This window comes from Urocitellus parryii, chromosome 7, assembly GCF_045843805.1.
Source record: "Urocitellus parryii isolate mUroPar1 chromosome 7, mUroPar1.hap1, whole genome shotgun sequence".
In the NCBI taxonomy this organism is placed as follows: Eukaryota; Metazoa; Chordata; class Mammalia; order Rodentia; family Sciuridae; genus Urocitellus; species Urocitellus parryii.
Window position 1 is genome coordinate 167,284,690 of NC_135537.1, and position 121,896 is coordinate 167,406,585.

Genomic DNA, 121,896 nt, shown 5'->3' on the forward strand with positions numbered 1-121,896 from the left:
ACACGGCAGAACTCTGGGGCTCTCTGGAGCCTTGTTTACAAGAGTGTTAACCCCGTTCCTGGGGGCTCCACCCTCTTGAGCTAATGGCCTCTCACAGGCCCGGCTCCCAATGCCCTCACCGTCAGGGTTAGGGTCAGCTGAGGAATCTGGAGGGACTATCAACATTCAGGCCAGGGCAGGCCTGTCCTTGCCGGGAGATTCTCAAGTCAGAGGAGTGACTCTCCGGGTTGATATAACCTGAGGAGAGAGGGGTGGGGAGCCACCGTCACCTGCTTCACACCAGTGCTCAGACTGAGCGCCACATCCTGCCCTTCCTCTTCCAGAGAGAATCCCCACCTCCCTCCCATGGGAAAGGGCCACCATCCTGCTCCTCACCTGTCACCTACAGGGACTCCAGACAGGCTGCTGTACATAAGTGTGACACAAGATATTCGCTTATGCTGGACAGAGCCATATGGACTCGCCCTGGGCCCACCTCCCCATTCAGACAACAAAGGGCTGGTTCCTGTCATCCCTTGAGGGATGTGAGCTTAAGTGCCCTGGTTTGTTCCTGCCTGTGTTGTTTTCCTGTGGTTTCTGTAATAAAGCGGCAGCTTCAGACAACAAAAGTCTATCTAAGTCTGGAGGCCAGAGGTAGGAAACTCAGGTGCCTGCAGGGCTGTGCACGCTCCCCAGGGGGAAGGGAGACCCCTGCTTTTCCTCCACCTCCATCTCCACAGGGCCTTCTCCCCTTCTCCATGTCTCAAATCTCCCTCTTCCTGCCAGGCGAGAACACGCCTGCAATCCCAGCAACTCCGGAGGCTGAGAGCAGGAGGATCACAGATTCAAAGCCAGCCTCAGCAACTTAGAGAGGCTCTGAGCAACTTAGTGAGACCCAGTCTTTAAATAAATAAAAAAATTTAAAAAGAACTGGGGATGTGGCTCAGTGGTAAAGTGCCCCTGGGTTCACTCCCTGATAAAAACGAAAAAACAAAAAACTCGCTGTGAGTACAATTGTGACTGGATTTGGGGCCCACCTGGATAATCCAGGAAGATCTCATCTTGGGGTCCTTAACTGATTACAAAGATCCACAAGGATCCTTCCTCCGAATGAGCTCACACTCACAGATTCTGGGTAGGCAACTATTTGGGGGGTGGGTGACCATTCAACCCACCACATCACCCCCGCCCCCAGCCAAACGTACAGGACACACGGTGTCCCCTGCCAACCTTAACAGAACTGTAACTGATGAGATTCTGTTAGCCTCATGTTAGAGCCAGAGAGAATCTCAAAGCAAACAGGCCAGGCTCCTGCTCTCAAGGAACCGATGGCTGATTGGGATCAGAACAGCCAGGAAGGATGTGACCTTGCATCTCACCCATGGTGGCGCCCATCCTGCCCTGCACCTCCCGTCTGTTTCCAGAGCTGAGGCTGGAGGATGAGATGGTGCCCTGGGGCTGAGCGTCTCGGATGGCGTCCTGGGAACTGCAGGGTCTAGTGCTCCCGAGACGCCACGGATCCTGTCTGCAGCTTCCGTCCTGCCAGCTCAGGAGGCTGATGATCGCCAGGATGGCAATTAAGAAGGAGACCATCGGCCAAATGGTGCACTCTTGGGCCCAGGCAGCCGGCATTCTGCGCCGCCTGTCTCCGCGCCAAGGGGATGAGCCTTTCCAGAGACTGAGGCGTGACCAGACGAGACCCAGCCCTACAGCCTCTCCCTCTGAGTGCTGAGCACTCAGCAATGCTGAGTGGAAGGAGGACGGAGCCGCTGTGGCCTGCTGGCTTGAGGGATGCTGATAAGAATGTGGTCTGTGACAGCTGGGGACACCGTGCATGGGCCAAGGAAGAAAGGAAGCCACCGAGGGTCCAGAAAAGCCGTGGACAGGACATTGGTGGCAGAAATAGGGGATTCGATGGGGTTCTTTTCTCAGCTTGGCCAAATTGTCTGTGTGAACTTGGAAGCATTTTTAAAGAGTCCCTAGAAATTATTAGAAAAAGACACCTAATCGGAGGGTGGTGGTGGGGAGGGAAATGGGCAAAGAATTTGAACAGGCATTTTACAGAAGAAATGCAGATGGCCAAAAAATATCTGAAAAGATGTTCAATCTCTCTAGTAATTAGGGAAAACAGAATTTAGAGCAATGAGAACACAGTGGGGAAAACGGTGACATCTGAATAAAATCTGTAGTGCATAGCATCCTACCCAGGGTACTTTCTTAGTTTGGGTCATTGTATGCTGATTAGGTAAGATGCCAGCATTAGGAAAAGCTGGTATACTGGAACTCTGTCTTTTCGTGACTTTTCTGCAAGGCTAAATGTTATTTCAGAAATGAAAAGTAGGGCTGGGTTTATGGCTCAGTGGTAGAGCGCTCGCCTAGCATGTGTGAGGCACTGGGTTCCATCCTCAGCACCACATAAAAATAAAGGTATTGTGCCCATCTACAACTAAAAAAAACCTCAAAAGGTAAAAATTCCTATTACCACCATGACAGAAAACAACTACAACAGAGATATCACTGCTCACCCAACAGAGTGGCAAGAATGACAGAGGTTGATAAGATGAAGCTCAGACTGAGCTAAGGGACCAGGCTCTCTCAGTGCTGTGACTGATAATCTGGTACAGCCTCTGCAGAGAGTCCTTTGGCGTATGGACTACAATTCCACTGTGCATGTCCCTTGACCCCTTACCCAAACCTTTGCCCAAACAGGCATGTCCCAGGGTGACTGATCCTCAAAGCTCTTTTGTAACAATCAGAAGAACCCCAGTGACTATCGGCAGAGGACAGGTTAAATGATAGAGGGTATCCAACCACAAAATTACTATGCAGCAGGAAAAAAGGATATGGTACATCCAAATGAACAAAATCACAAAGATTTCCAAAGCACAAATGTAAGTGGCAAGTCATACATGGTGGTGCATGCCATAGTCCCACTACTTGGGAGTAGGAGACTGCAAGTCCAAGGGCAGCCTCTGCAAATTAGCAATACCCCATCTCAAAAAAAAAAAAAAAAAGGTAAGTTGCAAAACAATATATATACCATGATTTCATTGATGGAAAGGAAAAGGACAATTAAAGCCATGCATTTCAAAAAACGTATGTATACTAGTACACATGGAGCCCTGAAAGTCAGGAAAGGTACCCTCCCCACCGGTTGGGGTTTCCCCTGGAGAGAACAGCGGGACTGAGGATTGGAGCAGGAGGGGTGGGAAGAGGTGGTGGAAATGGGGACTTTCACTTTTCAGAATTCTTCAAATTTTAAATAATGAAACTTTCATATATTACTTGTGCAGATTTTTAATATTAAAAACATTTTTTAAACAGGTGCTAATCTTCTCTGAACTGTAGTTTCCTTGTGTTTAAAATAAAGGAAGTAGGAGCCAGGCATGGTTGGTGCATACCTGTAATCCCAGCTGAGGCAGGAGGATCGCAAGTTCAAAGTCAGCCTCAGCCAATTTAGCAAGACATGTCTCAACTTTTTTTTTTTTTAAAGTAGGGTGGTGGCTCAGTGATTAAGTGCCCCTGAGTTTAATCTCTCCTATCAAAAAAAAAAAAAAAAAGAATAAAATAAGTAAATAAAGGAAGTTGGATCAGGGCCCCCCTGCGTGGCTTCCAGCTCTGCATCTACTGAATCTGAAGCTGAGCCTCTGTCCTGCTGTCCCTCCCTGTTCCAGCCCATGCAGCACTACAGTCCAGCCACACCTGCTCCTCTCTGTTCCTCAAAGTCCAGCTCAGCTTTGCCCTGCTGCTCCCTGGGCTGCCAAGGCCTCGCCATGACCACCCTGCCTGCCTCCTCCTCCATTGCTCAGTGTAAAGGTCATTTCGCAGGGACCCCTCCCCCATACACACACACTGCCCAGTGTAACACAGGGGTGGAAAGCAAGGCAGGGCTACACCTGAGGGGGCCTGTGGAGCCAAGGTGCTGGCTCAGGGGGGTCTTCCTGCACCAACCCCACACCGTCCAGCCAGCAGTCGGCCTGAACCTTGGTGGAACATGGAACACAGGCAGAACCAACAGGACTCCAAGAAGTTGGGGGTGGTCTGAAGGTAGCTGGGTTAGCCATCCCATGGGCTGGGGACACAGTGCATGACCTCCCCTGAGGCCTGCGGTCTCCTACTCTAGCCTCTTCATATCCTCCCACTGAAACCCAAGTTGCTCTCAAAAAACGTCTCTCAACACAGAGACACATCGCTCCTTCCTCTCTCTTTCTCTTTCTCAACCAGTGTTTCCCCAACCTCTTCCCCAAACTTCCTAAAGCTTAGCCATCCCGCGGCCTCGCTCCCTCCTCTTCTTTCTTGGTTAGTGCGATCTGGGAGGGTGGAGCCATCTCTCCAAAGGGCTGAGCTGGGGGGAGGGGAGGGTGTTGCTGGTCCTGCCTGCCCTTCCCGAGTGGCCTGGAGGCCACTGGCCCTTCTCCTGAGGCTTTCCAAGGCTGGACCCCCAGAACAGCTGCCAGAGCACCATCCCTCCTCCTGCCTTCCCTGCTTTTCACAAGCCCCGCCCACTCACGCAATCTATTGGCTGCGACTCCCCAGGGTGCAAGGGAAGGCTCCGCCCAGCCCTCCAGCCCCCTCCCCCGCAGGGCCCTGGCTCCGGTTCCAGCTTCTCTGTAATGGGCTCTCTGCACAGGGCTCCCAGGGGAGTGAGAGTTCCTTCCTTCCCAGCACGGACGCCAGAGAGCCAGGGAGCCTCTTCCTCCAGCCCCAGCTAGAAAAATCTGAGAGGTCGTGGGCCCAGCTTCGGTCCTGGGTTCACTTGCAAGGCCAGAGGGGTGGACGTCCGAGCAGGAGACCCCGACCAAGACCACGTGGTTCAAACAGAAAAAGGGATCTTTCTCCTCCAGAAGAGGGCATCCATGTCCCTGAAAAGGGCAAAGGGTCCCTGGCAAACAAATCAATCAATGCACTTTGGTCAGTCCGCAGACACGCCTCCATGTCTAGGAAGACAAGCAGGGACCACCCTGCGCCACCTGCCTGCCTGTCTCCACCGCCCAGAGGCTGCCTTCAGCCACAGGTGCCTGGACCTCACCTGCTCATGGCCCATCAGTCACACACTTCTAAGGCACCGGAAACCCTGGATGCTGCCAATCTGACTCGCTTCAGCAACAAGCCCATCTGGAAGAAAGGGATTTTAGATTTTAAGGTCAGATTCGGGGACCAGTTTGTCCCAGAAAATGCATCATTTGTATACAATAATGGGCTCTCACTTCTCCCCCAGATATTGCTTTTTTTGGGGGGTGGGGTACCAGGGATTGAACTCAGGGGCACTCAACCACTGAGCCCAGCCCTATTTTGAATTTTATTTAGAGACAGGTCTCTCACTGAGTTGCTTAGCGCTAGCCTTTGCTGAGGCTGGCTTTGAACCCTCCATCCCCCTAACTCAGCCTCCTGAGCTGCTGGGATTACAGGCATGCGCCACCCCTCCCAGCCCAGATATTGCTTTTTAAAGCATCATAGTTTTTTTTGTTCTTTCTTCCAGAGCTAAGAGACCCTTAGAGTTCTTCTATTCCATGAGCACAGAAAGGGTGAGAGTTTTGCCCAGTTATACCAGCAAGTTTGTAACTTGGCAATAAAAGAATCTTAAGAAAATTAATCAACACTTGGGGTTTCCACCTGACACTTTTGAAGTATTTAAGAAAAAAAATATGGTTAGAAAAAAGGGGGGTTTTTGGACAGATGTACCTCACTATTTAGGCTTAATTAAGCATAAGCCATTAATTTTCTTTAATTACACAAATATTAAATCTAAGTTTTCTCTTCCCTGCATACATCTTCAAAAAGCTTTTTCTTTTCGTGTGGCTGAGCTGATGCTACCTCAGGCATTTTGGGGACCTCTAAGCAAACACAGTCAGGACTTCCCACCAGAGGAATTGGGACAAAGGATTCTATGTGAAACCATCCTTTCTGTCATTGGTCTCTTCCTGGTTTATCTAGTGGGGATTGTCACTTGTCTTCCACAAAGAGAAATCTATCCCTCTATTTATTTATAATTGGGTAGCACAATTTTTTTTCCTTTAGTCTGTTCATAATTTTGATTCCATATCCCAACTGGCTCTAACTGGCAAGAGAAAGAAGTTATTGTGGATGAATAAACAAAGCCCGCTGGGGCCTGTGATGCTATTATTGGACACAAAAGCCCCTCTGTGGCTTGAGAGAACCAGTCCCCTGCATCCCACGCACAGTGAGAAGGGCAGCCCCTGTGCTCATGCTCTGTGTGATCCTCTTGGATTTGTAAACAACTGAAACGTAACACAAACAAGTTGGTTTTTGAGCTTGCTGGTGCTTTAAACTCAATAAGATGCTTGTTAATTAACTCTATGAGCTTTTATTTTAACCCCTCTATTTTCTCTGCATTTGAATGGACTCCTCTTACTGGTTTGAAGTGGGTGTTTCATTTGAATATGGATTGATTTCTGTGTATGCACCTTGTAGCAGTCAGGATAGGCGAATATATGATGCAGTAACGAATAATATCCAAAATACAATGGTTTGATAAAAGTTGGTCTCCCGTTCATGCTACATGTCTACTGAGCATCAACTGGAAGATTCCATAATCATCTCAGCTGATGGAGGGAATCATGGAGGGCCTGGAACAACCATCAAATGCTCCAGCCTGGAGGTGGCACTCGTCACTTCCTTGCACAACTCATCAGCTTGAAATAGTCACATGATCCCAGGCAACCCTGGGGGGTGAGGGGCAGGAAATTCAGTGCTTCCCAGAAGAGGAGTGCAGACTATTGACCAGTGCAAGAATCCTCCCCTCACCCTGGATCCAGGTGACAGCATGTCTGAGGAGAGCCCCAAGCCAAAGCAGCCAGTCACAGGTTTAAGTGTCACCTATGAGCAAGACCCTGGACACAAGTCAGGAATAAGGAGTCAGTATTTAGACATGGAACCAGTCATGAAGGTGCTTCTGGCAGAGGGCAGAGGGCAGAGGGCAGAAATGGTGCTACACATCCTCCCAGGCACAGAACAGTCCCCGCCACAAAGACTCAAGTGGTCCAAAATGTTTCACATTGAGAAACTCTGTATTACAGAAATGCAAAGTTCACTCTTCGAAAACAAAGCAAAACAAAAATAAGTCCTTAAACTACAACAAGCAAAAAACCCACCTCGAGCTCCGCCCTGCACCCCAGGTCAGCAGTTAGGCTGCAGCTCCCATTGGAAGAGCCACCAGGGAGCCTCCACAGTATGGGTCACTACAGGGCCCTGGTCAGGGTGAGTGACCAGGTCACACCTCTGATCATGGTTACTAGTGGCCTGGATGCTCTAAATGCCAGTAGCGTCCCATTCGTTGTAGTGACAACCAAAAATGACTCTGGATATTGCCAGATGTCTCCCAGCCGAGAACCCTGCTGTTTGAACTTCCCAGCAAGCGCCAGTCCAGTTGTGCCATTGAGGAACGATGAGCCCAGACCAGCAGCTGTAAGGCCAGCCCCCACCTGCCTCGGCCACTGCGTTATCCAGTCTTCTCTCTGTGGGCCTCAGCTTCCCTATCTGGAAATTGAGAGGACTGAGCCCGACAATTCCCAAAGTCAGGTCAGAGCTTCTCGAACTTTTTGTTTTGATTCTATCGTAGTCACAACCCATCACACAGGCAGGATGGTGGAGCAGGGATCTGGCACAGCAAGATGGCCCAGATGACGGGAGGGGGATGGACACCACAAAGCAGGGGTGCTGGCGTTTCCTGGGTTGACTTAAGCTTCCCCACTAAGAAGCCATCGCAGGACCCGAGGGAGGAGAAGGATGGACGAGGGGTGGGTTTTGGGAGGAAGAAGTTAAAAAGATAAACAGCAAGCAGTGCTCACAGAAGAGAGCAAAGTGCATAAGCATGGTAGGTGGTTTCGTGTGTGTGTGTGTGTGTGTGTGTGTGTGTGTGATCCTGCCATCTCCTTGCTCCTAACAAAAGATATTGAGTATACTCAGTTCAGCTTGAATCTGCTGGGAGCTTGAAAAACAGTCATTATCGCAGGATTATTAGGTTTGCAGATCTCCTTCTGGCCTCTCGACTCTCATTCAGCTGTTATCAAGAGAGGGGCGAGAGGGGAGGCAGCCCAGCCCTCATCACCCACATTTCCTCCCAGTCCAGCTCAGCAGCCAATAAATCTTGACAGTGACCTTGAAGGGGAGTGAGTGGTATTTAATAAAAGGCTGCTCAGTCTAAACAATTATTTGGGACTCTCAGAAAGCCAAAGGGAGAGGCTGGACAGCCTCCTCCACACATTGCCACTTGGAAAGGCTGCTGTGGATCTTTCCGTGGTCTTTGGTTTGTACCTGCTCCAGCGGCGTGTGCCCTTGACTGCGTTGCTGATAAAATGAGCCCCTGGGCTATGCCTCGGTCCAGAGTCAGCAACTGTTTGTCAGAAGTATTTCACCAGGTTGTTTTCTTACGCTGCTGTCCCCCAGCTGTTTCTGAAGTCCCTAGGGCTTGTCAGGCTGTTCTGGGCCAAGGATACAAAGGTGAATCAAGGGCTGGGGTGTGGCTCAGTGGGGGAGCGCTGGCCTGGCACAAGGAGAGGCCCCTGGGTTCTGTCCCTAGCACCACAGGAGAAAAGGAGAAGAAGACCCATGTGAACAGAGTCCAGGCCACGCAGGGCATAACTCAGGTAGGCCTGAGCAGGTTCCCAAGTGACCACAGCCCAGCCTACCCTAAAAGGACACGGAGGCCTAAGTCTTGAAGTACCAACGGGAGCTACGCAGGCAGAGGTGAGAGACGGTACAGCCTGTGAAAGACACAAACATGGGAGCAAGGTTGGAGACCCCTGAACCGAGAAGGGCGCTGTGTGTTTAGATGATGTGTTTTATGCAGACAGGGGACCTCGAGAGTTAGACCAAGCCGGCCCTTAAGACTGTGTCTGCCATGCCAGGAGCTCTGCCCAGGCCTCCATCCTGTTACCAAACTATGGTTGATTCTCTTTTTTTGCAGTACTTGTGTCCTATGATGTTGCCACAAATAGTGAATAAAGGAATCCCGAACTCTGACTCCTCAGGAAATCCAGGGTCAGGGTCCTGTGACCTCCAGGGACAGCATTTTCTTTAATTGATCGATACCTAACCATGTTTGATGTATGCCTCTTGTTTCAGAACGCCTTATCTCCTATGTGGGTTTGTTCACAAGCATTGACCTCACAGCCAACAGCACCATAATTCAAGCCTGAACAAAGCTCACGGGATGCATCTATTTTCTCCATAAGGCACATCACAGTCTCCTTGCACTGATAAGCCCTGGACAGTGTTCCAGCGCTGTGTTTTGGATGGTGTTTTCTTTTCTTTTTTCTCATTTTTTTTTCTTGGTGAAATAAATCACCAATTAAAAAGGCACTCAATAGACCACACAAAGGACACTTGTTGACACTGTGAGGTCTGAACCAAGAAGGCAGAGCGTCACCCCGTTTGACCTCAGCTGGGCCCATCAACCAGTCTTTGCCTCTCTGCACGTGGCCACACATGGTCCCAAAGTGCTCTGAATATTGATTTGGAGGTTACAAATACATTCCAGCAAGCAGATACATTTGAAAATATGGATTTATGAATAATGAGGTTTGACTTATGTGAAAACCATAAACAGGAATCCCTACATTCTCAGTTCTGCAAATGACCACTAGCCTATTTTACCTCTTGGAAGACAGAAGAAAGGCATGAATGAATCCACAGATATCTATGAATTGAAGGCTCAAGCTAGGGTAAATCACCGAGTGCCACATGACAGTAAGGCAGTGTTTCAGACCATCCGGTGTCATTGTAAGGCCAGCCTGTCAGGGTGACTTACAGCTCATTCCCCATGCAAAGCAAGCCAGACTCCGCTAACTGAATCATTCTGGGAGCCCCTGAGGGCTTCCAGAACATCAGCTGTCAGCCCTGACATTCCGGATTCAGAAGTGGAGGGGCATCAGGAAGTCTGGGTGTCTTGGGCCTGCCTGTCAGTGTCAGAAATTCAACAGCCTTTACCCAGCGTGTGTTTAGAGAACAGTCTAGCAGCCAGGTGCATCAGAATTTTCTAGGACACAGTGATACATCAACTCCTTGGACTGCTGACTCCCAGGGCCTCTTCCAAGCCGATGATTGATGTGAGCTGCTAGATACTGCACTGACGGGTTTTATCTAATATTTTAAAATATAGGTCTTTTCTTACAAAGGGAAAAAAATAGACAGAACACAATTCCCTCTGGGTATAATCTTCTAGCTGACTCACTGAATTCAGCAGGGACTTTTTGTGGTAGAATATAATTTATTGCCTTAGAGTTTGATTTTTATAGAATTCATGCTACACTTGGTAGATTGAAACAAATTGTTTGATGCTGTATAGATGGTATCTAACCCCTGATATTATTTTTTGCATTTCCTATATTTTTTTCATTTTTAATCTATAAAAGTAGACTGTTTTTTAAGAGAAGTTTTTTTTTTAATTCACAGAAAAATTGAGGAGAATGTGCAGAGAATTTCCACCCCGACCCACTTCTATCCTCTTCTGCACCAGAGTGGTTCATTTGTGACAAGCTGGAAACTTATGTTGACATGTCAGTGTTACCCCAAATCCATAACTTCCTTTAGGGGATCCCTCTTGGTGTAGTAGATTCTATGGGTTTGGACAAATGTATAAGAACATGTTTCCACACAGAATAGTTTCACTGACCTAAAAATTCTCTGCATAGCCTATTCATCCCTCCCTTCCCCCACCCCTGGCGGCCACCAATCTTTAACTGTCTTTAGCTTTGCCTTTGCCAGACATATAGTTGGAACTCTATAGTATGTAGCCTTTTCAAAATGACTAGCCTCGCTTCCCGCCCCCCACTTTGGTAATGGGGATTGAATCCAGGGGTGCTCTACCACTGAGCTATATCCCCAACCCTTTTTACTTTCATTTTGAGACAGGGTCTCACTATGTTGCTGAGGGTCTTGCTAAATTGCTGAGGCTAGCCTCAAACTTGCAATCTTCCTGCCTCAGCCTCCCAAATCACTAATATTACAGATGTGCCTGCACTTTTAAGGTCAATATAGATTAATAAATTACCTGCAAATCACTACAGTGTGAACAGCTTGAGGTCTTTGTCACAGCTGTATTCACGTGCTTAGGAGACTTCTGTGTGTTGAAGGGTGAATGGGTGAATAAACCACTTCTTGGGGTTGAGGGGATAAGAACATTAATCTAATTATAGTCAGTGTTGTTCTTAGAACTTCATACTGCTTAGGAAAAGAGATGCTAATTCTTTTTTACCCTGAATAGAGAAAAACTTGTAAAAAAAAATTTTTTTTTTTAAGAGCCAAGTACAAAAGCCAGACTTTAGGCCATGAGATTTCACTCAGATCTTAATATTCTGCTAATTTTTAAGAATTCAGCCGGCATCTTACATAAAATGGGATGTTGCAACGGATAGCCTGGTTTAAGCAAAAGGGATTTCTGCTCATCTTTTGCAAGCTTTGTATTTGGGGCTCCCCTCTGAGCATTCCCCAAATTACCTGACATTCTCCTAGGCTTGGATATCCAGTGTGTCTGGGCACAGCCACATGAGAGGATGACCTCACGGATCTGTTATGCTTATCCCTATTTTTGGACCCCAGAATCATCCTTGCTTTTTTGACAATAGTTACACTGCTGAGTCATGCGTAACCTAAACCTGCATCTGCAGTTACCAAGCTTCTTGCCAGGACCCAGGACACCTAGACAAGGGGCATTGGCAGGGCCATGGAGGGAGGTGGGAAGAGGCATTCTGGAAATATCGAGTTGGATAGGAAACAATCATCCGGGAGAGGTAAGTTCAGGAAAACCGAAGCTCAGATCTGCCTCGCTTGGAATCATTTAGATATTTATAAATGGGTGTGTGGATGGACCCATGTTCAGCTGCAGCAGGGAGCTGGTGTTAGGGGTGGCTGGTGCCGGTTCATTTGGTACAGTGGGGCACTTGCCCGTGGCGTTCCATCCCTCTCTGACTGGCTGGATTTTACATCGACATTTCCCGGTGCTGGCTTTGAGGACTGGCAGGTGCCTCATCAAAGCACTCCATGTGCAACAGACAATTAGGCAGAACAAATACATGTGAAGCTGTCTAAATACGCCCTGGATCTGGGTCTGTGAATTTACAATGGAAAATAAAGGAATGTCGATTTTGAAGGCTGTCATCTGTCTCCGTAGAAAGTGCCTTTTTATGGAAAGTGTTTTCAGGAAAGTTTTAAAGAGAAAGCATCAGCTGTTCATCCATAACGAAGGAATTACCAAGCGAGATGCTTCATAGCATGACTGTGGCTGTTACCTGATGTCCCCTTTTCCCCCTGTAGCTGGTATTTAGCTGGTCAAAAATCTCTGTATAATAAAAAATGGATTTTCCAACTTCATTAGCAACTCTGTGTGATTATGTTAAATTCTTATCAATAGGATGCAAGCAAGAAGGTCATGAGTGAGTTCTAGGAAATGTCCCTAAAGTACAGACATGCTCCCTTCTTTATCTCTTCCTTAACTGGGGGCTAGAATGCAGATGTGATGCCTAGCATTCAAGCAGCTGATTTGGACTATGAGAGAGCATGCTAAGGATGGTAGAGAGAAACCAAATAGATGGACAGGGATTTCCTGATGACCTTGGAGCTTCTCAGACAGCCCTTGACAAAATTTCATTCATGAGATTGCCATCTCTTTGCAGTGTTTAATTAAGTGTACTTATTAAACCCATACTATATATAAAAACAACATAGGGCCTGGCAAGCGGAGGTGCATGCCTATAATCCCAGTGGCTTGGGAGGCTGAGGCAGGAGGATCACAAGTTCAAAGTCAGCCTTAGCAAAGGAAAGGCACTAAGCAAATTAGTGAAACCCTGCCTCTAAATAAAATACAAAATAGGTCTGGGGATGTGGCTCAGTGGTCAAGTGCCCCTGAGTTCAATCCCCGGTACCAAAAGAAAAAGAATATAGGGGTTCTTACCCTCAGGATCCCATGAACTTGGAAGGGGAAAAATTCATTTTTATTTTTACAACCTCAACTGAAAGTTAGCATTTCAGTAATGAAGGTAGTATTAATAGAGCAAGTGATCATCATTAACAGATATTATCAGGTCACCATACACATATTACAGATATCTCCAAATATCAGTTCTATTTACTAGTAAATAGAAATTAAGAAAGTTATCAAACCTATTGTTAGATGTTGTTATTTAAGACATTAATGAAGAAGCAAGTGGAGTTCTCTAGAGAGCCAAATTCTGAGACAGGGTTTGGCACATGAGGTATTTATTAGGTAGTACCGTTGGGAACATCCCTGTGGAGGGTGGGAAAGGAGCAGGACAATACAGAAGGAGACGTCCAGCTGCCATGCAGGCCCAGCGACAGACCCAGCTGACAACACAGGAATCCTGGAGCCAATGTGGACCATCAAGGCTTCCCCATGATGAGCCCTGAGCCCCTCGCAGGTCAGAAATTAGATATGGGCACAGCCTTAGAGGAGGCAGCTCTCTGCCCAGACCATCTCTGATGGACGACAGTCCTTCCTTAGCTGGGACCAAGGTGGTACGTCTTATCCAGAAGAGCACTGCTCAGTTCTGCCTGTCCAAATGCATTCGGAGATAAACTTTTCAGTATTCCAGGGGCCCCTCTTCTTGGGGGACACTTAGAAGAAGAAGTTGGGTTCTCCCTGTTGAGCTTCAGCCCCTACAGCAGTTGCGGTCTTGGGCCCACAATTCCTGCTCATCTGCTCTGAATTCCACAGTTCATTCTAGATTCCCCTTGCCCTCAGCAAGCGTTTCTGCTGGCCTTGGGAATTACATGATCCCATGTCCCAGACCATCTTCCCTGAGGGGTCTGTGACCTGGTCACCATGGGCTTCTACAACAGGCAGAATAATGCCTCCAGCCAAGACGTCCACATCCTGATCCCTGAAAGCTGCAAATGTGTTACCTTACATAGCAAAGGGGACTTTGCAAATGTGATTAAATTAAAGGGTTTAAAATGGGGTGATCATTCTGGATTATTTGGGTGGGTCTAATATAATCACATCAGTGGAGGAGGGAGGTAGGAATGTGAGAGGCCAAGAAGGAGATGCAACCACGGAAGCAGAGGTTGAACTGGTGTGATTCTGCCAGGAGGCCACCACCAAGGAACTCAGGCAGCAACCAGAAACTGGAAAAGTCATGGAAACAGATTCTCCCCTAGAGCTTTCAGAAGGAATGCAGCCCTGCTCACACCCATGATTCTAGCCCCATGAGACCCAGTTTGGACCTCTAGAACTGCAAGATAATAAATTTGCTTTGATGTAAGACCTTACATTTGTGGCAATTTGTTACAGCAGCAACAGTCAAGTGGTCAAGTGCCCCTGAGGAAACTAATACACTTGCTCCAGCTACAATTGATGCACCTGTTCCCTCCCACAATCACAGTATAGCAAGAAAGGACCAAGAGGCACCCAGATGACAAACATACCCCTTCCTGCACCACCCCCATGTAATAGAAGCCCTGTTTCCTGCTTGTTATTAAAGTTAAGTACCCCTACCAAGAAGGGAAATTTCCTTTTTGCCCCCTGCTGTCCAGAAATAAGGAACCCAAGGTGTTTAGCTTGCAGCCATAGCTTATAGTCCATGAGACTCTTGCTGTGTCTCCCTCTGGGACCTCTAACCTCAGACGCTGGGGTAGTGAGGATGGGAAACCTGAGTTCTCGTGGGAGTTGGCGGAGCTGCTTCAGATTCCTTGGTTCCACCCCTGCATTTTCCTCGTGGGGCTTGCGTTTTGTAACCCTGCTGCAACAAATCACTGCAAACTCAGTGGTTTAAAGTGATGCAAATGTACCATCTTACAGCTCCGACATCAGAAATCCAACAAAGATCTCACTGGGCTACAGTCCAGGGGCTGGCAGTGCCAGCTCCCTGGCTGGACAATCTGTGGCTTTGCCTTCCTACCCTCTAGATCCCACCTGCATTCCCTGGTGCCAGCCCCTTCCTCCACCTTCAGACCATGTCTCTCGGACCCTCCCCCCATGTCACCTATCTCACTGTTACTACAGCTAGAAAAGGACCTCCTTTTGTAAGGAAGCATGAGATTATAGAGGGATCCCTTGGGTAACCCACATGCTCCCCCACCTCAAGCCCATATGTTTAATCACATCTGTGAAGTCACTTTTGCTCTATTGGGAAGTATATTTGCAGGTCTGGGGGACTCAGATCTAGACATCTGGGGGACAGTTTTTCTACCAGAAAGTTGTAGAAGGGTCTTGGATTCAAGATGTCTGGAGAATTCTAGAGCATGGCTCCCATTCTCTTAAAGAATGGATGCTTCAGCCTTGCCTTCCAATTCTTTACCAAAATCTCCAGAAGCTTCTAGAAGGTGAAATACATGACACACTAGCAAATCCAGGCCCATGGGTCTGACCATCCTTTGCTGGGAAGTGAATCCCTTAATCAGATCCACGCTTTGTGGGATCACAGACTAGCGAATCAAATACTCAAAAGTCTTCAGATAAAGACACTGGGCCCAGGCCCTGCAGGAAGAAGGACTAAATCATTCCCAGAACAAATGTCTTTCCTGTTGGAACCGAGCACCAGTCCTCCTGAGGTGGAGGGCTCTCAATGTAGTCAGCTTGCCAGCTCAAGGTCCATTTTGAGGATGCAGCTTTGGACACTGCTGCCAGAGATTTGACCCTCAGTGGAAGCAGCAGCCTTGGTACACAGGAGCCCATTCCACACACAACTTGTGTTGTGCCACCACGGTGCTTCATTCATGTGCCTGGTCAGCACTGGAATGGCCAATGGCAGAAGCTAACTGGCATCAACAGCCTTCTTAATTTTGTCTTGTTGGTTGACCACTGTCTTTCCCATAGTCCATAGTTTTTAATGGATATTAACATGTGGCACAAAGATCTAGCCTGGTGCCCACTCCCATGTGTCATCCCCGAACCCAGACCACCTCGTCTCCAGTCTCCATCCAGGTCCATGACCAGGCTATTTGCACTACCTGTGGGTGTGCACCTATCCCAGCCTTGAGCTCTTCTTTGTCCATGCAAAATGGATGACCAGGTATACTGCCAGAGTTCTGCTCCTTGCCAGAATTTGGTCTTGACACTGTCTTTCAAAGGCACTCCAATCATTTCCATCCTGTACCCACATACCCAGCCAACCCACCCACAAACTATATGTTGCTATCACCTGGACCAAAGGAACCCTTCATATAACCATAGGTGTGCACCAGAGAGCTAGATGCTGGTGCACCGCTGGTGGGCAGCAATGGTTGGGGGGGTTGAGTTACCTCACATGCAGCTGGCTTGTGCCCCCTGGTGCCGCCCGTGATCAACCTCAGATACGCCACTTCCATCAAACAATGGATCCTTTCTAGGTCTGCCTAACCCTCTGATTTGGTTGGTCTGACATAACCCAGTCACTGAAGGGCAGTGCCAGGTGCAAGGTCACTTGGGATTCCACGGCCTGCACTCCATTTCTACCAGGGCACAGCAGCATGCTGGGAGTTGTTTTTCAAAAGGCATATGATCCTCCACTGCAGATGGCATGGCCTTGCTCCAGCACCCTGGGGACCAGCATTGTGACTCTCCCACTAGGGCACACTATGAGCACCACTCAGCATCTTTTCCATCACTGGTTCCTCTGGTACCAACAGATTCTGCTGGATCTAAGGGCAGGGCTGCAAGACCTCAGAGCCCTTTTCCATTGAGGGTCACTTTCCTGTCAGCTGGGCCAAATGGTCCTTTAATAATTTTGTGCAGGAAATAAAGTCTCAAAGTTTCATTTTCCACTTGTGGCATCTTGTTGTTGCTTCAAAAAGTTTTGAATTTGGAAGCATTTCAAATTTTGGATTTTGGGCTAGGGATACTGTACAAGATGCAATAATTGGAGTTTGACTTTGGATGAGATGTCTTCATGTGCCACTGAACACTGGACTTTTACGATGTTTACTGGTGTGCAGTACCCCATCTTTGCAGGATTTATCTCCCACCCTCTGGAATGCATGGAGCTCACCAACATCATTAATGTCAGCTACTTTTTATTGATCTGACCCCTTAGCATGATGTCACTGAATCATCAATCAAGATGATGTTCTGAAGACTGTCCAGATGACCCAGTTCTCTCTGTATCATTGCCAAACAGGAGACAGAAGCCACAAAGTATTTTAACCAAGAAAAGTTCAATTTTAAAAAAAATCATTAAGTCTAAAATTTTAAAGGTGCTGGCAGACAGTGCATCGTGATAGACGGGACATCAGGAGCCTGCTGACCATTAGGGCAGAGTAAGCCTGTGGTGTGCAGTGCCAGGAGGGGCCCAGGAAACCACTCTCCAGGATAAGGGTGAGCCAGAGCCATCAGGTGCATGCACAGTGGAAGCTGAGTGTCAGAAGCTTGAAGTGACAGCAGAACAATGGAGAGGCTGGGTGCTCATGTCCTCACTGGGAGAGCCACAGTGAAGTGGGCACTGACCTGGGGCCAAGGCTATGAGCTCACCAAGGACCAAACACTCTGAGTGCAGAGGGCCATCATACAGTCAAAACAAGAAGCAGCAGAACCCAAGCACGTGAGAACCAGAAGGGAAACCTCTTCTTCCTGTATGGTCACTCTCAGGCATGGACAGGTGTTACTGTTTGGATCTGGAATGTCCCCCAAAGCTTATGTGTTGAAGACTTGGTCCCCAGTGCAGCATGTCCAGAGGTAGGGCTTTGGAGTAGTGATTGGATCATGAAAACTTTGACCTCGTTGGTGGATTAATTCATTCAATGCACGTGTCCATCAAAACGGATGGATTAATCCATTTGATGGAATAATAATCAGAATAGACTACTAGGAGGAGGTGGAACTGAAGGAAGTTGGGGCATGACTGGAGGAAGTAGGTCCCTGGGGTTGTGCCCTTGGTGACTATGTCTTGTCCTGGCCCCTTCCCTGCCCTCTTTCTCTCGGCTTCCCTGCTGCCATGAGCTGGGCAGCTTTCCTCCTCCATGCCCTTCCACCATGATGGTCTGCCTCACCCCAGGCACAAAGCAATGGAGTTGGCCAGCCATGGATCTGAAGCCAGGAGCCCAAATCAACCTTTCCTCCTTTAAATTGTTCTTGTCAAGTATTTTGGTCACAGTCAAAAAGCTGATTAACAAATGACAAGTTTATGACATCATGCTCACCACAAAGGAGGAAAGGCTCAGATCCATTATCATAAAGCAGGTAATGAAAGCTGGATTGGGAGATGAGACAATAAACTGAAAAACTGACACAGACCACATTGTGACAGAAGGTGGGAAAGTTAACGTAGCCCCGGTGTGGACTGTAAACAAACACTGCCGTCCATTCCATGTGAATGTGGACTATTGGGAATCTGGTAGGAAGAGAAAAGAATGAATTCACTAACAATTGCCACCCATAATGAATCTGAAACATTCATCTGTTCTATCAAAGTCACTACCTCTGACTTGGGAGATGCCGTGGGGGCTCCTGTTCTGCTGGGTTTGAAGTAGTGTAGTCTCTCATTTTGTAGAATCACTCTTGTTCTCCATGAGCCAAACCAGTGAATTAAATGGGGATCTGAAGGGAACCACTACCCTCGCAGCCTTCAGAGCCCTAGGATGGCATTAATCTCAACCTTTCCATCCTGAGTTGCAATATTAGTTCTCATTTATCTTATTCATGCACTGAGGCTTCCCAACTCTGCTAGCTCTACTCCACAAGCCCCAAACCAGCGTACATAGATGGACCAGAGGTGGTCCAACTGTCCACTACTCATGTGACTCTCTCAATCTTCATGGGGGAACCATGGAGAGGATGACTGTGCAGGGCCTAGGGACCCACTGCACTCACTGTCAGCCAGACCTTGGCCAGGACTCCATTCATCACAGACTCCATTTATTATGGGGCCCATCTGTGGTGGGGCCTCCACGTGTCCCCACTTAAGTGAGAGTCATGATGGTACTTTAGGTCCCTGAGTATCAATGCCAACTCGGACTGAGTCCACTGGTCCTTATGATGTTGGGCATTGCCCGTTTCTTGGTGTACCCTCACTAGAGCATTGCAGCATTCTTCTTAATGGGCAGCCAGCCTTCTTTTCAATCAGTTTTGGATGTAAAAATGGGCCCAGATGTGAAAACTGGGAGGGGAGTGTGGCTGTTTATTGGGGTGACTGCCCCACCTTGATCATTCACCCTCAATTTCTTTTAACGTGTACATTGAGTAGTGCCCTTTCTGGCTGCCCACCTCACTTGCCCTCAGTGTTGCTGTGTTCTGTTATCCATTTCCATAATCCTCGCAGGTCACGCCTCTGGGCAGTCACTCCAACCTTGTCAGTCACTATGCACCCACCTGGCTTCTGATGGTACCCTAATTGTGCCTCTTGGGATTAGTGAAAATACTCATAAGACTCTAGAAAGTGTACTCACCTATGCTTGAATAAAAGTAAAGGAAATAAGAAACCGTCAGAGCTGCCGGAGACATCTGGGTATGGCTTCCTCTCAGGCACCCAGAATGCACTCCATCTCGGGACAATAAACTACCATATGTACAAATACCTTGGTCTCAGGGAAGCTAATTCTCAATATCCAGCAGGTCACATAGCCAACCTCAGTAGGTGTGATCAGGCTCAATAATAAGATAACATAACAGAAATCAGATACAAACAATCATTCTGGACCTTTTCTTTTTCTTTTTTTAATTTTTTTTACTTGTAATAGGACACAATACCTTTATTTTATTTATTTTCATGTGATGCTGAGGATCAAACCCAGCTCCTCACGCGAGCTAGGCAAGCTCTAACGCTGAGCCACAACCCCAGCCCTCATTCTGGACCTTTTCTATAAACAATGGTGACAAGTCAGTATGGACCATCCCTGGTGTTTTTTAAACTCAACACAGAACTACACTGATTACTAATTTGTGAATGTTATTCTGGATGGGTCAGTACCACAGCTTTAGGATCCTCTGGGGATGAGCACAATGTTGCAACAAACCTGGTAAAATTAACCCTGTGTCTACACAGAAAGTTAAGGGCTACTCCTGGCCCCTATTGTTTTGGGTCCTATCATTCCATCGCTATCCATAGGCCTGACTCTGTGAGAACCTGTCTATCCAGTCCCACACAGAGGAGAGCAACTCAGAACTTACTGATGCTGGTGTCCTTCAGATTAGCACATTAATTCTGGCTATGGAAGGACAGACTCTGAGCCTCCCTGTCAGCTGGTGTGTTTTCTGGACTTTACACAGTATGTCTACTCCAGCTGGACCACGGCCCAGTGCCTTCCTACACTACCTACCAGGCAACTCTGGCATCTCTACCCCTCTTAGTGTGGGCCTTTGTTTTTTCCTGCTTCTAGGAGCCAAGTTCACAATCTCTTGGGGTGGGGGTGGGGGGATCTTTGCCAGAGCGTTAAATTCTATATTATGAGAGAGAATGTCCCAAACCAACACAGTCTCCCTCTTCTAATTTCATGCTCTGGGCTCTTCGACAGCACCCTCAGAAGCCAGCCCCAAATGTCCCTCTTGCTCATGACTGCTGATTGGGTCTGGCAGCTTCATTTTCTCTCTGACTATGCCCCTGAATTATTCTGTGAATAAACCCTAGTCTATGTTTAGTGGCCAAGCAGAGGGGAGTCATCCTGAAGAAGCTCCATGTTGATGTGGGAAAGTGTTTTTGCATTTTCTTCAAGCTCAGATGGGGAAGTACACTTCTGCAGGTGCAGAGCTTTGAAAGGAATCTCGGAACCCAAGATTTCAGGTGCATCAAGTAAGATGTCCCCATTTCATACTTCAGGGACATATCCTTGCCCAACAAAGGTTTTCACCTTGTCATAGCTGTCCTACATGGACGGGAACCTTAATCTCTGTAGCATGGAGAGCTACTCCATTGGACTTAGCAATGGTCCCCCAATTACGTTATCTTCAGTTATTGTCTTCCCTGTGTTTCCAACACCTGGCACATCACACTCACCAGTGCATTCTCTTCCACCAGGACACCATCCCCACTGACCATTTTAACAACTAGACTGCCTCCTCACACCAGGGCTATCTGTGCTCCAGTGTCCACAAATGACTAGGTCCTCACTGCCATTCATGCAAGCAAGTGATCGGCTCTAAAACCCACATAAACATCTGCTTTCCTGGACCACCCCTGACACCAACTGCCCCAAGTCAGCTTCCTAGGCAGCAGAGGTCTTAGGAGAAAGAATATTTCTTAGAACATACCATCGACACCTGAAAAAGTGGGGTCAGGAAGCAAGCCGGAGCAGATGAAGAAATCGAGCTATAATTCAACAACACAACAGCCTGGCCACCCCCCATGGGGAGTTCTGGGATTAAAATGGCCCATCTAGCTTGCCTGGCGTGGGGTCAAAAGGACCTCGTCTTGGATTGCCCTGACTCAGGTGACTCTTGCAGCCAAAGCAATCCCTGCAGGTTTGGACAGAGGTAGCCTGTCTTAGAAGCTCTCCCAACAACTGGAATGAGTCATTCCAGAAGGTAGTCTGGGCAGCATGTCCCCACATCCATCACACACCACATTGCAGATATTTAAGTACTTTGATAACTTTGATAAGGATTTGCTTTGTAATCTTATATATTTTATTTTATGCATTTAAAAATATTCTGAGAAAGGGCTTTATCAGACTGCCAAGGGGTTCCATGGCATAAAACAGGTTAAATAACTTCTGATACAAAAGTATACAATGATACTTTCTCTCCAGGCTTGGTGACGCCCATCTGGTGGTGGGTGACTCAGAGGCTAAGGCAGGAGGATCACAAGTTCAAAACCAGCCTCAGCAACTTTGTAAGGCAGGGGATGTGGCTCAGTGGTTAAGCGCCCCTGGGTTCAATCCCCAGTAACAAAAACAAAGCAAAAAAAAAAAAAAAGCAATGATTCCTTCTCTTTCAGAAACTTCGTTGGAAATTTGGCTTTTATCTTTCTCTCCAAATTATCTACCCCTCCCTGCCCTCCATGGTCTGCCAACATACTTACATGTCAGAATCTCATGATAGACAAATTCAAGGTCTTTTTCTATTTTCCTAGGGAAAGTACATATGGCAGAGACAGGTTTCTACCAAATCCTTTCTCCTCTTCTTCCTGGGCCTGCGACTCTCCTACATTCACAGGTCTCCTTTGCAGTTAGGGATGGCCAGGTGTCTAAGTTCTGGCCATGGAATGTGATCAGATGCCACTGGCAGCCTGTAAGACAGCCAGTGTGCTTCCTCCTTCCCTTCCACTGGCTAGACCTTGCAAACGACCCAGCCTCCACCAAGCAAAAAATATAAGGCCCTACAGAGCTGCGGAGCCTCAGGATGGAAGGAGCCTGAGTTCCCTGAAGCTCTCTCCAAAGAGGCTACCCACCACTCTGGAACACCACCCTGGGGTACTAAGGGAGTCATGTTTGAACCATTATATTTTGGGGTCGATTTGTTACAACCCTTTAATAGCAGAGGCTCCAAATTCTACAGATCTGGATCTCAGTTCTAACTATATCTGGGACACTATTCAATAAAGGAATTGAAGTCCAGGGAAGGTAATAGATTTGTCTAAAGTCATACAAAATGGCTAAGAATAGGACTCCGCTCTCTTGCTACCTAACCCTTTTTCTTCCCTCTATGGCTATCTGCCTTCTATGGTCCTACAAGTGTTGTGCTGTATGTGACCATGAGGTTTCTATTTCCACAAGAGGGAGCAACAGGGAGGGAGAGAATGCGTTTTTTTCTTGGCCTGCATTAGTGAGCCATTAGCTACCTACAGTGATTAAATTATCTGGAATGAACACTCAGCTCCACATCACATACAGTTCAATGTCAGATCTTTTTAAAGTTGTTCCTAGCATTCATTATCTCCATTTAATACAGACAAATGTGACCATCGAGTATCAGGGGGCTACAGTGTCATCAGGTCTCCATTACACTCCCTCTTGAGGGGTGAAAATAAGAACTTTGAATGTGGAAGACGGTTAATTTGTTAGATTATTTTACTTGCATATAGAAAATAAGTTGAAAAGGAGGATGGAATAAATAACAACCACTTATGATTTAATGAATGCTATGTCAATCATTGTGTAAGAAATCTTGAATGCGTGCACCTACCCACACACAGAGATTTCTGTATTAGTCAACTTTACTCTGGTAACAAACAGCTCCCAAAATTTCAGTGGCATATGCAACAAATATTTATTTCTTGTTCACATTATATGTACTTTTCTACCTGAGATCTCAGCTAAAGGAGCCATGCTATGCAGACTGCCATTTTGGTGGTGGAAAGAGTCAGATGGTAGAAATTTGCAACACCTCTTAAAGCTTCTGCTTGGACATGCCTACATCACCAGACAGTGATGGACAAGGATGTATAACCCCCACGCAGAAAAAGGAAACTATTGGGGAAAGTAACAAAATATCAAATTTGAAGACAGATATTAATTCTACCCCTCTCCTCATTTTCAGAGAGGAAATGAGTAACTTTGCTAAGCTCCTTCTTGAGACTGGAAATACCCTATCCAGTTGGGGTGATTAGAGAAGCCTTTGATAAAATTTCGGCTAGGGAGAGGGTTTGAAGGTTAGGTAGGATATTGGCGGATGGAGAGAGAGAGCAGGGACTTTGCAGGCAAAAGGAATTCCAGAGTACAAAGGTGGAGAAGTGTTCCCGTTAAACAACTTCCACTGGCAACAGTGTAGGTGAGAGAAAATCAGAGAGGACAGGGTCTCAGATCATGAGGCCAAGGGCTTCAATGCTGGACCAAGGATTTCACTTCACTTAGGAGGCCATGAAAAGCTTTTTGCTATTTGAGCAAGAGTCTGCGTGACATTTTAGTTAGCTTTTATCACTGTGTCCAAAATACCTGATGAGAACAATGTAGAGCCAGGCACTGTGATGCGTGCCTGTAATCCCAGTGACTCAGAAAGCTGAGGCAGAAGGATCACAAGTTTGAAGCCAGCCTCAGCAACTTGTCTTAAAATAAAAATTAAAAGGAGAAAAAAAAAAAGACTAGAATATACCTCAGTGGTAAAGCACCCCTCGGTTCAACTCCCAGTATCAAAAATAAATAGCAGGGCACGTGGCACACATCTGCAATCCCAGTGGCTCAGGGGGCTGAGGCAAGAGGACCAAAAGTTCAAAGCCAGCCTAAACAAAGCAAGGCGCTAAGCAACTCAGTGAGACTCTGTCTCTAAATAAACTACAAAATAGGGATGGGGAGGTGGCTCAATGGTCAAGTGCCCCTGAGTTCAATCCCCAATACCCCCAAAATAAATAAACAAATAAATAAATGAACAATTTAAAGGAGGAAGTTTGTTGTGTTCATGGTTTTAGAGATTTGGTCTATGGTCAGTTGACTCCAGAGCTCTGGACCCAAGGTTATGGAGAATACCATGGCAGAAGACCATCCGCAGTCAAATTATAAACCTCCAAAGACATTTATTTCCTCCAGCCACACCCTACCTGCCTATAGTTTAATCCCTATCCCTGGATTAATCCACTCATTAGGTGACACATCTCATAATCTGATCTTTCATCTCTGAAAATGCTTGCATCATCTCACACGTGAGCTTTTGGCAGACACCACATATCTAAACCATAACACATAATTAAAAGCATCTCTTCTGAAGTCTGTTCCAACTGGAGGACACAGGTGGCCTGAGAGAGGGAGACATTGAGAGCAAGGAAACCAGTAAGGTCCTACATGTCCAAAAACCAAGGTAGGGGTCTAGAAGCAAGGAAGTGGCAGCTGAAACAGCGGCAAGGCTCAATTCCAGAAACTCAAACCTGTGGCTCCACCTCCATCACCCATATGAATAAAGCCTTTTTTTTTTTTTTTTTTTTTTTTGCGGTATCTGGGAATTAAACCCAGGGCCTTGCGCATGCAATGCAAGCATTTTTTTATTACTTGCTTTTATGTTATTTTGTAACACACATCTTTTTTTTTTTTAATAATAAAAAGGCCATACAAATTAAGGCCTCAAGACAAGTGCCCATCTCCCTAGGAGATAACCAACCCCAAGCCCCCAACCCTGCCCCCCATAGGCCCCCATACACGGAGAGTCTCCCACCTCCAGGGCATCAATGGAGATATTAGAAACCCAAGCTAAGGCCAAAGCCCAGGGCCTGGGCAACTGGGAGAACCAGTGTCACTAGTATTTCAGTCTGAGGCATGTCATCCAGGTGACCATCTACAGCAGATACTTAAAAATCCAGATTTCAAGCTTTACTTACAGTGTAAAAGCGTTTCAACAAACAAGATAAAAATAACCGTGTATGTGAAAATGCTTTGCACGTGTTAAGCATCATTTGAACTTCATCTAATTTAAAATTTTCCCCTAGGGTCATAGTTAAATAATAGATGCAAATGCTCCTAACAACCCAGTTGGCATGCTTTTAGGAAGATCTGTTAAGGAAAGAATTCACTTCTGTAATAAGGGAAAAGGTGGGAATCGACGAGTAAGGGAAGCGCTGAAGGGGAAGTGGTCTCCAACCTGGAGGTTTCGGGCACTGGGCTGGGGGAGGCCTCGAGGTGTGGGGTGGACAGAGGAGTCCGCTAGGTGGAAACCCGCCTAGGGGCTCTGTAAGATAGGACACTGCCCTCGGCTGACAGAAAGGAAAGAGACAGCAGACCCTGCGGACCCCGAGGGAGGAGACCCCTCCGACAAGACAAAGGCTGCGTCCGCGGGAGGCCGAGAGTGCGCGTGCGCCACGCAACGCGCGTGCGCGCGGCGGTCAGCACCGCGGCCCGAGGCGTGGCGGGAGTAGGACCAAGGAAGGGAAGCGCCGAGAGGAGCAAGCCAGAAGGCGCGGGAGGGCCGAGCTGTGGGGCGCTCGCGCGCGCCCACTGGCGGCCGGAGGGAAAGGCGCTGGGAAGGCCTTAACTGCCCGCCCCTTCCCTGAGGAGGCTCGCGCTCCCGCTGCTCGCGCCTGCGCCGCCCGCCGGCCTCGGGAACGCGCCCTCTCGCTGGCGCGCGCGCTCGCAGTCACCGCCACCCACCAGCTCCGGCACCAGCAGCCGCGCCGCCGCCACCGCCCACCTTCTGCCGCCGCCGCCACAGCCACCCTTTCCTCCACTGTCCTCTTCTGTCCTCGCCTTCTGTCGACCATCAGGTAAGCACCGAGGCTCCGAAATCTGCCTCCGGGTCCCCTCCACTGTATCCCCCGCCGCTGCCCCTCGCCCCAGAGATGGATTTAACGCGCTGGGCATCAGTCCGGGGCCACCGCGGGGGGCCCTCCCTGCGCCCTCGGTGCTCGGGGGCTGTGACTAGGGAGGCTTGGAAATGAACGCGTGCAAGGGATGCACGCGCGCGTGTGAGGGCGTATGTCTCTGTGTTCGTGTGTGCTGGGGGGTCCTCAAGACCCGCTTGGCGCAAACCACAGGGTGGGGCGCGAATGGCGGTGACCTGGAGGAGGGGGCTGCTCAGCACTCTCGATCTCATCCTTTTGCCGCAATGGGCGTGGGTCTCTGTGTGTGTGGGTCTCTGTGTGTGTGGCATGGGGCTCAATGACGACCCTCAAAACCGAACCTGAAATCCGATTTCTTTGCTCCTGTTTGCCATCAGCCCTAAGGAAGATATGGATCGGGTTCTAGAAAAGATGACTCCCGACATACCTTTCCCTACGCCCCTACCCCTGGCAGCGATACCCACTGGGCCCTTACTGCCCTTGATTAAGGCGGTGGCTCGCCCCCTCCCCTTTTCCTCCTTCAAAAATCCGCAGGGGACATTTGGGGGCTGGGAGAGATTGGGGAGATGGGGAGGGGTCCAGGCGCTGTCACTTTAGCTGCCCTTCCCCCTGCGCGCGCCTGGTAGCGGAGACAGACAAGCGCCGTGCCCGAGAAAAGACAGTACATGGATCCCAGTGTGGAAGCTTGAAATGGCAGGGGTCACCTGGCCTTGCGATGTTCAGGAGACTGGGCGGCCACGGCTCCCTGTTCACGGGCGCGCACAGCCGAAGCCCCGCACAGACGGGCGCGGGGGCTGCAGGTGCATTTCGGGGCGGGTTCCTTTCTCTGTGCTCTGAGCCTGGCGCCCGGAGTGTGCGCTCTCTGCCGGAGGCTCGGGGCTGGCGCGTAGGGCTCGCCCCTCACTGCGGCAGTGGGTGTGGACCTGGGTGGGCGAGGAGGGGGAGGGCAGGCTGTGCCTCCTCCCACTCCCACCCTCCTCATTTTTTCCCCCTCCGAACGCGAGGTGCCATCTTTTTGCGGCATGTCACGTCTTTATCGTACCATGCCAAGTCGGGTGGCCGGTTTTCCGAGAACAGGACAGGGACTGGAATTGAAGAAGAGAAGGGCAATGAGCTCTGAAATCTTGACGTTTGGGGCTGCGGGCGTAGGCACTGGGGTCGTTCACTGGGGTCTTTTAAGGGAGCTCGCTGCTTTGTTCGTAGAGGTTAGGTGATCTGCGATCTGCGCTCCCAGCCCTGTTTTTTTTTTTGCTTTTGCTCTAAGAGGGTACTTAGCTACCCCACCTCCAGCAAGTCCCCTATTTTTTCACCCCTAATTTCTGACCCTTTTGTTGAATCTAGGGATTTGCTTGGATCGATGAACTCGAGTCACAGCCTGCAGGGCACGCACAGAACGGGCGTGACTCGGAGCAGCCCCCTCCCAGAATTCTGCCCAGCGCCTGGAGGCGTCAGTCGGGCCAAACGGGTGGGATTTGAGGTCTTGGCGCGCGGGGCGGGTAGCCAGAGAAGGACCACAAGCCTCCCTACATCCCTAGCTCCTTAGAGGCTACACCCCACCAGGTTTCCAGCTAGGGGCGCTGATCACACCCACGGATGGGAGGAGATCGCAGATGGCCCCTCCCTCCTTTACTCCCAGTTGCTGGCCCTGCGGGAGGAAGTGAAGAGGGGACTGGAGGCTCCCTCAGGTGCTGCGGCCACACCCATCTTTCCGAGCCCACTGGGAGGTGGGCAGCGTGTAGGGGTTGCCGTGGGAACCACAGGCGTCCGGAGGAGGAACCTCGTTACATTGCCCCGCCCCCTTGCCCTAGGATATTGAGGACCTTGGGGTAAGGCTGCCTAGCCGGGTTGGCCTCCCGGCGGCAAGACAAGGAGACCCGAGGCCTGACTCATTTAATAGGTCCGTCGGCCACAACTACCTAGATAGGCGTCCTTGGTGTATTTTTATTATTATGAGCGTGCTAATTAGTATTATTTCATTAATTTTATTTATCTTAGGTGTGGGATTTTTCACTTAAGAGTTGGAGTTCACTGTCACCCTTAAAACCAAGGGGGAGGGGTCTAACTCTCTGCCAACGAGTCCTAGCCTCGCTGTACTGCAGTGAGCTGGGTCCACGAGTTTTCTGGTTAATTCTATCGCGAAACACTGGTGCGGGGTCGCAGTTCTGAGACCGACGAGCACCTTTTGAGGCCGATAGCTCATGCGGGCTGCCTAGATTGTTCTGAATTTCTGGGGAGTGTCTTGGCTCTGGTGAAGAGCCCTCTCCGGGTCAGCTGTGGCCTCGGGGAGCCCAGCCAGCCGCGGGAGGGTTTCGGAAGTGACTGAAGGATCCATTCAAACCTCTTCCAACCGTCGCCCTCCGATAGAGCCCGGAATAGAATTCCCATCCCAGACGGAGGAGGGAGGATCTTGCTCCCGCCCTGGAAGAGGGAAGCTTGCGAACAAGGCTGCCCATTGCAGACTCTGGGGCAGAGATATCACCTGTCCGTTAGGAGAGACCAGTGGGAGCGAGAGCATTTACCCCAATGCAGGAACAAAGCACAGGTCATGCTTCTGTTATTTTGCTCCATTTTGAAGTGCGTTGAAGCTTTACTGGGGCGCTCGGGTCAGCAAGACCAAGAGTCTATTAATGGAAGAACCTCAGGATTAGCGGGTGGCCCTTGGAATGACGATTGGGCATCTCATTCCTGGCTCTGCGCGTGCTTTTAAACTGGGGCTCCACCCCAGGAGCTGGAAGGATGCAGCCTTTGAGCTTATGCCCCGATAGTGGAGCAGCACATCGGGAACTGTCCAGGCATCCGATCCCTCTGAGGGCTACCCAGCGCGCGTGTGCGCGCGTGCACTAAGCCTCGAGCAGTACCCAGCAGTCGGGGGTGCTCTTTTACGTCCGGTGACACCCCACTCACCCTCTGGCGCTCCGGAAACTGTAATTCCAAGTCCTGGTTTCCAGCTGGTTTGGATTGGAATGGATGATGGTGTCTGGGACAGCGACTACCCGTGGCCTCTCCAGACTGCCACACACTCAGGCTCCAGGCTCAGCAGCACAGCTTTGAGTTCTCTGTGGTCCCTGCCTCGCCCCCTCAACTGACCCATCTTACAGCAAAAAAGGAAGTGGCTTTCCTGTCCGTAGTTGATTCTGTGACGTCATGTTGTGTTTAATGATGTTCCTTGTGTTTACCACATAAGAATGGCTTCTCTGTTTCCCATCTCCAAACCCTCTAAATAAATAGATAGATATAGATGATTTAGTGCAGCACCATCCTCCCCCAGCTCCTGTCTCTTGAAGCTAATTCATTCCTTGACCAGTTTGCTTCCCTAGCTCATGTGTTTACAGCAGTAACTTGGAGTGCACCTTTGGATGGTTTGGGGGCGGAGTTTGTTGGCTTTGCTGTTTTTTGAATGAGTGACAATGTCCCTGCCCTGCACAGACCTTGTTTGCACACACCCATGGTGGAAGGGTGTGGCTTTTAAGTGACTTCTAGTGTCAGCCACTCACTGCTCCCCCAACAGGAACAAAGGAAATGGATAATGCCTACCAATTGCAAGAAACTAGAATGGGTTTGAAGAGGGATCAGATTTATTCCCAGGAGGAAAAGAATCCTTTCAATTGAACATGGCCTTTGACCCACATGCCCTTGGAAGTCAAGACCAGCCTGGAGATGTGATAGGGCCCTAGGGTGTGCCCTTTGTTTATGCTGACTTTTCCTTCAGCCTTTTAAACTTTAGTTCATGCAGGTCACTTGTTGGAAAACTTAAGAAATTTTATTCCATCTTCCCTCAGCACTGTGGATATGGTTTGAGTATCCCTGAGTGTGGATGTGAATATGTGCTATTTCCCAATTGGATGGGATAATTTTCCAACTGAATCTTGCATTCTAATATTTAGTTAATATCTTCCTTACTTCCCCTTTGAAAAATAATCACTCCAAAACAAAACAAAAACCACCCTTAGGGTCCTACAGCAGAAATGCATAGCAGACATATGATAGATATTTCATCCATACTCATTTAATATCATCCTGGATGGAGAAATGGAGAGCACGATGGTGGCAAAGAGAAAGTAGATTGGGAAGGCATATGTGCTTTGGTTGTGGTCACAGTATCCGGAAGGTGTGGGGATACATCCTATGCAGTTTGTCCTGGCTCTGTGTCTAAATGACACCCAAACAGCTGCCTGAGCCCCTGGTACACCTCCTTGTCCTCTCTTCCTCTGCTTCAGAGAAGACACACTTCTCCTGCCTGCCAATTTTGGGGTAAAGGTGCCCCTTCTGCAAGAGGTCAAGGCGGTAGAGGTGGGGACCCCCACTCCCTCTGCTCCTTCCTGTCCCCCAACCCTGCTTTTTTCATTATTCACTTCAGAGATTTCTCGCCCTTCCACACCCCCGGAAGCACTCAGCTGCCCACTGCTCATTTGCCATGCACAGGAGTTAGGTGCTTCCATTAGTGACATGGAGCTGGCACTGGGGACCCCTCTGCAGATGAGGGAAAAAGAAGATTCCAACTCCACCAGCTGGGCTGCAGCAGGCAGTGGAACGGTGATGTTCCATTGGGGACTCTTGGCTGTTTTCCTATAAAACAGTGATACTGAGCTGTTGAAAGAGATTTTTTATTTTCACAGCTGGAGAGGGTGCTACTGGCCTCTCGTGAGCAGAGGCCAGGGATGCTGCTAAACATCTTCAAGGCACAGGATGGCCCCCTAGACCAAAAAATGGTCCCAAATATCATTACTGCCCCGGTAGAGAAGCCCTGCTCTAGAGAGTTACCCTAGCACTATTATCTCAGTTACATTCATTGCCTTCTAGGAAGCTCCAGGTGCTGCTGGAGGTGATCTCATTTAGTCCTCACAACCTTGCCCCTGAGTAGAGGGTACTGTTATTATATCTGTTGCAGGCAGAGACACTGAAGCCCAGAGGAGCTTTATAGTGTACTAAGGCCACACAGCCAGTAAGTGGTGGGCCTGGGTGTCTGACGCTAGCCCCCACCCGTTCTCAACTTCATGCAGGTTTAACAGGCCTTTGTGGGCAAGCCTGGACCTCAATCATATATGACATTAACCCAATGGAATATTCTGACTCCAGAATCACTGACTCACAAAAGAACTTGTGTAAGAGTCTGTGATCAGAGCGTGGCCTGGGATAGGGTTAGAGAGATGTGGGGTTAAAGCTCCAGTCTCTGAACTGGCCCTGACCTGAGACCTGGGGGGAAAGTATCCTACCAGGGTCCTTAAACTTCTTCCCCAACACCCAGGGTCAGGCACTGTCATGCCAAGGGACAGCCAGGTTTGGTTGGCTCAGAGAAGGCTGGAAGTCAAAACTGGAGAGTGGATAGATTCAGATGAGCCCAGGGACAAGCGCTGTGGCTTTAGGGAATCAGATCCCCTTATTGGGTCTGTCCGTCCCAAAGGTTGACCCTCGGCACCCCCCCCCCCGATGGGAGCCAGCTCTAACCTGTGGGTGCACATGGAGTTGGGTGGGTGTGGGAAGCCCTCCTGTAAGAATCCCAGGTCTCCCTCTGCCAAGTGGGCCCCGGAGGCTTTGCTGGCTGCCTGGGGCACAGGCTCTGCTGTCAACATTCCCTTATACTGTGGGTTAGGCGACTTCTCTGTCCTCAGGGCTCACTGCCAGTCACCCAGGCGGAGGCATGAGGCAGCCGCAGACCTGCGGCTCCCGCTCTCACACCACCTGTGCCAGCGATGGGACCATCGTGCCTGTCTTGCCCTGTTGCCTTGCCAGAGGGGTGGCTGTCCAAGAATTTCTTTCTTCTCTCCAGATGCCATGCTCTTGCCACCTCTGCCAGGTTCCTTTCCTGCCCAGATGGCTCCCATCAGAGTGGGGAGGCAGAGTGAGGCCCAGGACGGGCTGGGAGCTCTTTGGCTTCTCTGATTCTGTAAGTGTGCTGGTAGAACGGGCTTCAGCAAAATGCAGACTCAAATGGCTTCAAACAGATTATCTTAATTTTGATGCTGCAGCAGGCCTGGCGCTGAATCAGAGACGCTATGGAAGTCTCAACACCAGGCCATTTAATCCCCAAGAAATGTACTTTTTGCCTCAGTTATACAAAGAAGGCTTGAGTGCCTCAAGGGCAGTTGTGCCCCCCACCTCAGGTCCCCAGTGCAGGGCAGTGTCCTGCATGTGGAAGCAGTTTGGCCTAATGGTTAAGGGTATACTCAGATCACTTAGGTCTGCTAGACATCTTCAAGGCACAGGATGGCCCCCTAGGGCTGAAGTCTCAGCCCTCCCAACTCCACATTATAGGATCTAAGGTGTTGTTCTGGCTCTAGGAGAGTTTTTGGCATCTGTAACTTGGGGTATAATAGTACCTATCATGGGGTTTAAATGGGGTCATGCACTGCTTGCCAGGGCTGGGCACATGCTAACTGTTCAGCAAATAGTATCATTGACAGTATCCTCTGCATGGACATCTGTGATTAGATAAATGTACAGAGGTACCTTTGGACCCCAGTGAGGGATCAGTTGTAACACACACATGACTACCCTGAATAGGGATCAGGGAAGGAAGCGAGCATCTGCCCAGCTCTCCTGGAGCCAGATGTTGTTTTGGTGAAAGTGGATCCCTGAAATTGTGCACACCCATGTTTAGATGTACACATAGAACTCTTGACACAGGCATGCAGAGTGACTTATCTGTTGTCCCGTTTGTGTCCTCTTCCTTCCTGAAATCTACACTGTTCCAGGAATAGACTGCACACTCCCTAACCCGAGCTGTCTCCTTCCCAGGAAGGATCCCAGCTCAGCATGCAAGGTCCAGAGATCTTTCCAATTTACTCTGATGATTGAGAAAGGAAGGCAGTAGCGAGGGCAGTGGAAGTGGGGAAGCTTTACAGATGGAGTAATTCAGCAGAGTGTGGAGGTGAGCCTATGAGCAGAGTAGAAAATGTCAAGTAAAGCCAACTCCTGCTGAGCTGCGTCTTAGGAACTCCAAGCATCCACTAAGCAGAATCATATATGAATCACTAAATGAGGCTTAAGAATTCTTTTTATCAGCAAGACTGAGAATCATAATACATGTTTTAAAGTCATTATAACAGAATATCATCTTTAAATGGTGCATATATATTTTGAACATTATACTTAAATCCTATGGATGTGTGTCTGTTCACCCACCTTTTAATGCAGGGCCCAGACCTTCTCTGAGTGTTTGGATTAAGTGGCTGCAATTTCTGGTGGTTTTTTTTTTTTTTTTTTTTTTGCCTACACCACACTCATAATGTGTTATCTAGGTCTCTGGAGTTCAGTTCTGATGCTGGATTTACACAGTGGAGTAAGCTGGGTGCAGAATCCCTCTGCTGGGCTGGGGATGTGGCTCAAGCGGTAGCGTGCTCGCCTGGCATGCGTGCGGCCCGGGTTCAATCCTCAGCACCACATACCAACAAAGATGTTGTGTCCGCCGAGAACTAAAAAATAAATATTAAAAATTCTCTCTCTCTCTCTCTCTCTCTCTCTCCTCTCTCACTGTCTCTTTAAAAAAAAAAAAGAATCCCTCTGCTATTTTACCGTTTTGGTTTTTAATGATTTTTAACACCTCATTGGGCAATAAAAAATCACCCACTTTTATGTAGTCTTTCTAAAGCATTCGACTTAATTTTCTTTAAACCAATCAAGGATTTCATTCAACGCTTGTATTCCATCAGCCTGCATCTCTTTTAAGTTGTGTGATTTTTGTACCAAGAATGGATTGGGCAGGTTTCTGAAGCACAGAGAAGCTTGGCGGTGCTGTGCAGGAGGCGGTCCTGGCTGCAGACCTCAGGCCCAGTGGACCCCAGCCTTGAGCATTTCCATTTCCTCTTCAGGGTGTCAGAAGAGGCCTACTGGGGAGACCTTTTGTGTGAAGTAAAAGGTGGGTGGAGTCCTGCCCGCCCTCTGGGGGTTGTCTTCAGAGACCCAGCAGTTTGAAGTCACTCACACAGAGTTCCAGCTGAAGGGGGCATCACAAAATTCTCCCCATCAGACGCAAAATAAGTTCTCCCCTTAGGAAAGAGTTTCAGATCAAGATCCAACTACTTACAAACAGTTTGAAATCAGCAAATGAGAATTTAATCTGAAGCCATTGATAATTATGCTTGATTCACGGCCCTTCCTCTGGCCTTGTCCACCCCACTGCTAAATCTAGGCATCAAAGAGGAGAAGGAAGTGATTATCTCTGGTTCCAGCTGCTCCGGCTCCTCCCAGCCTATGGCCTGGTGTTGTTTTCCTGGGAGGCTGGTGATGCTGTCTTGGGACCTAGGTCGCAGTTGAACCACAGAAGTACAAGGGTGCACTTTTATCCTCATGTCCTCCTCCCCAGGGATCACAGGATATTAGAGACCCCTGGGTCGTACTTGCCTGTCATGTGATCTGCAGCCAGCACATAATGACAAGAGGGAAGTGCTGGGAGGAACCAGTTGGTGGAACCAAAGAACGGTGCCCCTCCCCTGAGGGAAAGGCCCACTGGTCCCCTTGAATTGCATCAAATCATATGTGAACAGAATTGGGGGGAGGTGGCAAAAAACCCACAAAATATAAACAAAACAAGGGGAAAAATCCCACCAAACAAGTGGAGTGCATACTTTTCATCCCAGCAATTTGGGAAGCTGAGACAGAAGGATCACAAATTTGAGGCCAGATTCAGCAACTTGGTGAGACCCTATCTCAAATTTTAAAAATAAAAATAAACAGGGTTAGGGATGTAGCTCAGTGGTCAAGTACCACTAGGTTCAATCCCCAGGCCTGCAAAAAATAAAAATAAAAAATAAAAACCACCCAGAACTATCCTGGACGAAAACCAAATCCATTTCTTTCATTGATTTTTCAGATCATTTCAGGAGTGCTTATTTCTGATTGTTCTTATCTCATCCTCCTCCCATGACCTGCCCCTCAAAAAGTGACTCATTGAGCTGGCTACCATGGCATATACCCATTGCCCTAGTGAGGCAGGAGGATCTCAAATTTGAGGCCAGCTTTAGCAGCTTAGGAGACCCTGTTTCAAAAGCTGAGGATGTAGCTCAGTGGCAGAACACCCCTGGGTTCAATCCCCAATACCAAAAATAAATAAATAAAGAGATTGAAAGAGACACAGAGAGAGAAACAACCAATTAATAATCCGATGCCGGGCTGGGGATGTGGCTCAAGCAGTAGCGCTCTCGCCTGGCATGCGTGCGGCCCGGGTTCGATCCTCAGCACCACATACAAACAAAGATGTTGTGTCCGCCGAAAACTAACAAATAAATATTTAAAAAAATAATAATAATAATCCGATGCCCAATGCTTAAATGCTTAAGGGAAGCTTACAAATTAAAGAATCACTTTGTGTGTGTGTGTGTGTGTGTGTGTGTGTATGAATATTCACTACCTTATTTGTTATATGTCTGAATTTTTTAATATTGAGTTTGCTGAAACTTGAATAGCATTCTGCTTCGGTGGTACATCACAATTTAAGCCCAGCAAAACTTGGATGTGTAAATAAAACCCCGTTCGACCTCTTGCTGCATTGAGGCCCAGTGAAAATCATGATGGAGACTCATGAACCTGTCCCTTTGGTGCTGCCCATTGACAAGAAACACCAGGGATAACATTTGGAGGAGTCATCAGCCCTCCTGCCATCCATTTGTCTTGTCTTGTCTTGTCCCTAAGACCAAGGGAAAGTCTTTGCAGGTCCCCAGCAGGTCCCCATTCTGCTGTACCCCAGGTGCCACTGTTTAGTCTGTCTCCAGAAACACATCAATGGATTTTGCAAAACATCCCTAAATCTGCTTGGATAATGGAGCGATGGATGAATCACAGACTCACTTGACCCTTCTTTAAACCTATTAATATTCTCCATGGATAAGCCTATGGGGATGACAGGCAGGCGTCCTGGGCACCTCTGTGGGGCTCAGGACTGCCTCCTTTGGTCCTGAAGTCCCTCCCCTTTGTGGCCTCTCATCTATGCCTGAGAAAAGGCCAGCGAGAGATGCACTCTGCTCCCTGTGGAGTGCTAATGAAGACTAAGAACATTGAAGTGCATCCCTTTCAGGGTCACAACAGTGCTATAGAAAACCATGAACCAAGGTTTGATGGTTGATGGGGCAGGTAGGAAAAAAGAATTTTTTTAATCGGCAGGATTCATGTTATAAATTGACAATCTGGACTGAGTTTTTTAAAAAAGGACTTTTAAAAATGATCCAATATTTTGTTGCCAACAAGACTGAGTTACAGAAGGCAGGCCTTGCCTCACACCCTGTGATCACTGGCCGCTTGGACTCGCTACCCCCTGGCTTTAATTGCTGACTTCCCATTTACCAACTAGGAAGCTTTTGGCAAAGATGAAGGATTCCTGGATCTCCGATCTTCTAAAGTGGGGATTATGCAGACTTCCCCCACAGAACGGATGATGACGTGGGCAGTCCCTCTTCTCCCTGGAAGCACAGAACTGAAAGGAAGCATTCTCGAATGCCTCAATGCCTCGGGGCATCTCAGAAGTCAGTGCAAAGGGAGAGGGAGATTTCCCAGGAGCAGCAGTCAGGTGCCTGATCTGAGTCCCTCCTGAGCTGAGTGGAACCTGAAATGGTACAGCTGCTGCCCCCTGGCTCCTTAGCTCCAGTCAGGCGGGCAGCTGGTTTCCAGGGGTGGGCTCCAGGTCACAGGGCCCATGCCCAGGATGGATGGCGAGGCAGCCTCAGACCAGTCAGCCCTGATCTTTTCTGTCCCCTTTTTAGAGAGAAGGAGACCCAAAGCAGGGTGCAGGAGGGTCGGTGGGGTGGCTTTAGCTTGACCTCAAGCAATTTCCAGCCCCTGCCAGTGCAGACTTCTCTGGAAAGGGGCCGGAACTTCCTTTTTGGCTCATGTTATGACCCTTGGATGGAATTTCCTGGGACCTTTTCTGTTTTCTCTGGGGTTTTCAGCTTCTTCCTGATCAGCTGGGGACTTGGTACAGAATCTCTCTGGGGTTCTCGGCTTCTTCCTAATCAGTCGGTGACTTGGTATAGAATCTCGTATTCTAATTGTGCCCAGGGGCAGCATCTCCCTGCGCTCAGTGTTCGGCTGGAGATGGGAATCCATTACTGCAAGAGTGATTAAATTAAAGCCGGGCATTGACTTTGATGGTATAATATTCTGATCGCTCGTTCATCGAATGGCTTTGAATTGACTGGAACCGGCCTGAAGTTCATTTGCCTTTTCCCTGAGCACAGAGGGTCTCTCCAGTGTGTGGATGGGGGAGAGTCTGTCACCGTGTGTAGCCCGTCCCTGGCAGTGGCCTATTCCTCATGGCTGGGCTTCAGCCAGGACCTGGGTGTCCAGAGGCCCACGTCATTGCTTCTTGGTAACAGTGGTGTGCCCTCATTAACTGCCTCGTCCACTCACATGGGTCACAGCCTTCCAGTCCCCAGTACAGCAAAGCACACAGTCTAGAGCTCCACTTCTCCTCTGCATCCTGGAAGAGATCCCTCAGTGTCCCCCCTACACGGGCTCTGGGGCCCTCCTTCCAGTCCCATCCTCACCAAAGCCAAAAGGGATTTAGGCTTTGTCACCCCCCCCCCCATTTCCATCATCATGGAAACAATAATGAATTATTCCCAGTTTCACTTCCAAAATTCACATCCAGCCCACTTCACACACCACTTCCAAACTCCCACAGCAGCCCTGTCATCTGTCATGTCTTCAGTGGAGCCCGAGTCCCTGATCAGGCTCTCCGTCACCTGCTAAGCCAACCCCAACCTCGCACCACCTGCCTGGGCCTGGACCTCTGCTCAGCCTCCCTGTCCAGTCCCACTTCCTGCTGCCTGTGTGGAGGATGTCTCTGCCTCCCTCTATTTAAAACACCCATCTCCGTCCTCCCTGAAGGGGCCGCACTGCTGGTACTCGAGATCAAGGGCCTGCCACACCTGATCCGGGCTGCAGTGGCTAAGACCTCATTGTCTGCCTTTGTGTGTGCAGGCCTCGTCTCCCCTCAGGATCTGCTCTGAGGGCAGAGACTGTGTCCCCCGGGGCTGTCCTGTCCCCTGGGGCTGTCCTGTCCCCTGGGTGTGTGCACAGTCCCAGAGCTCAACCTACTTGCTCTGGATGAAAATAGTTGGGCACTCATCGATCACAGACTGTTGTCAGCTGCACATTACGTTTTAATAAAGAAGGTCCTCCACCTACTAATCCACAGTTCCGTTGCTCTGTGCACTTGAAAATAATAAAAATCACATTTCTTCTGAAATATTCTATCGCTGTGACTTTGCCCTGATTCAGTCCAACCTAACACACTTCCTGGTGGTCCTGCTGTGTGAAGATGCAGGTTACCCTTTATTTTACTAAGAACACTGCCCCATTCAATCCTCACTCCCCAGTGAGGAAGGGGGTTACTTTCCATTCTGCAGAGGAGAACTGCGGTGCAGAGATGTCACAACTGGACGGGAGGCAAGGGGTGCCTCAGTGGAGGCATGAGCCCTGCCCTCAGGCCCCCTTAGGCCTCCCGCTTAGGCCCCCTCTACCAGCAGCAGAGGAGCCAGCAGACTGTCCTGGTGCTAAGGACCAGGGACGCGTGCCCTCCAGCCCCTGGGAACCGGTCACTTGTAACCAGAGCCTGGAGAAATTATTTTAAACAGAAAGTAAGCCTCCAAACCAGGCTGCCGCTTCATGTCGCCAGTGACGGCAGAACCAAATTTAGTGTCACAGATAGGTCCACACTTAGGAAGTGGAGACACTCATTTTTCTTCCTGCCCATGTAAAGCATGAGAAATGTTCACAGCCTCCCCATTGGCTTGGGGGGCCGAGAGGCCAAAGGGGGAGATGGGGGGAGCAGGGAGCGCAGCTGGTGTGTAAACTCAGGCAAGAGGAGGACCTGCTCCCCTCCCCGGCAGCATCTACCGGGAGAAATGTAATTAAAAGTGGGGCAGCTTCCCTGGCAGGGCCGGCACAGCAAGCCCTCTGCTGCCAGGAAAGGAGGGAGGGAGGAACGGCTGAGCTTGCTGGGTACACCCACGATTATTCCCCGTGTCTACACCCGCGTGCTTCACTGGGAACAGGGGGCACCCGAGGAAGCGGCTCATACAGATGCAGTTGGGACCCTGCACATCGGGTTACCTAGAACCTGCACCCTCCCAGGGCGTCCTCGGGGTTTGACATAAGTTTCCCCCACACCCTCCCTCTCACCAAAACAGCAGCCATTTCTGTTTTCCTCTTGCCTCCCACTTCTCCCCAGCACTTTTAAAATCCATCAGCTAAAAAAAAAAAAAAAAAAGTAAAAAAGTGAAGATACCATATGTAAGATCCTACCCGCTTCTAGTTTTTGTTTTGTTCTGGTTTTATTGTTTTTTTCTTAGTAGAAGGAGTCAGGGATCATTTCAGACTATAAAATGTATTCAGAGTGAGCGGTGAGGCATTCTAGAAGAAAATCTTTAAAAGCACCCAGAACTGAAAATTGAAGCCCCCAGAGAGAACATGGGCAGCCTGGCCTGAGCACAGGTCTGCTTAGCTCTTCTGGATCCAGCAGGAGCTGCAGAGTGTGGGCAACTTTGTGCACAGCCCTGGTGCAGCTAGGGGCTGGGCAGAGGCCCTCTCTCCCTGTAGCAAATTGGACAGTCCAGAGCACACTGGTCACAGATTTTGGGGTGCTGGGATGTGATCCCAATTCTCCAAATTGCTTACAGTAGATGGTATTTTATGATTTACTTGGTGTCATTTAATTATTGACATGAACCTGTAAATTAAGAATTCTAGGGGCTGGGGATGTGGCTCAAGCGGTAGAGCGCTCGCCTGGCATGCGTGCGGCCCGGGTTCGATCCTCAGCACCACATACCAACAAGAATGTTGTGTCCGCCGAGAACTAGAAAATAAATTTGAAAATTCTCTCTCTCTCTCTCTCTCTCTCTCTCTCTCTCTCTCTCTCTCTCTCTCTCTCTCTCCCCTCTCTCTTTAAAAAAAAAAAAAAGAATTCTAGGGCTGGGGATGTGGCTTAAGTGGTAGCATGCTCGCCTAGCATGCGTGAGGCACTGGGTTTGATTCTCATTACCACATAAAAAATTAAAAAAAATAAAGATGTTGTGTCCACCTAAAACTAAAAAATAAATATTAAAAAAAAAAAAAAGAATTCTAGCCAGGCACAGTGGCGCATGCCTGGAATCCCAATGATTCAGGAGGCTGAGGCAGGAGGATCACAAGTTAGAGGCCAGCCTGGCTAACTTAGTAAGCCTGGCTCTTCAGTGGTAGAGTGCCCCTGAGTTCAACCCCAGTACTGGAAAAAAAAAATTCTAGAATTCTAGGGCTGGGAGTATAACTCAGTGGTAGAGTAGTTGACTGGTGTGCATGGGGCCCTGGGATTGATCCCCAACACTGAAAAAAATCCTTCTCTTTTATAAAGTAGGACATTAAAATTCAGGGAGGTTAAGCAGGGTGCAGGAAAGTTAAGTGGCACCTGAAATCACTCGGCCACTTGGAGGCTGATGGGAAATCTGAACCCAGGACTTCTGCTCCTTAACCCAGGCTTCGGCTCCCCAGAGCTCACCCAGCTTTTCCACTCGTTGATTTTACCTGGGGTGGGGGCTCCTGCCATTTATCAACCTGCCAGTGCCTGGGCAGAAGAGAGATCCTGCTGCTTTTACCCCCAAAAGACAAAGAAAAAAAGATGATAGATGGTTTGTGGGTTGATTGGTTGGTTGGTTGGTTGGTTGGTTGGTTGGCTCCATAGGGCAGAGGCCTGGGATCGTAGCTGGAGGACTTGTACTATATGATAAATAAATGGATTGCTTTTTCCTTTGAAAAAATAAAAGTTAAACTGTTCAGCATAAGACGTGCTGGGAGTGGGCATTATTTGTGCCAATAAGTGCTCCCAGCACTGCAGTGATGGGAGACAGATTAGGGGAGAAATTGGGGTCCAGCAGCTCTGCTGTGAGCTGAACGGGGATAGCTGGGGGCTACAGGCACTGCCAGCGGACCCAGGAGGTGGCAGCTCCCAGATGTGACTCCTGGGGTCAGAGGTAGTGGGAAGAGGCAGAGGACCAGCCTTGAAGCTCACCTGTACTTTAAGAGATCCAGAAGACACAAAAAGAGGCAAATAAATAAATAAATAAATAAATAAATAATTTTGGGGGGCAACTAAAGGCTAAAAACATTCTATAGAATTTAAAGATAATTGGCACATTGACTGAATTTCTCTCTGGTTTCAAATCCAGTCAGTTGAAACTTTCTACTTTCACATTACTGGTGCCCATCATCTGTGTCTAGTTTTAACGACATCATCTGATTCTACTCTTTTGGGCTTCCCTAGGGAGCAGGCTCCCTGACTCACCCATCTGTTGAGTGATGGTTTATTTGTATCCTCAGTGCCTGGCATAGTGCATGGCACAGAGTAAGTGCCACTTGTTTTTTAGTGAATGAATAAATGGATAAGTGAGTAAACTCAGTATGGGTTAAAACCCGAATCCCCCCTCACCCGGTGTTGAACTAGGGATTCATTGTGTTGCCCAGGCTGGCCAAAGCCCTGGGTTCAAGTGATCCTCCTTCTCAGCTTTCCAAGTAGCTGTAACTGTAGGAGTGTGTGTCGCCAAACCCAGCTGAGGCCTTTTTAAAGAGACTTGAGAACAATCAAAGAAACAAATGCATCATTTGGGATTTTTTTCCTCTTTCTACCTTCCGAAGGGTGCATAGGTGCAGATCCACGTGTGGTATTTTGAGTGCTGACAGTGGAAAGACGCACACATTTGCGACGATCTCTCTCTCACTTTTTGCAGTGCTGGGGATGGAACCTAGGGCCTCTCACAAGGTAGGCGAGTGCTCTACCACTGAGCTACATCCCCAGCCCCAGCCATAATCTTTGAAAAAGTTAAACCAAATTCTTTCAGATTCTCCTGAGGACTGAAATGCCACCATAAACCTTGAGCCCCACTTCAAAGACACAAGATCTTCCTGAACGTGGCTGGGTCAGTGTTCTGGGCCCCCACACCTACCAGGAAGGGGGGCAAGCAGAGCAAGCCAATCACCACAGACTGCCGTCTCCTAATAGATGTGGACCCAGGCAGGGCTGCCAGAATTAGCAAATTAAAAACACAAGTGTCTAGTTAAATTTGGATGTCAGATAAACAAGTAATTTTTTTAGCACAAGTGTAGCAGGCTGCAGAATATCCTTCAAGATATCAGGTCGGATTCCCCAGGATTATTTTCCAAAAGGGTCTCTGTGGGTGTGATTAAATAAGGATTTCCAGATAAGGGGGTGATCAGGGAGTATTGTGGCTGGTCTCAAATGCAATCACATATGTCCAGGGGCAAAGGCAGTGTGTGATGGAGACAGAGGAAATGACGTGGCCACAAGCCAAGGGTTGCCAGCTGCCACCAGAGGCTGGAAGGGGCCAGCAAGGGATTCTCCCCTAGAGCCTCTGGGAGTCATGTGGCCTACTGATTCCCTGATTTCAGTGATACTGATTTCAGACTTCTGGCCTCCAGAACTGTGGGAGAATGGATATCTGCTGCATGGAGCTTCTCAGTTGTGGCATTTTGTTTCGGCAACACTGTGTGTGCGCTCCACGCAATGCTTGGGGCAGACACTAAAAAAGTTAGGTGTTGCTTATCTGGAATTCAGACTTCACTGGGCCACCTGTATTTTACTTGGCAACCGTCATAGCCAGAGCCAAAGAAAGGGGCTTTTGAAATCTGCAAGGAAGCTGGGGGAGCTCTCAGGAAGTGGGCTTTGTACACACTCAATCTGAACTTCACTAGCCACCTCTGGACAAAAGAGGGGGCACTTGGACAGGTGTGAATGACATACTCCTTCCCCAGTCACTGGAGTACCTACGATAATACAGAAGCTGTGTGTCGGGGTGAGTTAGGCATTAACCCGGGGCCTCAAGGTAAAGTCACCAACCATTCAGAGAACCACGTGAAATAGGGCTGTGAACAGCTCAAGCGATCCTGCCCCAAGCTGCGCCTGGAATCCCACAGCCCCAGAGCTTCCCACCCTTTAGCTGAAGGAGAGGACGTGGCGGCAGGCCTGAGGGGGATGGGGCAGGAGCAGGAGGAGGTGCAGGCCCCATGTCCCCTAGAGGAGCCTTGGAGGGAACACAATGTCTCCATCATTTCCTGTCACATCACACTCAGAAGTGCATGTGACAAGGGGCAGGATAGACATGGCCCATTTTCCCATGTGAAGAGGGCTGCCCCCTCATGCCAGGACATCAGGGGGCAGGGGCTGGGGCTGGGCAGTGTCCCAGGGAGGACGAGGGTCTGTCATTTACTATTGGCTCCCTTATACCTAGACCCCCACCCTCGGGCTTTTAATGATGTCTACAGAATCCACAGTGCTAGGGCTCTAAGGAGTCGTGGGTCATCTGGAACAGCCAGGGGTTCTAGACACCCCAGAACTGCCCCCAACCAAATACCCAAGCCTGGTCAAAAAAGAAAGAAAGAAAGAAAGAGAGAGAGAGAGAGAGAGAGAGAGAGAGAGAGAGAGAGAGAGAGAGAGAAAGAGAAAGAAAGAAAGAAAGAAAGAAAGAAAGAAAGAAAGAAAGAAAGAAAGAAAGAAAGAAAGGAAGGAAGGAAGGAAGAAAGAAAGAAGGAAGGAAGGAAGGAAGGAAAAGCAGGTCCTTCCGGGGTGGGGGGGGTGAAAGCAGAACCAGATGTTGAACGTGACAAGCTGTTTGATCTCCCCATAATAAAAAGACACTGCTCCGACTGCAGCGAGATGCCTTTGCTTGTGATTAGGTGGCAAAGACCCAGAGGGTGTGGGCAGTGAGCCTGCCTGGGCCAGATCACCGCCACTCCAGGGGACGCCCGTGACAGCACCTCTGCCCCAGCATCCCTCCTGCCTTGTGAGCAGAGGCTTCTGCTAGGGACTCCCTGGAGAAGTGTGTCACACAGTGGTCTAGGGGCATGTGTTAAGTGTGGACCCCAAAGAAGTCAGTGGGACCCTGCACACGCAGGGGATGCCCCTCAGCTGTGTGGCCCATGAGAAAAGCCAGAGAGGGACAAGGTGGCACCACCTCCAGGAAAGCAGCCACATTCGAGGGGGCCCGGCCGCGTGGAGCCCGGCTCTGCAGGGAAAGACTCGTTCCCACAGCAGCCTCCGGAGAGGGAGGCAGGGAGGAAGGAGCTGCCGACTTCCCGCCACAGCCTTTCATGCCATTGATCCTTTTTTCCATGTTTAAATATTACTTAAAAAAAAAAAACAAAGACAAACAAGCTCCTGTGCCAGCACACTTCAAAAGGGTGAAGATATCTGGAAGCATTTTCTTTTAAAAGGTGGTGACGTGTGTCACCTTCCTGGGTAAGAAGCTCGACCTGGCTGGACCCTCTTGAGCAACCCTGGGGGATGCAAGCTCAGGCACCCCAGGCCCCGTGGGCTAGCCTGGCACTTCACTGCCTCCGACAGGGGACACTTCCAGATGAACTGTAGGAATAGAACTTACCGGAAGTGGAGCACACAACATGTGTGTGTGTGTGTGTGTGTGTGTGTGTGTGTTGTGCACAAAACACGTACCAGAACATAGAGAAATCTTCTAGAGAGCTCTCTTGGAGGCAGAGGTGGCCGGGGTAGGCGGGTAGGGGGAGACGGGCTGCTGTGTTTTAATGTCTAATCCTTGTCATAGACGACTCGAACTAGCCCATGAGCCACCCTGGTCCCTGCGTCTGAGTGAGAGCCCCATGGGCCAGTCCCCTAAGGCAGGCTGGCTGGTGTGTCACTTGACCATTTTAATGCTGAACCTTATATCCAAAACAACCTCGAGGCTATTTTTTCTCCTAGCATTTTCACACCAGTGACCTCATCACATCCTCCTCACCACTCTGGGTTGGGTGGCACTTCCCATTTGGTAGAGGAGGAAATGGACACAGTCATCCAGAGCCAGGCCACTGCAGTTTGTCCCTGGGTGCCACTTCTACACCCCGCCCCATAGTCCTTCCGAGGCTCCTCGACACTGCGCCAGGCTAGGGTTCCTCCAGAATCCACGGCGTCCCACTCACCCGCCACCTTCCTTGAAGGACTGAGAGTGCAGCCCAAGATCGTGCTCTCCAGGGACAATCTCCACACCCAGAGGAGCAACCAGACGTGGAGCCTTAGGGGTGTCCCGGCCAGTTCTCAGAGGGTTTTAATTACTGCGCTGGGCGTGGATGCTCTCCAGGGAGGCAGGAGTGTGGTGTCACCTGACCGCACCCTGAGCATCTCCAGCTTCACCTGCAGGGCTCTGAACTCCCCAGAGCCCCACGTCCTGCCTGAACCTCCTCTTCTGCCTCCTGACAGCAGCCCAGCTCCCCAGTGGTCCTCGTGAACCACCTGACCACGGCACTGGAGGAGGGAAAGGACGGCCCATCGAGGATGATCAAGGTGTTGGGAGCAGCTCCCAGGTGTGCGACTTCCTTCCACGGAGTCACCCGCTTCCCTTTCCGCCTCCCTGCGGGACCTCCTTTCTCCCCACACCTCCTCTGCTGTCGGAGGTTATGCTGAGAAAAACCCAGAGAGGTGCCAACATCACATAAAGGAACATGAGTCTACACTTTAACAGGCGCCAGAGCCGCTTGAGAAGACGGGGACCTGAGCCCCAAAGTAACAGCAAGTTCATGGCAAAGCTGGGCCAGCAGAGGTCTCTTGCCTCCCTCAAGTAGACCACCTCCCGTGCCCCGCACGTCATCTCCCTCTGGTGGCTGGGCCACCCAGAGAGGGACCCTCAAGCCCACCAGGCTGATGAGAGCAAGGAAACCCGTGTTTGAGATCCCATGAAACGAAGGCTTATCCTCTCAAGTGATGGAGGCCAGACCCAGGAACTGCTGATCTGATTTGCAGATCGTTGCAGATCGCTCCTCAGCAGTGGCTTTCCAGAACATTCCCCACTCCTCCACAGTGTGAAGAACTCTTCTGCTGTCTCCTCCCTTGGACAAATCATGTCGCTTGGCACAGAGGCTGAGCTCTGCCTGGGAGGGTTGCAGCCTGTGTTGAGTGACAGATACTGAGGCTGAGTGGTCACCCCGGGTACGTGCCAGGCAGGAGCTAGAGTTGTCTCAGGCTGGTGGCCAGGACATGGCCTCAGGAGAAAAAGAAATCAAACCAAAACCAAAACCAAAAGTCCGCCTCTCAAAGAACAGAGCCCTGGTGATGTCCCTTCCCTAAAGCAGCCAGGCTGAGTTGTCTTTGTTCTGCTAAAAATGATCGCGGATCCTTCCCGTGACCCGGGATTTCTGCAGCGGGTGGGTATGACATCCTGGGTGAACGGCCTCCCTCCATGACCAGGCCCTCCGCTTAAATAACCAGAGCAGCGTTTGCTGCTGAAAAATATCAATTAGGTTAATGAGGTTTTCTTGCCCAGGGAGGTGGAGCAGCTCCCAAGATGGAACGCAGCGTGGGAAAGCAGCCCACCTCCTGCTGGCCGGCCCACACCGGGAGCCCTGAGACCCCACCAGGAGATCCCGGGATGGACGGGTGGAAAAGGTCATTTTTAAAATCCACTTTGGCCACTTCTTCTCTTCCTCTCTTTCCTTTTTCTTTCCAAAGTCAGCCCGTCTCTCTATTAGCATAAAAGCTGCTAGGGGCTCCTCACTCTTCATCTCTCCCTGAACACAACTGGCCCATTTCTTAGCCACTCCAGCCACTTTCCCCGACTGTTGCTTGAATCATTTGTATTGCTATCCTGCTCAAGAAATGAACACGAGATGGAGTGGGCCACCCTGGAAAGCAGGTGAGATACGGGAAGGACCCAGGAAGCCCTGGGAAGGACCCAGGGCTTGGAGCACTAACTGGGATTGAATCTTGCCTGCCCCCATTAGCTGTGTGACCCTAGGTAAGTAGTTTTACCTCCCTGAGCCTGGTTCCTCATCTGAAAATGAGAATAAGAGCACCTCTCTTTCAGGGCTCTAGTAAGGAATGACAGAGATGTGTAAAGCATGGGTAGGCACAGCAAGTGAGCAAGCCCCTCAGCCACAGTCCTGAGCACTTTGTAGGGAATGGGGTGGCTGTGTGGGCCGCCTCCCCTCCAGATGCCTTCCAGTGCCTGGGAATCCCACACGCACCCCACCCCCACCCCCATCACCCCCAATCCACAAAGGAAACATCTAAAGTCCCCAAGACAGCAGAGCCCCTCAGCAGGGTCCAGCTGTTGGGCCTGGGGAAAGTAGTAGCAGGCTGAAAGGCTGTATGGCAGCTGACCAGTGAGGTGAATCCAGCTCAGCACCGGCCATGCTGTGGACATGGAATAATGATGACATTGCTAGTGAGCTCAGAAGGCCAGCATGGGCCAGTGATGTGCATCTTTGCACATTTATTAGACACATGATGAGCACACCATTCAGAAGATGCCCAGGTCAGGGCACGGAGGCTGCTTAGCCTCCACACGTGGATGCCCTGAGCCAGGAGCCCAGCACCCCGCCTCCTGTGGTCAATGGCCTGCTCTGGAGGAAGCGCAGCTGGCCTGGAGAGAAAGCCAAGAGGGCCACAGATTGTATAGCTCAACAAGTGACAACTAACCGCCAGTTACCCCAAGGGACAAGGTGTAAAAAGCTCCATGGAGCATCATGTCACCCAATGTCCCCTCTGGTGTGGTGCTGGTGAAGCCCCCAGCTAAGGATGGCATCTAATTGAAATGAGAACCCAGTGTAGCAGATTGTCCTGACTCCTCAGGATAAATCAGAAATTGTATTTCATTGAATACTCCTGTTGCCAAGTGTGGGTGACTAATTCCGGAGCTTCAGAATTCTGTTATATGCTCACGGACTGTTTGGTTTATGCTCTATCTGGAGAGAATTCAAGCTAGACTATAGGAAGAAACTCCTGAGGTTTTCTTTTCCTTTTTTCTTTTTACTAGGGATTGAACCCAGGACCTCACACAGGCTAAGCAAGTGCTGTACCACTAAGCTGCACCCCCAGACCTTTTTATTTATTTATTTTTTTAATTTTGACATAGGATCTGGTTAAATTGCTGAGGCCGGTCTCAAGCTTGCAATCCTCCTGTCTCGCCCTCTAGAGTGGCTGGAATCATAGGTGTGCACCACCACACCCAACTCTAAGGTGAGGATTTGAGATTCTGAGGAAAGGGAGGAGACCTTGGTGTATTGAGCGTCATCCTGCCAGAAGTGAGGATCAGGGCGCTAGAAGATTCCCCTTAGCAAGGTCCAGAGCTCCAGAGCCCAGGGCCCTCAGCAGCTGGGTCTGACGGCCTGGTTCCTGGGCCCCTGTCTGGCTCTGTGCCTGGCTGACAGTGCCGCTCATCACTAAGGCCTTCTAGTTTGCCCTCTCAGGGTTCCTTTAGTCTGATGCTTATTAGTTGTCTTCTTTTATATCCTATCAAAATACCCAGTGCCTAGGCAAGTTAAGCCTTAAAGTTTGAAGATGTCCCGTGTGTCCATTGAAATGCCTCCTGTGTGCCAGGCACTGGGCAACTTGGGACCCCACTTAGTCCCCGTCCTTGAGAAGCTGATGCTAGCAGGGAAAGACACACACACACACACACACACACACACACACCCTGTTACAGCCCCCCTGGGTTCACTAAAACTTTTATGTTGTTTTGTTGCTACATTTTGACACCCAGAGACTCTCTGAAGGAGAGGGCACCTAGAACAGGTGTCACCTGAAGTCTCCCCTCTCCAGCCGTGGGTCTCTTCTGTTGTGACTCAGGGTTTCTCACTGAGAATGGGATGGGATCATGGTCTAAAGATGGGGCTGACATTGGGATGCCCTCTAGCAAGTCCTCCAGGCTGGGGCAGATCCTAAGAACCTTCAGGAAAGGCCACAGGAGCCAAAATGAAGGATAGAATTAACTAAACTTGCTTCAGATCCTGAATTGGACTCAGATCAAGCACGATGCCAAAGGAGTTCACAGAGGGCAGAGAGATGGAGCCTCTCACCCAGCAGCTCCTGAGCAGGGAGCCCTGGCCATGTGGCCACAGCAGGCAACAGTGGGCCCTCCACAGTGGGTTGCCCCAGCGGGCCCAGGGTTTACTCCTGTGTCAGAGGCAGGACGGGGTAGCCTGGAAGGCTGGCTGTCCCTGATTTACTCGTAGGTGCCGGGCCATGCCGGTGCCAGCCAGCCCTCAGGCTCTGTGTGGCTCTGGGTGCCTCCTGTAGATGGTGATCCAAGCCTCTCTTACTCAGGGCTTGCTCACCTCGTGTGCTCATCATGTTGAGTTCACACTAAGGACCTCGACCTGCCCGCCTTACTGACAGCACCTTTTCTGAATGATGCAAACCAGTGGGAAACAGACTCAACTCTTAGCTCTGTGAGAGTTATGTGCCTTAAAAACATTTATCCTGCAGTTTTATTGATGTGGCAGTGAGGTGCGGCCTGGGTTCAAGCCCCAGCTCTGCTGGGTCCTAACTGTGAACTTGAACTTGGGCAGGTCACTCAACCTCTCTGTGCCTGAGTTTCCTCATCTGTAGGACTAGAACAGTGGCAATAGCTGCCTCACAGAGTTGTGATTCAAAACTGGTGAATAGAGCTTTGCATGTCATAAGTGCTTTGTAAGTACTTGATTTTTTATTTTTATTTTTTTGGGGCAGTACTGGGATTGAACCCAGAAGCTTATACATTCTAGGCAGGCACTCTATCACTGAGCTATATAGCCCCAGCCCTTTTTAACTTTTATTTTGAGGTGCTATCGCTAAATTCCTGAGGCTGGCCTTGAACTTGTAATCCTTCTGCCCTAGCTTCCTGGGTTGCTGGGATTATAGGTATGAGCCACTAGCCCCACTCATTGAGTGTTTGATTTTAAAGAAAAGATCCTTAAATGCATTCTTAGTGCATTTCACAAGCCCTTCATTTTGCATTTCACTACTGGGCTCTGTCTCTCCTGGAATCCAACCATAATCCTGCCTCACAGGCCTAAGACAGGCTCCAGCAAATCTGCAGAGGAGGAGGCGGCCCCCAGTTCCAGCTGGCGAGGCCAGGATGCAGCCGCCTCACTGCCCCAGCAGGTGTTCAAAGTCTGCAATCTCCAAAGCCCACTTCAAATATGCGTGCTGAGCCACGTGAGTGTGAAGTCACCTGTCACTCTGAAGGCTCAGTTTTGCTCAGTCCATGGTCAGGAGCAGAGATCATGGGAAGGGGGGCATGCTTAACATCCCCCAAGCACTGGGGAGCACTGGGCCGGCGGCGTCCCTGTCCCTGCGTCCTGGCCTTCACTCCAAACCTGCTCATCCAGTCACTTGCCCTTTGAGGCAAACAAGACCCAAAACAGCACCAAAGCCTCAGTACTAAGGCCTGGAAACCTGTGACTTCACAGAGCCAGCTTTTCCCCATGGGTGACAGTGATGTCATGCCCACCCTCCCTGGCCATGCGGCTCCTGGGAATCAAGCATCCAACATGTCCCTGTGGCCACCCAGCCAGCTCAGCCAGTAGAGCTTCTCCTGCCACCTGGAGTCCCGATGACAACCAGGAGTTGCTGATGTGAAGTCATTCCAGTAGAGTGACAGTGTCCACTGTGAACCACTGTAACGGGGACTCGCCTCCCCTCTAGTCCAGGCCCCTGGTCAGCCAGAGGCCCCGCCGTTTCCTTCAATAACTGTTACTGCTGGTTCCTGGGCAGTGCAGGGAAGTGGCACCTGAGACACACCAGGTCTGTCCCTCCTGTGTCTTCTCAGCTGCTGGATCAGAGAGCTGAGCTGGGTTGGGACCTTGCTGGTCGGGGAGGAGGTCTGCAGGTTCTCAGCCCAGGACACTTGATCATGAACAGGGTGAATTCGGGCTTGAACCCGGCCTCACCTTCTCTCTTGTTTTGGACCCACGATAAGAACTCAGAAATGTCTTCGGAGATTCTTTTATCCACGCAGACAACTATTTCTTGAATGCCTCTCATGAGCCGGGCAGAGCTGGGGCCCTGGGATCTGGTGGGCTACACCCTCTCTCCTGGGTTTCTGCTGTGGAAGGGGATTTTGATGGGTTTTCCCCTCCAGGGCCACACTTTTCCCCCTCTGTGCCCCTCGGTTCTACTCGCCCTCAGGTTGCTTCCCTCCTATGAAGACAGCAGTTTTCGGAGGCAGGTTCCCATACAAGACAAGCAGGAGTAGGTTTGGACGGATTCACAGGAAGCAATTAGGGGCAGTATACACGGAGAGCCTTAAAAATATTACTTCTCAGGTTTAGAATTTCACTTCTAGAAATCTGTCCCAGGGAAATAACTGTCCTAGGGAAATAAATAGTCACATGGAATAGATTTATATACTAAGATATTCATCAAAATGTTATAATAGGAAATCTCGGAAACAGGCTAAATGTCCATCCTCTGGGAAAGAGTTATGTAATGGCACATACCCATTAGAAGACAAGACGATGGAGTTCTAAACACCATGAGGAAATGTGGGACGAGGCACGGTGGCCACACCTGTAATTCCAGTGATCTGGTAGGCTGAGGCAGGAGGATGACAAGTTTGAGGCCAGCCTCAGCAACTTAGGCAGACCCTATCTAAGGATAAATTAAAGAAAAAAAAAGTCTAGGGATGTAGCTCAGTGGTATTCCCCAGTACCAAAAAAGGGAAGGAAACACTCTGACATAATGAGAGCATGGCCCAGGGGTGGTGGCTTAGTGGTAGAGCACTTGCCCTAAACTTCACCTGCAGTACCACACTCCACCTGCAGTGTGGGGGCCTGGCACCAAAAAAAAAAAATGTATTTTCTATATAATCTTGACTGTTTTAAAATGCATGGGAAAAAGTAAAGAGGAAATGTGAGAAAACATCAATAGGGATTTCTCCAATGGTGGGAAGCGCTTCTGTTTCTCTGTACTTCCCTGTACTGGATAACATGTGCATATGTTGCTTTGTAAATAAGAAAAAAAAAAGTTCAATTTGAAATTGGAGTGAAGCTGGGTGTGGTGGTTGCACACCTGTAGTCCCAGCTACTTTGGGAGACTGAGGCAGGATTGCTTGATCCCAGGAGTTCAGAGCCAGTCTGAGCAGCATAGTCAGACCTGTCTCTTTAAAAAATAAATAAGTAAAATAGGAATTAAAAGGATTTCTCTGTGTGTGCTGGAAATTGAACCCAGGACAGCTTTACTACTCAGCTAAGTCTCCAGTCCTTTTTATTTTTTATTTTGAGACAAGGTCTCACTAAATAGTTTAGAGCCTCACCAAATTACCTCGAACTTGCAATCCTCCTGCCTCAGCCTCCCTAATCACTGGGACTATACCCGTATGCCACTGCGCCCAGCTCGGGCACAGTCTTTTTTTTTTTTTTTTAAGTATAACTAAATATAATCCTTAACTGGATCCTGGGTCAAAGAAAAAGATCCATCTATAAAGGACACCTTTGGACAATTAGAGAAATCAGAGTGTGGGCTTACACAGGTTGAGCATCCCTTGTCTGAAATGCTTAGAACCAAAAGGGCTTTAGATTTGGAGTGCTCCAGATTCGGGAATATTTGCTTAGACATTGTTGCAGAGGCTCCCTAATCTGAAATTCTGAAATCCAAATGTTCCAAAATCTGAAACATTTGGAGCATCCTGTGGGCACTCAAGAAGTTTTGGTTTTTGTGTGCTTACCCTGTCGTAGGTGTGTGAGTGGGGTGAGGGTTCTGCAGGAAACAGGATTGTTCTTTGTAGAGAGGTTTTTCTACCCTCCCTTTCACCTTGCTGATTTCTCCTGGTTCAGGTCTCGGCATAAACATCCCTGTCCCCAAGAAGCTTCTTAGGGAGGGGCACCAGGCTGTCCATAGCTGATTCTCAAATAGCTCAGGAAAAAAAAAAAATATATATATATATATATACACACACACACATGCATATATTTACATATATAAAATTATATATATGCATACAGAGAGCACAAATGTTGCCAAGTTAACAATTGGCGAATCTTGCTGTTTGGGTATATGGTGCTTATTGTCTTGTTTCTGCAAACTTTCTGTAGGTTTGAAAACTTTCAAAATGAAAAACTGGGGGAGGAAGACGTATTGGTCCATACTGGATCATTTCCATGCTGGAAATAGAATCCACACAATTAGGCAATTGAATATGTCTTGTTCTGCAGGCTGGTGGCCCTTATGTGTGGGGGCCGGGGGAGTCTTTGGTGTGATAAAATCTTAAGAGGAAGAAGCAGGGCTGGGGATGTGGCTCAAGCGGTAGCGCGCTCACCTGGCATGTGTGCGGCCCGGGTTCGATCCTCAGCACCACATACCAACAAAGATGTTGTGTCCGCCAAAAACTGAAAAATAAATATTAAAAATTCTCTCTCTTCTCTCTCTCTCTCTCTCTTAAAAAAAAAAAAAAAGAGGAAGAAGCAAATGCCTACACTCCAGGGTCCAGGTTCTTTGCTCCACTGACCCGTGTGGTGGGAGGCCCAGAGTCAGCGTTCTGGGTGCGCTAATTCAGCACTGTTTTGTTCAGGGTCAAAGTTCACCCTGGGCACTTCTGCGGGCAGCTGGCTTGGGTGGCTCTGCTGAATCCAGGTCCTCCTGCACCCCGTGTCCCAGTTGCCATCCCTCTGCCTCTCCCACCATTTCAGGAACCTTGCTTAGGTCTTATTTTTTTTCCTTTCTATTTCTCTCCTCTCTCCTCCTCAATTATTTCCCTGTCAGCATTTAGGTTTAAATAATTAATTCTCCTCTTTACAGCAAAACAAAACCAATGCCCTCTCCATTCACCCCCACCCAGCTCTCTCCTTTTCCCAGCCAGACTTTTATTTAAGCCATCTTCCACACTTTTGCAACCTCCATTTCCTCCCAACATGACCACCCTCTTCACTGGCACCCAACCAGGACTCAGCCCCACCTTCCTCCTGTACCCACTTATATTAGTCAGCACAGCCAGGATTGTGTGCAGTAACAAACAAGTCCCATGTTCTGATGGCTTCACACATCTGCATCTTCCAGCCTCATGGCCATCTTTTAGTTCTTTGAAAACACTGTAGTTTTTTTTTTGTCTTGGGGCCTTTTCAACATTCTTTCCTATATCCTCCCTTCCACCTGGCAAACTTGTGCTCACCCTTTGGATCTCAGCATAAATATTGCTGCCCCAAGGATGTTTTCTCAAACCCCAGACGACATGGTACCCATGTCTCACACTCCTGTGGCTCACTGGCCTTCCCTCGTGACACTTGGCTCACTTGACTGTCCACTGTCTTCCCTTCCAGCACCTTTAAAAGGACAGAAGTGTCTGTGTCACTCAGTGCTGTGGGGCTGGTACCTGCATCCTGGATGCCTACCTTAAGTCCACTTTAGAATCACTTGACTCACTTGAGTACCAGGCCCCACCCTGGCAGCTGAATCCAGATCCCTGGGCCAGAGCAGACATCAATAGATATACAGTATTTCTATTGCAATGCACAAGCTTGAGAACCACTGGCCTGCATTTTGGGTGATACTCAATAGCTTTTTTCTAATTGTTAAAAATCATTTTTTCATGTTTTGGTACTGGAGATTTCACCAAGGGGTGCTTTGCCACTGAGCCACATCTCCAGCCTTTTTAAATTTTATTTTGAAACAGGATTTTGCTAAGGTGCTTAGGGCCTCTCTGAGTTGTTAAGGCTGGCTTTGAACTTGTGATCCTCCTGCCTCAGCCTCCCGAGTTGCTGGGATTACAGGTGTGCACCACTGCACCTGTCCTCAGTAGCTTTTTTTGAATGAATAAACGAACCCCTGCAAAATCAGTCTCCCCAAATAGATAGGATGGTGAGGACATTTTCCTAGATAACAATATGTTATTTCATGAAATGTTCTGTTTCATTTAAACCAAGATCTGTTATGCGTCTCACATGGGGCAGGCCCAGTGCCTGGGGACGGTGTGGCCATACCCATTATACAGATAAGAAAAAGTGACTTCAGGTGAGGGGGACCCACATATGCAGTCTAGGATTTCAGAGAATGTGTTAACTTTTCAATTGCAAGTAACAGAAGCCCAAGAAACTGGTTTTGCACACAATTTCACTCTGGCTCCTAGATCTGAAAAATTCAGGAATAGATATCAGGTACACCTGGATGCAGTCACTCAAATGATGTCACCAAGAACCTGGAAGGGCTGTTCCTTGGCTGTGCTTGCCTTTGAGTCATCTTCCCTGGGCAATGGTAAAAATGGCCACCCTGGGCTCATGACCTGGGATATACACAAAAAAAGCTCAATAATTGTTAGCTCCACCATAAAGCCAAAGCCAAACCCCATTGTTCTTTAAATCGTGAGCTAGGCCTTCCTTTTCTTCCTTGTTATTTTCTCCACCTGCAGTCCGGTCCCCTAATTCCCACGTATCGGGTGTCCTGGTGATTTCTTCTCCATTACCTAAAACGTGCACATTTATCTAAAATGCCAGGATTACCTGGCCTTTGTTTTGCTGTTAACTGAGCCCAAGGCACAGGCTTTGGGAGCTTGTCATGGACGTCCAGCCTTGCCGCCTCCACCCTCTGACAGGCTGAGTCTGGCACTCTGCATTCCTGGAGAAGTTTCTGGGCCTCAACACCAAGCCAGCTCTGAGGAGGGGTGCAGAAGCCCCATCATGCTTTCACTCTGGTCCTGTAGAATATTTTATGTTGTTACTGAAAACTAAAGGAGGGGTCCTCAGAGAACAGACTGTGTCCATCTCAGGACAGGCTTTGGAGGTTAGGGTCGTAGCCTTGCATCATAAATAAGGACAGTGGGACTCAGGGTGGTCAAGTCACTTGCCCACGTCACACAGCCAGTACAATAAGAGCCAGAATTTGGCCAGGTACAGTGTATTTCAAGGCCAACCTCAGCAACTTGGCAAGACCCTGTCTCAAAATGAAAAATAAAAAAGGGCTGGGGTTGTAGCTCAGGGGTAGAGTACCCCTGAGTTCAATCCCCACCTCACCCCCCAAAAAAGCAAACCAACAAACTCAGAATTTGAGCCCAGATCTTTCAGCTCTAAACCCTGTGGGTTTTTTTTCCATCACCAAGGCCACTATAAATCAATTCCCAAGATTAGAGTCTTCTACCCTCGACTCCTGCTTCTCATCCTCTGAAAGAGGTGGACCACTCTGAAATTCCACTGGCCTGGGCTCACTCCACACTCACTTATTTTTGCTTTGTCACTGCTGCCCTGTCCCTGCCAATAGCCCAGGAAGTAGGTCGTAGCTGCAGGGGCTACACGAGCTGGCTGCTGCCTCTGTGTCCAGGGCCAAGCGGGGCCTGACCCAGCCGGGAGCACAGCCACCAGCAGGCTCTGATCATCTTTCACATCCTGGCCCCAGGAAGCTATTGCCAACCTTCATATTCTGAGCTTTACTTTCTGGAATTCTCTGTCTCCCGGGCTGCTGTATGAGGTAGTGTTTGGAGAAAGGAGCATTGAACAAGACCAGGGCACCTGGTGGTCTCTGGAAAAGTCCATCTTCATTTTCTTGCAGACCTGTGGCTGATGGAGCTGGCTGGTCATTGGAGGGGGTTTACTCTATCACCAGGTGACACCTTACAGGACAGTGGTGTCTCCACTTGACAACTAGAGCTAACCTTTGTTTTAGCAGCCCCCCATTTTTATAGGACTAAATTAGTTTCAGAAATAATCATGGAATGAAGTGATTTTAACAGGGGCCAGAAAAGAAATTCAGATAATAAAATGTTTCTCTTATTGAACTCTCATATCATTGCACCAAGATTTTTTAAAACAAAATTTAAATATTATAATACAAAAAAGGAAAAGGGCTGGGGACATAGCTTATTGGTAGAGCACTTGCCTAGCATGAGCAAGGCCTTGGGTTCCATCCCCAGCCCCTCAAGAAATAAAGAAAGAAAGAATAAAAGAAAATAACATGATGGTTTATTAAGTACTTTTTCTATCTACTTGAGTTTTGATCTTTTGGTTGCAGTCTTATATAAAATGATATTTTATGTAAATCATTGTCTCATTACTAATAGGTGAATTTTAATAAAAGTGAGATAGCTGCAGAGGTTTCTACAGTTTAGCAATTACTGAACCATACCACTGATACACTCTTTTGTTCTTAATTCTTTTTTTTCTGTGCATAGCTACTTCCTGATTAATTATTCAAGCAATAAAATTCATAATTTAAAAAAATCCATTTCAGACTGGCATGATGGTACCCTCCTGGAATTCTAGTGACTCGGAGGCTGAGGCAGGAGGATGTCCTTAAACTAGGCCAGCCTGATGAACTTAGTGAGACCTGTCTCAAAAGAAAATCTGCAAAGGGCTGAGGAGGTAGTGCAGTGGTGGAGCACTTGCCTGGTTTGTGCAAGGTTCTGGATTCAGTCCGTAGGACTGAGGAAAAAATTATTTTGTTGTACAAGTTGATCAAATGGCGTCGGCCATTTGGTTGAACCTCTGTCCAGTGGGCTCCTGTCACTACACTTTTCTTGCTGAGCGCCACCCGCTAGCTAGAGATGGGCCAGCACAGGAGCAGGCAGACACTGGGGCACGTTCCCAGGTGCATGCAGAGTCAGCACTTCTTGGAGACACCCAGAACTGGAACTGCGGGAGCACCTCTGACCCCAGCAGGAGCCAGCTTCTCTCTCCCTTCACCGACCCTCAGCTGGGAGATTGAGCACCCCCACCCCCACCCCCACCCCCACGGTCCTGGCACTGAACCCAGGGCCTCGTGTGTGCTGGGCAGCTGCTCTGCCACTGAGCTACATCCCCAGGCCTTTTATTTTTTATTTGAAGCAGAGTCTCCCTGAGTTGCCCAGGCTGCCCTTGAACTTGCTGTCCTTCTGCCTCAGCCTGCGGGTGGCTGGGGTGACAGGCGCCTGGCTGACTGCACAGGCCTCTGTCACATCCTCTTTCCTCACCAGACTGAAGGTGGGCGGGGCTTGAGGCCAGTTGGAGCTTTTTTCCTTTTAGGAGGACCTCCAGTCCCACTGGGCTTAACAGCCACCGTTAATAACCGGGGAAGGCCGAGGGGAGCTTCTGTGTAGGTAACCATGCGAGGGAGGCTGGACAGACTCCCTGGGGAGGGCTGCTGTCTCCAAGAGCCCCTCACTGGAATCTGAAAAGCCCTGGTAGAGGGCTCTGCTGTTTTGACAGCTAAGGCTGCACTGGGATTTGTGCCTCCCAAGAGGCCTTCCCAGCCCTCCAGGTCTCCTCCTCCATCCCCACCCCCACTATCCTGTCCCCTCTTCCACTCCTCCTTGGCTCTGCTGCTCAAAGGCTTTGTGCACTTTTCTAAGGAGGAAGTTCTTGCCTGGGCCTCTTAATTATGTAACTCGCCGCTGCTCCTGGTCCAAGGATCACTCTGAACAGTGGTCAGGGGTGGGCACACCGCCAGGGTCACTTCACTTACCATCCCCACGCCCTCAGGCGGCACAGGAATTTGGACCCTGCAAGAATTAGCAGCTCTGCCACTGACCGCAGAGCCCACTTCAGGATAGCTGTTCATCCTTTGTTAATTTCCAGGGCACGGGACTGGTCAGTGGCTGCTAGGGGTCATTAAGGAACTGTCCCCATGATGCTGTGTAGGACTTCAGCTGGCTCCTGGCCTCAGGTCATTCTGATCTGAGCTCCTCCCAGATGTCCTCTGTTTCAACTGTCACCTCCTTGACCAGTGGTGTCCCTTTGCCCTGTGATGTCCCCCTTGCCTCACAATGGCCTTGCACTGCCTCTCTCCACCCCCGGGATGTGGGGGGGTGGTATTGTTCCCACTAGCCTGCCCTCCTTTCAAGTGTTAAGTTCAAGTTCACCTCACCAGCCTTACCAGGCTTCCAGAGCTCCATCTCCTTGTGCCCCTACGGTCCATCTCTAGCACCTATTCACATGCAGCTCACAGATTCTGGGCGCCCGGGGTTCAGGCTAGTTGTTCCTCACTCTCTTCTTGAACTGTGTTTCTCTCTTTGTGTCCCCTCCCAACCAGACCTCAGAGGGCAGGGAAACTGTCTTCCATCCCTCTGCCCAGCCTGGTGTCCTGCACGTAGTAGGTAGCATTCCATGAATTGAGTTGACCAGGGAGTCACTTTGTTCTGAAATGACCCCTGTGTCACTCACTATTTGCATATGTGCCTCTGTGGCTAGACGGAATATGTCCACAGGCAGGGGCCAAGTCTGTTCCTTTGTCTGGGTCCCTGGTGGGGTTGGTACATACCTTCCTCAGAATACCTGCTCCCTGTCCTGGTCAACAAGGTCTCCCTAGCCACTCAGCCAGAGCTGGACCAAGTGGCTGCTACTCACACAGTCCTCTCCCCGTGTGGCCTCCTCCTGCCCCCAGCTGTCCTGGAACTGCCTGTAGGATGGGAGGGCACATGCACACATTGTGCTCCGGGCACACACAACATCAATAATGCATTTTGTGCATAGAAAGCAGCTATAAACTTTATTTATTATCCTGCTGACATGTCTGAATCGGTCCCCAAATCCACCTCCAAATGTGTTGCAAGTGGCCATCCCATCACTTCGGAGCCTGCTTTTCTCTGTCCATTAATAATAGATGCCTCCTACACCCCGAGCTTGGCAGCTTTTATTTAAAGTGATCTTCACAGAAGGGACTAATGGTTGGGCCCGAGTGTGTGCCTTTTTAAGCACAAGCATTGCTCTTAATGGGTCCCTGAGAGCAGGAAAGGCCCCCTCTGCTGCCTTGACTGCCCACATCTGGACCCTCCAGCACTCTCTCCCGTGCCAGGTCCATCCAGGTGTGTCACTGGACGCCTGCAGCCATCCACTGCAGGAGCCACACCTGCCACCCAGGTATACCTAGCTGCATGCCCGGGGCTGTGTAGCAGTGGGGACATCAGGAGGCGAGTCCCTGGCCATCTTGCCCCACCTGGGACCCATATAGTCTGTGGTTCAGAGTGAGGAGGAGCCCTCTTCCGGTGTGCAAATGTGCAGCCACCGATACAGAGCATGTCTGAGGGGCCGACTCCGCACCCGAGTGCCCTCCTCCCTCCAGCACTCGCAGCCTGTGTCCTCGCCCCTCTGTGCCCACTGGCGAGGCCATGGAAGGACAAGCGCTGCGTAAGGACAGGAGGAAAGAGGGCCCTGCAGGGCGTGGAGAGAAAAGGTGGCTGTCATTGTGGGCCCTCCATGAACACAACCAGACAGCAGGCACTGGGGGCCTTGGGGTCCTTTAGCTTGAGCATGAAGAAAGGAAGCCCCCACTGAGAAATGCAAAGTGCTCTGGGGACCAAGGAGCCAGGTTCCGAGCCTGGCTCTGCACTGCACCTGCTGAGGCCAAAGGCCTCTTAGAGATGTTCAGAGCCGTCGGCTGCCCAGCTCTGGTAGTGTCTACCAGGCTAGAGGGCAGCCTTGGGGAGACCGAGAGCGCCCAGTGGCCCAAGATCTGACACAGTGCCTGCCACACGGCAGATGCACCACCCAAGTCCTTTTCTTTCCCTCTGTCCCTCAAAATTCAAGTTGTCATTGAAGCGCTAGTCCACATGCACTGAACAGAGTCTTCTATTTGCTGCTGTAGCAAATCACCACAAGTTTAGTGACTTAACCCAGCTCAAATATATCATCTGACAGTTCTGGAGGTCAGAAATCCAGAGGCGCCCACACTGGCCAAGGCCATGGCATTGGCGAGGCTGCGTTCCTCACTAGGGGGTCCAGGGCAGAATTGGCTCTCTGGCCCTTTCCAGTATTAAAGGTCGCTGTACTCCTGGGCCTGTGACCCCTTCTATCTTCAAAGCCAGCTACAACCGTCACTCTTTCTCACGGGGACCCGCTCTGAACCACCTCCACCCTCGTGCAGGTTTGAAGCCCCTCATCACCACATTGGACCACCCTGTCACCCAGGGTGAGCTCCCTGTCCTAGTCGGCTGGTGAGCACCTAATTCCACCCGCAGCCCAGCTCCTCCTGCCGTGCCAAGCAGCACGTTCACAGTTCTGGGGATTCGGCCAGGGACTTCTAAGAGGCCACTGTCCTGCCTGCTACCTTACATGCAAGTGCTTGTGTTTGCTTCTTAGAGGACTGAATGATTAATCCTGTAAAGCAAGGTCTGGAAGAAGAAGGAGAAGTAGCCACCTTAGGATATAAATTTGGATCTGGCAATATCCTTGCTCTGAGTGTCTGATCAGATTTTCCTAATCAGCTCATTTTGTAGCTCTGTTGCAGCATCTCACCTCATTTTTCTACTTTTTCGCCTAGAACAAGCCTTTGGAGCATGGGGCTTGAGGAATCAAGACATCCTGTGTCCCTTGGATGGTGCTTATTAATCAACATTTTGTGGCTCCCAGGAAAAATGACTGTGTTCTTTAATGGTAACAGGTTTTTACAAAGAAGCTTCTAATTTGCTCATTTTTGTTTTAATTCTGGGGATCAAACCCACACCCCCAGCCCTTTTTACTTTGAGACAGTCTCACTAAGTTGTCCAGGCTGGCCTTGAACTTGTGATCCTCCTATCTAAACCTCCCAAGGACCTAGGATTACAGGAGCACACCCCAGCACCTGGCTCCTCTGCTCATTCTTTTCTGTTGAGGAATTGAAGTGTGAGTGGCACGTCCTTGGCAGATAATCATGTGATGAGACTTCACCCTGAACCTTTGAAGACCAAGGCACAGAGCAGGAACCCATGCCCCAATGTCCCTGGACCACATCTAAGGAGAGCCCTCTATTTTGTGCATGGCCTGCATGAGCAGGGGTCTCTCTTGACCTAACATGTTCCCTCTGTGCACATTCCACATTATGGGATTCTGTTTTCCTTCTGGGGAGAGATGTGACTCAGTTCACTTTATCATATTTTTGTCACCATTCTGTGGCTGGAAGGAATCAGATCATTTTCTTCTATTTGAAAGCACAGTTGCAATGTCCTAGAATTGTGCTGGGGCCCCAAAGAGAAGAGAGAGTAGTAAAAATCTATTGAAACAGACAAAGGCAGGCAGTAGCTTGGAGTGGCTACAAGCTTTCTGTTTTTATGGCATAGAGGTTGTAATCTAAGAAAACAGAAGGTCATTTTACCTGCAGTATCAAGCCCGTGGGTCAGATGCTGTGGGAAACAGTGGTTTTCAGCCTTCCTCTGGGTCTCCTCAGTACAGGAGATGTTTCCTCCTGACTTAGATTTGAATTCCGATTTTACTTTTGACTAGCTTTGTGACCTTAGGCAAGTCACTTCATCTCTCTGTTCTAGTGACCTCATATGTGACTTCGGGATTCAGGACACAATCTCTGCCTCCATCCCACAACTCCAGCAAATATTCTCTCCAGTGGGTATCAGGGTTTAGCTATCTTTCCAGGAGCTGGAGTGGCCCATGCAAGAGAAGGCTTCTGGAAGCAAGGGCTGCTTTGATAAAGCCTGAGCTTACACGGCAGCATACAGGAAGGCCTGGAAATGAGAGAGAATAGCGCACAGGACCCCCCCCCCCCCCCCCCCCGCACATGGCACTAACAAGGTGTGGAGTTTCATTTCATTCTTGAATTGATTCTTTCATTCATCCACTCACAAAGTGCCCTCTCCACACCAAGCACTCAGGGCGCCAGGCAGAGTCAGTACGCACCAGTACTCCCCATCAAGGTGCTCACCTCTGGTGGCGGCCAGTGGGAACAATCAATGGGCACAAGAGTAAAGATCAAGCCGGGTGCAGTGGCGCATCCCTATAATCCCAGCGCCTCGGGAGGCTGAGGCAGGAGTATCGCAAGTTCAAAGCCAGCCTCAGCAAAAGCAAGGTGCAAGACAACTCAGTGAGACCTGTCTCTAAATAAATACAAAATAGGGCTGGGGATGTGGCTCAGTGGCTGAGTGCCCCTGAGTTCAATCCCTGGTAACCCCCCCCCAAAAAAAAAAAAGTATAAAGACCAGCCAGGAGACGAGTGCAGGAGGGAAGCAGGAGGCCGTGGAGGTCAAGAATTCCTGGCCAGGTCTCTGGACTCTTTCCAACCTGAGCCTCCAGAGGAGGCAGGATCAGGCTGACGTGGTATACATGGGGATTTCTTCGGAAATGAGCATGTAGTGGTGTTTCCCAGACACCTGAAGTGTGCACCTGAGCTTCCTCTGCACTCTATGAGCCCTGGAAGGGTGACACAGAGGAGGCCCGTGGCACAGAGGTGCCCTGCTGAAACAGACCTCCCCACAGGCCTCAGACACAGGCCTTCCCTGCGGTCATGTTTTGTTTTGGTTTGTATTGGTTGGTTGGTTTTTGCAGTCTGGGGATTGGACCCAGGGTGCTCTATCCCTGAGCTATATCCCAGCCCTTTTTATTTTTTATTTGGAGGCAGGGACTCAAAAAAAAAAAAAAAAGTTATCAAGGGTTTCACTAAGTTGCTGAGACTAGCCTTGAACTTGCCATCCTCCTGCCTCAGCCTCATGAGTTGCTGGGATCACAGGCTTGCACTGCTATGCCTGGCCCCCGTGCTGTGTTTTAACAGGTTAACTCAGGACTTGACACTGTGTACCTCCCCTGCAGAGATGTCCTCTCCCGCCAGTCCAGGAGAGCACATCACCTGGGAAGGCGCCCTTTGGCCAGGAGCTTTTCCCAGTGCCCCTCTGCTCCCTGGTGCACCACAGCCCCACATTCCACCTTATCCCTGTCCTCCCTGATTCCCACCCAGGGCCCATGTCCTCCAGAAGAGCTTCTAGGTTTGTACAAGCCACAAGAATCCACCTTTGTGGTTGTTTTAACGCAGACAAACTCTCCCCAGAGGTTGATTTGAGCCAAAGCCAGATTAGCAAGCTGAGAAATTTGGGTAGACTTGATTCCCTGGAGGGCTTGCCGGAGGACTCCTGCTGGAGAACCGGAGGCTGGAAGCTGAGACCCGTCTGAGCCGTCCTGAAGGCCAGGTGGGATCTGCAGCTCCTGCCCAGATTAGAGGGACATCTGAATTTTTAGATTTAGTTACAGAAAAGAAATGCAATGCTGAGCCTCCTTTTCAATTATTGAAGGCCACGTGCACTGGGATGATCGTTTCCAGGCCATAAAATTCCCCATCGAGTTACCATTCAGTGGTTTTAGTATTGTTGCCTGATTGGGGTAGTAACTCCTGTGACACCTGGAAGACCCAGAATCCTCTCAGACATGAGGGTGGGGACGAAGGCTGGGTCACAGTCTGCATTCCTTGTCTCCCTCTTGATGAGTGTCAGGCTTCCAGCGCGTGCACACAGGGGCGCACGCGCACTCCCACCCCAAGAGGAGTGTCTGTCATTTTTCCAGGTAGAATTCCATTTCCTACTTCCTCTGACTCTCTTGCCAGCTTTTTCTACGGGGTGCTTATTGCTTTTCACCAGGTTGTAGGTATAGTACGTGTTTAAAACTGAGATGAAAACAGAGACGCTGACCAGCGAAAGCCGCGGTGGCTCACTCCTTCCCGAGGCCGGGAGGAGGGTCAGCCGGGTCTGCTTTAGGGACCTGAGTCTGCGCACTGACATCGATGCGTTCTTTTCTCGTTTATAAGAGTCCCTTCTGCACGTTTTTACCACCACTGTTTTCTCTGGCCGACGCAGGGGCCCCTCCAGGCCGGTGCGTGTCCCTCCCGGGTCCCTCTCACAAGCGCTTGGCTTCACACAGGGTGCACCAGGACAGGGTTTTGGCCCCGTCCCCAGGCCGTCACGGGACCAGGGGATGATCTCACAGGGTCTGCCATCTGCCCTGCCTGGCCGGAGGCTGCGCTGGGAGGGCCAAGGGGCACCACGTGCCCCGGGTATTTTCAACACGAGCCCTTAGAGAGAGCCGTGGAGCCCCGGTCTGGGTTTTGCGTCCGGTGCTTCTTCCCGGGGCTCCCAATCCTAGAACCGCCGTCAGGCCCCCTCCCAGTGCCGCGGGGGCAGAGCATTAGTAGAAGGCAAAGCCAGGCAAAGCCAGCCACGGGACCGGGTTCCCCTGGGGAGTCCTGACCCCGGGGACTGTTTCAGTCCTAAAATCCGAACAGAGCACAGAAAGGCTCCACTGAGTGACAGACGATAAGGTCCTAATGACAGTAACCACGGAGGCACTGCACAGCTTGACACCCAAGAACTCAGCTTGACACCCAAGAACTCGTCTAGTCCCCACCTTTACAGATGGGACCCGCAGGGCTGAGCCACTTGCCCAGGGTTGCACAGCCCATAATGCAGTGGGCCCCCCCCAGGACCCTGCCAGAGCGTTCCCTGGGGACCCCAGCTCGGCCTTGATACCCTGCACAGCAGGGGCCGGGTCCCTGTCAGGGGGAGGATTCAGGGACGCCTGCTTGACCCCATGTGCCGTTCTTTGGCGCCTGCAGCAGACACCATTTATTTTCCATCCTCCCAAGGCCACGCTGAGCTCAGGTCACTCATTACTGAGAGACAACTGCTGATTAGCGATGTCCCCTACATCTTTCAGGGTATGTCCTCAGGCTCAAAAAATAGAAATGAAGCCATCTTAAAAACTACCACCTTTCCTTCCTGATTCTGCTCTCCCCACCCCCTCCGTCCTCCTTATTGTCTCCATCTAATGAAATGTCATGGCTAGAGGATCCCTTTCGGGGCTGTCCCCTGTGACCTTTCAAATTCCTACCTTCCCCTGCTTTGGGCCATGTTCCCAGCAAACTGAGATTCTGGCATGGAAAGTTCCAGGCCCTCTGTCCCCTCACCCTCCCAATAGCCTGCCAGTCCTCCCTGTGCTCCATGCCACTCTCGGCACTGCCCAGGAGGGAATGGGGGCGGGGACCGTGGTCTCTGTGACATTCACGCCCCCCCCCAAGCCTTCCCAGAAGTCCCCTGGCTTCCCATCCTCTCCAGGTGGTCTTCCTGTGGCCCCCTGCTGTCCCCTCCCCTCCACTGGGGCAGAAGCTACAGAAGCACTCCTGTGGGCCCAGGAGTCCTGCTTTGGGTTCATCTTCTTGTCTCTCCCAAGTCTTCTCCTGGCTCACCTCACAGGGTCCTGGTGGTGGTGGCTCCAGTGGTGGCCCATTTGTCTAGATGGTGACTGAAATGCTCACAGTTTTTCAGTGACCCCACAGCCACCCTGTGAGACAGGTGTGGCTTCATCCCCAAGTAACAGATGAAGACTCTGTTGTTCAGAGAGGGCAACTGACGGGTCCCGTGTCACCCAGCTAATGAGTGGCCCTGACAAACCCAGGGCTTTGGGCTGTACTCCAGGTGTCCCATCCACCGGAGTCCACAGAGAGGTCTGAGCAGGGAACAAGGTCCCGAGGGAAGCTTCAGAGACTGTGCCTGCCCCTCAGGAGCCAAGGGCTGGGAGTCCAGGCTGGTCCAGCTCCTGTTGCCTCCAGGAGGAGACAGGTTTGGGTCGGGCAGCTGCTCAGTGCACCCCAGGAGATGATCAAAGATAGTGGTCCAGATGGTGAGGGGAGAGTCCCTGCTCTGGGGGACAGGCAAGGGACTCTCCAGGTCACCACTGGACCCAGAAGGAGGGCTTAGGGTGCCTCCCCTGTTCCTGTACTGTGAGAATGAAGCCGTGCCATCTCCACAAAGTGCCTCGGGAAGGGACAACTCAGAGCCATCACCAGGCCCCGTCGTGGCCAGTGGAGGAGCCCACGCTCCTGGGCAACTGGCCTGATGGTGCCTCTGAGAGGCCTGTGGCACCGCCAAGGCCAGAGCCTGCCTGTGAGGACACCCATTCATCATCAGAATGACCGCGTCTGTGTGTCCCAGCCCGGCTCCTGGGACCCACAGGCAGTGCCAGCTCTCCCTCCCAGCTCACTCCTGCGTCCAGGCTGAACTTGAGCAAATCACCCCACGCCAGACCCTCCCCCAGCTCTGCCACCTTCTCTGGTTCCACTTGAGGTCCCGCAGCTGCTCTGAGCCTCAGTTGCTTTACCTGCAAAATGGAGCGAAGATGAGTTACACATCCCCCAGAAGTACAGCTAGAGAGGCACCTCCCACCTTCAGGCTTCACCTGGGCTTCATGAGTCACTGTGCCTGGACTTCATGAGTCACTGTGCCTCACTGTCTCCAAAGACTGACCTCCCAGTGTCAAAGTGAAGGCTAGTGCCTAGACCCACAGCCACGTCCACCCTCCCTCAACCTGGGCAGCTGAGCTTCAGTGCATAAAATGGGGATAACAACATTCACTTCTTCACATAGGAGGTTGGGAGGATTCAATAAGATAAAGATATGCAGCTGGGCACAGTGATGCATGCCCGTAATCCCAGCAGCTTGGGAGGCAGAGGCAGGAGGATCATGAGTTCAAAGCCAGCCTCAGCAACTTAGCAAGGTTCTGAGCAACTCAGTGAGATCCTGTCTCTAAATAAAATACCAAAAAAATAAAAGGATTGGGAGTGGCTCAGTGTTTAGTGACCCCAGATTCAATCCCTTGTTCCAAAAAAAAAAAAAGAGAAAGAAAGAAATATGAAACAGTGCCCGACTATAGAAATATCTACTCATGGTGGGCACAGTGGTGCACACCTGTAATCCCAGTGACTTGGGAGGCTGAGGCAGGAAGATCACAAGTTTCAGTTCAGGCTCAGCGACTTAGAAGGCACTTTCTCAAAATAAAAAATAGAGCTGGGCACAGTGACACATGCCTGTTATCCCAGTAGCTCAGGAGGCTGAGACAGGAAGATTGCAATTTCAAAACCAGCCTCAGCAACAGTGAGGTGCCAAACAACTCAGTGAGACCCTGTCTCTAAATAAAATACAAAATAGGGCTGGGAAGGTGGCTCAGTGGTTAAGTGCTCCTGAATTCAATCCCTGGTACCAAATAATAATAATAATAATAATAATAATAATAATAATAAAGAACTGCAGATGTTGCTCAGTGGTAAAACACTCCTGAGTTCTATCCCCAGTACCAAACACCCAAGCACGCGTGCACACACACACACACACACAAAAGTTTTGGAAAAAAAATATATTTACTCTTGGTGTTAAGAGATGGGTATGCATGGCTTAAAAGGGAGAGACTTTAAAAGCCACCCTCCCCAGCAGATTTAAGGGCACTGTCCTGTTGGTCTGTAGACATTTGCAGCTGTCAGAGCTCACGTGACGGGGAAGCTAGAACCTATGTCTGTTGGAATCAGCCAGAAATGAAGAGAAAGCTTATTAACAGCGGCAAATTGTTAAGTGAACAAAGCAGGCTAATGAATAACTGGGACAATGCCGACTCCTTTAGGGACAGCTCCATGTGCAAGGAGAGGTGCCTGCAAGGACGTGTCCTGGAGCATGGCCGGGGGTCAGTGCTGTCCCTTTCACATTGTGGAGTTGACTTTTTCATAATGACTCTGACTTTTGGAACATGGCATTTCTCTATCCTGCTCCTCTCTCAAAGTCGAACAGTGATTTGCTCAAGGAAACTTTTTTTTTTTGCTGTTGTTTTGTTTGTTTGTTTGTTTGTTTTTGTTTTGGTTTGGTTTTCTTGGCTTTGACATCAGGGGAAGCTCCTTCTTGCCTGTTTGGGGCTCCAGGTTCAGGGAACTTCTTTGAGGCAGACTAACATGATGAACAGGGATGTTGGTGGCCACTGAGCTGGACAGAGGCTCAGCAGCCACCTCCAGCACCAGCAGGTGTCACACAACAGCCACCGTCCTCATCCAAAGGGGATGGAGGAAAAGCTCCGGGTGGGTGTTCTGGAATCAAAGGCCATCCACCGGTGACAGGTTTTGCAAACACTGCTCGTCTCTCCTGTGGTAACAAAGGAGAGAAACTTTTAGTTTAAAAAACGAACAAAAACAGAAAAAGTGAACTTAAAACCAGGATGGCCTCTCCTCGGATGCAATCTGCAGATTTTCCAGGTGGGGGGCGTCAGCAGCTGATACCGGCCGAGACACTCTGGGTGCACAGCCTCCAGAAAGAGCCCTCATTCACACCTCCAGGCCCTCGGGTGGCCCCCTGGGGCCAGTTTCCCCTCACCAGTGTCTCCCCTCTGTGTGCTCCTTCTCTTCTCTCCATTGGATCGGGCAGTTTTGCTTGAAATCTGGATCTCTATGATTGTTTGGTTCTAGAACATTTTGTGATAAGCTGCACTGTGATGTGACCGCCAGCTCCTCGGAGGTGGGCGATGCCGTCTTCCCTGCAGCCTCATGGCCTCTGCTTGCCTGGGGCTGAGTGTCCCCCGAGAGGGGCCATTGAGCAGGGGGACATGATGGAGACGGGCTCTCTCTCGGACACTCGCGGTCAGGATGTTACTGACCAACTGTCACCCACTATCACTTCGACAGAGGAGCATCGTGGCATCAGAATTGCCAGGCCCCAGGCCCGAGAGGGGGACATTTAAGTCTTGGAGGCTCTTTCTTAGGTTGCAGTTGGCTCCCTGAGTGCTAAGTGCTCCCAGCAGCTCAGGAGGCTGAGGCAGGAGGATCACAGGTTTAAAGCCGGCCTCAACAAGGGCGAGGTGCTAAGCAACTCAGTGAGACCCTGTCTCTAAATAAAATATTTTTAAAAGGGCCGGGGATGTGGCTCAGTGGTTAAGGGCCCCTGAGTTCAACCCCTGGTACAAAAAAAAAAGACCTGCTTCTCCATAGGGAACTAGGGTGCCCGCCCACCCCTCACCAGGCTTTATATCTTAAAGTGAAAGGGCTGGCCCTAATCATGAGTGGAAATACCAGGAGAAAGTTCCCAAAGAGCTTTAGTCTGGTTGAGCTAATGTCCTTAGCAATCATTTCTTCTCCTGAGATCCTCTCTGAAGCCCCCTTAGCTATCATCAGGCACTGCCTGAAATAATCACCCTTATCATCACTTGGCTTAATAGGTCAGCTTCCCCTACCAGCCTGCCTGGCTCCATTATGTACTGTGTGACCTCCAGCAACTTGCCCAACCTTTCTGTGGCAGTTTCCAAATGTGTCAAAGCAGGCCAAATGATCAATCAGCTACTGTGGAATTAAATGAGCCAATACCGGGAAATGCTTGAAACGTGGTCCCCATCATTACGCCCTGGTTCCCACCCCAGGTTCCCACCAGCAAATTCACGGGAGAGCAGAAAAAGGGACCAAGGAAAGGAAAGATGGGATGCAGAGTGCCAAGTTCATTTAAAGTTATTTTGGATTCTAGGCTTCTCTTTTCTTGGGTTTCGGCGATCTGCAGACATCTATTTGGAGTTTTGCTTTTTATTTTTAAAGATAGCTTGATGGAGATGAAATTCTCGGGCCAGGAAAGCAGCACCGCCGCCCGTCAGGTGCCGCGGGTTCGCTGAGTCACGGCGCCCGGGTCTCCTCGCGGCCGCCCGGCGGCGGGCGCCCCCTAGTGTGGCCCGGACACGCGCCACCGGGCGGCTCCCGGACCCGCTCTCGGAGACGCTGCTCCAGACCCGGGTTGCACTCGCGGTGCGTCCAGCTGGGGCCGAGGTGAGCCAAGGCGGAGACCGGCCCGGCCCCGGACTCGGGTTCTATCTTAATCCTCCCTTAATCCTCCATCGAGACTGGACCGTGACCTTTAGCGCCCCTTTGAAGAAGGTGATGAGCCTCTGAAAAGATTCCTGGGGTGAGCCCTCGCCCTGCCTAGCTGTGTGACCTCAAACCCGGCACTGAACCTCCCGAATTTTCTCATGTGCAAAGGGGGAGCAATGATTTCTCCTCCTGGGAGGGATCCTCTCTGAAGTCCTCTCTGAAGATGCTTTTAATAATCCAGCTGCCAAAGGGGAGTGAGCCCCAGGAAGCTCTCCAGAGCTGAAGGGCCGGTCACTTACCCATTTGCTTTGATAAGAGAGTGAGGGGCATAGGCCCACGCTTATAATCCCAACGGCTCAGGAGGCTGAGACAGGAGGATCCAGATTTCAAAGCCAGCCTCAGCAACCGTGAGGCGCTAAGCAACTCAGTGAGACCCTGTCTCAAAATAATATACAAACTAGGGCTGGGGATGTGGCTCAGGGGTCGAGTGCCAAACAAAACACACACACACACACACACACACACACACACACACACGGATTGCAGGGGCGCCCCTTGCTTCCACCTGGATGACTCTGGAAAACATGATGCTCAGGAAAAGAAGCTGGTCACCCAAGGCCACCTACTGTCCTGTTCTGTTTATATGAAATGAGCCCAATTCACTTTAAAATGGTCAGCAGGATTAGTTTTGCCTCAATCACAAAAAAAGTTTAAAAAGAGAGGGAGACGCTGAGGCTCAGCTGGGTCAGCACTTGGCCCCTGGCCGTCCCGCATCCCCAGTCCTGCTCTCCTGACCCATGGCACTGTCGTCTTGTTCCTGCCTCTGGCGAGGAGGCTGGCTCTGGGGCCTGTTCTCCCTGCTGGGTCCTGGGGACGTGTGGGGTGGTGACGCCTGGTGCAGGCTCAGGCGTGCTCGCTGAGGTGTTCCCAGAGCACTGTCCTGGCAGGAGTCTCGGCCCAGCAGGCCTGGCCGTGCCATCTGGGGCTGGTTCCGTCCTGTGGCCAGTCATTCCACAGGACTCATCCGGCCCTGGCTCTGCAGAGGGCAGCGGGGAGGGGGGCGGTGTGCAGACCCTGGGCTCCATGCCAGGGTCACCTGCCTGGAACCTGGACCCGGACCAGAGACCTGCCATCCTGCCACTGGCCCCAGGCTCCTGAGCTGGGGACACAGGCTCAGTGGATGCACTTAGAATAAAACGCTGGTGCAGGGAGGGAGCTCGGGGGTCACGGGGTGACATTCAGGGGATGAAAACCTAAAGGCTAGAGAGGCGACTTCATCACAAGCTGCTGAGTGTGGGTCCTGGCCCTGCTCCTCTCTCACCCCAGACCCTTGGCCCAGAGTCCACACAGGAAGTCAGGGAACTTTCTGTGGCCCAGGATGAAAGAGTGTGTGGTGAGGGGCAGCTGAGTGTCCCTGCCATTCAGGACACAGGCCCTGCCTCCCACAGGATGCCAGCTCAGGCAGGTGACTCCTCAGGTTCCTGGGAACCTGGTGTCTACAACGATGGTGGTGATGACAAAGATACCCACCTCAAGGACAGTTGTGAGGGCTCCTGGGGGCTCTGTCAGTGGCCCACGCAGTGCCCACGGGAGCACGCACTCTTTTGGCAGGTTCTGTGCCCGCACTTCCCATTGCCAGCCTGAGGCTCCCACAGCATCAGCCCAGGCAGGTCCCCCCAGACTTACATGTTTAGGGGCCATCCTAGTCTGTCATAAGACTGGGAAGAAGTGACTTCCTATTGCTCTCCAGGGACCTCCTCTTTCTGGGTTCTGTATTCTGCCTATGGCAAGCAGACCCTCAGGAATGCTCCAGAACATGGACTTGCCTCCCCAGTCCCACCCCCGCAGTGCTGCTGGGAATTGAACCCAGAGCCTTGTGCATGCTGGGCCAGGGCTCTACCACTGGGCTACATCCCCAGGCCCTTTTGAAAATTTTCTTTTGAGACAAGAGCTCCCTAAGTTGTCCAGGCTGGCCTCAAACTTGAGATCCTCCTGCCTCAGCCTCCCGAGCAGCTGGGGTTGCAGTTGTGTGCCACCGTGCCCAGCCCTGGCTCGTCTTTCTTATCATGGCCTGTAGGTTCCAAAACATTAGCACAAGGACTGATGACCTAGACCAGCATCACAAGTGTTGAAGAAGGTGCAGGAACCTTGGGACACTGGCCGCCTGGGACTGGGGCGGGCTGAGCCTTTCTGTTTACAGATTTCCTCCCTTGCATTCCAATTTTTTTCTGCAAAGAAAAATATTGACCCTTGAGATGCAGTTTATTTATTTGGCATGGTGAGTAGTCACCTGTTTTGAAGGATGATTTAATTTCGGCGTTGGCCCCTGTAATTTACACAGCTTCCCTTGGGTGTGTCTGACTCTGCAGTGGACAGGGTCTGTGGGGGCGGCGGAGGGGCAGAGTGGTCATTAGAAAGCAGGACGGTGGGACCCATGGCCCTGTTGTCTGCTCATGGGGCTGAACGAGGCAGCCCAGCAGCTGTGCACACCCTGGTGAGCTTCCCCAGGCCTCAAAACAACAGCACTGCCCACGTCCAGCCGTGAGCCCTGGTCTCCTACTCCTGAGTCAGAGCCTGTGGAAACCTCTAGAAGCAGCTGAAGAAAACCCAGTATGGAAAGTAAAAATCCACACTGGAAATATAGGGGGTAACCACAACAGGGTGACTTTTGCTAAGACTTATTTATTTATAGTTTTTGATTTGTTTTCGTTTCTATTCAAGAAATACGGGAGAAGCCTTAAGAGGTTTGTAAACTATGGCCCACAGGCCAAATCTGGCCTTGAGCTAAGAATGCTTCTGTGTTCTCAAATGGTTGAAAAAAAAAACAAATATAAAAGAAGATGATATTGCTGAGCATGGTGACGCAACCTGTAATCCCAGTGACTCAGGAGGCTGAGGCAGGAGAATTGAAAGTTTGAGGCCAGCCTCTACAATTTGGGACCCTGTCTCAAAATAAAATAAGGACTGGGGTATATAGCTCAGTGGTAAAGTGCCCCTGGGTTCAATCCTCAGTACCAAGAAGAAGAATGCTATTTCATGACCTATGGCAATTATGTGAAATTAAAATTCCAAAGTCCATAAATAAAGTTTTCTCACAACACAGTCATGCCAATTCATTTATCATCACAACTGTTTTCCCAGTGCCAGGCAGAGACAGCACAGAGCCTGCAGGGTTTACTGTCCAGCCCTTGATGTTGGAAGATTGTCTGACCCTTGACTTGAAGCTGAAGTGGAATACCTCTCCATTGAAAAACCTATTAAAATAAAGCTTCATGAAAAACTTAAAATTAGCCAGGGATGGTAGTACACATTTGTCATCCCAGGGACTCAGAGGCCAAGATAGGAGTATCACAAGTTTGAGGCCAGCCTCAGCAACTTAGCAAGAACCTGTCTCAAAATAAAAAGTCAAGTTAGGTGCCGTGGCGCACACCTGCACTTCTAGCAGCTTGGGAGGCTGAGGCAGGAGGGTGGCGAGTTCAAAGCCAGCCTCAGCAATTTAGTGAGACCCTGTCTCAAGATAAGAAATAAAAAGGGCTGGGGATGTAGCCCAATGGTTAAGCACCCCTGGGTTCAATCTCTGGTACCAAAAAATAAATAATAAATAAAAAGTCAAAAGGGCTGGGGGTGCAGCTCAGTGGTAGAGTACACCTCGGTTTAATTCCCAGGACAGGGAGAAAAACAAAATCATAACAGAAGTCAGGGGGATAGTAAAATGAATTTTCTGGAGCTTATTAATAGTGAAATGAAATCACCAGTTTGGCCAGCACTGGGCTGGGGGTTCCTTCCACCTGATCGCAGGACCCGCCCTCGTCGTCCAGCACCCTCCCTCCTAGTGCCATCCCCTTTGCCCGGGCCACCCCTGCCCCCCACCAGGCTCTTTCCTCTGGCGTGCGCTGTACCTAGTCTCTCTGCTGACCTCAACCCAGTTTTGAAGTCTGGTCTAATGTTTTCTAAAATGCGCTTCTTGGAGCTACCCCTTCCTGCCGTCTCCTCGCCTGCCCTTTGGGGTCCCACTCTGTGTGCCCGGACCATCGCCGTCACCTCCCTGCTCACAGTTGCCCCGTTGACCTCAGGCACCTCTTCTGGTGCTGCCCCTCCCTGTGAGCAGGGTCCAGACTGGCCCCTTCCAGCTCCAGGTTCTGCTCTTCTTAGTGAGGAGGAGCAGCCACGGTGCCCGATCTGCCCGCTTCTCATTGACCGGGTGGAAGTGCAGAGGGACCCAGGAGAGTGCGGACGGCCGCAGCCTCTGATCTGGGTGTAAGTCAGGTGACAGGAGCCACCTGTGACCATACGGCCTACCTCAGAAGGGAAGCCCATTCCGTCTGCACAGACAGACACTCTGTCCGTCTGCGCCCACGTTAACCGTAGGAGCCATCTAGACCCAGTGGCGGGAACTGAGGGCCACTTAGAACTGGTGCTCAGTGGCCTGGCCCCTGTTGAGCTGCCCTGACATGTGTAGCATTCTGTCCCTTCTCATGCTGTGAGAGGAGCCAGCTGCCAGATAGGGCACGCGTGTGTGCAGGCGTGTGCACAGGGGCTGGGCTGGCAGTGTGAGATAGCCAAAAGGGAGGGTGCACCTCACTGAGCCTGTGCTCTCCGGGCGTCCCTGGAAGGCCGGCTTGCCCACGTGGATTTTGCACCCAGGGGTCACCATCTGATAAAGATGGCCTGGGAAAAGGACTCTCCCCACCGTCCCTGGAGACCTCCAGTGCGGCACACAGCTGTGTCACCCAGGCACGGGAGCTGGGAACCCAGGGCTGCAGCCATTCACAAAGGCAATGCCAAGTATTAGCAGCAAGAAGGGCGCAGGGGGTGGGGGTGGGGTGCTTCAGTCACAGAGCCCTCGCCTAGGTGCTGTCCCCAGCTCCATGGATTAAATAAACAACAGCAGGCACAACTGTAGTCCCAGCCACTTGGGAAGCTGAGGCAGGAGGATCAGTTGAGCCCAGGAGTTCAGGGCCAGTCTGGAGAACATAGTGAGACCCTGCCTCTAATTAAAATGAAACAAGCGGGGGGCTGTGGCGCACACCTGTCATCCCAGCAGCTCCGGAGGCTGAGGCAGGAGGGTCAGGAGTTCACAGCCAGCCTCAGCAATAGCGAGGCACTAAGCAGCTCAGTGAGACCCTGTCTCTAAACAAAATACAAAGTAGGGCTGGGGATGTGGCTCAGGGTTCAAGTGCCCCTGAGTTCAATCCCAGGTACCCCTCTCCCCCCAAAAAAATCCAAGAGTTGATTTGGGGGGGCTTGGGATGTGGCTCAGTGGTCAGGTGTCCCTGAGTTCAATCCCCAGTACCCCCACCAAAAAAAATCTAGCATTTTCCTTCTGAAGAAGTGGAGAGAGCGCTGAGAGTAAGGGCTCAGGTCTGCAGAGCCTGCCTCGCACGGTGATTTTGAGTGTGAGCTGGTGTAACGCTGGTTACAAACACATAGAAATGTCCCAACACTTGGGCAAGAATGCGGAGCACAGGTTGAGACGGGGCACCTGCTCCTTGGAGAGGGGAGTGGGGTGGCCAAAATCTGCCTGCCGTGACCTGGGGGCGGGCACTCTCTCCCTGTCCCCACCACAGCCCAGCACTCCTGGGAACTGAGTCCTTCAGCTCAGCGTCCTGCCGCCACCTCTCACCCTGCATCTCCTCCCCCCAGGTGAGCCTCGCACCAAGATGGCTGAGCCGCGCCAGGAGTTTGACACTGCGGAAGACCACGCTGAGGGCTACGCCCTGCTCCAGGACCAAGAGGGGGAGCACGGCCTGAAAGGTTAGTAGACAGCTGTGTGCAGCAGGCCAGGTGCCTGGGGAGCACAGCCAGCCTCTTGCTTTGGCAAGGGCGGGCAGGGGGCCTTTGCATCCTGGTCATTGGGCTTTTCAACACCTCATTGTATAAGATGTCAGGGGTGTGGAGCCTTAGTAACTTGAAGGGGCCAGGATCACTCAAAATGTGAGGCTATTTCAAAATTTACCTTTCCAAAGGAGAGTTTGCCACATGAGTGGATGGAGTGTGACAAGCTTGCAGGGCTCAGGAATACAGGGGTCCTTGACGTCTCAGCCACACCCGTTATCCTATAGGCCTGTGCTCCTGAGCACGTGAAATGTCCAGCGTTGACCTGTACTTCTACCCTCCCTCAGTGAGGCCCCGCCTACGTGAGCTTCCAAAATGTCTAAAACACAGTCTTCTGGCCACACTGATCTGACTCCATCCTCAAACCCCTAAATGCACAGCCAGATGCGGTGGTGATTCAGCCAGATACAGTGGTGCACACCTATAATCCCAGCTACTCGGGAGGCCCAGGCAGGAGGATCATCATAAGTTCATAGCCAGCCTCAGCAAGTCATCAAGAAAAAAATAAAAAGAGCTGAGGATATAGCTCAGCGGTAAAGTGCCTCTGGGTTCAATTCCGGGTATCGCTAAATGCACGTGATTCATTTTGCTGTGTGACTACGTGTCAGGGAGATTGGGACACTCCTAGGGCTGCCCCTCTCTGGAGCATGGAGCTGGCCCAGGGTGCTGAGCTGTGTGACAAAGAGCTCTCTCCATGGGTCTCCAGGGCACAGCCCCACTGCAGTCCTGTGGGTGGATGGCTCGGTCCCACCCACCACCAGACCCATTTCTAAGGAGACAGAACGGAGACCGTCTACATTTCTCTTTTTAATGCTAAAAATTGCAGCTGGGGTGCGGGTGGAAATCACAGAACTCCAAGGTTGGAAGTGACCTCTGCCAGCTGCACCTATCCAAGGAGAGTCCTTCAGGAGGGGGCATCACAGGGTCCCCCAGATGTGGGGAGCAGGGGGTCCAGCTCTCCTGCATGTGGAGCAGCCATCCCCCCTGGAGAATTTTGGGACCTGCTCAGGGACCTGATTCCAAGGCTGGTTTCTCTCTCGGTGTCAGCAGAGAGGCCTTAGTCTAAGATGCGCATTGGGAATTGGAAAGGTGAGTTGAGGCAGGGAGGAGGATGTGGGCACCCTACCGGAGCGGAGGGTGTGGGGGATGCAGGCTCCAGCCAAACCTCTGTACCCAGCATCTCCACCAAATGGAGACGAGAAATGTTGAATAACTAGATTATTAAACTCTCATGCGTGGAATCCAAGTTAGAATCACAGCATACTGAATTCAGAGTGAGCTCTTCAAATACTGAGTTGTGCCAATGAAAAATGGCACTGTCTATAGAGGTAGGGCAACCTGGCTTAAATATTTGGTTAAAAATATATGTTGTCTCCGGGCACGGGCAGCACACACCTGTAATCCCAGCAACTCAGGAGGCCAAGGCAGGAGGATTGCAAGTTCGAGACCTGCCTCAACAATTTAGTGAGACCCTGTCTCAAAATAAAATTCATAAAGGGCTGTGTTTTTGCTCAGATTGAACCCCTGGGTTCAATCCCCAGTACCGTATATTATATTGCAACGAATGTACCATAATAATGTAAGATGTTAATGATAGGGCGGCTGGGTGTGGAGAGACTTATATATATCTTCTGTATATCTAAAAATATACTAACATTATAAATTCATTTAAAACCAAGTCCCATGAGGGGTGGTTGTTACCAGTCTTATTTTTTGCACTAGATTCAACCTGCAAACAAAGAATAATTGACCAAGTTACTTCGTGTTTCTGGGTTGCCTTAAGTATGTTTGTTCAAACTGCTATTCAATTCTTTAATATAAGAGGTGATCAGAAGTTCTGTGCGCTCTCTCTCTCTCTCTCTCTCTCTCTCACACACACACACACACACACACACACACGCTGCAGAATTTAAGTTGCTAACCTTTTTGAAATGCTGTGAAAGGAGAGGACTCGCAGATCGCTAGCTGACCCCAAGACGTCCTCTCCAGGAGAGCCAGCGAGACCTAAGAGACTTCCAGTCTCACCAAATTAATTCTCGCTACTCAGCGTTCAAAGGAGCTGTTTTTATGTGGGGAGCTGGAGTTGGCAGAAGGTGTCACTGTACTGACAACACTTTAGATAAGTGACAAAAGTCTATTTTGAATAGTGACAAGAAACTGCATGTTAAATACCAGAACAAAGAGGGTCTGAGTGGGTGCTAAAAGCTGCAGTGGGGCGGGGACAGCCACAGAGAGCTATATGCCAGGTACACTGGGGACACCAGGGATGCCGGGGACGCCAGGGACGTGGGTAGCTGAAGAAACAGTGGCCTCCGGAGTTGAAGGCCTCTCCGGATCGGCTGGTTAGACCTTCCTGACATTGACGAGGGCTTTTCCCTCCCTCCTTCCCTCTCTCTAAGGAACTTAGCAAGGATATTGCAGTTGGAAGAGTGGGCAGGGGACAGGTGCCCTGTGCCGTGGCTAATGTCAAGACCACACGCAGTCTGCAGGCTGTGGCCTCGTCATTCAGCCAAGACCTGCTCGAGACAGTCTGCAGGTTTTTACAAGCTCCAGGACCAAGGAGCCGCGCATGTGTGAGAAGCTTGTTTTGAACAGGCCAATGGGTGTGGCCAGGGCCTGGTGTCCAGGGATGGCTTTGGGACCAAGCGGGTGGGTGTCTGATCACACGGTGCACTTGAACTCCATCCGCCTTTCTGTCATCTTCACATTCTGCCCCATCCTGAAACTGAGGTTGCCCCTGCCCCTGGTGAAGTGGCCTGGTCCACCAGAGCCTCCCCATTTCCACTGAGTGCCCCATCCCCACCCTGTACCTCTCCCGGTTCCTACACTGCTGTTGGAGACTCTGCCACCACCTGGTCCGCCGTGACCCCAGCCAGTGCCTACACCATCCTCAGCTCCCCAGGGACACCGCCCACCTCTCTGCTGGCCCTGGCGCCCTCACCACAAAGCTGGGTTTGGAGACAGTCGCCCTGTGGCCTTTGCGAACTTCTCCCTTTTTGCTGTCACCCACTGTCACCCTTAAGGCCAAGCTCAGCAAGCCATGGCCGGACAGGCCAGATCTGGCCCCTCGCCGGCCTGCATCCAGCCGCCAACTGAGAACAGTCTTTATTTTTCATACGGTCGAGAAAACCTACATCCTGAGCATGTGGCTTCCCCACCCAAGGTGGCTCACAGGTGGGAAAGGCAGCCAGAAGGGGAGGAGGGGACCAAGGGAGCCCTTCCCCACTGAGCTCCTCCCAGAGAGATGCCCTGTCCAAACACTTCCCCTGACTTCCCACTGGCCACCCCTGCCTGGCCAGGAGGCTGGAAGATGTGGCCTTCTGATGGGGTACAGCTCCAGCCTGAATCACCTCAGGGTTCTGTGTCCAAGGTGGGTTGAATGGGCTGCCAGGAAAGTCCCCTGTGCTCGTGGGCTATGGCTACTAAGTAATGCTGGACCTTTCCTCAGATGGCCAGAGTCCACTTGTCCATCTGTTACAATGATCAGCTACCTGTTGGGACCCCCAGGGACTCCCAGTCAACATCCACATCACTGTCATCAGCACTGTGAGTGTGTGGTGCTATGCTGGGTCTTTCAACCAAGGTGGCATCATGCTGAGTGACAGCAGGCACCACCACTTACCAAGGGCTTCTCACACGCAGGCCCCGCGTGGTGCTGTACACAGAAGCCCCCTGAGAGGGTGGACCTGTTTCCAGGCCCAGGAAACTAAGGCAGAGAGAGGGCAAGTCCCTTGGCCAGAGTCACACACACGGCAGACAGTGGAGCTGGATTTGGGCCTCAACACAGCAGCATTACAGGTAGCAAAGGGAACAGTGTGAAGGGAGGGGCCCTAACACACAGGGGTAAGCAAGGTCACCAAGATAACAGAGCAGCACTGACCTGATGGTGGAGATGACACTAGGCACCCTGGAGAGACCTCTCTGGGCACACAGGGCCAGGCTCAGGAGAAGAGGAGGGAAAGTTGGTGAGAGTCAGCACAAAGGGTTCAGAAACTCCCATGTGAGCGTCCCAGATTTCCATCTCGTCATCTGTTCATCCATCCAGCCATCCAACTAGCCACCCAGACCTCCTGTCACTCAATAATCCACCCATTCATCCGTTCCTCCCTCCCCTCTTCAATCATCCATCCACCCGCCCACTGTCGTTTGAGCCATGGCTTACGATGAGGGTCATCTAAGTCCCCGGTGGGACTGAACTGCAAGGACTTCTTCACATCACTGAGAACGAGTCCCACGAATGCAAATCCTCAGGTTAGCAGAGTGCTTCCCCCAAGAGGTCCCCCCAGCAGCTCCAAGAGGAGGGGGCAAGTAGGGTCGATATCATGTCACTCATTTTACAAATCAGAAAACTGAGGTCCTGAGAGAGAAGTTCAAGGCCCCTGCTTAGAAAGAGGTGGAACTGAGATGAACCCAGACATCTTGGCCCTTTTTTCCCCAGTGCTTTCTAGACTGTAATGCCTCTTCCTGTTAGGAGACCTTCACGAGGACAGTCTCAGCTGGCCTAGGCCTGCTCTGGGACAAGCTGGCGCCTGAGCCCTTTGCTCCGTGTGGCCACTCTCTCTCCCTCATTAGGCCGTGTGCCCCTGGAGGCAGGCTGTGTCTTTTTAGCATCTGATTCTCTCCGAGTACCCAGCCTGGGCTCTGCACACGCCAGGCGCTCAGCAGGCCTTCCCCTGCTGTATTTGACAACCTTGGCTCATCCAGCCCCAGAAGCTGAGTGATGCCCTGGTAAACCCATAGCGACCAGAGCAGATTGACTTCTGGTACCAAGGTGCCACACCAAAGGGGGACAATGCTGTCCTTCCTGGATGAGGAGGAGAAGACAGACTTCTTCATTCTATTAAAGCCCACAAAAGCCACCTTACAAGGGCGTTCATGGTGGATGGTGTGGCTCTGGATGGTGGGTCTTTTGGGGGTCCATGGAAAGCTTTCCATGAAAGGAGCTGGATGAAGTCCAAGTGGATGCAGGCCCTGGGTCCGCCCTGGGCCCGTTCTTTTCCGAGGCGGGAGCTGGATCTCTGAGCATTTCTCCGGGTGTCCACTTGTCCTTCGTTAACAGCACTGGCCAACAGCAGGTTCACTGCGGCTCAGCTTCCTGGTATTTGCCACCATTTGTCAACAGGAGAGCCTTTGCCTCACAGGAACTGGCTGGTGGAAGGGCAGCCTCTCCTGCACCAACGAGCGTTCCCCACATCTTCATCTGGTCACCCTGGTGTGGGGTACAGTTGTGTGGGGGGGGTGCTGGTCCCCTTTGTTGTCTGCTCACATGGACGTGGGGTCCACACTGAGGGGTTTGCAGCTCCAAGGACTCTGCTCCCGAGTTCAGGAGGCCTGGGGAGAGGCCGCCGTCCTGAGGGGCTCACTGTGTATGTTCCAGCGTCTCCCCTGCAGACCCCCGCCGATGACGGATCCGAGGAACCCGGCTCTGAGACCTCGGATGCTAAGAGCACCCCGACGGCCGAAGGTGGGGCTCCCCCTCTCGCTGCTTCCTCCAGACACTCCCTCCCTGCCGCCAGCCTGCGCTTAGCCGAGCTTTGGGCCACCGTCCCTCGTGCGCTATGCTCCAGCTGCGTTCGCTGCCCCCTCTCCCACGGGCTGAGAGCTGTGCTTGCTGGATGCTTCGCAGGACAGGGCTGTGGGCGCCGGGCCCATGCACAGTTCCACAGAGCCCCTGTCCCCAAACCATTGTCCTCCCACAGCCCCTTGTGAAGTTACCCTTTGCTCTTCTTTTGGGGGCCACCAAGGCCCACAGCAGCCATTTGTTTGAGGAAGGGGCAGGTCACCTGCACCTGGGGCCTGGTCTTGGTTTGGTGTCCTTCGTTTCTTGGGCTCTGGGTGTGGCTTGGGCCTCTGCCCTGGTCAGCCTCTGCTAACCTGTCCTTTCCAGGCCTTTGAGACCAGGGTGTTACAGAGTCCCTGTGTACTTGCTGAAGTCTCCTTGGTCCTGGTTTTGATCACCTTCTCTTGTGGTCTGTGTCAATCACGACTACATCTGGAGCCAGGTCCAGTGGTGCACACCATTAATCCCAGAAACTCAGGAGGCTGAGGCAGGAGTTTGATGCCAGCCCAAGGAACTTAGCGAGACCCTGTCTCAAATAGAAAATCAAAAGGTCTGGGGATGTGGCTCAGTGGTACAGCACCGCTGGGATCAACCCCTGGTGACCAAAAGAAAAGAAAGAAAGAAAGTGGCTGTCAAGTGGCTGCCAACTGCCTGCTCTAATAGTGAGTCCCAGCGCTCTTACCCCTGAGGTCCTCAGCCTGGAAAAATTCCCATTGCTCTCCCGAGAGCCCGTGATGTCAGACATTTCCTGCTCATCTTGTTAGGACAGTTTTGCAAGTTGCCTGCACCCTGAGAAAATCCTAAAACACTACCCAGACCTCACGCCAGCTTCCCAAACCTTGGCTTTCAGAGCTCTGTCCATGTGACTCTAGAAGAACCTCCCACCCATGCCCAGCTGTGCTCTGGGCTGTCCGTGTCCAGCCCCAGGCGCTTTGGCTCTCACCCACAGGGAGAGGCTAGACTTTGCCCAGCTACTCGGCCTGTACCCAGCAAATGATGAAAATGGCCTTCATTGAACTAGGCTGATTTCAGCTCCTGGGAAGCCTTCCAGGGTGACAGCTCCTCGGGTGTGCCCAGAACACCTGGGGTGACTGGGCCAGGATGTATCACTGGGCCAGGAGGAACACTGGCCTGCAGAGCCCACCTTGACGGGGCGCTGACCGCAGCTCCTGGAGGTCCATCCTCACTGCCCGCCTCTGCCGCAAAGCTCAACCACCTCTGGTCACGCACCAGCTCCAGGCAAGACCAGGCCTGGTCATTGCCACACAGGGGCCTCTGCCCTCTGATCAGGGGTCATGAACTAAGATCTGGAAAAAATCTCTGAGACCACCTAGAGATGGCACAGATGGGGAAACTGAGGCCCAAAGAGGAAAAAGAACTTGCTCAAAAACCTCCCAGCTGTAGGCCCCAGCCCTATACCCAGGGTTCCTGCACTGCCCTATCCCAATCATGTCCTCCCACACCGCCTCGAGGGTCACATATCTGGCTCTCAATTGTTCTTTATTGTTCTTTACTTAAGTTTTAGGCAGACACAATATCTTTATTTGATTTTTATGTGGTGCTGAGGATCGAACCCAGTACTTCACGTGTGTCAGGCGAGCACTCCACCAGTTGAGCCACGACCCCAGCCCTCAACTATTCTTTAAAAACAGTGCTTACGTGGGGTGGGGACTGCTGGGCTTGCCTGGCAGGGCCTGGCGTCTGCCTGCAGTGACATGCTTGTTGGGGAGAAGGGGCAGGAGCAGCTCTGGGTCCTGCTTTGTGCTGGTGCTTTCTTGCATGTGGCCAGGTCCCCTCCTGACTCCCCCTGCTCTGCTCCTGCATAAGCAGCGAAGAGAGGGGCTGGGTGTGGCCCGCCCCTCTGAGGCGACTCTCGTGGTTTCCAGACGCGACTGCACCCTTAGTGGATGAGAGAGCCCCCGGCGAGCAGGCGGCCGCCCAGCCCCCCACGGACATCCCAGAAGGAACCACAGGTGAGGGCGACCCCAGGAGCCAGCGCTGGGCTGACCTGCTGCTGGGATGGTGCACTTTAGGTCATCCTGGTGTCCGGGCGAGGCAGGATGTGGGCGACCCTGGCTTCTGGGACTCTCTGGCTGTGGGGAGCCGAGGCCTCGGGGCCTGCAGCCTCCCCGAGGACTGACAGCCTCTGGATTCCTCCTGGAGCCTCCTCCCCTGCCTCAGTCAGCACATCAGCTGCAGAGTGTATGGGGCTTTCTGAGGCAAGAGACAGAGCCAGGCCTTCACACCCCGGGCATCAGCCCTCCTGCTCCAACTCTGCCCAGCAGCAGGTCACCCTCCTTGGCCGGTTTGTCCGGAGGAGCACCCGAGCTCGCAGCAGGACTAGATGCCTCCACACTTTTTGAGGGCTTCATGGGGCAGTCCTGGGAGGATCCCAGAGAGCGACCTGGCATCCATTTATATCACTCTTGCCCTGGACACAGTGTTTGCAGAAAGACGAGGAGAGGTACCCTATGACAGGGAATCGGACAGAGAAGGGTGCCGACAGGAACAGCACTGGCTCGGGGCTGCCCAGTTCCTAGAGAGCTGCCTCCTGGGGTCCCCAGGAAAGGGACAGCTCAGCTAGGGCCCCTGGTGTCGTTCTCTCTGTGGCCTCTTCCTTGGCCTTAATTGAGAGTGTCCAGCAAGAAATGCAGAGGACCCCGCCACCCTGGGCCAGCCGTGGAGGGCAGGTGGAAGCCGGCAGCAATTTTCTTTCCTTCCTGGGTCAGTGCTCTCTCCCAGCTGGAATTGAGAAGCCACTGGGGGGCATGTGCACCCCTTCAAAGTGCGTTCCTCCTTGGCCAGGTGATGGGCAGCGAGGCCTTCTGAGATGGCTGGAGGGATGGTCCCCAAGCCTGCAGGGCTTCAGTCTGGAGCATGAAGGTGATCAAGGACCTCGGAATGAAAACTCACAGAGTGTGCTCACCGGTGACTTGATTTTGTCCCCTGCTGTCCCTTATAGTGTTGTTGGTGGGGGAGTTTGTCCCTTGCCCAGGATGAGAACGTCAGCCAGCTCTTGACTTTTCATGGATCCTGGGTAATTGGGGGCACCATCTGACAGCCAAGCTCCTCACACTGGCCGAGCTCAGGCCCTCCACTGGGGTGGCCTGGGGCAGGTGGGTGGGATGGGCAGCAGGCTGGCCTGGTGTGAGTTGCTGTCCTCCCTGGCAGGTGTTGGGACAGAACTCTTTCTCTCTTGGAAACCTCATCTGAATTCTTCTGGGCTCTTCTTTCTTTATTCCCTATCTCTTGCCACTGTCCCATGAAGACCCTCCCTCTGCACTGGATTCCGGCAGACTTCCTGTCCCCTCTCTCCTGGACCCAGCAATAGCTCACCTCTGCTGAGGGTGGCTGGCTTCCACTGGTGGCCTGTTAGATGTGATCTGAGATGCCCTCCTGAGCCTCTGACCTGGCCAGCATCAGCTCCATGGGAGATCCCAGCAGCAAATTTGGGGTACCCTGCTGGCTGGGCTGCAGTGGTGCTCCTCTGCTCAGCCCCCGAAGCATCCCCTCTCCCACCCCAAGGTGTTCCCAAGGGGGACCCTGACAGTGCTCACTAGGTCCCTGGCCAGAGGGAACATGTCAAGTGTCTGTCTCCAAATGATGCCTTGGAAACCACAGGCCACCTCCCACCCCCAGCCCTTTCCACCCTCCGTGTGGTGGCAGGTTTTAGGGTTCGATGAGCGTTTTTTCAGCTGTCGACAAGATATGCCTTAGTTTAGTCCCTCGTCTTGGTGCACCCTGTTTGCTGTGTCTTGTGTTCCAGTGAAACTGCCCACGGATGTCCTGTGGGGTGCAGTGTGGCTGCCACTGCAGGAGTCCTGCCTTGCTGGGAGCAGGGAGCCCTCCTGCTTCCTTGAAAATGCCCCCAGGGATATCAGAGGCTGTTAGCTACCACATCCCCACTGCCATGCCCCCTGCCCCTCTGAGGTTTTTCTGAGTGTCCCTCCCCCTCACCAGGGCCTTCCAGTTCTGCACCACCAGGCCAGGAGGTCGCAGTTCTGCAGGGGCACAGGAAGGCTTTCATCTGCCCCGTGGCAGGGCATCATCCCGGGGTTCTCCGTGTGCCTGCTGCCTCGAAGACTCTGCGGCCCGTTAGCTGGACGGTTAGCTGGACGTGCTGTCACTGAGTGCCCTTCTTCCCTTTTCATCTTCTTCCCCAAACTCAGACCAAACTCATGCTCAGAGCTCCTGAGCCATGGGCTAGCGTTGGCCCAGTGCTGTGTCATGGGACAAGAAGCTGTCACCATTGAGACTAGCCCAGTGCTGTCTGTGGGGGACCCAGAGGGTGTCCATGCTGATGATGGACACCCTCAAATGCTGCCTCCTTGCAGCTGCCCTGGGACAGCCAACCAGCTGGGTAATTAAGAGGCCACCGTGTGGCTGCCCAACGACCCTGGGTACCTCTTTCCCTTGCCACTCTCTCCATGGCAGAGCATGCTGGCATCTCTGCCGGTCTGGGGACTATGCTGATGGCCCAGCCAGGCTCACAGGCATTTCTCGGAGGCCGTCACCTCTCGTCGGCCTCAGGCAGGCTGGTAAATGCTGGGGCAGAGGTCAGTGTGTGGCCAGCTGCTTATGTGCTCCGCCTCAGGCAGTTGCATCCTGTGTTCTAGGAATGAACGCTTCTTGATTTAGGTCCTGTGGATGTTGTCAGGAAATTGACTCAGCTTTCTTTGTTTGGGGTGACCGGTGGCTCCCTAAACAGGAACCCAAGACCCCCCAAAAGCTACTCTCTGACACCACTGGCCTCCCTCCGGCCAGGCAGCACCCGTTCCTGGAGGATTTGAAGGAAAGAAGTTAACAAGTTTGGGGCACCCACCCTAGCCAGGCACCCTGCTGCACACCTTCACACGCACTCTCTACTCTCTACCCCTCCCATCCTCCAGAAGACAAGCTGGGGTCATCTTCCTGGGGCTCCAGATGAGAAAACGGAGGCTCAGAGAGGAGGTGTTGGCCGCAGGGCAATCTGACCCTGAGTCTCCCACCTGCAGTGCTGACTGCGGGGGGCCTCACAGCAAGTGCTTCTCTGACCTCTGGGTCCTGGCATCTTTGTGAGTCATGACTTGAACCCCCTCTTCCCTCCTAGGTGACAGTCACCGGTCAGGTGTGTGGCTTTGGGGTTTTGTTTAGGAAACCATTGTCATTGCTGTCCCCAGCAGTGACCTTTGCAGAGGAGCCAGGGCTGCAGCCCTTAGTATTCTGAGGATGTGTCTTTCCTGCAGGTTTTAGGAAAGATCTAAGATGCAGAGTTGGTTCTGGCAAATAGTAACTGTCTGTTTTTGTCCTCCCTCTGCTGACCCCTAAACCAGCCGAAGAAGCGGGCATTGGGGACACCCCAAACATGGAAGACCAAGCCGCTGGACATGTGACTCAAGGTCAGTGGGCCCAAATTGCCTCCACCACTTGGGAATCAAAAGGAGAGAGATTCGAGCATTCAGTGGGCCACCCCAAAAAGAGCTCAGACCTGGATATTTCCCCAAATACTTGGTTCTTACCAAAGGTGGGCCACTCAGTAGCAAAAGAGCCCTAGCAGGGTTTTTTTCTGACACCATTTTTGTGTCATTCCTGAAGTGTTCAGTGTTCCAAAGGGAGCTGACCTTGCCCAGCCTGGGAGTCGAAAATAAATATCTGACAGAAATGCAAATATATATGCAGACAAAAGCTGTCCCCATCACCACCAAACTTTTGCATTTGAACTTTCTTCTGTGTAGCCTGCAAACCTTATGATTTTCTTCTCAGGAAGTGAACTTGTTCAGTTCAAGAAAAGCAGCTTTCTGTTATTGTTTATCATAAATATGCTAAGAACTTAATTTATAACATTCTAGAGACCCAGGGTCATTTTAGCACTGAGCCACATCCCCAGACCTTTTGATTTTTCATTTTGAGACCGAATCTCCCTAAGTTGCTGAGGCTGAACTCGAACGTGTGATCCTCCTGCCTCAGCCTCCTGAGTTGCTGGTGTTACAGGTGTGTTCCATTGTGCCCAGCTAGAGATTCTTAATCTTGGGAAATGGAGACTTCTGGTATAAATACAACATGGGCTGGGCTTGTTTAGTATCATTTTCTGGCCAAATGAACTGTACGATGTGAAAGCTTCCAGAGTACAAAAGAGCTGAGATAGTGTTCTTTTGTCCCAAAAGTGATGGGGGATTTGAGGCCAGGGTGCTGTCTGTCTTTGGAGACTCGGCCTCCCTGAGAGCATGGTGAGGCTAAAGATTCTCATCTCACCTGGCATGGAGAGGGTGCCTTCGTTCTTAGGTGAACAGAGAGCTTTGGAAACTACTAGAAGGAGAACAATGCACAGCAGGGCCTCCATCTATGTGTGAATTAACTAAAACCCTGGCTCCTGTTTGTGTGCAGGAATGGAATCCGGGTGTCACACAGACGCTGGGCCACCGAGCCCAGCTCCCGCCCTCCCATTCCTTGTGGTCGTGGGTTTCAGCTTAGGTAAAATTGGAGCTTTCGTGAATTATAATCTCCAGAAGTCATCATCTATTTCCTTTTTTTAAAAAAAAGTGAATGTGAGTTTGTTCTACAGATTTGGGGTGCAGCCTGTAGTCCGACGGTGCCTAAGACCATTAAGGTTGTCTCTGGATAGAGCTGTGGTGTGCGGGGAGTCGGACAGGTGAAGGCCTTGACCAGTCCAGGGATACCCGGGGGTCCACCCACCTCCTTCAAGTGACCGCAGAGACCAGGCCTCTGGGAAGAAGGTGGGGGGCCTGTCTGGAGGGCTGTCTGCCCTGACTCCATGGCGGCCCCAGTGCTTGCTGTGTGGCATATTTGCTGACACCTCATGGTGTCCTGGGAGTGGACAGGACATTCTGCCAACTCACTCCTCCCTCTGGGAGCGAGCTGCGTGCTGGGCTCCTCACTGAGGAGCGTGGGCTGCACCCCGTCCCCCCGCCCCCGTGCTGATGGTTTTCAAGGTGTGCTCCCATCCACGTCTGGGGGCTTTGTCTCTTTTTGAAGAGTGGCTCTTGAAGTCCTGGGGTCCGAACCTCCTAGTCGAGAGCAATCCTTAGGAGACTCTGGGAGGAATGCGCTTTCTGGAAGGCAGTGGGGACCCAGCCTGTTGAGTGGCATGGTGACCAGGGCTGCCCTCACCCTGGACCCGTGACCTGGCCTAATGACAGAAGTTCTGGCCCTCAGGCTCAGCTCTCTTTGGGGCTACTTTTCTGAGAGGTTGACTGAGGACCCCAATAAGGTCCCCAAAGACCCTGCAAGAAGCAGGGATGCGTCTTTTCCTGACACCAGCTGATCCAGGGAGGGTGCATTTATTGATCACCTGCTGTATGAAGGCACAGTTCTGGGAACACAAAGTGAATGAGATGGAGAGTCTGCCCAGGGTGAGGGTAGAGGGGGCTCGAGCTGTGCCCGATCTAGGTGGCAAGCCAGTGTGAAGCCACACCCCTGCTGACGGGTGGGGACAGGGTCTGGTCCACACATTACTCACATGCCCACCGCTGCACATGTGTGTGGGCACACGTCTGTGCTCCCCTGCCTTCCCTCCCCTCGTCCTAATCTCTTTTCCAAGTCCCTGAATCCTTTGGGGCCACAGGTCTGGCTCCAGGAGAGCCCGGGAAGTTATGTGGGTTCTTCTGTTGGAACCAGATGGGATGTCCAGAGTTGGGAGTTAAAAAAGTAAAGTGTGCTTATGAGGACCGTTCAGAACACACAGCCACACGCTGCACAGAGGGGCTCACATGAATGTCACGTGAATAAGCCAGAAAAAAAAAAATGAGCGTGGCCTCCATCAGCTGAGTTGGTGCAACACGTGGTGTGACCGGTTAGAGCAGGCGACCCCTGAGTCTTGGCTGCCACCAAGGTCCTGCCTCACCTTAGGCAGAAGGTCTGCTGTGTGACGGGTGAGCTGGAGAGGGCTGCACGCGCTCCCCTTTAAGGGAATCTTATGACACTCTCGATCCTGGACGATTATAAATCACGGCTTTCCAGGCTCGAGGCTGGGTGGGTTTGTGGCACCCGCTTCATTCACCGGAAAGGGAAACAGTCAGAAAGAGTAAGAGGAAAGGGGGTCCTCTGTGACAAGCTCCAGGCCCTGCCCAGAGTCTGTGGGTAAAAGGAGAAGTAGTGCCCACACCAGAAGGGGCCTTGGAGGTGACCAGGGCTAAGCCCTCCTTTTATAGAAAAGAAAACTGAGGCCCAGAGAGAGGAGGTGCTCACCCCAGGTCACCCGCAGGTTGGTGGCAGTGAGACAAGAGAGCTTTCATTCTAAGCAACCAGCAGCGAGAGGAGACCAGAGCCGTGCTCCTGCCAGGTCAGGGGCCTGTGATGCGTCTGAGCGTCTTTCTCTTATGGCGAGAGTGACGTTCCCTCTCTAAACAGTTCCTGTGCCCTTGCTAACCTTTTGCCACTGCTACCTCTTCAACCCAGAGAAGGTGAGCGCTCCAGGCCTGCAGAGGGCGGCGCCCGAGAGGCCCCAGGCCGAGGTCTCAGTGGCATCTCTGGGTGAAAAGCAGCCCGAAGCTCCCGTCCAGGCGAGTGCACACCTTCCTCAGCAGCAGCCCACCTGCCCGGTGCCACCTCCACCAGGAGGCCCTGGAGAAGCCCCCCTGGAGTGGGGTCAAGAGCACGGGGGCCCAGCCCAAGAGGGTGTGGCAGTCGCAAAGCCGTCCTCCCCTGCGCATCTCCACGCGGAGCCCGAGGGGGCCGAGGTTGTCCAGGAGAGCTGGCGCAGGGAGACGGAGCCCGGGCCCCGTGAGGGCGAGGCCTCAAACGCAAGGGCCCCAGGGCTGACCCCCCAGCACGTCCCCCCCAGGCCCAGGACCCCCATCCCACCCGAAGGCCCCAGAGAGGCCACACACCAGCCCTGGGGAACAGGACCCGAGGACCTAGAGGGAAGCCAAGACCGTGGGCCGCTGGAGCGCCAGTTATGGAGAGACCAGGACCAGGAGGGGCTGCCTCCGAAGGGAGGCCATGACAAAGAGAGGCTGGGAGGCCGGGAGGAGGTGGATGAAGACCGAGATGTCGACGAGTCGTCTCCCCGAGACTCCCCTCCTTCCCGGACCTCTCCAGAAGGGCCGTCCCCTCCGGCGGTCTCCAGAGAAGCCGCTGGTATCTGTGGCTTCCCGGCTGAGGGTGCCATCCCACCTCCTGTCGATTTCCTCTCCCAAGTTCCTGCAGAGATCCCGGCCTTGCAGCCCACTGGGCCCAGCACAGGGCCCCCGGTGGAAGGGCCCGAGGCTGCCCCCGAGTTCACGTTCCACGTGGAAATCAAATCCCATGTGCAGAAGGAGCAGGCCGGGTCAGAGCTGGATCTGGAAAGGGCCGCACATCTGGGGGCCCCTGGAGAGGAGCTAGAGGCCCAGGGCAACTCTGTGGGAGAGGCCACAAGAGAGGCTGGCCTCCCGGAGCCACCTGAGAAGCGGCCTGCAGCTGGTTTGCCAGGGAGGCCTGTCAGCCGGGTCCCCCAACTCAAAGGTCTGTGTGTTGAGCTCCCTCGCTCTTCCCCTGGCGCCCTCCTGTGCCACCCCGGCTGCGGGCACTGCCACCGGCCCTCCTTGACTCCTGCCACCCCAGAGTTCCAAGACAGCCACTAAAATGGCACCTGGGCCACCGCTGCTCCCCTCCCTCGGCCACCTGCCCCTGGGGCTTCAGTAGCACGAGCTCCTCACGCTTGGCCGCCGTTTTGCATGTCACCGACATCCCTGCCCAGTGCTTTCTGCCCTGTCCAGTTCTCGGACCTCTTGATGTATCCTCCGTGGTCCCTCAGCCCACAGGCGGTGGGTGGGCGAGCCCCATAGAGAGGACAACAGCCACCCCCATACTCAAGGGCTTCTGCTGTGCTTTACACTCATGGTTCTAGAAACTCCCCCACACTCCCAAACAGGCAAAATCAGCCTCATTTTACAAATGAGAAAACTGAGGCTTAGAGAGGTAAAGTAACTTGCTGAAGGTCACCTATAGGAGGGGAAGGATCCAGGTTCAGAAGCCAGGTGGGTCTGGTCTGATAGGCACACTCCCACACTCCGCAGTGCCTTCCGCAAGGTGCTGGAGTACGCTTTCCTAATGCAGGGATACAACAAGGGCTGCGTGCCTGTCTTCTGCTGTCTTCATCAGACATGTCACATTTGGCAGGTGACACCCACGCAGCAGCATTTACAGGTGGCCAAGAGCCCAAACTGAGCCTTTGGCCCAACAGCCCCACCCTCACCCCGCCCTGCCTTGTGGCAGGAGACTGAAGAAGCAAGATCTTTCTGGTCCAAAGTGCCTCCTCTACCCTCAGCAGAGACCAGAGACCCCGAAGGCCCCTGCATTGACATCACAGGGGGGTCGCAGCCTGGCCCACCTGGAGCACGACCACAGCAGCTTGAGGTCAGGAGAGGTAGGAAGGGAGACTCCCCAGTGTCGTGGAGAGGACTTTCATATCCTAGGAGAGACCTTTGGCCTCAAAGTGGATGTATTCATAGGTTTAAGATTTTAGAATAGTTAGCGTTTTAGAATTATTTGCAGGGCCCAGGAATTGATGCTACTTAAGCTCACAGTCATAAACATCTATTAGATTTTTATTAGGTTCTACTTAACAGAGCAATCTTTGAAGTGTTATAGATAAAGGAAACTGTGTTTAAGATTTAGGACGGAGTTGGGGTGGGAAAATCCTACAGCCTGGTTTAGATTCCAAAGCAGGAGGGGACAAATGACTGAGGCTTGTCAGGGTGTTTACCACAGGGTTTTCTAAAGTGATATTTTATTGAATTCTGGTCCACCTGATGTCAATAGGTGCATCCAGAGGGGAAATGAGTTCCATGGCCCTGTGAATTGAGAAACCCAGTTCAGGTTTGCTGCTGGAGAATTTGTTAGAGTCTTTAATGTATTAATGCATGTCTTGGCCCTCCAAGGACGCATCCTATGGACTTCCCACATTTATTTGATCTCTCCTGTAACATCTCCTGGAAGAGGGCTCCTTGAGTCCTAGCTGGATTGGGGAGATGCCAATCTTGCAGATTCTCCTGTGATCAGATGGTGCTGTTGATTTGAGCTAAGGAAGGAGCATGTGAGTCAGACCCTCTTTGGCTCCTATTCAAAGGTCTGGGTGCCACGTTCGGCTTACAGGCTCAGTCTCTCTGAGCCCGGAGCCACTGTCTCCAGGTGGTTCTGCCACACCTGGGCTAGAGGAGAAGCACCAGGCACTCCAGAAATCCAAGACTGTCACAGCCAGTGAGAAACCCCAGGAGCTCATTGTCCTTGGGGCAAGAGGGAATATGATGTCACAACCAAAGAAGAAAATGTGTTATCAATGTTCAATGATGAGCATGAGCTAGAGGAGAGGCTGGGGTTCGGTGGGCAGGCCCCACCACGGGCAGCTTCCTAAGCAACAGCCACCAATTGCTGAGCCCCATACCCAGATGTTATCTGTGGGATGTTGGATGTTAACAGTTTATAGCTAATTAAGGATTAGCTTCCTCCGTGGGAAGAACCCCCCGCCAGGGCTGGGGGGGGGGATGGGCTTATGTACGCATCCTGGAACCGGTGGCCGACGTCCCCATTAGTAAGGCAGGTTCTAGGGGTGCATCCAGAAAAATGGGGTGAAGTCATCCCCACCAGACTCACCTCTGCTGGTGGCAGGTGACCAGGAGCAGGGAGGCAGGGTGGTCAGCATAAGAAGGCAAATGTTAGGATTGCTTATGAACCGGCCCAGGGGCCAGGGGAATCCAAGGTGGCTCCAGTCAGGTCTCAAGGCCCTTAAGAAGAAACCAAGGCTGAGCCTAGCCACAGGGTGGAGACAACCCTTGATCCTGAGGTCCTGCAGGAGGACAGAGCCTGGCAGAGCTGTCCCCAACCATGGCTTTTAAATGCTCCTCCATGGAGTGGGCTTGGCCTCCCCTGGGTGGGGCTGACCCCGGCAGAGACAGGGAAAGAGTCTGTGGGTGGGAGCTGGCACTGCCCACTCTCCCAAGACAGCCCGGTGTCCACACGTGCCTCTAACAGCCTCCACTGCGTCTCCTCTGCATGTCCCCGCCCTCAGCCAGCCTGCTGCCCCCTCACCAGGTTGCTCTGAGCAATGGCCCCAGTGTGGTGTGTTGTACTAACAAAGCGACATCTAGCAGATTCCGGGGGGAAAGAAACCCCACTGTGTTTCCACCAAACCCAGCTGAACAAAACGCGGGCCACTGACCCCGAACTTCGGCTGCTCCACCTGCGCACCAGGAGAGTGGGTTGTAACGCGCATTCTCGTTTTATATTTTATCAGCCCGCATGGTCAGTAAAGGCAAAGAGGGGACTGGAAGCGAGGACAGAAAAGCAAAGGTAAGCTGACTCCGGGAACCTCTGATGCCGGTCACTGTCATGGAGGGCTTGAGCTTTGTGTGTGCGGTCACACACCACGTAGGGGGCATTTGTCACTAGAGAGCAACTGTCATTTGAAGTGCATTGTGTTTTTCTGCAAGGTTTAAAAAAATCCCATCATTTATCAATTTTGTACCAGAGAAGGACCGTCAGAAGGTTAATGACATGGTGCTCCTTAAATTGCCATCTCCTCAGCATAGTTTGAATGAGGGTATGTTTGAATTTTCTACAATAAAGTTTGAGTCTTGCACATCTTACACTTGCCACCCCAGATCTAGGCCCAGCAAATAAATAAATAAATAAATAAATAAATATACATTATGTGATACATAAAAAATATATGACACTATATGTATATATTGAATGATATGTGATACATAAAAATATATGACACTATATGTATATATTGAATGATATGTGATACATAAAAATATATGACACTATATGTATATATTGATCATATATATATATATATATATATATATATATGATACAAATGTACATGTATATGATACATAGAAAATGCATTAGGGCTGGGCACAATGGCACACACCTGTAATCCCAGTGGCTCAGGAGGCTGAGGCAGGAGAATCTCAAGGTTCAAAGCCAGCCTCAGCAACTTAGCAAGGTCCTAAGCAACTCAATGAGACCCTGTCTCTAAATAAAATACAAAATAGGGCTGGGGATGTGGCTCAGTGGTCAAGTGCCCCTGAGTTCAATCCCTGGTAACCCCCCCCCAAAAAAAAGAAGAAAAAATGCATCAGGGAGCTGAGTGTGGTGGCACACACCTGCCATCCCAGTGACTGAGGCAGAGGCAGGAGGATCATAAGTTTGAGAGCTTGTATCTCAAAACAAAAAATAAAAAGGCCTGGGATGTAACTCGGTGGCTGAGCGCCTCTGGGTTCAATCCTCAGTACTGCACAAAATAAACAGAATACATTAGGAGGCTGAGGGGATCTTGAGCCAGGAAGTGGTCTCCAGCCAATGCAGGGAGTCCGGTGAGCCCGGGAAGTGAAGGAAGTCAATGAGCAGGCTGCGGCAGGGCAGGGAAAGGCTTGCCACGGAGGACAAGCACAGGACCAAGGGCCTCAGGCAGAAGTGTAGCGGGGACTAGCGACTGGCCCCGTGGCTGATCCTCTGTGTGGGCTGACGTGAGCTGGAAGGATATGAGAGGAGGGAAAACTGACCCACTCCTTAAACAGAGTGGAGAAGCGAGGGTTGGTGCAGTGGACACCGTTTTGCAGTCTTGCCATAGTGGCGATTTGGGCTGAACCCTCATCAGTCTTCAACAAGCAATCCCAGGGACGGCAAATGAGGCCACCTGTGTGCCACACGCCTGCCTCCTGAACCCTGCTGGTCCCTGTCAGGCGTTCATTCTTCAGCTGCAGTTTACCCCCTCGGTAGCTCTGCCTCCTTGAAAGTACTCCAGAGGCTTGGCGTAGCAGCACCCACCTGTAATCCCAGCCACTCAGGAAGCTGAAGCAGGAGGATCTCAAGTTCAAGGCCAAGCTGGGCAACTTGGCAAGAACTTGTCCCAAAGTGAAAAAATAAAGTAAAAAGGGCCGGGGGCCTTTCTTCTTTCTGAGAGGACCCACTCTCTTTCTTGAGTCCACTCTCCCCTTTCCTTTTCCTTCTAATAAACTCATGCCTGTTACTCGAAAGAAAGACAGGAAAAGAAAAAAGGAATGGGAAAGAAGCAGCTGGGGATGTTGCTCAGGGGTAGGGCACCCCCGGTTCAATCCCCAGAACCGCGAAAATAAAAAGGAAAAACAATAATGTTCCCAAAATTGCTCTGCTCAGTTTCCCTAGAAAATCCCACCCGGCCCTCAACAACACCTATTTTAGAGCAAAAAAAAAAAAAAAAAAAATTCTAATATAAATGCTCCCTTTGGGGTTGGGGAGGTAGCTCAGTGATAGAAAAAGGCTCTAAGTTCCATCCCCGGCACCACCCAAAAAAACCAAATGCTGCCTGGAACATCTGGAGTGCCGTCAGTCGTGGGGCCCTGTCGGGTCTCCAGGTGCAGAAGGTGGCTTGAGTTTGGGAGCAGGTGTTGAGTGCTGCCACTGGAAGAGCTTGCCCAGGAAGGCAGATGAGCACCCTGCAAGGACTGAGAGAGCCCTGCCCCTGTGCTTGAGGCCCAAGCAATAACTGTCAATCATTTAGTGTTGCAGAGGGGCAGGGACTGGCTGCCTCGGTGTTCATTCATTCTGCACACATGGGTGCAAGGTCCCTGCCCTGGAGTGGCCCCAGTTGCAGGAGGTCAACTGTGCTACACACCTAGCCAAGTAGGGAGAAATGCCAGTGGACAGGAGCCTTGCCCAGCTAGGGAAGGAGGGGCCACCAGTAACTACCCCTACGTTTTCAGCTTTGTCACCAGCCCCAGAGCCTCAGTCCTTGTTCCCTTGCCCCCTCCCTTGGGCTCTCCTCCTTGCCAGGGCTGGCACAGAGGGACTCAGCCACTATAGCGGGGAATTCAAGGGTGAGGAGGAAACCCCAGAGAAGCCCAGTGACATCTCTGGCCAGGTCGCTGCTCTGTGGCTCTGACTCCCTCCCCGGGGCACCCTAACTTAGCTCTCAGCTTTCATTCCTGAGGGTGTGGCCCCAAGAGGCAGTTAGGACAAACCAGGGGTGCCGGCCTCCGTCCATCAAGCCTGTCCTGTTGGCCATTTCATTAGGTGGAACACGCAAAACTTGACTTTGCCCATCTTGGAATTTACCAGATAGGATTAAGACTAGTTTTATTTGAGACTCATTCAGAAAACTTGCATGTGGGTGACCTCAGTGGTGTCAGACACAATCTCCAGGGGTTGGAGCCGGGCAGTCCTCCCTGAGGATTGTCCCTCCTATCCACTTGTTATCTTCTCTTTAAAAGTTCTGTCATTTGTGAGTTGGCCACCGTAGCTCATCTAGCTAGCTGACGGATAACTCCGTGATCCGGGAAGGTGGTCGCTTCTCTTTCCTCGTGACCAGGACGGATGAGGGCACTGGTCCCAACAGCACGGGGCTCGCCTCTTTAAACACGCCTGCCTCTGTTCCTGTAGTCTCTGCCCTGTTTCAGTTTGTCTCCCTCCCAAAGTGCTGACGTTCACTTTGGTTTTATTTGTGTTTAGTTGAAGACACCCACGCCTTCCTGTGCTAAAGCCTGAGAAACAGGCCTTGCCTTAGCCCCAGCGCCCCACTCCATGTAGCTCAGACCCTTTGATCAAACCCTCCGGCCCCGAGCCAGCTTCCTCTCCTAAACACATCTCTTCTGTCACACCCCCAACGGGCAGTTGGGAGCAGAGGAGATGAAGTTCAAGGTAAGGAAATGACCTTGGACAGAACCAGGCTACCCTAGCGGGGTTTCTGTGAATGTCCTCTTAGTCACGGTGACCTTCTTTAAATAAGCTCCTGCAGGGTCTTTCCACACAGAATAGTGAAAATTCTAGCTGAAGAAGGAAAGGGGCCTCTGGGCCTTGCTTCTCCCGTGCCCCTGCCCTTGGCAGCAGCGGCCCCTGAGGCCCTGAGGATCCGAGTTTGAAAGTCGCCCCTGGGTAGGTTGCTGTGCCCATCCTTGGCTTTGGTAACCGGAGCGGCCTGCAGACGACCTGTTCCCACGGGCTCACTCCCTCCTGAGCCGGCTAGTGCTCTGTGGTCAGTGCTGGCTGCTTCTTGCAGCTCCTGTTAGGTACAACAGTCACCTCCTGGGACAGACTCCCAACTGCAGACTGCCGGTGCCGGCTCTTGCTCCTGACCTTTGGCCAGGGTTCACCTGCCAAGCGCCCTTAGCGCACCTGAGACCTGCAGGTCGTTTGGGACAGAACAAAAGAACATGACCTCGTTCTGTTTAGTATTTTCAGTCTGGTTCAACAAATAGTGTCCCCAGGAGTCTCTGGTGACACCAACACGTCAGCCAGGTACATCCATAAAGTCGGAAAATGAGTGTCCCCATGGGCATGGCCTCCCAGTCTCCTGCCCACTGATCAACACCTAGTGGACAACAACCCTGATCTTGCTACACGCTCTTTTGTCTTTTTATAAAATAACGTCAGCATGGCGAGTGCTGATAACCAATGCAAATAATGCCCCTGGGAGGAAATGGCAACGGGGTGCTTGGCGCTGGGGTGGGGCTGGGCTGTCTGAGCTGCAAACCCTTGAGGTTGTTGGACATGTTTGTTGCATCCAGAAGGCAAAGGGTCACCCGCTTTCGCCTCCTTGAGTTGAGGAGGGGTCCTTGGGGCCGGCCTTGACTTACTGACAGTCACACTCCCCGTTGGTGAAAAACACTTTACCCTAATTCCATTTACAGGGGGCTGATAGTAAAACTGGAACAAAGATCGCCACACCCCGGGGAACAGCCCCTCCAGGCCAGAAAGGCACGGCCAACGCCACCAGGATTCCAGCCAAAACCACACCCAGCCCAAAGACACCGCCGGGCACTGGTAAGAAGAATGTTCAGAGGAAGCTCCCAGAAGGTACAGTCCTCTCAGGACGCCACTGGCAATAATAACCCCTGCAGCTGAGCAAGGCCTTGTGGTTTGCTAAGCACTGGAATGTTCTCCGTCTTTGTAATACTTTTGGCAGTTTTCTGGGGTGGACACTAAATCCTTACTTTTAATCAGTGAAGGCTCTGAGAGTTTGCTTGGCTCCGTCTAACCAGCATGAGGAAAAGTGCTGTCATATGATGCATTAAGTGGCAGGATAAGGGGCTTCTCTGTCTTCCAACCCAGGGTTCTGGGGAGGCAGCCCCAGCTGAAAGTGTTTTCAGGCCCCCAAACAGGGCATGGTGGCACTGTCTCTCTGGAGACAGCAGCAGTCTGGACAGGTCACTCTGGGTGACCTCACACAGGGCTTGGCCCTGAGCAGCCTCACTCTCTGGGTATGTTAGGAATCTTCTGGCAAAACCCAAGGGTCTTAACTGAGCAGTGGCGAGCTGTGCCCATTGTCCTGGACTCCTGTGAGCCAAAGCCAGTCAGTGTTGGATACCCGCCTGTTGGGCTGGCCATGTGCAGCTGCTAGGAATGGCAGCCCTCTTCCGTTGCCCTGGCGACCTGTTCCCTGCAAGTGGGTCTAGATGCTGCACAACTTAGGGGAGTGTGGCCTGCATTTGCTTCTGGGCAGCACCCAGGAGGCCTGTGGATCTTGGTGCCGCTGCGGTGAAGGCCTGGCCTGTCTCAGTGTCCCCGCTTGCCTAGCCTGCGGTGGCCCTCACAGCCATGATTGACACTGCATGCTTCTGACCTGGCGTTGCCCCCGGTGTGCGGGAGGGTGGGCTGCTGGTTCGGGCAGTGGGCTTCGTTTTCACTAGTGTTTTCTTGCTGGGGTTTCCTCGAGCACTTATGATCTGGGGAGAATCAGCAGAGTTTCTAATGGGATTTTCATATGATTTTGAGCCTGCTGCGTCTCTTGGCTTTATGCCAGTCGCTTTGCCTATTGCAACAACTTGGACAAGGGTGTGCCTTGCTCTTCAGCTCTACCTGTTCTTAGGTGGCTGCCTGTAGGCGGACGCGTCTTCTCGGCTCGGCCCTGGACTTGGTTTCCTGCCCCCTGTGCCTGTTCCCTGCCTCCCCGTCCTGGGCCAGATGGCCCAGCGGGCTCCACGTGAAGAACGCCTTAAGACCCTTTAAGCCTGATTGTAATAAGGCCGTCTGTGGCTTTTTCTTTTTAAGCTTCCAAGCAAGTGCACAGAAAACCACCCCCTGCAGGGGCAAAGTCTGAGAGAGGTAAATGTGGGCCTGCTTCCCGGGTGGGCAGGCCCCCGGGGCATGTCTGCTGCCCCGGGCTTGTTGGCAAGGCTGGGCCAAGCTGGCAGGCTCCCCAGCGAGCCGAGGGCTGCTTCCCTCCTGTGTGATTTGTGCAGCTGGGTCTGTCTGGTGGACTCTCCACACAGCCTCTTCTCGTTTGCTTCAGGGACTAGGGCTGTGGGGGTGAGGACAGGGGAGTATGTGCCGCAAGGCATTTGGGGTGCTGGTTCCTCACGAGGGTTTAGGTAGGAAATTACCTCTGGCCTTCTCGAAGGTGCGTTCTGTGAGCACCACAGCTGGGCTGGACACCGCCTGTTAGGATGTCCCAACTTCAAGACTATCTTACATTCGCTGGTGCATAAGATGCCTGTAATCCCAATGACTGAGGAGGCTGAGGCAGGAGGATAGCAAGTTTGAGGTTGACCTCAGCAATTTAATGTGGCTCTAAACAACTTAGCAAGACCCTGTCTCAAAATAAAAAAAATAAAAAGGGCTGTGGCTCAGCGGTTAAGCGCCCCTAGGTTCAATCCCTGCTACCAAAGGGGAAAAAAAGACCATCTTGTGGGCACTGATCCCTCTTCCCAGGCTTGGGGAGGGTGATTGACCTGCCCAGAGTCACTCTGCAAGAGATGACATTTCTCGGGTGACCACGACCGGGCCTCCTGTGTCCCTGGAGACAGGAAGGCAGAGGCTGGCCTGGAGCAGAGGCCCCACTTAGCAAGGTCCTAAGCAACTCACACTCTGCAATTCACACTCTGCACACTGAGGTGCTTGCTGACACTTGACCAGGGCACTCCAGACGTTGCAGACAGCAAGGACTGCAGATTACAGCGTTTGTTATGGATGGTTCCTGGCCTGGGGTGGGGAGTGAGGAAACCAGTTTTGCCAGCCCCACGCCTTAAGGTTCTGCCCTAGCAGATCAGGATGGGGCCCAGCAATCGGCATTTCACAGGTCTCACTTCCTCCTCAAATGCTCCAAAGATTTGCCAAAGGAAAAGAAAAAAATAAAATGAAAAATCCCAGAGGTTCTGACCTGGGGTTCCCAGGGCCCCACTTTGAAAATCACCAACCGCAGACAGAATGGCAAACTCTGAAGTGTAACCGGGGCCCGGGAAGTGCAGCCACAGAAGCAGGTGTAGGGGTGAAGGACTCCCAGAGGTGGAGGGACCCAGTCTGCTGGCAAGCAGAGGTCCCGGCTGCAGGGTCGGGGCCTGCAGGTGCTTGGAAAGGGGTGTGGTCTGGCCCGCACAGGTGTGGGGGATGGGCATTCTTGGGCGGGGGCGACAGCCAGCAGGACCTGGTGGTGGGAAGAGGCTTGGCGTGGCCGGTGGGCTCAGGCAGCGAGGCAGACAGTGGACATGTGGTTCCAGAGCCAGGGAATGGGGTAGGAGCCCTGGAGTTGGACGGGGTGGGTAAAGGGCCAGCTTGGTCTGGGCTTGAGGGCAGCAGCTGGGTCCTGTCATCGTGTCACCTTTGGGCAGGGTAAGGGCCACACTGGTGTGAATTTTGCAAAGCATATTGACACATGCCTCCATAGGCAGCCTCCCTCCCTGCAGGCTCCATAATCCTGTCCATCTCCAATCTGAGGCCTCTGAGTTCAGAGAGGGGTAGTGACTTGCCTGGGACCACACAGCTAGTTGGCCCCAGGGCCATGGCAGGATATTGATGGGACATTGATGAACATTCTGTTGCTGTTCTGGGGAATGGCGTCACTGTCCCTAAGTGACAAGGTCAGCAGGAGGAGAGGCTTCTGCAGCAGTGGGCTCCAGGGCTTCCTCCTGCCGAGGTTGCTGAGCTCTCAACCTTGTTCCCACCTGCCTGTTCCGTCCTGAGCCTGACAGGGGCCCCCGGGGCCTTTGCTGACCCCCTCCCCTTAGCCTGCCTTCCTCCCTTTCTCACCAGGTGAACCAGCAAAATCTGGGGATCGCAGTGGCTACAGCAGCCCCGGCTCTCCAGGCACCCCCGGCAGCCGTTCCCGCACCCCGTCCCTGCCCACGCCACCCACCCGAGAGCCCAAGAAGGTGGCAGTGGTCCGCACTCCACCCAAGTCACCGTCTTCCACCAAGAGCCGCCTGCAGACTGCGCCCGTGCCCATGCCAGACCTGAAGAACGTCAGGTCCAAGATCGGCTCCACCGAGAACCTGAAGCACCAGCCAGGAGGGGGCAAGGTAAGGCGCACGGGCTGCTGTGCGTGAGGGCTCACGGGTGGGTCCTGTCACCAGCCTGGCTCAGCTGCCACCCCTCCCAGAGCACCTGCCCTGACCCTGGCCTCTTCATCAGGTCACCTTCAAGCCGCGGTGTCCCGCTTGGGGCAAAGCCCTGGTTCTTCCTTTCCCCCCACAGCCCCTGCTGATCAGATGGAGAGTACAGGTTGTGTCCCCTGGCCTGTGGTCCTCAAGGTGGGGGTGCCCACGGCGGTGCCATCCAGAGGTGGGAGCAGGCGTGCATTGGGCATCCCAGGTTTCTCTATAATCCTCGGTTCTGGGGAAATTTGGGGACACCACTTGGAAGGACTGACCCTTCTGGGGTTAGGAGGGCATCTCGGAGTCTTCAGACGTCCTAAGGGTGGAGAAACGGGCCTTGAGGGCCTAGGGCAGCAGGACAGGGGACCGGCCAGTCCCCCTTCCTCTGCTCGTCCCTCTCCCCCCTGTGAGATGGTTAAACAGGGGAGATGTATTTACTCCTAGTTCTGGAGGCTGCGGGCCTCAGTGTGTCCAGAGGCTGGCTTCTGAGGCCTGTCCTCAGCTGGCGGACGGCCACCTTCCCCGTGCGCTCACTCGGCCGGCCTTCCCTTCATGTGCCCGTTGTCATCTCCTCATCTAAGGACACCAGCCCTGTTGGATTAGGGCTGCTCAGCCGCCTCCTTCCACACAGTCACATTCCGAGATCCTGAGTTTGGGGTGTCCACATAAGGATCTGGGGGGACTCAGTTCAGCTCAGAACACCCTCCTCTCCCAGCACCCGGAGGAGCCGAGAAGGGAGAAGAGGAGGCGTGCGTGGGGTGTCCACCTCCGCCACCCCATGCACTGGGCTTTCTGGGCCCCCCTTCTGGGGCCTCCTGGGGGCTGTGTGAGCCCCTCGGGACCTGGGTGCTTCCCTTCCAGTTGGGACAGCTTGCCTCCCCTCTTCGGGTGCTCGCCCCACTGTTGAATTTATGTCACTCTCGGCTGGAGCTGGTCACTACAGGGAGACAGCCTCGGTGCCCTGGGTGCCTTCCTCACCTGACCTGTCCTCCTGTTGGCCCTTCAGTCCTCAGAGCTGGAAACTCCTGCCCGCTGGTCGCTTGGGGCAGCCCCTGGGCCCCGGTGCCTGGCCATCTTGCCCCTGCCTCCAGGCTGGAGGCTGGAGGCCGGCCGTGAGTCCAATGCTGGGTCTTCATATCACCGTGGCTTAGTCCTGCATCTGTGTTAGTGGTACTGGCCCTGCTCCTCCCTGGGGACGCCTGGCTCCTCCAGAAAGGGCCCTGGGGGTTGACCTGAAGTTGACCCTGTGGAGCTGTGGCCAAGGCCCCGGAGGCAGCTTTGGGAGCTGGTGGGATGGTCTCCTACCGAGCACCTGCGGTCCTGGCCCTGCAGCAGCCAGCCGCACGGGCCCTGTGGTCACGGCGCATCAGGGCGCATCAGGACCGTGTGCTTCCATCCTGAAGAACGAAGAGGACCCTGTGCAGCGTGGCCACACGGTGCGGTGGCAAGAGGAAGGCAGGGCCACCCCCCACTCAGGGACAAGTGCACCCCGGCTTCCCGGCTCCGCACACCAACATAGACCCCCACGAAGTGAGTGGACGGGGAGCTGATAGAAAGGACAGATGGTGCCAGGAGGGTGAGAGCTCACGCCACACGGCTCAGCCGCAGCTCAGGAGCCCCAGCGCCAGGCCCTGCGCGGAGCCCCTCTGACCAAGGAAAGGATGGACAGCGGCCCACACAGGGCCCCACACAGGGCCATGGAGACAGGCGCGGCCTGGGGACTCGGAGTCAGGAAGTGGGATCCATTGGTCTCCTGCCCCGGGCACTAATCCTAGTTGGATTAAAGGTCCTGCCTGTCCCCACTCTGGCTAGTGTGTGGCTTTTAAAAGAAAAGACAGCGACTCCGGAGGCTGAGCAGGAAAATAGTGAGTTTGAGGCCAGCCTCAGCAACTTAGCCAGACCCAGTCTCCAAACCAAACAAATGGTGACAAGGGCTGGGCTGTGGCTCAGTGGACAGCACTTGCCTAGCCCGTGTGAGGCCCTGGGCTCCATGCCCAGTACTGCGAAGAGGGTGGTGGAGAGGGAGAGGGAGGGAGAAGAAAAGGTTTGTCGGACCCATGGTCAGGTAGCTCTGCAGAGTAGCTCCAGGTCACCACGAGGCTCTGCCCAGCATGAGCGCCCCCAGCTGCTGTCCACACTTCCATCTCAGGCTCCCTTGTCCCTAATGACCCCAGGAGGCTCCATCTCAGGACCCCAGTGACTGTCACTCTGCAGGGTGCCGGCTGTTTGACCCACAAGGTACCCTGACTGGCTTTCCTCCCTCTCCCAGCCTGGACACCCCACTTCAGCCCCCTAGACTGCAACCCAGGTACAGCCACGTCTTCTCAGGACGCGTGGCAGGCACCCCTCCTCCTCTCCTACCCTCTCCCAGATTCCGCACTAGCTCTGCCATGACCTGGCTCTGCCCTTCCACCCCACCGTTGCTGTTCCAGCCTCCCTGTGCCCATCAGACCCTAGTCCTGGACCTTGGCTCTACCAGGCCTGTACCCATGACCTCCCCTCCTCGCATCCAGATTCTGCCGCTTCTCCTCCAGGTTTGGGCCCAGGGCCTGCCATCTGCCCACCCCTGACTCTCCCCTGTGTCCTGATGGGCTCAGGGTGCTCTGCTCAGTCCCTCCTTGCCCTTTCCATCTGCCGAGAATGCCCTTCCCTCCGACCTCTCCCTTCCCTCAAGCCAAGCTCAGGTGCCATCTACTCCAGGAAGTCTTCCCAGATTCCCTCTGCCTTCTGAGCCGTAGCCGAGGGTGGAGGCTGAGTCTCGTGGCCACTCAGGTGGCAAGCGCTCCTGGAATGGGGGACAGTGTAACTCAGCACCTCTGAGCCCGCGGAGGACTCAGGCGGAGGGGGCGGGAGCTGTACCCTGACGGAGGCAGCTCCCCTGGCAGCCCTGGCTCATCTGCGGTTGGCTGGGAAGGTGGGAGTGCTGGGGACCAGGGGCGTCCTGCAGCTCAGCTGGGAGCAGCAGAAATAGGGATGAACGGGAAGATGACAGTCCACAGAGGAGGCCCTGAGCTGTCCTCGCATCAGGGCAGCTGGACAGAGATGGCACATCCTCATCCACTGGAAGGGCCTCTCAGGGCAGAACTGTGGGAAGGGACCGAGGAGCAGAAACAGCCTGTGTCACGTTCCATGAAGCCTAGAAGACCGTCTGGAACCAAGAAGACCTAGGTGCAGCCACAGAGGCCAACCCTGGGACCTCCAGGGACAGGGGAAAGGCCGACAGATCAGCTCAGGCCTCCTCCCTCTGGACTGGGCAGAAGGCTTGGAGAGCTGCACTGAGATCTTTGGGTGCCCAGGTCCACGCGCAGCAAGTGCTCAATAAATGTTTAGCTACAAAGAGACAAAGCTGTGAGAGTCTGAAGAACCGGACGGAGGCCGGCCCCCGCTGTGCGCCAGACACTGAGCCCCAGACCACAGGGCACTGATTGGAAAGTGTGCGACGTCTATTTTTCTCCTTTGGGCTTTTTCTCTGTTTTCACAATTTGCGACCGTGAACACTTATTGCTTTAAGAGTCCAAAACAAAGTTATTTTTACAGGAAAATGCAGAGAATCAGTGCTGCACCCCAGAAGGGGGTGGGTGGACTCTAGGCGGGGGCTGCACAGCTGCTCAGGGATTCTTTTAAACATCTAGTGCCTGAGTCCCCACAGACCTGCTGTGGCCTTGGAGTGGGCCTTACCAGGTGTCTCCACTGGATAGTCCAGGCTGGGACCTGATGTCTGAAAATCTTACCTGCTGACCTCAGGTCTTGACCCCAACTACTGGGGGCTCTTGCGCATGCTGGATTTGGTGACTGATCGTCCTATTCTGGTCGACACCCTGTCCCCATTTGCAGATTCCATGCAACTGGCTCCTTGGTCAGCTCAGACCCGGCCATTGCTCAACCTTCAGGAGCTACCCCCAGCCCTGTGCGGTCCCTGGGGGTGGGGAGCTGGGGTGGATTAAAACTGTCCACTGCGGCTATGAGTGATGGGCTGTCTGTGCCCTTGTGTCCTGGTGAGGGTGACAGTGGGTGCAGTCAGACGCCACAAGGGAAGGTTCCTAGGCTCTCAGCTCAGTCCTCAAGTCAATGATCTGCTGAGGGGCCTCCTGCACCTGCCTCTGGACTAGAGTGCAGCCTTGGTCAGGTCACCTTGAGGCCTTTGTGGCCTCCAGGTTGATCCTGATCCGCAGGAAGGGCTGTCGGTCTGCATCTTAGAAACAAAAGCTGGGATTCAGAAAAAAATGGTAAACTCAAAAAATATGCATTTATTAATATTTACCCCCCAAATTTAAATATCTCCAATAATGAGAAAATCAATACTATAAAATATTATGGAATCATTAAAAAGGATCTTTGAATATAATGTTCAATAATTATAAAATTATAAATTGTTATACTAATAAATGAATAAGTAATGTAGGCAATGCCTCCCATCTATAGGAAAAGTAGAAGCAAAACCAGGCAAGTGGCCACGCCTCGACTCAGCTTCTCCAGAGGCTGAGGCAGGGGAATGGCAAGTTTGAATCTAACCTGTGCAATTTAGTGAGACCACCTTAAAACAGGAATTTTAAAAAGGGCTGAGGATGTTGTTCAGTGTAGAGCCCTTGCCTAACAATGTGGGAGGCTCTGAGTTCAATCCTAGTATTGCAAAAGTTTAAAAAAAAAAAAGTGCAAAGAAGAATGTCTGAAAGAAAATATGACAAATAGTGACTCATAGGGATTGTGATTCTTTTTCTTGTATTTTTCCCTTCCCAAATTTTCTACAATGAAAATATTTATAAACTGAAGGAAGATTTATAGAAATTCAGTTGTAACTGGAGATGTTAAATAACAGTAGGTGAGAGTAAAGTACAAGACAAGGAAGCCACGGGCAGTGGCTATACCTCCCAGCAACTCAGGAGGTTGAGGTATGAGGTTTGCAACTCGGAGGCGGGCCTCCGCAACTTAGTGAGACTGTCTCAAAATAAGATGAGCTGGGGTTGTGGCTCAGTGGTAGAGCACTCGCCTAGCATGCATACATGAAGTCCACATAATTGAAAAGGGAAGTGAACAGAGAAATACCAGAAACTAAACTGTATGACAGGGGTCTGCCTGTTGTTATGAGTTCAAATATTATGCTGGTAATCTATTTAGGTCATAAAGAAAAATACCTATAAATAATTTTTTAAATCACACAAAAACAGAAAATTCAATAAATAAGACAAAAAATTTATTTTTTTTAAAAAAGTAAACACACACACACACACACACACACACACAAAGAGGCATAACCACAGTATAATAAACCAGAACTTAATTATCTAAGTATCTCCAACATGACCATAAAGACTTGGAAATTTAAAACGTTCTGTGTCACTGATTATTGGTATCTGATCATGGAGGTGGCCTGGTTGGCCCTGAGCAGACGGAACTAAAGTCACTTCCTCTGGGGATGTCTGAGGCAAGAGAGAACCTGGGGGCAGGGGTCAGACAGAAACTTCCAGAGCGATAGGGTTTTGACGGGCTTGAGACGCAATGTTCCAGGAGGCCACAAGGAGGCGATAGAGTGCTGCGAGCCTCCTACATTCTTGGACCCACCCACCGCGGCTGTTCCTTCTGGCAACTGTGTTAATTTGTTTTTCTCCTTCCTCTATCCTTGGTCTCTCTCTGCCACTCACCTCTGCTCATCTTCTTCTGATCTGTTTCTCTCTCTTTCCACCCCTTTGCATTCCCTGCTGACATCCAGGAGATGGAAGTGTTTTAAATGCACTCCATTTATTAACAGAATTCTGTCGTCCCTTTTAAAACAAACTTGCAGAACATGGATGTGGATAAAGTGAATTTGAACCTGGGGCAGTTTGCCTCTCCTGGATCAGGGCTGGGAATCCGGTGACTTGAACTGAGGATTTCAGAGGCCCCACAGTGAGCAAAGAGGACCTTGTCCTCAGGTCCCGAGTGTGTGTGCTTCTGAAAAATTCTAAAGGAGCCTGGAGTAGTCAGTGTTTAAGGATGGAGTGCCAAGAATTCCAAGGGAGGCTCTCCCGTTAGTTGATCTCTTTGGCCAGTTGACTTGACAGGAGACGGACAGGTTTCTCGGTGTCAATTTCCGGGTGCTCACCTTGGACTTGTTTTTGTTTGGGGGCTGGGAATTGAACCCAGGGCCTTGTGCAAGCGAGGCAAGCTCTCTACCCACTGAGCTGTATCCCAGCCCCTCACCTTGGACTTGAAGACAAGGTTTGCTGTGGGCATCCACAAGCGCAGTCTGGGTTAACTCCCCCGCCCCCCCAGCCCAGCAAGCATGGAGCCCTGCTGGGGACAGGCCCCCAGGCCTGGAGGGTTGGGGCCAGGGAGAGAGCAGCCTCAAGAAATCTGAGTCCAGACAGAACCAGATCAAGGCCCGGTGAGGGATTGGGCAGCTTTGGGTTTTCCAGGATACGGACTAAACCCACTCCTGCTCCCACCCATGGCAGCCTCTCCTCCGGGGTTACACCCTGACCACAGACATCCCCCCACCCCGACGAGGAGTCCCTGAGATCAAACTTCAGAGTTTCCAGTACATTGTTCTCTCATTTCCAGCGTCTAGACAGGGCTGAGGCACAATGTCCGTGTTGCTCCAGCTTAGAAATTGAATTTCTTGATTCCAGTTTCATAATACCAGCCATTACTGCTTTTTCTTCCTTCTGTAAATCTTAGATTCTGTAACGGGTGTTGACTTAATGTGACGACTAACAGTAATTCAGGTCTGCTTTGTAAATATCCTTGTGTCTATTGCCAAAGCCCACAAGAGTTTGTTGCTGATTTTTGTGGGCTTGGAACAAGAAAACCACATTGGAAAAAAAAAATTTTTTTTTCTATGTATGTTGCAGACCTTACATTATTGCTTAATGTCCTTTCGTTCATTTGATTAGTTTCTTTTGTGGATCAGTACAGAAAACAAGGTTATCTTCCTTGAAAAACTGGTTTTGTCACATAAGAAGAGTTACGTAACCCATCATATTTCCTTTTTTGACTTGGCTTCCAGGAAGCTCAGAGCTAAGTATAATTATCACTCTTGTAATTGTGACTCTGGATGACCTCCCCTTTTAACATTATCCTTTAAATTTGCTTGCTTTATTATGGAGTATGTGTTTTCTAATTCTAAGTTGCTCCACATCCTTTTGAAATCGGGGAAATCTGCTTCTAGGACTTACCCAATGAAAGAATAAAAACTGATTCCCAAAGAGGGGATTCACATGGGATGCCTTAGCGTCTGAGGGGGGCAGGAATTCATTCAAAGCCATCCTGTCTCCCCCCTGGCAGAAGGGCAGTTCAGGGCCTGCCTAGTTAATAGGCTCCAGAGCAAGCCAGAAGGAACTGTCTGGTGGATGGCTGGTGGCTGCAAGGATGCCTGGATCTTTCCACGTGGCTTCTGCCACTGACTTGTTTTTTTTTTTTTTTTTTTTAACCAGGGATTGAACCGGGGATGCTTAACCACTGAACCACATCCCCAGCCCTTTTTTATATTTTATTTAGAGACCAGGTCTTGCTGAGTTGCTTAGCACCTTGCTAAGTAGCTGAGGCTGACTTTGAACTTGGGATCCTCCTGCCTCAACTTCCCTAGCTGCTGGGATTACAGGTGTGCCACCCCGCCTAGCTTCACCACTGGCTTCAGAGAGACCAACTTAAGACTCCCCTTTAATGGCCTTCCTGTCTCTAACAAGGGCTGAAGTGGGTGAGAAAGGAACTCTACATTTACATTTAACGGCAGAGAAGAAATTATACAAGAAGAATTTGAATCGATCAAAATGTAAACATTTGTGTGTTAGAAAAACATTTGTGCGTTGTTGGCACCTGCCAACAACAAGGGGTGAAGAAGAGATTTCATTGGGAAAGAAATGTAGAATCAGCCAGCAACGAAGTTATTTATTTTGGTCAGAGAAGCAGAACGATTTTTATGACCTTGCATTATAATTATGACTTGGAGGTATTCCAAGGTGACAAGAATTACAACGGCCTCCATTTACTGGGTGGTTGATAAGTGCCAGGCCCTGTTTTCAGTGTTTTCCGGGAGTTAACTGACTTCATTTCACTAAGACTCTAGGAGGCAGGTATTATCACCCCAATTTTACAGATGTGGAAACTGAGGCACAAGGGGGTTAAATTGATATCGAAGGTAAATTACCGAACCAGGATTCAAACCCAAGCTTTGGCTCCCAGCTTATGCCCTTAACCTGGAAAGGCATGTCCCTGTCTGGAAATTATTAAGTAGTAAGAGTCAAAACAATGTTTTAAATACCTGATGTGGGTGAAAATATGGTAAAGGTGGCTTTCTCAACAGCAGTTGCAGAGAAAATTAATCCTTTTAGAAAGCCATTTGGAAAGTTGTATTGAGGGCTTTTTAAATATTTATAACTTTGACCCACAAATTCTATTTCTAGGACTCTATGCTATGAAAATAATCCATAATATGGAAAAAAAATCCTTGCAGAGAGATGTTCACAGGAGGAATTTTTTATTACTTAAACTGGAATCAATGCAAATCAGCGTGTGGATAGCACAGGATCGGCAATCACAGGATGAAACAGGATGTAGTATTAAGAACCATGCCGGCAGCCAGGCACCATCGAGCAAGCCTGTAATGCCAGTGGCTCTGGAGGCTGAGACAGGAGGATCGTGAGCTCAAAGCCAGCCTCAGCAAAGACAAGACCCTAAGCAACTTAGTGAGACCCGGTCTCTAAATAAAATACAAAGTAGGGCTGGGATGTGGCTCAGTGGTTGAGTGCCTTTGAATTCAATCCCTGGTACCAAAAAAAAAAAGAATCATGCTGGTGTACCCTGTGGTCCCAGACTTGGGAGGCAGAGGCAGGAGGATCGCTTGAGCCCAGGAGTTCGCCATCCTGGGCAACATAACAAGACTCCTTCTCAAAAAAAAAAAAGAAAAAGAAAAAAAAGAAAAAAAAAGAAAGAAAGAAAGAAAAATGCTTAAGGTATGATGTTAATACAGGATGCAAAATGGTATGTTTGCAATAATTCTACCATTTGTATGTGTAAGGCAGTGGTTACAAATAAGACGTCAAGGAAATAGAACAAAATGCAATAGTCATTCTGTTTGGTTGGTAAGAAAGCTGCTTTGTTTTCGAAACTCTATTTTTGAAATCATATGCTGTGTTTTTCTAATGTAAAAACAGGTTTTTTTTTTTTGTTTGTTTTTTTTTTTTTAAAAAAAAAGGAACATAAACCAGGTGTAGTGATACATGCCTATAATCCCAATGACCTGGGAGGCTGAGGCAGGAGGATCGAAAAAAAAAAAAAAAAAAAAAGAAACACTGGGATGTAGCTCAGCGGTAAAGCAACCCTGGGTTCAGTCCCCACTACTGGGGCATGGGGGATGAGAGAAAATAAAGAGATAGGTTAAATATGTGATTCCAAAGTTTTACAATTCAGGCCATGAAAATTAAGAAAAAAAGCAGGATGGGTCAGAGACCAGGTGGGAGTGCAGACCCTGACCCCAGTCCCAGCCTGTCCGCAGTATTCGCAAAGGTGCCGCTGCAGACTGGGTTTCGCTTTCAAATTTTCAGAAACCAGCTTGGCCCTGCTGGCTCTCCATTAGGAGCTGCAGCCGTGGTTATTTACATCTGTGATTAATAAGAACCAGGGCACCGCGGGCTCCTGGGGAAAGACACCTGGGAGGAAGGTGGCGCAGCCAGGCCCCAGTTTCAGTTCCCCTGAAACCCCGCTGGCCTAGTTCATGGGCAAACTGGGTAACAGTCGTTCTTTACCAAAATGATGTCCCCACACCTTGTCTCCCTGGTCAACAAAGTCCCAGCTCCTGGGAATGCAGCTCTCAGGGCCTCATCAGGGTCACACCTGGGGACACACGGGGGGACACTTGCTCAGTCGCTGGTAGGCGCCTGGTGGGCTGGAGGTGGCAGAGGGTGGGTGGTGGGAGGCGGGACAGTGGGGGCACAGAGCCCTCCCTGGAGGGGGACTCCTCACAGGCCACCCAGAGGCCAGGGCTCCCCAGGCTTGGCGTGGGAAATTCACGAGGGGAGTTTCCAAAGTGCAGCGACTTCAGCCAGACTTCGCCAGGGGACCGAATCCTAGGTCAGGGGAGGGTCTGGGGTTTTCTTTCAAAGAAAATCTCGGGGTGCGCGCAGCGCCCACCCCCCCCCCCACCGGCCAGAGGACAGCACGTGCATTCTCTCAGTGTCCCCCTCCGGAGGGCTGTGTGGACAGGAACACGGGGCTTTTTGTTGACGTGTGACTGGGCTCATTTTCTCCTCCAGGCCAATCTGCTGAACCCCCGTCTCTGATTCACAGGCCTCAGGACCCCACGGGCTCCACAGGACCCTTCCGTAAAGTGAATACCCGCCTCCCCAGGAGGATCTGGTTGTAATCCCGGTCACCAAGCTCAATTCCCCAGACCTTGCAGGCAGCCCCCTCTTCCCTTCCTCCTGAAGATCGGTCCCTTGGGAGGGGTGGCCCTGGCCCGCCCCTCCCCCCAAGGCCGCGCACGTGGCCTGGCGCCTCCCTCCGCCCTCCTGGAGGCCCGGTGTGTGGTGCAGAGCGATGGATCTGGGTGTGGTGTGTCACTCATCCTTTTTTCTGGCTATCAAAGGTGCAGATAATTAATAAGAAGCTGGATCTTAGCAACGTCCAGTCCAAGTGTGGCTCAAAGGATAATATCAAACACGTCCCGGGCGGCGGCAGTGTGAGTACCTGCACACGTCCGTCCGTCCGTCCCACGCCCCGCTGTGTGTGCGCTGCGCTCCTGACAGGCGGCATGAGCGTGTCGACTTGCAAAACATTGCACAGAATAAATCATCTCGGGCTCGGGATCTCCCCGTGTCCCCCAGAAAAATGCAGCCCAGGGGCTCCAAATCCTAACCCTGTGTCCAGTGTCCTTCCTCATGTTCCAGGAGCCCCCTTTCCCTCCAGCTCGTGAGGGCCATGGGGGCCCCCCCGAATAGGGAAGGTTGGCTCGACTGGGTGGCGCTGGTCTGTAACTCCAGCTTCTCAGGAGGCTGAGACAGGAGGATCTTAGGTGGAAGGCCAGCCTTGGCAACTTCACAAGACCCTGTCTCAAAATAAAAACAAAAAGCACTGGGAATGTTCTGCTCCGTGGTAGAACACTTGCCTAGTCCCACCCCCAGGACTACCAACAAAGTCAAAATGAGAACCGGGAAGGAGACTGATGCCCTCTCTGGCCCCTCCCTAGGAAGCTGGGTCGTCACAGCGGGATGCCCTTCACTCACTGCCCAGGCCTCCACTCACTGCCCAGGCCCTGTCCCCAGGAGCCCCGCAGCCCATTTGAACTTGGGCTGAAGGTGGTAGCACCCGAGACTGGGCTGTGTCACCTCCTCCCCCATCAGCTGGGCAGTTTCACTTTAGGTAGCTCCACTGTGGGCAGGTGGCCCATTTGTTCTGACAAGTGGACACAGAGGACTCACCATCCTACCTCAAGGGCAAGGAAGTCCAAACTGCCTGGTTGGCTGTCCTGCATCTTCTGGGACGGGCCAGTTCCTAAATCTCCCAGCTTAGACTTAAACCCAGCTCCACCTTTAGCCAGACTCTAGAGGCAAAGAGCCAAAGGAAAGCCCCACAGGTGGTCCTGTCTGCAGTCATTTGGCCATTTGACAGAGGGAGAACTGCTCTTAGGGCCCTTCTCAATGTGGCTGCCTCCAAACGCCCCTGGGGACACCTTGTATCCTCATGGGTGTGTCCCTGTGGGATACTGGACTCTGATCCTCACTTCCCATCCTCCCTCCGTGGGCTCAGAGACACTGTCACCCTCCTGGCTGGACTCCTGTGTGCTCTCCCCGGCTCCCTGCACACTCTCCAAACCTACCCCTGGGGAGCTGGAGGTTTGAGATCCCTGAGGCCCCACCACTCCGGAGGGGCTTGGTCTCTGGGGGAAGCACCTTGCTCCTGGCTGGCAGTGTCAGGAGCCCCCAGGAAGGTCCTCCTCCAGTCGGTCCAGCCCAGAGGGTTTATTCTTGCAATGTGCTGCGCCCCTGCTGCCCCAGCACCTGGACCCTGCCTCCTGCCTCTGAGGCCTCTGTGGCTGCGCATGGGGCCTCACTAACGCTTCCTCACCAGTGTCTGCTAAGTGTCCCTCTGTCCTCCACTCCCACCCCGTCGCAGGTGCTTGTTCCTGGGCCCCTGCCCAGCTGCTGTTTGAGGAATTCTGGCTGTGACCTCTCTGGCACTGCCACCCTGGCCAGAGGAGGAAGGCCATGTGCTTCCCAGATTGACAAATCTCTGGGCTCCTGGGCTGCAGAGGCAGATACTCCTGGAGGGGAAGCTGGGAAGGCAGCCCAGGGGCCGCGTGGCTCACATCCTCTGGTGACCAGTGGTTGCTCAAAGAAGCTGCAGAGCCCAGGACACCAGGGGACTTCCTCCTGTGTGTCTTGCACTGTGCCAGCCCACGGGCTAGCCTGCCACCTTACATGGAACCACAAGCTAGTCCAGGCTGACCAGGAGCGCTGTCCTTGGCCAGTGGCCACTGTTGGCTTTGGGAGGAACCTCAGTACTCTTTTCTGGTGAAGCTGTTGGAGTCACCCGCACACTGGCAGCCTGTGGCATTTTGGAGTACTGTGTCCCTGGCAAGCCCCATCTCTGGCTTGCTCCCTGGCCCTCCCCAGCTTGGAAGGGCTTCCCAGCAGGGAGGCCCTGCTCCTCCATCTTGGGATGCCCCTGCCTCTTGGCTAGGCTCTGGGCTCCTCTCCAAGGCTGCTCTCCTCCCCACCTCTCCTCTGGTGGCCCCAGTTTCACTGACCACCTGCCCAGGGCCCCCCCCTTCATCTGTCCCTTTTTCTTCTGGCCACTCCAGGTTCCAGCATCTCCTGCTCTGCACCACCCTGGCTCCCTCTCACAAGGGACCTCACCCAGGCCAGCCAGCTGGAAGGGAGTGAGGCCCGGGCCTCCCTCGAGGGAGGAGAGCCCGATGCCCCTGTCCACCTCCTTCAGGGTCCGCCCCAGAGCTCGGGCTGTTTGAAGATGGTCCTTACCGTGTTCATCCCTCGGCCCGCCTCCACAGGTGCAGGCTGCTGCCCCTTCCTGTGCACATTCCTGTCTTCCTCAGCCCCTCAGCAAACAGCAAAGGCCAGGCGACTTTGAAGTCAGATTACTGGGATTGTTTTATTTAGACCTAAGGAAAAGCCCCTCCTTTTCTCTGTTATTCTCACACACAAGGCCTCCTCCTCCCAGAGTGTGCAGGTGAGCCTCCTGTGCCCCCAGGTGACCTCCAAGAGGGTCTCCGTGGGAGCCTCAGGACTTGGGGAAGTTATCAGCCAGTGAGTGACCTGCCACCAGGCCCCTCTAAGCTATGGCTTTACTAGAGACTTGCCTTCAGGAGACCCCATCCCAGGGTCCCTGGGGGAGCTGAGATCAGGGGTAGCTGAGGGGCATCGTTTCCCATGGGAGGGTTGGCAGCAAGGCTGGCTCTGAGCCCGCAGGCCCCCCGTGTCGAGTCTGCCCGCACTTGCCAAGGCACTCGGGTGTGTGGATTTTGCTGTGTGCCTGCCTGTCCTATTGGTGTTGCTTTCTTCCTCTTGGTAGAGGCTGAAGCGTCCTGGACACATGTGCTCAGGCACCAGCTAGTTCTTACCCGGAGTCATTGAGTCCCACTGGGTCTCACCTGCTGACCATCTCTGTTCTGTTGGGGGTGCTGGCCTCTGTGGAAGCGTCCCAGAATGGAGCCCACCCTCAGTCCTCGTGCAGCCTCTTCTCCCAGGGGGCCCGCTCACCCCGCACTCTGGCCTCCCCAAGCAGGTTTTGCAAAGCTGCAAATACAGATCACATTGATCCCTTCTTCCTTTACGCCCCCACTGGATGTGGCCTGTCAGGCTCCTGTCAGCAAGGGAGTAATGTTTTTACATTTAACTGTTTGCTAAATAACCAGGGTGGCCCTGCACAATGACCGAGAGTCCCCCGGTTTCTCTGAGGGTCTTTGTTCTGCAAGGATTGCAGAGGCTGCAACCCTTGGGGCAGAACTGGCCAAATTTCAACAACAACTCATTTTTCCACCCTGACTGGGTGTGTTCCTAATGCAGACGGGAACCACTGACCCAGCGGCCCAGGCTCACACAGATGCTTTCCATTGTCACACCCATAATAAAATAATCCCTCTTTATTCTCCTTCTCTCTCTCTCTCTCTTTCTCTCTCTCTCTCTCTCTCTCTCTCTCTCTCTCTCTCGCTCTCTCTCTCTCTCTCTCTCGCTCTTTCTCACTTCCAGGTGCAAATAGTCTACAAACCAGTGGACCTAAGCAAGGTGACCTCCAAGTGCGGCTCCTTAGGCAACATCCATCATAAACCAGGTAGCCCTCTGGGATGGGAAGGGCCTGGGGTCCGGCCGGGAGGGGCAGAGCGCTAGGAAGGATTTGTTGCCTGGGTCCTGCAGGAGAGTGTTAGTGTGGAACTTGCTGGGACCTGGGAGGCGTGGATGCCCCAGCTGCTCCTGAGCAGGGCCTTGTTGGCCAAAATAAGGCATGGAGGGAGGGGGGATGCTGGTCCTGAGTCCCAACCTGTGACTGACTCTCCAGCAGTTTGTATGCGGTGCTTTTAGGGTGCCCCTGAAGGCCAGCTATATGGATGGCCTAGCTTGGTTCCCAGCCAACATGGGGGATACTTCACCACCGGCATCAGCTACAACATGAGACCCCTGGGCTATTGCCATGCCCTTGCTGTGACTTTGTTTAAATAGAAAACGAGGCCACTGGAGAGCCCCCATCCTACTCTCCCTCCCATCCCACACTGTAAGGAGATCAGTGCACCCTTCATCTCTCTGGAGTAACAGAAATGTACACCTGTGCTGTCCAATGTAGCCAGTAACCACATGAGGCTATTGAGCACTTGAAATGGGGCTAATGCAATTGAAGAACTGAAATAATTTTATTTAATTAAAATGTAAATAGCAGCAGTCAGTCAGCGGTGACCATATTGAACAGCACAGGTATAGATATTTTTTTGGTAGTGGGGGTTGAACCCAAGGTGCCCTACCACTGAGGTACATCCCTAGCCATTCTTATTTTAAGACAGTGTCCCACTAAGTTGCCAAAGGTCTCACTAAATTGCCGAGGCGAACTTATGATCCTCCAGCCTCCCAAGGCCCTGGGATTTCTGGCGTGTGTGCCCCACGGTGTCTGCAGCATAGATTCCAAATGGCACATGACAGTCCACAACAGGGACTTCTGCTTTCCTCAGGCTCTATCTGGAGCAGAGGTCTTTACTGGAAAGAGAAAGTCAATTTGGACCAGAACATGTCTGATATTTTTTTTTTTTCTGGCTCCCTGGACACTTTGTAGGAGTTGAGTATCAGAGAAAACTGTGCTACGGCACACCTGGGGCCACCATCCTCATGTGCTGTGAGTGGCTGTCTTCATCCTCCTCAAGAAATCCTCGTGCCCTGTCTCCCACTCTTGGGCTTGGCATAAAGGGTCAAGGAGGGCTGGGTGCCATGGTGCATTCCTGTAATTCTAGCAACTTGGGAGGCTGAGGCAGGAGGATCACAAGTTCGACACCAGCCTAGACAATTTAGCAAGACTCTGTCTAAAAGATAAAAGGGTTGGAGATGTAGCTTAGGAGTAAAACACTCCTGGATTCAATCTTTTGTTCCCTGAAAAAAGATAAAGAAAGGGTCAAGGAGGGAGAAAGGATTGGGGTCTTTCCTTTCTTAGTGTGCATGTTGACATTTAATTTGATTCTGAGATCTCTCAGGGCTGTGGTTTACAGGATATTGATATGGGAAGATCTCACTTTTTGGAAGTCAACCAATTTAGAAGTTAGCATAGTTTCTCCCCAACTGAGCTGTCATTTACCTTTGCATTATCTAAGGAAGAAGAGTTTTCATAGTAAATATTTGATATACACCTTGATTAGAGAGATGATGCAATGTTTTCAAGCTCTTTGCAAGGATGTACTTTTACCCAAACACATTCTAAACAAAGGAGAATCTCAACAACTCTCCCTGAATCACTGGCTCGGTCCCCCTTGGAGTCCCGGTGCTGTCCTGTCATCAAGGGCTCCCCTTCAGAGCCCTGGGGTCTCACTTAAATTTGCGGTGCCCCAGCAGCCCCTGGCATTTGGCTCCACAGACTGCAGCTCTCATTCAGTGGATGCTTAGTCTACTAAACCACAGGGAGAGATGGCAAGAGGCTGCTGTGTGTGTTGTGTTCCAGGAGGTGGCCAGGTGGAAGTAAAATCTGAGAAGCTGGACTTCAAGGATAGAGTCCAGTCGAAGATTGGGTCTCTGGATAATATCACTCATGTCCCTGGAGGAGGAAATAAGAAGGTAAGGGGAAGGGCAGGAAGGAGGCCACATTTGGATATGGGTGTTCATTGCCTGGTCAAGGCTTGTCTAGTTTTCTAAAGGTGGAAAGCAAGGGATTTTGCCTGGACTGTCTTAGCAGCATCCAGGACATCGGGTCTAGACCTTAGCTGCCCCTTGCAGTCACGTGGGAGTTCTATCAAATTTGAGACCTGAAGATGCTAATTATTCAAGTGCAACTGGGTAGAAGAGGTTTTTTAATAACAGCTCTCCAATTATTTTTTTAAAATATATATTTTAGTTGTAGATGGACACAGTACCTTTATTTTATTTATTTTTATGTGGTGCCTAGAATCGAACACCAGGCCTCACACATGTGAGCCACACTGAGCCACAACCACAGTCCCTCTCAGATGATTTTTTAGTGCAAAGGTGAGAACCACTGTGCCAGGCCCTGGGGTTCATAAACACCCACAAAAGCAAGTATCCATCCCCCAGGTCAGCCCTGGTACACAAGGAACAAGTTATGGGAACATCACCAAATTATGGGACTTTCCCCACTTGCTCTAGGTTAAGGTACTTTGGTGGTCATCAGGCCTGGCGTCTCCCCAGAATCTGACTCAGTGGATCTGGGACAGGCCTGGGCATTAGAGATCCTCTGGGTTAAAGAAGGCTTCCACCAGTCTCTGGAAACTTCTGTGCCCTGGGGTAAGTTCTGGGCTTAACTCTGGAAGTCTGTTGTGATTGAGGCAAGACCCAAAGATTTTCAGCCTCAATTTCTCCTTTAGCAAGACAGGATGGAAATACACAAATCCTGGGGAGTTTGTGAGCCCCAAATGAGCATGCGTCTGGAAGGGGCTTGGTGACTTGCAGGAGCCACGTCTAAGCCAAGTTTCTCAACTCCTGTTTCTAATTCAACTCTGTGATGGCCCAGAAAGGGTGGGCAGGGCCCTGCATCTGCTCAGAACACACTGTCCTTATCCCAGGGGATCCTCTTCTGATTCAGTCCCCCATTTCTCTACTATAACAAAATTGCAAACAGGGAGCAGAGCACATGACCAGCCTCATGAGTTTCTTTCAATTTGCGGGATTTTGGGACATTCCCAGGAATCTGTCCTATTTTTTAATTTTTTAAAAGAAACAGCACTTACAAACAGCAACAATAAAAACAATTAATTGCTACTGGGGGTGTAGCTCAGAGGCACAACGTTTTCCTAGTATGAGAAAGGCCCTGGGTTCTACTGTCAGCACCACAGGAAAAAAAAAATTAACATAAAAGTTCTTATCACAGCTTTTCTCAAATAACCTTTCAAGTATAGTAGTATGAAAGGGTCCTCTTTTCAAAACAGTGACCCCAAACGAATGTCATATGCACCTATCCTGAATGGGAGTCTGGCTTTTATCTATACTCACATTCAAACCGCTGAAATCAGGCTCTTCACTTGGGTTTTCATGGACGCCTGAAATTGCGTGGAAAGGAGGCACTGTGTGTGGGAGCACATGTGTTCACATTTTTCTTGCTTCAGCAGATACTCAAAGAGTCTGGGACCCAACATAAGATGGAGTTATGGTGTTGTCTACTTTGAGTAAATCAGGAGAGAATATTATGCAAACTCATATTTCCAGCTAAAACTTCCTACTTCTGAATTTCCTGGTATCCTTGGGACTCCTGGTTTTGTTGCTGTCCCTTTAGGAAGGGTGTCATCTCGTCATTTCTTCTAGCGTACCAAGGAGAGTTGCCCATAGTTGCTGCCACCTCAGACTCATCAGTCCCTGGCACTGGGAAGGCGTTTGTGAAGCTCCAGGCTGGCATAGGTGGCTCTGGAGATAGCCCTTGACTTTCTGAAGCTTCTCCTTCAACACCTTTACTTGCAAGTTGGTGATAATCTAGCAGAACATAATGTGGGGGGCAGTGTGGGGCTCAGTGGTAGAGCCCATGCTTGTCAAGCACAAAGCCCTGGGTTCCATCCCCAGCACAAGGGAGAAACCTATCTTTTGACTTAGCGTCTCCACTTCTAGGAGACAGAAGTGGAGACACTTATATGAGTGTAAAATGATGTGTGTACAAGGTCACTCAAGATTATTCGAATGTTCTTCTGCATAAACGAAGCCCTAGCACTCTGGGCTTCTGAAAAAGACTGGAAGCTCCTAAATGGCCATATGCTGGGGAGTGAGTTTTGGTCCCTCTGCTGTGTTGATGTGCTGAGCAGTATGTCCTGATAGCAGAAGGAAGTGAGTTTGAAAATCAAAGTGCAAAGCATGTGTATATTGTTACCATAGCTGCTGAACACACATGTATGTTTGGACTCTGGCACCCATTTGTATATGTGTGGGACATCTCTGGAAGGTACACAAGAAACACTCTGGTTATTGTGTCTGGAGAAGCAGGTGAGGAAAGGACTGTTGGTACAAACACTGCCAGTTGGAAGGCAAGGCCAGTCCCTGGTGGTGGTGGGGTCTTCAGGGCCTGTCCTTCTCTCCTTGGCACTTTGTCACACCCTGCCTCTCCTTGCAGATCGAAACCCACAAGCTGACCTTCCGAGAGAATGCCAAAGCCAAGACGGACCACGGGGCAGAAATCGTGTACAAGTCGCCGGTGGTGTCCGGGGACACGTCTCCCAGGCACCTCAGCAACGTTTCCTCCACCGGTAGCATCAACATGGTGGACTCGCCCCAGCTCGCCACGCTAGCCGACGAAGTGTCCGCCTCCCTGGCCAAGCAGGGTTTGTGATCAGGCCCCCGGGGCACTCAAAAATCGTGGAGAGAAGAGAGAGTGAGAGAGTGTGGAAAAAAAAAGAATAATGATCTGGCCCCTCGCCCTCTGCCCTCCCCCGCTGCTCCTCACAGACGGGTCAACCAGGTCGTCACCTAACCTGCTTTTGTGGCTCGGCTTTGGCTCGGGACTTCAAAATCAGTGATGGGAATAAGAGCAAATTTCATCTTTCCAAATTGATTGGTGGGCTAACAATAAAATATTTTTCAAAAAACAAAACCCACACACACAAACATGTAAAAACATGGCCACACCAACATTTCCGTGGGCAATTCCTTTCGATTCTTTTTTTTTCCCCTCTGAGTAGAAGAGGGCGAAGGAGAGGCTCTGAGAGCTGCTTCCGGGCAATTTAAGGGACTGGGGCGCCCGCCGCCTCGAACCCCATCTGAGGGTGTCACAGGGACAGCGGCAGCAATGAAGGATGGGAAACCTGGTGAGCTGCAGCCCCAGGCCGAGGATGTCAACCTAGGGTGCGGTGTGGGGCAGAGAGGGGCGAGGGGCCGGGTGGGGCGGCCTGCGCTGCTTCTTGACCCGGGGTCTGCTGCCCCCTCTGGAAGGTGGCCTGTGGGAGAAGAGGCACTGAACAGAAGGAAGGTGGGCGGGAGGGTGGCACCCTGGATTACTTCCTTGGAGAAGACTGACCCTGCCGTCCCAGAGCGCTGGCTCTCCTCCCTGCAGGTGGGGGGGGGGTCCGGAGCTGAGGGGCCTTGGGCCCAAAGGCCCCGATTCACTGAGTTCTGAAGGTTGGAACTGCAGCCACGATTTTGGCCACCTCACAGATCTGGGACTTTAGGGCTAACCAGTTCTCTTTGTAAGGACTTGTGCCTCTTGGGGGACATCCTCCTGTTCCCAAGCCTGGGCCTCCGGCATCCATGGAGTGTGTGGGGTGGGGGGTAGTATTTGGGAGGTGGGTCCTGAGCCTCCCATCCTTTCCATGGCCACTGCAGCCCCCTCTGCCTGTCTCTCTGTACTCATGTGTCTGCCGTGAGAGCCCAATCACTGCCGTACCCCTCATTATGTCACTGTCCCGAGTGCCCAGCCTCCCCCAATCCCCAGTCATGGACACTGGTTAAATGCTGGCTGCACCTACTCTACACTAAGGGTAAAATCAAGGGAGGGCAAAGTCCAGGCACAAGGGCTGGAATTCATTATCTTGCTCTAAGTCCCACTGACCCAACTGGTGTGAACCAGGGTGGGGTTGGCCATGACCCTAGA

At 51.6% G+C, this 121,896-nt stretch overlaps 1 protein-coding gene across 18 annotated transcripts; it reads left to right on the plus strand.

Moving 5' to 3' along the window:
* The first annotated feature begins 25,797 nt into the window (after positions 1-25,797).
* Mapt (microtubule associated protein tau) lies at positions 25,798-121,352 on the plus strand. 18 transcript variants are annotated; one of them, XM_026408190.2, is made up of 14 exons: positions 25,798-25,979; positions 75,676-75,786; positions 81,245-81,331; positions 83,314-83,400; positions 86,740-86,805; positions 89,822-90,868; positions 93,639-93,694; positions 98,023-98,188; positions 99,383-99,436; positions 101,360-101,625; positions 112,259-112,351; positions 115,878-115,959; positions 117,820-117,932; positions 120,424-121,352. In XM_026408190.2, exons 2-14 carry the CDS (start codon positions 75,693-75,695, stop codon positions 120,637-120,639), a joined length of 2,427 nt encoding a protein of 808 aa, XP_026263975.2. In that variant the 5' UTR covers positions 25,798-25,979; positions 75,676-75,692; the 3' UTR covers positions 120,640-121,352. The 18 variants fall into 18 exon arrangements, with proteins under 18 accessions (XP_026263975.2, XP_026263976.2, XP_026263978.2 ...); XM_026408191.2 differs by having other exon boundaries at positions 98,023-98,155; XM_026408196.2 differs by having other exon boundaries at positions 25,799-25,979; positions 90,563-90,868.
* The last annotated feature ends 544 nt before the right edge of the window (positions 121,353-121,896 follow it).

Coding starts and splice junctions, on each gene's coding strand:
- Mapt (XM_026408190.2), top strand. CDS start 75,693: ATGGCTGAGCCGCGCCAGGAGTTTGACACTGCGGAAGACCACGCTGAG. Junction 90,869..93,638: donor CCGGGTCCCCCAACTCAAAG/GTCTGTGTGTTG, acceptor ATATTTTATCAG/CCCGCATGGTCAGTAAAGGC. Junction 117,933..120,423: donor CTGGAGGAGGAAATAAGAAG/GTAAGGGGAAGG, acceptor CTCTCCTTGCAG/ATCGAAACCCACAAGCTGAC.